Raw genomic sequence first — 144,179 nt, forward strand, 5'->3', positions numbered from 1 at the left:
TTTTCCCTCTTTTACTATTCCTGTCATCCTCCTTCCGCCCACCTTGACACTCTTACTGATTGAAAGCTGTGCACAGGAAGGGGAAGGTATATGTGTGCATAGGAAGAGCAGCGAGTTCAAACAGGCTCAGAAAACATATCCTATAGTTATAAACTTCTATCGTGTACAAGGGGGTGAGGAGGTGCTCAGTGGTAAGGGTGCTATTGGGTTTTGCTCCAAATAACATGGATGACACATCTTTGAACTCCATTGTGTGGAGAAAACCACCTTCTTGCTCTCGCTAGACTTCCCGTTTGTGTGTGGTTTCTGGCAACTGTACTTCCCAACTGGACTCAACACAACATGGAGCTTTAAATGCAATTGAAATGCGCATGGATAAAACGCATGGCTGCTTGGCAGAGAGAGGGGAGGCACTGGGCTGGAACAGGCAGGGAAATCTGTTTTGATGCCAGGCTTAGATTTCTAATTGCCCATCTTATATTACCCTCAGAAGCCCGTCCTCATTCGGAGCATGCAACATGTGGGGTAGCAAAATTTGGTGATTTCTGATATTTTGTGAGATGGGAGAGGAGAGGGAAATTATGTTCTTACAATTATAGATTTCTTTTCGTTGACTCTGAAGGTTTGCTGCAACCATACATCATCGGTAAAGCTTGTTTTGGCATTTCATTGCAGATAACTGTGTATAAGGAGTAGCTTATTTATACAGCTTAGACTGGTCTGATTTTGTTCTCCTGCTTGGCTTAATCATTAATAATAATGATGCATTTTTTATTACACAACTGTGTTGCAAGTATTTTAAGACTCCAGTTAAAAGGTCTTTTGGCTTAATAAATGGAGTACCTCTTTATATATTCAAGAGAATATGTAGAATTGTTCAGTTTAGAACATTTTTGTGATAACTTTTATGACACAGATAGGGAAAATCAATACTACCTGGAGTTTTTGATGGGTACTGGGTCAATGAGAAAACAGACGTGAATGACAGGAAAACACTTCAAGGGTCAAGGTGCACTGTAAGTCACAGTGTCCAACGAGGAACTAGGCTGCCTGTTTGCTTGCCTTTTTTAAAAGGTATTTTTATTCTTGATAATTTCAATGTATTTTAATCATGTTCAGCCCCAATTCTTCACCCTTAACTCTTTACAGATCCCCTCCCACCTCCTGGCACCCTACTTCATGTCCTGTCTTTAAAAAAATAAAATAAAATCTTATAGCCCATCAATTCTCAGTTGTGGTGTCAACCTACTAGAAGCCAGACCCTTAAAGAAAACGGACTCTTTCTCCCCCAGAACCTGTCAACTTGCCATAATACTTCAGCTAGGAACGGGAGCTCATGGACCTCCCTCCCTCTCCATCTGGAATGACTGGTTTGATCTTCTGCAAGTTTTGAGGAGGCGATCATAACTGTTCTGAGCTCCTGAGTCTAGTGTCCTATCATGTCCAGAAGAGACTGCTTTTTTCTGGTGCTCCTCAACCTCTGGCTCTTGGAATATTTCACCTGCTTCTTCCACTGTGGTTCCTGAGCCTGAGGGTAAGGGTCTGATAGAGATGTCTCATTTGTGGCTGGGCACTTCACAGGCATTTTGGATGATCCTTTTATGTTATTAGCCACCATGCACTCTATGAAGAAACTTCTCTGATGAGGCCAGAGAGCTGTAATAGTCCATTGGTAGAGAGATACAAATTTAGAGGGAAATTTAGTACTATGACCATTTAGCAAAAATGATGGTAGTTGGTTCACTATTTTGGGCTTCACGAGGTGAAGGCTCCGCAGCCCAGATTTGCAGTTAACAGACATGTGTTTCCTCCTATGGAGTGAGCCTTAAGTGCAATCAAAAGGCAATTGTTTACCCCCTTAACTTTCCGTGCACCCCTTGGCTGTATCTGGCTGGTCACTGTTGTAACTCACAGCGTTCACAGATGGAGAACGCTGATGAACCTTCTTCTCCCTCAAACAAGAGTAATGGCAATAACCTAAAGTATTTGGGGGTCTTTGGGACATCTCTGGCCAACATCTCAAGGGGAGGTATCTCACATCTGGCACTAGGCTTTCTATTTGGCAACCTATGTCTTCTGGGATGAACATGATCTGCTGTGTAGGGTAGCTCCCACCAAACCTTGCTATAGGAATACGTATGTGTAAGTATGAATCTTATAAAATAGATTTCTACATGGCTTTATCAAACATCCTCAGTGTAATTGGCCCACCCCAGCTCCCTCCTCTGCCCTCCCCTCCCATCCCTCCCTCCACTTAAACCTCCCTCCCCATTATTCCCCCTTTCCCCCTTAATATGGTCTCTGTTCTATTAGCCCTCCTCCCTGGGGATCTTTCTTTGCCTTTCCCATCAACGGCCCCTTTCTAGTTTCCCGATTCAATAGGTACTCCAAATTAAACACAAAATCTAATGATTTGACACTAGGATCCACACATCAGTGAGAACATGCAGCATTCGTCTTTCTACATTACCTCATCCAGTCTTCTGTTTTCTAGCTCCATGTGTTTACCTGCAAATTTCATAATTACATTTTTCTCCATAGCTAAATAAAATTCCATTCTAATATAGGTATCACATTTTCATTATTCATTCATCAGTTGGTAGACATCTAGGCTGCTTTCACATTACAGATATTGTGACTGAAGCAACTACGGACATGGATGAGCAGTTATCTGTGCAGTAGGAAATAGAGCCCTTTTGATATACGCCCAGAAGTGGTACAGTTGGGTTAAATCGTAGAGGTGCTGTCACACTAGTGCCCACAGGTGTTGCATCGGTTTTCTCTCCCACAATCAGTGTTCTCCTTTCCCACATCCTGGCCAGCATTTGTTGTCTTTTGTTTTCTTAATCCTAGCCATTCTGACTGGGGTAAGATGAAGTCTCAAAGTACTTTTAATGTGCATATCTCTGATGGCTAATGATGATGAACACTTACCAAAATATTTCTTAGCCATTTGTATTTCTTCTTCTGAAAACTCTGTAAGGTTCCAGAGCCCACTGTTAATTGTTGCCTTCATCCTCAATGGGAAAGAGGCAGGTCAAGGTGGGAAATCATCATTGGAAGCCTCACATGTGCGTGCACACCTACACACACACACACACACACACACACACACACACACATCAAGTAGTCAGTAGAGTCTAAGCTTCCCTTCTCTTCTGTCACACATGCTTTAATTCTCACAGAAGGTAGACTGTCATCTGTATTATTGTTTGAATATGGTTGTGTCACCCAAAAAGTTCATGAATAAGGAACTTTTTCTTTAAGGTACAAATAGGTGGAGGTGGTATAGATCTTTAAAAGGTGGGTAGCAGTAGAGAATACGTAGTTTACTGGAGCCTTGTGGGACACCATTATCCCTCTGATCCCTGGCTCCAGGTGTGAGCACCCAGCTTAATATACTCTAGTCACTGTTATCTGTTGTTCCCCGTGAAATCCTCACCAAAACTGCTCCATGCCCATGAGGCTGCAAAACTATGAGCCAAATAAACCTTTTCTCCATAAAGTCAGCTGCCTCACATATTTCATTGCAGAGCTTACTAATACAACTATCTAGATGTAAACTGGCCTCTAAGTTTATCCTTTCTTTGTCTACCAGTAAGAATAGCAGGAATGCAAGGCAAAAGCACAGCTTTTATTATCAGTGGCATGTTCTAAGCACTCTGTAATCAACTCTCATACTGTGTGTCAAGTTCATCTTTTCAGAGACAGTCATGGCATTAAACTCAACAAATTTGTAAACTTTTGTACCATTTACGTAGAAAATTTTTCTATCCTATAGAATCATTATAATGTATGAATTATTATTGTGAAAAAAGCTATGGTCTTAAGAACCATATCTGTGATCCTTTTCCACTGAAATATCATCTGTTGTGGCTGTGAATTAGCGTCCCTTGAGGACATATCTGGAAGCTTTTCTTTGGATGTTCGCTATAACGGAGTCCATGCCAGAGTGCATCAGGAATGAAAAGTTCATATTTTGAATAAACCTAGACAGTGATCTAAAGATTTGAGGAAAATGCATGTTGCTTCCTTCTTTTTGTCTTTACTTACTGTATTTTTGTTCATCAGTTGTTGTGAAATGGGCAGCTGTCATCTGACCCTGCCCTCACATTTGGACATGAACCTCTCTGTCCACTTCCAGGTGGAGGCCACGCTGTCCAAAGAGAGCCTGTGGATTACACACTATTTACATAACACAAAGACAGCCAACAAGTATATGTCATTTAAAAGCCAAAAGAGTCCTTAGGTTTAAACATTCATTAGCTATTGTTGGTTGACGGGGGAAGAACTTCAAGCAGAAAGGAATATACATTTTGGACTTCTCAGAAATGCTTTTCTGTCATGTCAAAATTAAGAGACTTGTCGATTTTATTTCAGTCTGACTAGCACATATTTAGATTGTCCCTTGAAATCCATATGCCAAAGCCCAGTGACTTTTAAGCACTCATCTGGTCTTCAAGGAGCTTTTTAAAAATGCTCTTTAAATCACCAGAGAAGTACAGATAAAATCCCAGGCAGTTTCATTAATGGCACTGAAAGGTGGCAGCCCTTGAATCTATGTCATAAGTTGATTAATTATTTTCCAACTGCTATTAAACATTCTAAGTGAATAACTAGACTGGAATTCAGGATGAAGACTCCCTCACAGTTCCTAAAACGGTTTTGCTTTTCAAAATTAGATGATCATTATATCTGATTCATTTCTTCAACATCTTTAGGTCGTTGGCTTTATTGAAGAGAGAGAAGTATCTGTTTTGATGTGTTTGCTTTCTCCAGAAGTTATTTCTTCCAGATTTCAATAAATCTCATTCAGAGATAATAATAATCAGAGCCTGGCATTTCCTCTTAATAAAGGGCCATGGATCTGATGAATTATGTAAACATTATAAGGAATTTGCTACAGAGGTCATAATCGTGTAGCCATCTGCTTCTCAACTCAGCCTGCTCACTCTGTACAAGATCAGTGGGAACAGGCTTTAAGTGCTAACAGGCTTAAAGCTAAGTGCTTTAAAATGGGAGCATCCTGAAACAGAGTTTTGTTCTTGGTCCCCCCATCTTTGGCCAGTCTACAACGAGTTCTTCCTCTACAGGTCTCTATCCAATCCTTCCACTGCAATGACTGCAAACTCTGATCGTTCTCTCAAGTTCTCAGTTGTCTGTGGCTTTCTTTATTCTCAGTGCAAGATCTCTTTTCTTATTTGGAGAGTAACAGAAGCCCATTTGGTCTCCCCGTCACTCATTGTTCCTTCCTTGAGTATGTCTCAGAGAGTGAAGTAGTCTTTTCAACCTATGATCCTGATCCCAGTCTCCCCCGCACCTCTGATCACCTTGATCTGCCTGCCCTCCTTTCGGTCCCTCCCCTCCTATCCTTAAGGTCTCCGTAACCATTTTTCATTCAGTCCTTTTGTAACTAGCTGCCGTTTCAAGAAAGAAAGAAAACACAGATGTAAGGCGTGCTGATAGGATCTTGAATACACAGTTGCCTAAGTAGTTGCTCCGATTTTCTTATCTTTTAAGAAAGAGTTCTTGAAAATATATGCGTACCCTGTTTTCTCTGCTTTCTTTATTCCTATTCACCGCCTGACTCATTTGATTCAAGTAGTCTCCTCCATATGCCAAGAAAGTCTGCTTGCTGCCAAAGCTAATGGACATTTGTACACTACACTCCATGATGTATGTCTAATTTCTTCCCTCCTTCTTGAAAGTTCTGCTCTAGCTATGAAAAAAATCATCCAAACTAAACCTCTTATGTCTCCATGTTTCCTTTGTTTACAATATTTCTTTATATCTTTGGAATAAAGACAATGCTCTTTGTTACCTGAAATGCTTGGGGTCAGAAATATTTCAGATTTTAGGGTTTTAGAATATCTTCATAGACTTTGTTAGGTGAGTGGCCCTAGTAAATATCCAATATTAAAAAATGCTCCAAAATTCAAAACTTTTCAAGTGTGCAGGTACTCAAAAAATGGCCAATTTTAGAGGGTTTTACATTCTTGATTTTTGGATTATGGATATTTATGCTGCATAAAGTTTAAGTACATTGCTCTCACAGTGAAGACTACAGGGTTTAAAGTTTAGATGAACCAATGGACCACAGATTTCTGTCTTTGACTCTTTCTTTTCCTTAGACTACCATCGACAGGCTGTAAGACACTTCCACCTGAATGACCAGCTAGCTGGTCCCTTAGAACTATTAATTAAACTATCTTGACGTCTCAGACTCTCTTATGATCAACAGCTATGCTGAACGATTAACACATAAATGTTCTCTCTTTCTAACATCTCACTGGTTCTGTCATCCCTCTCTGTCTAAATTTACAAATTGTTTGTTCAGGACCATGCTTTCAGATATTAATTTAATTCTTTCTTATTTTTTGCCATATGTACTTACTAAGTGCTATGTAATGACGACAGTTAAGGAGTTGATGATAAAGCTCACAGGCTAGTAGGAAACACACATTACCATGCAGTGTGATGAGGGTGAGATGAGGGGAAGGCACCTGAGAAAGCTCCTGTTTTCCTGTAGAAGGCAAGAGCGTCATCAAGAAGACTTACCTGCTGAGTCTCCTAAGGCTAGACCTTAAAACAGAAGAGGATTATCCAGGTGAAGCAACAGAAGAGTGCTCTGTAAAGAAATCCACACATGCAAACACCCAAAGTTGGAGAGCACATTGCTTGCTTTAAAAACTGGAGAATGGAATGGTTAGTTTAGCAATTGCAAGGGTAAGTCTGGAAAGATCATGTGTGGCTTTCAAGATTTCCGAAGGTGGTGTCTTTTTGTTCAGTAGAAAAACAACTTAATCAGATTTTTCGTTCAGAAAAAAAAAGTCTCTTGTACATTGTCGAACAGATCATCAAGACAAGAGTGGAGAGGGAAAAACAGCTAGGAAACCAGCAATGTAGGTAAGAGGTGACACTGAGCAATAAGACAGGCATGTCTGCCATACCTGCAATTGGGAGTCCAGTATGCTGACTGAAAATGCGGGAGATGTGAGACACAGATATGATGGCAAGTGAAAGAGCAGGTGTGGTGAGGATAAGTATAGGTTCCACAAGGATCTGCAACTGCTCTTTCGGCTTGACTTACCCATCCTGTTCTTCCAGCTCGTTAGCATTGTTGACCCCAGCCTTCGCTTCTACACTTCTTATCATCTATGCTCTTTTCCTTGTAGAGTGTATTAATTCCTCACTTGTTGCTGTAACAAAATGCATAACAAGAAGCAAGTTAGGGGAGAAGGAGGCTCTTTTGGTTGGTGGTCGGTGGTTTGCAACAATACAGCCCATCGGGGCGGAGAAAGCACGGTGGTAGAACAAGAGGCTGATGGTCACATCATGTCCACAATCAAGACGCAAAAAGCGAGGAATGCTAGTGCAGAGCTTGCTTTCTCTTTTTTTCCTTTCTGTTTAATCTGTAACACATTTGGGTAGGTCTTTCCTCCCCTGTTATACCTTTCTGGAAACGTGCTCACAGGCATATCCAGAGGTGCATCTACTACATGGTTCCAAACCCAGTGAAATCGACCCTGAAGATTAACCATCATGGTGGTCTCCCCCAACTTCCTGTCTTTTCACACCATCTTCATGCTGATTGCTTCTTAAGTCTTTAGCCTAGACCTGTATTCTTCATTTTGACACACAAATATTCCACCACATGCCCAACAACTCTTGGCTGTTTAAATAGTACTTCAACCGTGAACACAACCAAACCGGCTTCTTCACATCCCCATAAAACTCCTGGTCTTAAACCCCACTGGTTGTCCTAACTCCTTGCATCTCCATGTCTGCAACTGGGAAAACTACTCTCCTTATTATAAAATCTGTATTTTTATTTCCCTTTTTAATCACACACCTGATATTTTAATTCCATTCTCTCTGTCATCAAAATGTATAACCACAATGCAGCCATTTCAGCCAGAAAGAAACTCATTATTTCCTTCTATGCCAGGCCAATCCATCACAGTGGGACTGCTTCCACAGTCTACCACTGGCTTCATGCCTCACCCTGTGTCATACCGTCCCCTGCTAGCAGCCGTCTTCCTTCACGCGCTCAAGGTGATTCCATTCAGACCTAAGCACTCCCTCAATCCATGCCTTGCACTGCTCCTCACTTCATTCCAACAAAAGCCAGAATCTCACAGCTGCTTACAAGGGCTCTACAGTCCTGATTCTTTGTCTTTCTTGACTTCATCTTTTGGTTGCCAAGGCTCAGGCACAAACCCACCAAATTTGTCCCTTGTTCCTGCTTCTTGCCTCTGCTCAGAAATTTCACCTCTTTTCACATGTCATTTGACTGAGTTCTCCCTCCCTCAACCTTTTCCTCAAAAGGCACCTACACAGATTTTCAAAGCCACAGACTTCTCCCTGTGCCCTCCCTGGAGACAGTCCAGTCCTCCAGACACTGTCAACTTCTAATATACTCTACATCCAGCTTGCTTATGTGTATTGTCACCCAAATGCCTCTGTTAGTAAGTGCTTCTCACAAGAATTGGAGTGTTTGCCTGTTTACTGATGTATGCCAAGCACACAGTAGAGCCTCGACGCACATGTGCTGAATTCAATCTAAGTAGCTGTTGAACAGACAAAACTAACACGGAGAGATGGATTTTTATACCCCCGGCTGATGAGGGTAAGAAGACACTGATCTAGGGAGTCTGTAATTTATTCTCCTCGGTCTTCACCCTTGTGCTGTAGCAAGCTTTCTCATCAGGACCGCCAGCCTTCAAATAACAACACAGAGACTGGTTAATTATGCAAGCGTGGCCTTAGCTTAGGCTTGTTTTTAACTGGCTCTTACAACTTAAGTTATAAACCCATTTTTAATATTCTACGTTCTGTCACATGCAGCCCACCCTGCTTCCTCCTTGTCTCCTCGTGTCTCTCTCACACCTAGATTCATCTCCTACTTCTCTCTCTCTCTCTCTCTCTCTCTCTCTCTCTCTCTCTCTCTCTCTCTCTCTCTCTCTCTCTCTCCAGAAATCCCACCTATAACTCCTGCCTAACGATTGGCCATTCAGCTTTTTATTACACCAATCACAGCAAATACATCTTACACAGCATCCAAATATCCAACAACATTGAGCCTGGATGGTTGAATGACCCTCTGCACTGTGTTACAGCCTTTGGCTCCTTCCCCCTTCAGTCTCCTCACTATATGGTCACCAAAATGGGATATACGTACTAATTTCCCTATCCATTGGCTCCCACATACCATCAGAATGCAGAGCCCTCACCAGAATGCATGAGGTTTTCTGTGATTTGGCAGTTTCAACCACGCCAGCCCCTCCCACACAGCCTCTTTACTACTGTATTCAGGAAAGCCATGTACCTTGTCCTCAAGGTGCCTGTGTATGAGTTCTTACAGGCCAAAATGTTTGTGCCTAGCTTAACTGTTGAGCAAGTCATTTACCTTCATGTCATTACCTAGCTTAAACCATCTCTGCTGTCTGGGATGCCTTTAGTTTTCCTTCTCTTTGTGCTCCTCCTACGGTAGCACTGCTAAGGGTGGGGTGGGGGCTAGGACGCCTAGTCATTATGGCAGTGACTCCTTAAGTGAAAAGGGTCTTTTAAGAAGTCTATTCCCTCTTCTTGCTCTTCTCTTCCTCAAACATACACCTTACACAAGAGCAAGAGCATGCGTATATGCGTGCGTGAGCACACACACACACACACACACACACACAGCCCTGAGTTATTTTCTCTTCAATTGATCAGTTATATAAGTGCAATGCTGAGCACAGTTGTTTTTAAGTTGTCCTAACCTTTAGGTTTATTGATTTTTTTTTTCAAGCATCCAGGGTGTTTACTGAATATTAGAAATGGGGTCCCGTACTTACTTTTCTGCCCTGTCCTATTTTCATAGGGATTGGCTTGCTTGGCATTCTCTGTTCATTTGAAGATATTTAATTTTTATTTCGTAGAAAATGTGCTTAGTTCTTTATTTTCTGATGGTCTATTGATCGCAACAGGTTTGTATGCTTTCGATTTTTCTCCCAACATAATTGCACTATTTTCACTCATGAAAATTTTCACCTGTGGAAAGTAACAGCCCAGTCTGGTAATTCCATTCATTGACAGTAGTATCACAATTTCTGCTTTGCTTAGAGGAAAAAAAAAACTACTCTGTAATTCGGCTTCAAAACTGAGACCTAATTCACTCCGTTCCAGAGTCTGCTAGCTAGTGTCAACGTCCTAGGAAATGTTCCCAGATGTGAGCAAAATAGAGTTGAGAACTAAGTGAGGAGTGTCCTAGAAAGAAAGGCCCACCTGATCTAACACCTCGTGTCTCCTCCACCCTTGTCCCCTTCCTTCCTGGATATGGTTTCTTTCCTATGGTGCAGCCACCACCACGACGAAAGTGGATCCACTGACTGCCTGTTTCCCCGCACAGCTGTTCCATTTTTGCCTTGTGCAAACCCAGAGGAAACAGATCCGCAGATAGTGTTCCATGCCTTTAATCCTAGCACTAGGAGGCAGAGACAAAAAGAAGGACAGTTTGGGACCGGCCTGAACAACGTACAAGATCTTGTCTCACTCAAAAGATAGTGAAGGGAGGAAGGGAAGGGGGAGGGAGAAGGAAGGAAAGAAATGGGTTAACCCACTCTTGAGCACAGCTCCCCCATTTAGAACTAGAACACTCCTTCTGCCCAGGACACTTTCCACTCCCACCCCAGACAGGAGGGGATGTCTGATTCACTAGTGAGCAATGTATTGGCTTCCTTTCCTCTGGATGTGCCTCCCTCTTGGTTCCCATTCTGACTGCCCAGTCAGGTTCACCCTCTCCAAACTCTGCATGTGAATGTAGCAGGAAAGGGTTGCTAAGCTTAGTTTATATTAACTTACATATGTAGAAAGATGTAATCTGTGAGTTTATTTTATTCACTGTTCCTGGCTTAAGTGAACAAAATCTGATAGAGCGTTTACACAATCTGAATTATAAACTTCCATTCATCTATTAGACCAAAAAAATGCTTTTGATTTCAAATCTTTTAGCATGTTCTTAACAATGGGGGAGTTCAACCTCCGCATTTCTGAGGATAATGAAATGTTCTTGTATGAGCTACCATTTATTAATGGGGTAAATGCCTGTCCATCAATCAGGATTCTGACAATTCAATGAATGCTCTGAATGGTATTTTTTTTATAACATGCACAATAGTAAAACAAATGTCCATTTATTCTTTTTTTCCCAGAAGTTGGATGTTTTCAGCCATTCTTAAAAGAACAAAGATGTTTGCTAACAGATTATGAATTTATGAGACAAAAATCTTGAGGATAGAATGCATTCTATTCTTTTAATCTTTACTCTTCCATATCAGGCTTGGACAAAGATCTTAATCATATATTGAAAGTAGAAAATGCACAATTGGCTTTTTCTTAGGCTAAAAGTCTGTCATTTTCAACTTCTAAAATGATGATCAGGAGAAGGGCTGAGATAACCACACAAGAATGAGAATAAAAGTATTATCTATTTAAAGAAACATTTGTGTAATGCCCAAGAAAGTGCTTAGAGCCACCCCTGGTCCCACTCATTATAACTATTATTCTAGCATCAATTTTAAAGTTTTCTTCTATAGCCATCTATATCTGAATCTTTAATAAATATACAGATCTAGATCTTTTTTATGAAATTTCATGTAAAGTACAAGTTGTGTAACCTTTCTCTAAAAAATGAAAAAGAATGTTTATGCCCTTTGACAGTTATACTTTCATATGATATTTAAAATCACTTGATGAACTCAGTCACCCTATTGATCACATTTAAAACAACATGTTTTAGATATATAACAGCAGCAAAATAAATAAAAATAAGAAATTGTGCACAGTTTGCAAATATGTATGTGTTAGGGAAACAAACTCTTAAAAATTGAGTCAAGCCTGGTGGTCCATGCCTTACTCCTAGCTACTGAGGAAGCTGGGATAGAAAGATCTCAATTTTAAGGTATTCTTGGACCACAGAGAACGTTCAAAGGCAGCATGGACAATGCAGCAGGACTGTCTGGAAACAAAGGGCCGGGGTGTAGCTACATAGAAGAGCACTTGCCTCACATGTAAGCATTTGGTTCAAATCCCAGTACAATTAAATAAATAAATAGGAAGGAAGGAAAGAAGGAAAACAAGAAAGCAGGCAAGCAAAAGACAGAAAACTGTCCGACTCCCAAGATAAATAGATTCTATCCAAGTCTCTTCATTCCAAGGTATGTTTGTTTCAAGAGGTGGTCACTCCCTCATTTTTTCTCTACATGTGTACAACTAGGGTTGTCATTTAAATATATTCATGGGACATGCTTACACTAAAAAAGAATCCAGTATTTGAGATTTAAATGGGTCTCCTCCACTTTCACTTCCTAAATCTCTGTGGGGATATGGGCTTACTCCTTAAACTTGTGGTTCCTGTTTGGCCCTTACTGTGGCCTCTGTCTTGGAAGAACTTTAAGGGCTTCAAGAACTTGAAACTTGAGTTAAAGGAAAACCACAAGATGGCCAAGGGTGAGGAAATAACAAATAACCCTATTTAAACTGCAGAGAGAAGTAAAGGAATGAAACACTGGGCAGGTATTCGGAGTGGTCTTTCCCAGAGCACTGGCCAACTTCCTCATTGCTGTCCAGAGCAAGCCAAACTGGCTAAGGCACGGCTCAGTATGATAAGCAGAGATGTTGCATTCATTAGATGTCAGTGTGCGCTGCATAAATGAATAGCAGTATATCCCATAATTTATTTAAGACCTTCGTGGCCAATGAAACGAAAGAATCTGACCCTCGGGCTGGGCTGTCTGAAGGGGTAAGGCACTTCCATATTGGTCTTGGGCCTAAGAATCCTCCCACTCTCCCCACCACATTCCACCTCTTATCCAGAAAGTTCTACATGGCATTAGAGTACAAGAGAGGTATTCTGGGACCAACTAATCTGTAAATATTAAAAATAACATGGTCTTATGGGAATTTTGGATTAGTTAAATGTGATCACACAAACGAGCAGTCAGATGGGCTGAAAAATCCAGACGCTTCCTTCTGTTCCTTTAATTCACCATTGGAAACCACTTGGGCTTGAGATGTAGGTCTCTGGTAGATCACTTACCTACCATACTCAAGACCATGGGTTTGACCTCTTCGGGGTGAGGGTGAGGAGGAATGAAAAAAGTAAAAGAAAGAGGGAGAAGAAGGGAGGAAAGGAAAGGGTAGGCAGGGAAGGGAAGGAAGGAAGGAAGGGAGGGAGGGAGGGAGGGAGGGAGGGAGGGAGGGAGGGAGGGAGGAAGGATCTGACTGCACTGGAAAGGGTTATGATATGGTGTATTGTCTTTATCATTATAGAGACTGTGGTTAATATCGAAGCATAGTGAAAAAATCCAGAAAAAGAATTGTAAACTTTGCTTTCTTAACAGTTCTCTGGTTTCATTTATGTTTCAATTTAGGCTACAGGCTTATGGTATAGAGCTTATCTTGCTGTCTTCAAATCAACAGAAGTTCTCAGTACCTAGATAACTGTTTGTCATGTAATAGATGCTCACAAATATCTGTTCACTATTGTGTAACACCATGTACTGTGACTGTTTACAAATCCAGCCCTTGAAACATCATCAGAAACTCCTTATTGGAATCTTGTTGCTATAACTTTATTATTATGATCCTACCTTTTCTAATCTGGCAGAGTGGGCACATGCATGGTGCTCATTCAGAGGTTGGAAGTCAACCTTGGAGTCGGTCCTAATCTTCCAAGTTCTTTGAAATAGAATCTCCTGTTGTTCATCATTGTGTATCCCAGGCTAGCTGGTCACCCACTTCTGAATATTCTCCTGTTTCCATCTCCTATCTTGCAGCAGAGGCTCTGGTAATTACAGATGATGTTACCTCATCATTTTATGTGAGTTCTGGGGATCCCCTAAGGTCCTCACACATGTGTGTCAAGCACTTTACCTACTGAGTCACCTCAGCTCTAATAGTCCTACTTTTAAAGGAAATGGAAAGAATGTAAATTTAGAGAAGGCTAAGAATTTTCCTTAGAATGTCGTTCTTGCAAGCTCCCTTGTATGTGACAGTGACTGTTTTTATGAGTTAGCTTCCTTAATGTGGCATCTCAGCCATTTTCCAGAATTATAAACTCCCTTTATACACTTAAATGTATTATTGAAATCCTTTACAGTTTTATATGTTAACTCATCATTTAGATACATTATTTTGATCTTGAGTTCATGCTACACACTCTAATAGACTTCAGAAATACATAGTAGGGAAAAAAGAACAGTATGCCACCCCAGAAGTCTCAGGTAATGAATATGTCCCCAGGTGTCAAATGAGATATTTACAAGTAATTGTTCAAAAACACAAAGAAACCATTCTTTCCCACTTATTTGAATATTTTATGTAGTCTATGGTAGGGCCATACCATCCTGAACATGCCTAATCTTCTCTATTTCATGTAAAGTTGTTTTTATGCATTTGACCTTGTGTATGAACTCACACGTCCGTATATTTTTTTTCCTGGATATTATTTGTTTGTGATTTGCAAGGAGTAAAGGAATTATTATGAAACTGCTCACCATAAGGAAGAAGGAAAGACACAATTTCATTGGCTCCTTTAAGCCTAAAATATGGTGGTTGGAGATAGCCCGACGATAGTGAGAACCTTCCCCTCTCCATGTCTGAGCTCTTCTGCCCATAGCACCAGCTTCAACTCGGGCTGGCTCTGCCCACACAGTAGATGTGATATCAAGGTGGTATCATCTGTGTGTTTGGAACCTCTGAACATGAGTGGTTCGCTGCCAGCATCCATATGGTTGTCCTTGCTCTGGTCGTGTGTTCACCCTGACTGAGCACTGGCTCAGAAGACAGGAGCTCGGTGAAGAGCCTGTCTGCTGAGCAGACTCGCCCTGCAGTGAGAAGTGGGCAGCATGATTGATAGGCAATCTCAGGAGGTGAGGTAGAGAGAGTTTTCGAAAGAGCTGCCCGAGGAAGAAATAAGAGGTGCTGAGCAGGTACAAATAAGGGTTCATTTAGGTACTGTGCCTTCTGAATAAAGCCCTTTCCCTAGAAACGCAACTAATTAGAAACAGTTCAAATAAGCAGCATATATTTTAAAAATGAGAAATACTGAGGAAACCTTGTTTTCCTTTTTTCTTTAAAAGTTTTTTTTTTATTTTACATAAAACTACAGTTCCCTCTCCCTCTGAGACCTTGATTTTTTGTGTACATTTAGCTAGCATTTCATTCTCTTCAAACACATATGTCATCTGAAAAAAAATGAGAATAACATTTACCTTATGATTATAGTTAGAAAAATATAACTGTTTATCTTGTAAGCTAGAAAGTGCTTTCAACATAGTTATATATCATTGTGACTTCTGAGAAGAATCAGGTCCTAAAGTGAAGTTAATTGTGTCAAAGTTTACAAAGTCTTCCTCTTTAAGAAGTGTCCTACTACACCTGCTGTGATTTTTTCCTGAGGAGTCAATCTTTGAATGCAACACTATGTTTTTGTTGCTGGTTGAATTTTGAGTGGCACAGATGCCACTCAACAGATGCCTGAAAACCCACCATATTGCTAGATTTGAGAGGAATGATATGACCAACACAAGATATTTTCATGAGAAAGCTCAAAGCGGATAGGTGGAGAGGAGAGTTGAAAGGCAGATGGGACGGTTATGAGCCCGAATTCATAGTTAACAGGCCGTCTCTAATGAAAAGACTCCTAAATGCCACAGGTTTAATGACCGAGATGGCATGGAGGTGCTCACAGGAAATGTTTGCTCAGTGAGCATATACTTATTACCAACTGCAGAGAAATCAAGAAATGCTTTATAAGTGATTCAGTTTTATCTGCTATGTGCACAGTTCAAGAGAATGAATTAGTCAGTCTGTTTGAATCATCTTTATATGTTCCATTTAGTTAAAAAAAATCTGTTAAATGGCTAGCACTATTTCAAAGAGAAAAAAAGGAGCAGAAATGGTGGGAAAGACATTCTATGTTGAAAGTATGATTCACACACATCACAGGAAAAAATGGAGCAAGGCAAAAATATATGGGAAAGAAGTGTTTCTGAAGTCACTGCCGTTATAAACATTAAAATTTCTGGCGTAGCCAGATCTGGCGTAGAGCTGGGGAAGCAAGAGTAACATACGAAAGTTGATGGCACTGGTGTGACAGGTGACTGTAGAAAAGTCATCGCTGAGATCAGAATTGTCACAGTCAGAACATACTTTGGAGTTCACTGGTTCAGTTCAGGAATGCCAGTAAATATTTAATAACCGTTCTTGTGTGGGAGGCGAAGCTCTAATTTGCAGTATTTGCCAATTCCTATGATGTAGCACTCCCATCATGCTGATTTTGGGCTGTCAAGATAAGGTGACTGAAATATAAGCTAGGAAGAGACGCACAAAATAGGTATCCTAAGCCAGTACCAGAGGACCCTAGCATGCCACTGTTCAAAACTCACTTTACAAACTAGAAAGTTGATGAAGCCAAAGAAATTGAGTGACTTGTTTGGGGTCACATAACTTAGCTTCAGTGCCACAACTGAAGCTAGGTTCTGCTTCTCACAATTATGAATGCGTAATGAGGAAAGGACCATAATTGATTGTCAAGGCCATGTAACTCCATCACCAGGCTATATTTCCCTTCTTTGAACTTCTTGCCTTGAGTTTAAACTGTTGTGTGGTTGTCTGTCTTTCCTACTAGTTTCTGTTCTCACTGACAGTTGGAAAGTAATTTAGTCATCTTTGAATCTTCAGCCTTCTTCTTGGTATCTGGCACATTATAGATGCCCATCTGTGTTTTCTGAGATTTTGAATAAACAGCGGTAATAGAGAACATTCGTTGACCTACCACAGGCCAGGCACTGCACTAACATGCATTTATCATTGAAATTACAGAGCCGTCTTCACAAAGGAGGTGAGTCCCATAATGCACCTGACCAGAGTATGTAGTTGTGCACCTGGCACCAGAGTCTGCACTTGGTACTCTGGTCTCACCAACACACACCTTTGTAAACAGAGCCTAGTCTTAATGAGCTGGAATGGTTAAGAAAATGGTGTGTATTAAATGATTAATTACATCCTTCTTCTCTTCTGGTTTTCTTTTGCTTTGCTGTCCCATCAAGTGAGACAACAAAAAGCTTGTTTGCACATTTGCTGAATTCTAGCTAGTTCAGCCTTAGTATAGTGAGTGTCATATATATCAACCTTAGAACATTATTCTTATTCTAAAACATTATGTAATCCCTCAGATTGTAAAAATAAAATAAAAATCATTTTGAAGTTTCTTTCACAAGAGAAAAACTATAAGCCATGCACACTCAGTACTGTTTTTTAATGGGCATCAACTTGGAGGCAAATGAATTATAATGTTGTTTGGTCTTCCTTTTGGAAAAATGTATTCACTTATTTCACTCATATCGTATTTTTTGGAGAATATACAAAAATAGTGCTCTCAATCTTGGAGGATATACTGATATATGTCATGTTGAGAAAATATTTAATTTTTCATATAATATACTCTGGACTGATAAGACAATTTATCCCTAATCCTTCCTTCTCATTTCTTCTTGTTTCTCTACTTGGCACCAAATATGGTCTAGTATATTTCAAAACAATGAGAATTATACATTAAAAAAGCAAGTTCAATTCCCGGTCTTTATATGTACTCTAGAAAGGTCATATGTCTTCAAAACAGCCCCTCTTTTTGATACTTAGGAACAATCACATGAGAGTATCACACTGTGGGCACAGAGGTAGATGGATGGCCTTAAGTCACATGACTAGACAGGGAAGAGCTGGGGTCGGAAATGTGATGGTGAAACATCTGCTCTGCTATGACTCTCTGTGTAAGAAGCTGCTTCAGTAATGAAGCATCTCAGGGTGGGCTGCTGTCTGTTAGGCGGGGAACTAAAGTCACACTGGCTGACTCCTGACAAGCATGCTTGTCCAGAAGAGGATGCTAACCATACTTCCTTCTTCACAGGATGTTTGTGGAGAGAAATCAGACGGTTTAGCAGAATGCCCAGCATGTGGTAAGCACACAATGCATGTTATTGTTGTTCTTATTATTATATGGCTTGTACCTCTTTCAGCAATTTCTTATTGAAACTTCCCTTTGCTCTCCGGCACAACAGTGATTTTCTAGCTTTGCTGTACATCACCCCAAAGTCTATATCCTCAGCCAGATCCCTTCATGTGGACCCTGAAGACTACTGTGTCCTCAACTGTCTGTGTCAGGTTTTTCTCATGAGTGTAAAGCAGAGGCCACAGAATGTTGATCGTATCTTACCTTAAAGAAGCCCCGGGGCTCAAAGGGACCCTTCCATTAATTTCTTACTGATCTCAGTTTGCAGGCTCTACTTTAGTTATTTTGAACCTCTTCATCCAGCTGAAGTCCCTAGTTCCTCCTCTCTATCCAGGACTTGAAACACATGTCTGTGCACTCTGATTTACTTTTAGAATGTAGAGGTATCATGTTCTGAACCTCTCGCTGTTCCTGTACTGTCATGTGACTTCTCCACTCTGGCTGTGTCAAAGAACATGACCTCTCTTCTGTTCCAGGAATCTTAGAAATACCTGTTTGGAATATTGCATCATCAGCTTTGTCTCTCACTTGTGCCCATCACCCACTTCTCAGACTCTAGTACTTGCCACTGTCCTGCCCACGCCATGTGCTCTCCACTGCTTCTCTGCTTCATACAAAACTAGTGTGTCTGTGAGGAATCTTCGTTCACTGTCCTCCTTGAGGACTGAATTCTAGCCCCATTTGCGGTCTGGTTTCCTTTCTACTCACACAGCTCTCTGTTAACTTGTTGCCTCGACTAATGAACTATGAGCTTTCCAGAGGAGAGCACTGTGTCTTTGTAGGTACAAATCAGTGTTAGTAAAAGAGAAAGTCTTGCAAATGAGCATACACCCTTTTAATTTGACAACGAACTCCAAGCAACCGCTGGTACCTTTGGCTTGTTCTCACTTGGATGAACATTCTACTTCCTCAAAACACACATTCCCTTTCACCTTAACAGTATTGAAGACTACTGTTAAATCTATTGAAATCACTCTTTTGAAGGTCAACAAATCGTTCTCTCCCATGTGGACTAAGTTCTTCTGGAGACCCTTGCGTGGCTTCTCTAGCACTGAAGCAGTGCTGGCTCTTGATGTCTCGATGGCTTCTTGACTCGTTGCTTAGTTCTTTTAATGCAGGTATTCTCTCAGATTTAATTCATTGGCCACCTCTTTTTCTTCCAGTCCCACCACAAGCATACCGGCCTAGGTTTTAACTCTCACTTCTATGCATATATGTGCAGTTTATTTCTGCTATTCTAAATGAAGTACCAAGTACCCTGAGTTTTGAATTTGCATTCCTTCCTGATTCCACTCCCTACTGTGTCACTTAAAGCAGATGTGTCTCACCTGGACCAGTCATGCCTCTCATCCATAAGGGCAGCTTTCCTCAGAAGCCTTTCATTATTTACTCTGTTCCTTGGCATAGATGTTCATCTGCTCAGAATTTCATTTGTCACATAATCCAAGCACCTGCTTCCCTATAAGTGATGTGAACCCTTCCAGCCGTTCCTATTGTAGAACCTTCCTCGGTTCCCATCACTTAATTAAACTCAGCATGCTGAAAAACCGCATCTTCTAGCCAACTTCCTGTTGCTCCCGCCATGCTGTTGGATCTTCTTCTCCATCTGCCCAGACGACTCCAGTCGTCTTTACCTCCCCTTTATTCTGTCCAGCCAGATGTCAAATCTTACTGAACTGTGCCTCTCACTCCCTCTTTCTGTTCTTGGGGCTACCATCTTGCTTCTGGCCTTCCTTCACTTCATTGAAGGCCATCATAGTTGCTGGTCAACCATTTCTTTAAAGCTCCCAATTTTAGAAATTTAATAGACCCAAAATCAAAAAGTATGGACTCAAGTTCTTGTTTTTGAACGTACTGCTTATGTTTTCCTTCACACACAGCTTCTGTATTTATTTGCTTAATTCCAGCTGTGTTCCAGGCTCCTCAGCACCCAATTCTTGGATTACAGTAATGAGTCAGACAGATGCTGTCCTCCTTCTGGACCTAACAACATAATAATGAACGTGTGCCTATTTCACATACCGTGATCCCATACAGAAGCTGTCTCTCCCTTTCCTGATACTGGTAGTTTTGGAGCTGTACCATATGGGGTGTTGTAATGACGGAAGGTATAGCCATCAGTGTCCGTGTGTTACTTACTAACCGTTTTTAGGTTCACTGAAAGGCAGGAACTACGGCCCAGTTTCCATTTTCTGTAGTGTAAGCACAGAGCCATGCACATATTAGTTGCTTGGTGACTTTGGGTGTGGTTTCATGGATCCAAAGTTAGACTTTACCACCACTGTAAAGCCAAATGTGGTTTTAAGCATCCTTCAACCCTGACAGAAAACACAGTGATAGGTATTTAGTTTGCTTCATTCTAAGTCTCTCTTTTGCAAAACAATACCCTACCACTGCACATAGCTATTATCTGTAGAATTCGCATGACTTTAACCTGTGCCCCTTATACTTTAAAAAACTGAATAACAAGCCATTCACGCTTCCTGGGAGAAACATTGGTCCGTGTGTATACCACAGAATGCTAAAATAATGTTCTTTGTACTAAAGAGCTTTTTGACTTGATAATGAACAATATGTTGTTTTTTTTTCCTGAGTAAAAGCTCTAAAACTTTAGTTCTGAAGATTAAATTTTACTTTACACATTTCAGCCTGCTGTTTTTCCGAAGTCCTAGTGATCTTGCATTAAGCATTTGTCTGTGTGAAACAATAGGTTAACTATAGCCAAATTATAGCCATACCTTTTCCTTGCACACAAAATCCTATAAACAGCATGTGATCGCGCGCGCATCTAGGATTTATGATTGTTTTCTTCCAAAAGGAAGCTAAATTTAGCCTCGTAATTCTACATGCTCCCAAGGAAACAATGCCTGCTGTGATTTCTAGAATAAATGAATCTGAACCACAGTTCCTTTACTTGACTAACCAAGAAAGTTTAAGTATCAACCTAGTCATTAGCCACAGATATGAAACCACATTAAGCCACCAGCAAGGGGCTAAGAAAGAATGTGCTATGTTTCTTATCTAGCTGCTGAATGTCTCTCAGTTACTGCATTGGGCCTCAACACAGAACATTGTTTGCATCACATAATGGTCCTTGAAAATTACTCGTTCGTGGCTTGACTTCTAAAATTAAACTATGTGGAGTCATGTCCAGCCCTACAATGCATCTTTATGTGAAGCTAGCTAGCAGTTTTTGTTTCCATTCTATGTAAAAATTCCAATTAGGAAATGTTATTTCTGCCAGCGAAGCTGGAGGAGGCCTTCCATTTTTCTTCTTGGTTTCTAATGACGACTAAAGAGCTCTTGCCTGAATGTATCTTGGCAGATCAACTTCTCACAATGAAGGCTCCCACCGTGCTGTCACCTGGCATTCTGGTGCTGCTGTTGACCTTGGTGCAGAGAAGCCATGGGGAGTGCAAGGAGGCCCTCGTGAAGTCCGAGATGAACATGAACATGAAGTATCAGCTACCCAACTTCACCTCAGAAACCCCCATCCAGAACGTCGTTCTTCATGGGCATCATATTTACCTTGGAGCCACAAACTACATTTATGTTTTAAATGACAAAGACCTTCAGAAGGTGTCTGAGTACAAGACTGGACCGGTGTTGGAACACCCAGATTGTTCTCCATGTCAGAACTGCAGCAGCAAAGCCAATTCATCAGGAGGCGTTTGGAAAGACAACATCAACATGGCTCTGCTTGTTGATACGTACTACGATGATCAACTCATTAGCTGTGGCAGCGTCAACAGAGGGACCTGCCAGCGGCATGTCCTTCCACCTGATAATACTGCTGACATACAGTACGAGGTTCACTGCATGTTCTCCCCACATGTGGATGAAGAGTCCGGCCAGTGTCCTGACTGTGTAGTGAGTGCCCTGGGATCCAAAGTCCTCCTGTCTGAAAAGGACCGGTTCATCAATTTCTTTGTGGGAAATACGATAAATTCTACCTACTTTCCTGATCATTCATTGCATTCGATATCAGTGAGACGGCTGAAGGAAACCCTAGATGGTTTTAAGTTTTTGACGGACCAGTCCTATATTGACGTCTTACCTGAATTCCAAGATTCCTACCCCATAAAGTACATACATGCCTTCGAAAGCAACCATTTTATTTACTTTCTGACTGTCCAAAAGGAAACCCTAGATGCTCAAACTTTTCACACAAGAATAATCAGGTTCTGTTCTGTAGATTCTGGGTTGCACTCCTACATGGAAATGCCTCTGGAGTGTATTCTCACAGAAAAAAGGAGAAAGAGATCCACAAGGGAGGAAGTGTTTAATATCCTCCAAGCTGCATATGTCAGTAAGCCTGGGGCCAATCTTGCTAAGCAAATAGGAGCCAGCCCAAATGATGACATTCTCTATGGCGTCTTTGCACAAAGCAAGCCAGATTCCGCTGAACCCACGAATCGATCGGCAGTTTGTGCGTTCCCCATCAAATATGTCAATGAGTTCTTCAACAAGATTGTCAACAAAAACAATGTGAGATGTCTCCAGCATTTTTATGGACCCAACCATGAGCACTGTTTCAATAGGGTAAGTCATATAGGCTTCCTACTTAAGATTAGATAGTAAGCAGAATAGACACCAGTCTAAAGAAAGGATATCCAGGCTTTTCTGTGCTTAGTAAATGATTTGTATTCAAAATATTTACAAATTCTTTGTAAGAAAATTAGGAAATTGATCTTCATTAATGATTAAAATAGTATCTTATGAAATTTATGTGGGGCTGGGGAGGTAGCTGTTTATTGTGTAAGCATGGGGTGTTGAATTCCATTCCAAGAACCATGTGAAGAAAACAGGTGTCGTGGTACATGCTTGTAACCCCAGCACTGATAACAGAAATGCCTTGGGCACACCGATCAGCCAGTTTCGCCTAATTGGCATTCTCCAGGCCAATGAGAAAGACCTTGTCTCCAATAAATAAATAAAAACACACAGGTACCAAGGAGTGACACTCAAGGCTTACTTCTGGCCTCCATGTGCCCACACAAAAAATTTTTGCACCCATGAGCATGTGCACACACACACACACACACACACACACACACACACACACACTATAACTAAAAGAGAAAATAATTTTAACACAGATTTGCTTTCCTGCACAACACTTTTTGTTTTGGATTGATGATCACTAAAAATGATGTTTTCACAGGAAAGCATAGGAAAATTGTTGGTGTTTTTATTTAAATAAAGCAGAACTTGCCATCTGTAAGTAGAGAATTTTTTTCTGCTAGTCATTTGATCCTTTAGTGACAGAGGAAGAACACCAACCTAAGGAGTCCATTGAGCCTAGATTTGCACATATAACATAGTACCACCTAACACCTTGACCCTCAGTGACCGTAACTGAAGAGATAGTGTCACTTTGAATCCTGTCTAACGACATTTGGACTTTGGAAATGTGTGTCTTGTCTGAGCAGTTTTCACTCTAAGAAATACAGGTTATGACTACAACTAGGAAGAACATTCAATATGTACTTGATAAGAGAAAGTATATAGTTCTACTGCAGTGTACCCAGGGTATATGCATTCAAGAACACCTGGGTGGCTCTTGATGGGATGCCTGGGATACTCCCCTATTTGGAAAATTACTTACCTGTTTTATAGAACTCAGAAAATACATCCTTTGCTAAAACAAAGACAAAATGTCCCTCCTTTTCCCTCCAAAGTCTGATAAAACACATAACATGCACATGCCAGTCTCAGCTAAGACATATTACCCCCTTGCATGTTTAATATACATACGCATAACACGCACGTGCCAGTCCCAACTAAGATGTCTTGCCCCCTCACGTGTTTAATATACATTGTGAACTCTGTAAGACACAACGGAATCCTTCATCAGGCCGCCCTTTTCTTCAATAAAAAATACTATCAATACTATAAAATGATGGAAGACAACTGGAGGGCTTTCTGAAACCTGGGATTCAAAAATGCAAGTGTGATACTCAGAGCATCTTAGAGAAAACATGTTCCCTGCATCCAGCAAGCTTGCTGAGCAACATAGGTTTAAAGAGCCTTTGGGGAGTTCCTTCAGGCTTCCAGGGCACAGGACCCTGATGCTTGCACTTCGTCCTGTTGGAAAGTTAAAAAGACAGTTGACTTTGCAGGAGCATGCTGGCATCTTATCTCGATGTTTTATTTTGTACATTTCAGCCTCCCAGTTATAAATGTTCTTACCCATTTTAGAAAGACTCAAAACCTTCTGAACTGTGTCTTACCCGCTTTGACGTTTTTAGTGTTCCAGGGGGAAGAAAGAGGCAAGATTATCCAATCAAATGCAGCCTAGTTTTATCACGCAGGAAAAATGCCCCCAAAGCCACACCTGAAACCATTATCACTCCCATCTCAAAAATTCTTGTGGGAAACAAGATGTAACTTGCCAACAGTCTCCTTGCAAGGGAAGCCAAGTTTCGCACTGGCCAAATTCCATAAAGACAAATACCTGAGAAGCTTCATTCTTTATTTGCCGGTTTATCTTCTCTGCTTACTAATGGCTTAAATTCTTCTGAAACCGAGACTACACATGCTCTGTTTTCACATACCTGGCCCACAGAAAGTGTTCCGGTCATCAGCATAGAGTCATTTCCCAGCCTTGCCCTACAATGATGGCAGCATGAAGAAAATGGTTTACAGGGCTTGAGCAGTTAGGAAGGCTCTAAGAAATAAGATGACTGTGTTGTCTTGGCTGATTAACTTGGCCAGATATTAGGTGACTCTTTTAATGATGTCTTGGAATCAAGTCTTTGTTTTTAGCATGAAGTTTCAAGACTAGGCACACATTGGGTAGTTTTGCTATTAATAGCTCTAATACATGTATGGACAGACTTGGGTGTTCTTTGGACGAGCTGAAGGATGCTGTGGTGGTACCTATCTACCTAGGCTCCTGTGCAGTCCTCAGTGTGTGTGATAAGGTCCGTCAGAGAGGCTTTTTGCCCTCCCAACTCCCCTCCATATATAAAATGTATTTCTACTGGAGGATCAAGCACTAGGTATCAGGAAGGACCACCTTCTGTTCAGGGATACAGCGGATGTTTCAGGCCTTATTGATGATCAAGCTCTGTTGCTTTCTTTCTCCTCACATTTCATGATTGTATCTAGTCGCACGGTCTTTACCGGCATCTTCTCACATCTGCAACAGGAAAGCCCCTCTGAGTCATCTGAAAATTCTGAGGGCACATCATTTTCACCCATGCCTTATTTGTGCTTCAGAGCTTGTCTCTACATATAATTCAGTTTCTGGGAGCTTATAGTAAGGTGCAGGTGCCCATCCGTGGAATACTAGTGTTGTTTGTTATAATAGATCTTCTATAAGAATATAATCTTAGGCCAGACTGTGGTGGTGCACGCCTTTAATCCCAGCACTCCAGAGGCAGAGGCAGACAAATATCTGAGTTCCAGGCTGGCCTGGTCTACAGCATGAGTTCCAAGACAGCCAGGGCTAAGAATATAGTCTTGATTTTCACAATGCACACATTTTTTTTTCTGTTGAGTTTGATTGTGGCTCTTAAAGGGTTTATTTACAGTGACATCTAACTATGAATTCTATTAGTTTGCATATCCACAATAATTTCAAATTCATTTAAAATATCTCTCCTGCTGTTTTTTTACCCATTCATTAGTGAACCTTTATAAACATCTCAATTCAGTATGGACTCAAGTTGTTTTATGCTAATGCATATTACGTTAGGTATTATTGAGCAAAATAAAATCATAGAGAAAATGCCCTTATAATATGGAAACTTTGTAATGACCTAACTTTAGGAGGAAAAAAAAAAAACCCTCTTCCTTCTATTTGGAGATAAACAGCATTATAAATCCTTAATCCGCTTCAAATTACTAGACTCTCCACCAATCATACATAAGGAACTTATTAACTTGAAAGTCCAGGAAAAAAATAGTTTATGGACACACTGAGACAATTACTGCAAATGCAAATCAGTGTTGAATAGGAGAACTATCTAAAATCCCCAAATCATCAGCAATCTTATTCTGTAGATAGACTATGTATTTTACTTGGAGACTTGAAATACTACATTTTAGAAAAGGTTTCTGATGCCTGTTGAGATAGGCAAGGTTCTTTATATAAGGTAGTGTTAATGCATTGCACTCTTTTCTTTGGTCCCATTACCAAAGCTGCACTCTACTATGTAAACATTTGAAAAAGTAAACTTGTAGTAAATATTTCCCCAACATCTTGGTCATCATTTTTTTAGTTTTTTTATTAAAATTGTTTTCATACAATATATTTTGATCATATTATTTTCCCTCCCCCAACTCCTTCCAGATCCTTCCCACTTCCTACTCACCTAACCTCACGTTCTCTGCCCCAGCTTTCTCTTCCTCAAGAAAAACAAAATTGGGAAACAAAAAATAAAATTGAAAAACAATAGATAAAATATACTAGAACAAGACAAAAGTCACACACACACACACACACACACACAAATAAATAATAGATAAACAAATAAATATAATATAGAGTCTGTTTTGTATTGGCCAACTACTCCTGGGCATGGGGTCCTGTCCTAAATGTGGTTGATATATTCAGTGACATCTTGGTCATCTTAATAATGAGTATGAATCAACTGCAGGCAAAAAGTGATGCTTGGTACCAGGCACTCTGGAGCAAAAGGCCTGGTCTACAGAACACTTGTGTGACTTCCACCCTGCTGCTTAACTTCTTGCGAGCTGGGTTTCACCTGCAACATGCAAGTAGCATAACTTACTTTGCAGGTGTTCACAGAACGTGCAATGATTCTTTGATCCACCTGGCACAATAAGGTGACTATAAAAATAGCTCCTTGGGAAACAGTATAGCCTAATGAAGGAAGGGAGCCTTAGGTCTGTAATAAAATAATCACTCAGAAGCTTATATTAATTAAAACTGATCGGCCATTAGCTCAGGCTAACTACTGACTAGCTCTTACATTTAAACTCAGCCCATTTCTGTTCATCTATATGCAGCCATGTGTTCCGTGGTTCTACCTGTGTGCCATTACATGCTGCTCCCTGGACGGTGGGCTGGCATCTCCTGACTCAGCCTTCTTCTTCCCAGAGTTCTTCTTGTCCATTTATCCCGCCTATACTTCCTGCCTGGCTACTGGCCAATCAGGTTTTTATTTATCAACCAATCAGAGCAACACATTCACAGCATACAGAACATCCCACAGCATAGGTCCAAGATCTAGGTTAAGGCCTTGACCCCACTGTTTCTACCTGGTGAACTTGAGAACATTATTTACATTCTCTAGGCAGTCTGGCCTCATGTAGAACCTATCATATGGACAAATACAGTAATACTCAACAGTCCTGACTTATTAAAAGACAGATATTACCATAAAATACTTAGATAAAGAGAGCCAAATTCAAATGATCAGTTTGTTTCCTTTTAAAAAGGCTTATTGTGGTTCTGTTTCTCATGAGAGTCTTCACTTTCCTCGCTATATGTTATGAGAGACCAAAGTCCATACAGCTTAATTAGTTAATATCTAAGCAAATGACACTGGGGGAGACTGCAACTGGATCCAGTTGCATTACACTCAAGAAAATCTTCTTCGTGCTCTGACTTAAACTTTAAACTGGCCTTGGCACAGCAGAATATCCTGCATATGCACTTGAAGTCAAGCTTTGCATTAAGAATGAGACAAGCCGGGCGGTGGTGGCGCACGCCTTTAATCCCAGCACTCGGGAGGCAGAGCCAGGCGGATCTCTGTGAGTTCGAGGCCAGCCTGGACTACCAAGTGAGTCCCAGGAAAGGCGCAAAGCTACACAGAGAAACCCTGTCTCGAAAAACAAAAAAAAACAAAAAAAAAAAAAAAAAAAAAAAAAGAAAAAAAAAGAAAGAATGAGACAATACAGCTCCAGAAGAAGTCAACCCCGTAGGTTGTTTTTATTGAGCTTCCTTGTTTCTCAAATATCACTTGTACTCCAAAGAGTAGCCAACTGCTTCCCAAAATAAAGGAAACTAAAGGTAGTAATTTTCCATCTCCGTTCTTGAGTGCCAGAGTTAAAGGGCCACCACAGCAAGCGGTCAGAGGGGGAAAGGAAAGTAATTACAACAGCTTTCAATAAGAACAAAAATCCAAAGATGCAAACAAGGAATTAGGCATGGGCAGAAAAACAAACATTCAGTGATGTTTCTTATCACTATCATAAAGATGATAGATGGGTAAAATTGAGTTACATTTAAGTTGTAATGGAAGAAAATAATTGCAGCATTCCATCAGGAAACCACAAGATCCATTATTGATCCATCCTCCTCAGGGCATGTCTTGTAATATTTAATAAAATAAACAGAGATTTATAACTCTCTATAGGCCGTGTATCTATAATCTCCCACACTATTCAAATTGTAAATGTGGAGTCAGCATTAGAAATAACATCCATGTCATCTGATTGGCTTGCCATGGCTCATTTAGACTGTGTGGTGCTCTCAAGAGAATGCATTTTGTATTAGGGTTGAAAAATGTAAAGTCAGATTATGAAGTTGTTGTTTTTTTTTTACTTCCTGTGCTCAGGAATGAGGGAATGTTACCCTATATGTACTGTTACTGAGGATTCTTCATTCTTGATATTAGACAGTGCTCCAAACTTAAACATTAAATATCTTGGCTGTACATCGAATGTAATTGCTACCAAAACAAATCTTTTAAGAAAGAAAATCCTTGAGGGGCAAGGATTCAATGTACTTTACCTTAAAAAAAAAAAAAAGTTGAACTAAAACTGTACTAATTTTTCACTTGATTCTTTTCCGTAGCTCTTGGCTCTATTCTCTTCCAGACTCAGCAAGCTGCTGCTTCCTGACTTATTTGAATTCTCCCTCCTATCCATTGCATACAAAATGACACAGTGCATTTTTTTAAGAGAAACTTAAAATTAATTTCTTTCCAGAATTTCATAATATTCTCTGAGTTCATCGCGCACACCCTGGGGGTGTTTTTTAAAAGAAGCAAATGAGCCATTAGTGCCTCTTACCTTTTCCGAATCTCCCTGCTAACCCCCTTAAACATCACATATCTGTTCCCAAGCCCATCCCAGAAAAGACTTAAAAATGTCACAGCATAAGCTTTCATAAACCAAAAGCAAAAGGACACAGTTCAAGTTGGAACTCTGGCCAGCAAGACAGGTAGCCTTTACCTGTGGATGGTACTGACTCAGGATGTGAGTAACAGTGTCTGCCACATGTGGGGTAGCTGAGGTTAACCATGCTCCCCTGCATTTTAAGAGTGCTTCCTGTCCCTGGTGTCTTTTAAAACAGGGCATGACTGTGTTAAGTTGCTGATCCCTACATGGTGATTCATTTGGGGAAATTGCTGTATTGCTGTATTGGAAAATAAATCTAACAGGAAAAGAAATGGATTTTAAAGGCGACTTGTGAAAAAGGTAAAATTCTGAAGCCAAGGCACCATCAAGATGTGATGTTTCCATTCCCACATTCCACAGTTAGAGATTACTGGAAGCATGCAGAACCCCGCATGTTGATGAGGATGATAACCTATTGAGTAATAACAGATTTTTTTAACTTACTATAATATTTCAAATTTTGGGTTTTGCACCCTTCCTCCAGACTTCTGTCTTATCAGTGGCCAGCCCTCCCTGTATTCTTATCTCCTCTTTCAAACAAGAAAAACAAGGATCTGCCAGAATTTAGAGAGGACTCACCAGGAATTTCTGCTGGTACTTATCTGTACATTGGCACAAATACTGATTAGTGGACACAGAATGACCAAGTGCCCAGGTATGTGCTGTAAGTCACATCCCCAGAGCCCATGGAGGGCTCCAAAGTATCAGGGCAATGAAACCAAAAGCTTGGCTACTCTTGATGTCATAAAACTCCCTTAGCTTTTTTTTTTTTTTTTTTTTTTTTTTTTTTAAGCATGCATATGGTAAGTGATTCTAGGATCCTAGATGCATTCCAGTCTGCTAATTATTTATTTTTTCAAACTAAAATGTTCCAGGAGGGTTCATTTGGTTCATTTGCATATGAATCACCAGCTGAGCAATATTGACTTCCTATTCTAAAAGCCAGGCTCTACCTTGGGGAAACAATTTACTACACTTAACCTGGGACCTAGGCTAATGCCGGAGCAAACGAAGTGTGTGTACACAGACACTTGGGGACTTTGCCCGTCTTTCAGAAGGAACAGGAAAGGGAAATGTCTAACTAGTACATGCTAACATAGAATAAAGGTTTGTTTTAGCCATTCTCCACGTTCACATGGGGGAAAAGATGGTTTATAAATCATATAATTATAAAACAAAAAGATGTATTGCTGTACTTCATCTATCTTATTTGGGTATATTGTCAAAATGTTCATCAGTCAGAGAACATGAAATGGTAGATGACACTTCAGATTGCACTCTAGGTAGAAGGGGTGAGTTGAGGTCAGTTTGGGTTTGGAAGGCATTAGGTTGTAGAGCTGCTTTATGGAAATTCAGTTTGTTGTATTGTCCTCACAGAATACGTAGATGATTCATGAAGGCCTAGAATGTAGGTCTGCAGACCAGGAAAGTGTACATTTGAATGCTAAATTGCCCACAGATAGTTTGCATTTAAAATATCTGATTAACAATCAGCATCTCACAGGCAGCCTGCTAGCAGCGAAAGTGAAGGGGCACTCAGGATTTGGGGACAAAGCGGGACTGAACTGGCCCACCGGCTCTGAGGGAATCAATAGTGTTTAGTGCTAATGCACTAAACAGGTTAGAAGCACTAATGCGGTGGCAGTCAATAGCAAAAATGAATGTCTCTAAAAATCATCTTGACAATACAATGTGCAATATTTTCCATTTATTTTCAGCTAATTACGTTGCGAGCTTGTTCTTTCGTCTTATTAGTTTAAGCTAAGTGCCAGGGAGCCTAGCTGTTTTATTTAGGGCACAAAGTGAGCAGATACTTGTGAACACTGTTTTCAGCAAGAGTCAGAGGGAAAGGATTTATTGTGCAACCAGGCTTCAATAGGATGCCCAGTAGTTACTTATTGATGCCAGCTCTGATGTGCGGCAGTGAGGAACCAGCTGTATATGACACTCACCTCTATGCAGCAATGGATTCGTGGAGATGACAGAAAATGACCAAGTCACGCAAGTAGACAGGATGTCCTCGAATTGATGAAATATGACATAATCTGTGAATAGAAATGACAGGCAACATCTAAGTTTGATGGTTTAATCTTAAAAGGCTTGTCTGGAGTGATAACAGTTAACTTTTACATGAAACTTGAAACTGTAGAAAAAGCATTATATCTTTAATATATTTAGTTTGGGGCAAACATATGCCAAGTATCTAATATGTTAATAAACATGATCTATTTCATAGCCTTCTGGGTGAAGCATAAACTGCTCCATTTAACTTTAACTTTTTAAAGTGGTCGTGAAAGCACATTATTTTGCACTTAACAAAAATATCAGAAGGTGTAGTGCCCTGTTGCTGAGAGTTTAACTTTATAAAATATATTCTGTTATACAAAATTGTTGATGTGTTTTAGTAAAGCTTAGTATGGAGGAGGTAATGTGTGCATGGCTGGAAGCTGGAGATGTGGTTTCAGCTGTGCTCACTCCCTGCCTCTCATAGCCTAGCGCCCATCAGCTTCTTTGGGAATCGATACGTTTTCTACTGGGCTGCATTATTTCCTCCTTGGCTCCCTGCCTCTCTTGTGTCAACACTCAGTATTCGTGGAGACATTTCTTCTGCACATGAAAAGAGTTCTCCCATTACTCATGAGTCCCGTGACGAAGAATCATGCAACTCGGAGAACACAGAAATGAGTCCTTTGGAAGTCTTCGGCCTTCTAAACATTAATAGAATCTGAGGGAATGTGATGCTGAGGTGGCCCAAGTCACATTGTCCTTCTGGATCTGCCTAGTGTACCCTCCACAATTACATCCCTTTTTAGTGTGTTTCCTGCTCATGAGGATCATGTGGCTGAGAGGCCAAGTGTGAGCCAAGTGCTCCCAGAACTCATGCCCATCTCATGCGCACCTCCTGAATGTCCTCCCAGGACTCATGCCCATCTCATGAGCTCCTCCTGAATGTCCTCCCAGGACTCATGCCCATCTCATGAGCCCCTCCTGAATGTCCTCCCAGGACTCATGCCCATCCCATGAGCACCTGCTGAATGCCCCAGTGTGTGCTCTTCAACCAGGGCCATCTTTGTGTTGCCAATTCCTTCATCTTCGCTGCACGCACAATAAGCCTTTCTGTCACATCAGCCACCTTCATCTGCTGATACGTATCTAATCGTGCAGGTATCTAAGTGAGGTAAGGTCTCAGAAGGGAGGCTTTCGCCATGCTTTACCACCAAGCGTCTCCATCGTACATTATAGACAACAGGCAGTGTTGATTTGATCTTAGAAGTCTCCAAAATAGATCTATGTATTTAAACTGTAAAGAAAGACCATGTGAATCACGGGAGTATACGCTCTTGAGCAAGTTGGGTTTTTTTTAATGAATACATTGTAAACAGTGCTGTTTTCATTGTCTGCACAAGCCGCGAAGGTTTGAAGCGCAGGTGTGAAAATGTGTCTGCGGGATCCAAAGGAACGCTCACCTTTTTCTATGCTTGTTTGTTCACTTTTGTTTGACCAACAAAGAAGCGGCCTTTGCCAAGAGAATAGGAGGCGTTTAATCTTCGGAGCTTGGTCCTGTGCCTACAAGTCAGGGAGGTCACTGGCTTGCCCCTTCCTGCAGCCTGTAATTACAGGCAGAGGACTATCTGTTTTCCAGTAAAGTGACCAGAGTCTTGAGTGGAATAGACTGTTTATAAGAGCAATGGATGGAAGAAATGTACACAGTTTGGAAAATGATAATAGGAAAGTGAAACTATTTTCTTCATATTTTCAACAATATGAGACACTCTGAGTCCCTGGAAATGTCCTAAAGTGGAATAATAGAGGTGAACCTTGGGTCACATTAGGTAATCCTGGTAATTAGCAACTTGAATTATTATGGAGAGTTTACAGAGGGATGGAATACATCTGATAATTTATTAAGTAGAACCTAATTTGTGGCTCCACCATCATGGTAAACAAGAAGCAGTAACTATATTAGTAAGAGGAATTTAGAAATATTTTTACCTTGAAAAAAAAATTACATTGGATTTATCCGGAGACACTGTGGGAAAAAATTAGCACTGTTTCTTACTCTCAACTAAGCTCAGGCTGTTTTAAGTATAAGTATTGTAAAAGTGGTGACTCCAGGTAGATAGAGTTGGGCACATAACATGCAATTTCAATTCTATTACGGTCCCAATGCAAGGAATATCCATCAGGATTTGAAAAACGTGACATGTAAGAGGTAGTTTAATGAGAGCAGATGAAACTTGTAATAGATGTTTAAAAGTCAAAAGTTTAAGTTTTAAGTTGGTGACAGATACGAAGAGAACTTAAACATATTCCAGCCTTACAGGTGGTATCATATTATGGCAAATTGTGACAATTTTCCCCACCTACTAAAAAGAAAGTTCCTCATTGAAAAATGAAAAACAAACCTCTCAATTTTCATAGGATCTGGGCTAACCAAGGTGAAGGCCATTGCTGTCAGGTGACTTGAGATGCTGTGAAAAAAGCACATCAGCTCACAAAGAGAAGGATTGGGAACTATTTGGAAAGTGAACACCTCCATTTTCATAAATAAATACTGCTTTCGTATTAAAGTCTTCCCTGCATTTTTGGCCCTAGGAAGCATCTGATGCCCTAGAACTTTATTTAAGGCTCTGTATGTTGGAGGTTCAAGAAATAGTTAAGAAAGAGTTAAACTTTCTATTTTGTCTGTGATTATATAATAAAATCTCCATTCCAGTGAATGGGTGAACAATTACTTTAATAACGATGACAGGATAGCTTCATTTCACCTTTCTTGCTTTGGTGAGGCATTTATTTTTATACTCTGAGCTACAGGCAAATCACAAAATAAATTGAACTATTGTTTGCTTAATGCACTGTTTCCTTCTAACCTTATTCTTGTCTATCAACCTCAACCCCGTTCCCCAGTGACTCAGAAAGCCCTCGCTGGGATTAAGTAATCATTTACACAACCTCTCTCATTCATTAACCCATGTTGACATTCTCCTGCTGCAGCCCAGCCTTGCTTAAGGATTCCTTAAGCACCCTACCCAGCTGCTAGTGTGGATGCAAACAACACCTATTTAATCAAGAAATTTAATATTTCCGAGGAGCCATTTGGCCTGCCTCAGCCTTCTTCATGAACAGTTTCCTATTCCGTCTTCAAAATAAAATCTGGATTCATTCCTAGTAAATGCATAGTTTAAAAATCTTTAATTTCTCCCTTTCTATGTATTCATAAAGCAGAAATAGAAAATGTTATTGCTTCTATCAGGTTTTTTTTTGTTAGTGTGTTAAAAATGATGCCAATAAGATAAAATTAGATCACCCTGGATCTGTCCTCATCTCTAGTGAATCTGTCTCCACAGTGCCAATGATGTGGTAATCTTTCTAGAAATCAGCATGTTTTTATAGCTGCAACCCTAGGAACGTGCCGAGGGCCCTCAGTAGCACAGAGTAAAGTCTGGATTCATTAGGATAATATTCACAGAGTTCCTTGCTTGGGTCCTGGTTTCCCTCACGTGTAGTTAGGATGCCAATTAAGAACTAACTCTTGGTAGAAGACAGTAGAAGCCTGACTTGCACTCCTAGCCACTCTCTGGCATTTCAGTATCCCAAAGCGCCTGGGCCAAGTTTCCACGGAACAGGTTTGGTCATTGACTAAAACTGGGAGGGAAACTGCACAATTGGTTCTGTGAGCTGGTGCAAAGTGGCACGTTGCTGAACTCTGCCCTCTACGCAGCCTACCATTGCTGTTGTGGCTGAGAGGGTCTGTCAGTCTCCCTCCTAGCCCCGCCTTCTAAGACCTGTTCCGTGGTCAGCCTCAGATTTCCTTCAACAACGTTTTGTCAAACTCACCTTTCTTCTCCATTCCTTTTTAACTCTCACCTTAGACATTTTCTATCCCAGAAACTAGTCTTATCTTCCCTCCCAATCCCTCTCCCTTCTATTGTCTGAAATTTTCTGAGTACTATGGTGACGTTTGTTACCCATTTCAACCACATCTCTTACCACATGCACAGTGATTTATTTGCCACTCATACTGTTATTTTCTTGATATGGACTATGGATTCTAGCTCCTTATATCTGGTACTTAATACAACAGCTTGAACAAAATACGTACTTATCAAACAAATAATTATAACACATATCCGTGTTTCAAATTCGGCTATTAAATGTTTCTTAGTAAAAAGACCATTTCCTGTAAACTACCTTTCACCCTTCCCCTCAAATCTCTAATAACTAATTTAGAGAGTAGTGGTTTTTGAAGATTTAAATTAACACTGAGAAGAAACTAGAAATTTGGATTTCTTCTAGCCGATACTTCCTCCTTATACTCATAGACACTGCCCATGCACATGTGTGTCCCAGCCACTTTGGGAACACAATGACTTAAAGAGGGAAAAAATGAAAGGAAATGAACAGATAAAGATAAAGAAGGTGGGTATACAGAAATGACTGCACTTGGTAGCTAACTGAAATCAGGAAAGGAGAGTTAAATCCATTAAGAGGTATCAGAGGGTGGATATCACTGCTCCTTTGGACCTTCTGACACATTCCCAGAATGAGTGATATTGCTGGGGGGAGGAACTTGGGACATCTAGCAGATATTGTTCAAGTAGTGATAGTCACAGTGGTACCCTCTCTTGATATTTGCCTTTGAAACTCACAGGTTTTCACTGCTAGACACCAGTCACAGTTTCACATTTAAAACAATGCACAGATAAATGAAAAGAGGAATAAATGTCTTTATAAGTACCCTTTATGGGCCCAGGATTCCCCTCACTCAGCACCACTTCACAGGCATGAAGCACACGTTAGGCAGGGGAACCCCTGTCCTGAACTGCATTAGCCCAGTTGAAAGCAGAGAATTGGGTTGGGGCTCAGGACTCTGAGTACTTGGCCCACTTACGATTTCTGATAAGTAGTTCAAGTCTGAAACCAGATGAGAAAATGTGACATGAGTCTCACTCCTTAGTGGAAAGATGGAAGAGAGGGATAGGAACTATCGACACTTAGATGAATCGCAGACTAGAATAGAGTCATGGGCTTCCACACTATTCCAGGGCATGACTGAACACGTTCGTTTCATCCATCTCTCACCTCTTCTGGTCGTCCGCTAAGACAGTCATTAGTTACTCCTTATTGAAAGTGAGCCAACTAGGCCCACAAGGACGCCGTGGCTCTTGCTGCGTTCAGGAAAAGCGGCTTCCCTTTGATTGGTTAATGTAGTGTAATCACTGGCTTTGTTTCTTCTGGTTTCTACTATCTCTATGAAATCAGTGCTTGACAATTTGGTTTCTCTTAGGGAAGGACAGAAAAACCTCCTCACAGCATCCAAATCTGCCACACTTGGAACGATTGTGTGAATCACTGTCACTCCTTGCTGAGACTGATGCTCAATATGAAGGCTGCTAACCAAAACCACATGGCCTCAGCCTGTGTTATATCTGGTTCACCTTAGGAAATGATACAGATGCAAAAGTTTGAACATTTCCAATTCCAAAGCCCATACCATTATAGAATTTTGAGTGTTCTAATCCCGGGAATAGATCTATATTTATGTATGAATGCAAGCATTTGTACACATGCAAATAGACAGCCATACACACATGTACATAAAACATAATCTGTTCCAAGAATTTTTCCTGCTATAGTCCAACTTCTGTCAAGACCTCATCCGTCTCTGCTACAAGGTTTTGCAGCTGCTGAAGCCCACACTGGTCTCCTCTCTAGTCTACAGCATTGGCTGCCAGGGCAGTGTTTTTAGTTACATGGCTGCTGAGTTCTTTGTGGTGCGTAATTAGTCATGTGCTTCTATGTGTTAGTCTCTTGTCTCCCTGTGTGCATTGCGCCTTCAGAAGATGGGTTGAAAAAACATTTGGCACGTGTGTCAAGTTAAGAATGGATTTTTACATTTTTAAAGAGTTACACATGTATGCGAAAAGTAAAATATGGGATCCCATGACCTTCAAAGTCTAACATATTTATTATGATATTTAAAATTCTTTGAAAACTTCATAAGTACATATAATGCATCCTATCATACCCAACCCCTATTTCCACCCTCTAACTCCCTCTCCCCATATATCTTCCTTCCCACTTCATATAGATATAGAGAGACAGACAGACAGACAGACAGATACCGTTGAGTCCATTTAGTCCTGCTTTATATGCACATGGGTGTGGGTCATCCATGAAGGCATGAACACAATCTCCTTCTAGTCCATCTTCAAAATAAAAGGACTCAGCTAAGAGCAGCCTTTGTAAGCCCCTCCCCCTCCATGCTGGAATCTTTGACTGGCTTGGTCTTGAGCAGGTAACCGTATTAAAAGCACAAAACTTTCTTGATAAAATAATGAAAAATATGACGGGGGGTGTAGCTTGGTGGGGGAATATGTGCTTAGCATTTGCAGACCTTTGGGTTCGATATTCAGCAGCGGAGGTTGGGGGAGGTGTGAAATGATTTATAGAATTCCTACACTCAAGCAGAGAAAATCTTCCCTCCCAAATGGGGAGGTAAAATGATGGGTTTGAGTTAGGCTTATCCAAATATAGCTAGCAGGCAGATGTGGAGACGTGCTGGCCCTAAGGGGTACAAACCCGGTGCCTGTGGAGAATTAGGTCATCAGAGCTCAGCAAGTGAGGCTCTGGCTGCGGCATGGTCACCTGGTGAGTCACAGTGCTGAGGCAGCAGCAGGCGACCAGAGGCCTGTTTGTGCTCTGCTGGTGGCTGGCCAGACTGAAAAGATATCCTTTCGCCAGCTTCTTCTGCTAGACTCTCCTCTGGCCTGCTAGACTAGGCTTCGGGCTGTCATGGTTCCAGGGCCGGTGAAGCCATCTCTCAGAACGGCTTCGTCTAGGGAAGTCAGTGGAAGTCGTAGTGAGGTCGTGTCTTCTTTTCACGCTGTGCCCTGAGAACATCAGACTTGAGTTCTCTTCTTAGCACAGCACAAGGTCTAGACAACACCAACTTTTGACATTCAAGACTAGCCTGCTCTGCCCAGGAGCTGATTCTTCTGCACTGCACAGGAAGTCCTGGCTTTGGTGTTGATCACTGAGAAGTTCAAGTGAGTGGGGAGTTAGACTTCCTCTGCACGAAGCAGAGCCGGACACTGAAGTCCAGAGCCCTGTGCCTCTGCCTGCAGCGGCTCCATGGCACCCCCCACAGGAATGGCGTTTAGAGAAGAAAGCTGAGCAGACACTAACACAGTTGAGTGTTTAGCCAAGCGGTGGAAAAGTCTAAGAAAGGACACTGCATTTTGAAAGTTGAGTCTCCCACAAAGCCAGTACTAGAACTTAGGCAAAATACGACTATGAATAAAGTTTATATTAAAATCTTCTGTTAATTTGCCATGGTCAAGGATGTAAGAATGGGTATGAGTAAGCTGGAATGATTTTACAAGACTACATTTCAAAAAAAAAATTATCTACATGACTGATTTAAATTAGCTATAGATGAGCTAAATTTGTCCTATAGATCAATTAAAAGAATCACTATTTTAAATATATCACATCCTTAATTACACTGAATTAGAGGTAATTGCATACTCGCTGCATATATCATAGTGTTAATTGGGGGGAAACATTTTGAGTCAAACCTATTGAGGTTTCTAGCACTTCAATTTTCTTTTCATAAAAAAGAAAAAAAAAGTTTGTCTGAGTCAGGTAAAAAAATCTGGCAAGTACTCATGATAATGAAAACACACACAAAAAGAAAAAACCACTGAATTAATTAAGGTATTACTTCAAAGTCTATAGTGTAGATTAATTCCTGTTATCTCTAGGATGAGATGTAAGATAGAGGCTAGGGAAGGGAGTTTGCAACAAGTTGAGTGTGTGTGTGTGTGTGTGTGTGTGTGTGTGTGTGTGTGTGTGTGTGTCTTTATGCCTGCATGTATATGTGTATGTGGTGCACAATCCTGTGAGTATATATTAAGGTCAGACTGAGAGTTAGCCCTCTTTGCATGGTGCTTTGCAACATGGAGAGCTTAAACCAAGGCTCACTATGAAAATCCCATTGCTCAGACAGCGTGCAGCTCTGTGGGCCTGCCCCAGGCTCTGGGTTGCCCAAGAATCTCAGCAGGAAGAGAGATGAGGAGAGTCCCCTCTCCTGCAGTGAATGTTGGGACATCACTTCTTTCTGGAAGTGTTCTTCTCCTCCCTTTTAGTTTTCTGCTATGAGGAAAGAGGAAAAAGAAGTAGATATGGACCCATGCATTGTGAAACTAGAATGTCCTTGACCCTGTTTGTTTCCTAGCTCCAAATTGCACAATCTTTCAAGATCAAGGAGTCCTGGAGAGCCTGTCCTAGCATTGTGCAATGTCTTCACATAGGAATTTGACTGGAGAGAGATAGAGACAGAACTCCATATTACTAATCCTTGAAAGCAGGAATTTTAGAGACTGATTTCCCAAAGGAAGGGCCTTAAAGTTCACAATGTAAATACTACATCAATGCTGATGCAGATTTATATTTAACCTTTACATCTGTGGAAACAGGTGTATAGGGGCGGAAGCCCTGGGTGCAGCAACCTCTTTCCACTGAAGAAAAAGTCAGCAAGCTCTTGTAGGCTTGCAGGCATTCCAAGGAACTCCCAGAGATCACCTGACCCAATCCCCTGTTCATTGGACTCAGCAAGGTGCACCTTAAAGCTGGTTGCTCCGGAGAAGGGCTTTATCTCTGTGGAGAAGGGCCTTATCTCAGGTGACTTTACAGATACACAAATTCTCCAACAAGGCTTATTACTTAGGCGTGTTGGAGGGCACTGGGAACAAAAAATAATGAGAGTTCCTGTGTCTTCATGACAGAAAGCTGACAATGGTTTATGATCCACAATGGCTCCACAAACTATGAATTGTATTTATATCCCAGAAAATCCATTAAGTAACTCTGTGCCTTAGGTCAAGTTTTAAAGTTCCCCGATGTAGAGGGGAGGAAGCAGAGCCTAATAAAAGAAGGAGCAAGACAGCCACAGAGTCCTGGCTGTGAAACATCTCTTCTAATGGAGCACTCCAGATAGTCTAAGATTTGAAATGGTTCATTTCCCCTTTAAGCAGCTTCCCTTGGCTCTGGCTATCTCTACAAAATGGATCAGTGATCACCAGTAGAAACTCAATTATCAATTCATTGATCTCTGTTGAGTTTCTGGTACATCCCAGTTACCTGCTACGCCTCAGAATAATCTATAGTGCTTTAGCCAAGAAGAGCTTCTAATTAAATCGTGAGCTAGTGCTCATTAATACATCAAAATAAGTGTCCAGAACTGAAACATTTGCTTAATTACGAGCTACAATAGGCTTAGTATCTCTAAGACTCTCTCAGTTTGCTAATTGATTGCCATTTAAAATGAAGAAGTTGTCAGTGCACGAAATAGAGTATTTTAGGTGGCTTTTAGTCATAGCGGCAAAAGATGTAAGAACTTTACAATTCCATGTGATGGGTGGTCAGCCTTAAGGAATGAAGTCATGATACAGAAATAAAACTGAAATTTTTGTTGTTCTTAAACAGTGAGTTGTAGGGCAGGGGATGAGGCTGGGTGACAGAGTGCTTGCCTAGCATGTAAAAAGCCCTGGTTCAGTCACAAACACCACAAAATATTAAAAGTTTCTGATGATTATAATACATGATAATAATAGAGGATTTCTAACTTTCAAATCATTTTCCTAGACTTGTAGCTGTTTATAAAGATGTCCGAGAATGAACATTCACTTCTTTTCATCTAAGATAGACTTCACTTTCCTTAGTATATCCCACTGCCTTCATCTTGCACAGATTTATCAGTTCCCAGCTGCCATCAGGACTGCCCTATTCCTGAAAAAGACAGTTTAAAAAACAATAGTTCACTGTTCCACACTCATGCCCCCTCCGCCTTGTTTATTCAGTCATTCTATCATTGTTGATTAGCTCTCTATTTTCCGGATGTTCTACCACTCGCAATGTAGTATTGAAGGATCGGAGACCCATGACTGGAGCTGACATTAATTACACAAGGAAATGTTGAGTTGTAACAGAAACTGTACGGTGTGCTTGTTCTCTGTGACGAATGGGCAAAAGCTGTCATGGGAATCTACAACAGGAGCATTGGCTTGATGTGAGTGAGCATCAGAACAAGTCTTGTAAGAGGCTGGTACTAAGCTCATAAACAAAGGACGCTTAGGTGCTAACTTAGCTACGTGAACATGGGAGGAGCACCCCGGAAGAGGAAACCGCATAAGTCAAGGTCGTTAATGGGAAGATGCCTGGAACACTTGGACAGCTAAAGGAGGACCTGCACACTGAGATACAGAGAACACAGACCTGCAGAAGTTGGGTAGAAGTCACATGATATGAAATCTAGCAGGCCATGTTAAAAATTATTTTCCTAAGAGCAAGGAAATACATTAAATGTTCTAAAAAGAAAAGAAGAGGGAAGAGGTATTGAATCATTAAAAAGAAAAGAGAAAAAAAGATCTACTGTAATACGAACAGCTAACCTGACAGTGGCTAGGACAAAGATCGTGGTGCTGGAGACAGAAAGACCAGGGGTAGGTCTTGGAAATAGTCTGTTGACAAACTAGAGTCACTCAGAACTGGGAAACCGGAAGTGAGGAAATGCCTCCACCAGAATGCCTTGTAGGCAGTTCTGGGTGGCATGTTCTTGATTGTAAATTGATGTGGGACGGCCCAGCCACACTGGGTAGTATTATCCCTGTGCAGCTAGTCCTGGGAGAAATAAGCAAGATAGCTGACTGTGACCCTAGAAGCAAGCCAGTAAGCAGCTTTGCTCTGCGGTTCCTGCCTCTGCTTGAGTTCCTGCGGACTTCCCTCAGTGGTGGACCGTGATTCGGACATGTAAACCAAACAACCCATTCTGCCCCAAGTCACCTTTGGTCGGTGTTTTATCACAGCAACAAAAAGTTACTAGGACAGTTTGAAAATGAAACTGATGGAAACTGAAGGTAGATTACATGAGAGGGATGAAAGAGGAGGAATCTTGAAAACACTTAGATGTCTGAATTGAACATCTGGAGGGATGGAAGAGTCATTCTGTGAAGTGTATAATATCATAAGGTCAGGAAGCAGGGAGTTATGTTAAGCCTGGGGATCTCTCAGACATGTGGATGGAGATGCAGATGTTGAATCAATGAAATAAATATCACAGGAGACACACACTGCCAGGGAGAGTATGACGAGTGTGCGGTCCACGAGTGAACCTAGACTGCAGGCGTGGGTAGTCTGATGTGGATGTCCAGGTGTGAATGGTCCTGCACAGGAAGAACAAATGCTTAGACTTGAGAGGTAAAAGAAAAACCAGGATTCTGAATATGTACATAGAGCCAGGGATCCTCAGTGCTTGTCATCGTCCTGTAGTATTGAACAGTATTTTTTTAACCCTTCCAGTTGAATTTGAACATCACCATATTGGTACATGTCTTTCAGGAAGCTGCTTACCGCGATACTTGATGTGCACATTTTTTAAACCTTTCTCCCAGTGGTGGCCAAGTGTAAAGAGGAGTTCTGCATGCTGATTCTGTTCTCAGAGACTCATATGAGCTACTGAATTTAATCTTCACAACTCTGTGTGGCGGGGACATTTTTCTGTAGCAATCTCTATTTTACAGATGGGGAGAGTAAAACAGAGATTACCTCAATTTCTGAGCACAGAAAGATTGTAGGAATTGTATAAAATGCATGCATTCAGGACCTTGATGAAGGCAGTTAGCATATGCCCAGCAGCCTCCCCATAAACTCTCTATAACTACTACTTCCTTCCACTTCTCTGGTCAAAAACATGCACATATACATGAGTTTTAAGGTATGTCGTAGTATGAATTTTAACAGCTAATATATTATTATTATTACTATTATTAATACATCTGAAATTCATTTCATAGGACTTGCTGCTAGGAACTGTACACTTATGTCAAGGAATGAGATATTTAAGATTTTCTTTTTCTTTCAGCAGCATCTAGGTTCTGTCTTCATGAGTTCCCATTTGAACCACAGTGTAAAACTGAGATAACATTCTTTGCCTCCCATTTTTGAGCGCCCGTACACACAACAGTGCCTAGTAAAACTGGAGCCGTTTCAGTCACTACAGCATTGGGGCATGGGTAGGGCTGTTGGTCTGCTTGACATTCTGAGCAAGCTCTTTAGTGACACACAGCGAAGTTTCTTACTGGTGTGATTGCCTCCGGATTCACCTTAACTTTATGGCCATATGTTATTCCAGACCCTGCTGAGAAATTCATCAGGCTGTGAAGCGCGCAGTGATGAATATCGGACGGAGTTTACCACGGCTTTGCAACGTGTTGATTTATTCATGGGCCAGTTCACCCACGTGCTCTTGACATCTATATCCACCTTCATTAAAGGGGACCTCACCATTGCTAATCTAGGGACATCAGAAGGTCGCTTCATGCAGGTAAGTGTTTTCTTAGAGTCTCTGGTTCTGTGTAATTGATTTGTTTTTGTTTTCACCGTAAGATATATACAAACAGGCTAAAAAGTGAAAATCACAGTGGAAGCTAGAGACAGAACCTAAAAGGTCAACAGTGAAGCATGGCCTGCTTTTTATGAAGTAGGTAGATTGTTTTTGTAAAGTTTTTGAACCTTTCAACTCAAACGTGGTTGCTTTAATTTTCTCATCTGGAATGGCCTTTTTTTTTAATTTTCCATTCATAACTTCTGTCACATGATTGGAAAGTAAAAATGAAACAATTAAGCACTTCCAGGCAATGTTTTCCTCTTTCAGGGGAAACTGTGGATCAAAGGAGAGCTATTGTGTGAACTGTGTGTGTCCATGAGAAGAGACATTCATATCCCTGAGAGACATTGGCAGGATTCAGGAAGGGATGTTTATCAACAAAATCCCTCTAGAACTCAGGCTCTCCGCATTCTGCAAAATGGTGGAGGCCCACACAAAGAAGTTCAGATACTTAATATTTTTAAAAGCAGTCTTTATTAAGAAAGGCTTCTAATGGCCATTGACACTATTTCCATGCAATAAAGGTTCACATTTCAGACTTGATGGAATTAGTGTTTCCTAGATACAAGACTCATACCACTTTGCAGAAATTAACAACCCCTCATGCTGGATGTATTTTATCGCTTTAATAGTTATTGGTGCTTTCACCATGAGTTCGTGAGCAGATTCTCAATTAATACAGGAGGACAATGACATCTGTGAGACTTCTGTGAATATTAGGAATGTCTTATAGGGGAAGATGCTTGTTTTTTAGTTGTCTGATGTAGTTAATATCCTGATCGGATAATGGCATCTAGTAAACCTTAACTGAGGCTGATGAGATTTCCCTCTGACTTATCCATCTAGGCATTGTGTATCTGTATTATTTTACAAAGCAAAGTTTTGAAAATTCTCATTGTCTTTAGAATAGTCTGGATGTTGGTCACTGCCATAATTTAAGAGCTACAAATCATTTCTTTTATGCTCTTGAGCTTAGTGGGACTTTTTCAAAGTCACAGTGTCACAGAATGTTGACAAAGATCCTGTGATAGGAGCGTTTGCACACTGTGTCCCCAACTACTGCTCCCTCACTGCTGACCACTCCTCTTCTCCTGCTCTCCCTGTCTTGTATACTGTCTGCCTGCCTCACCAGTCTTGCTCATTTAATTCTGTTCTTAACTGTAAAACTGGGACATGCATTCCTTCCACAAACTTACGCACTTTGACATTTCAATATGGCCATCACCTGTTGTCTTTGAAATGGGATTACATTGCTTCTTCATTCATACTGATAATTGCTATCTATTCCATAGACTCTGAAGGACAAGTGGACATCTAGTGAGTTCTGGATGTGCTCCTGGCAACGGCTTGCTTCCCTTCGTCTTCATTTCTGCTTTTCTTTTTTTCCTAAGTTGCCCATTATTGTACCAACCCAGGTCTTCATTAACACACTTTTTCAGTCACTTTAGGTTTGAGAGGTACTTTTTTTATTTTTATGATTATAATATAATTACAACATTTCTCCCTTCCTTTCTTCCCTCCAAACTCTCCTTCCTCTCTCCTTCAAATTCATGACCTCTTTTTTTGCACTGTTATTGCCTGCATATATGTGTGTGTGTGCTTGCATGTATATATATACATATTCCTAAGTATAACCTGTTTTGTCCATAAAGGAATATTTTATTAAACATCAAAAGAGTCATAGTCTATTCTCACATGTTAAAATTATCATGAAATCCCGTTTTTAAGTAAGTTACTTTAATAAAAGAACTCATACAATCCAAGGGATATATCATGTTTATATAAAATCATATACTCATTATGATTAAAGTTCTGTAGTTGATTCTTGTCTCTTGGTGTGTATGGGAGGAAAAAGCTGTCTTCTGTAATTAATGTCACAAAGAAAAAAAGATAATTTTGAAGTCATCAAGCATATATTAAGAGCCTACTGACTTTTCTCTACTGGGCAAGTGAGTGAAGCAAAGGAAACCCAGAACCTGCCTTTGAGGAAATAAAATTTTGATAGAGGAGATTAAAATGCTTGCCTGGCAGCAATAGTGCATACAGATAAGGAGCTTGGGACCACTGGGGATTTATTTCTATTGATACTTGTGTTCCATCGAGTTTTATATAAATAAACCTAAAGCATTTGACAGTCATGGAATCAGGCAGCCAACAACACTGAAATCCAGTTTGTTTACATCAGGCACAGTGGAGGAAAGAAGGAAGGAGGCCGAGAAGACAGGAGGCCTTCAGCTGGCTTTGCCAGAGTCACTTCCTACCAGGTTCTGTCAGTGTTTTGACTGGACGAAAACTCTAAAGCCGAGGCCCGGCTAAGTCTCTGCAACTCATGTTTTAGTAAATACTATAGCATTTCTGTTACAAAATAGAATCAACATATTTTTTTTCCCTCCCAAGGCAGCTGCCACACATGAAAAACACAGAGAAATGATTTTACTTCCTTCCTACCCTCAAGCCTAATGGCAGAGTTGCTTAGCAAATTTTTTTATCCCCAGAGTTTGCAGCTGTTTCTGCCCTTCCTATTGTGTTGGTGTTCGGCTCGGGCTGGGAACACAAGCTACAGCCCCAGCTGTTGGGTGCAGAGTGAATCAGGTATTTCACAGTGGTTATTTGATTAGAAAGAATTATATTGTTTAGCTAACAATAGTCTGTGCATGGCAGAGAGTACATTTCTGACATGTTGCTAACTTTAAAAAAAAAGTGTAACTTATCTCACGCAGGTGCAGCTAAATCTAAATACACTGACGTGTACATGTATCTGAGTCTAGATCAGTGGAAGTAGGTCAATAATAGAATTCAAAAACGGTTTTGATTTGCATGATCACTCTCTTGGGAGGCTTTGAAGTAAAATACTAAGTAGTGTTTGAGATAGCAGAAGTAAACAATGAGAGTATGTGCCCTTACGGAGAAACCTAGCCCAGTGTGCTGGGCCATGTGGGAGAAGGATGGATTCTCATGAAGATCACAGGACTAATCACGGGGATTGCCCACGTCTCCCCTTCTGAGCTCCTCATCTAATCTACATCTAAACAATGCTTGCTTGATTTTTTTGTTTTTACAGCCCTTGTCTAAGACCTTTAATCTCTAAATGCAAAGCATTGCTATTAAAATATTTGTGCATGGCTTTCAGGCCGGGGAGAGTGAGGGGATCCGGGGTGGGGGAGGGGGCCAGAGGCCTTTCCAAGACTTGCTTCAAATCCAGCTCCACAAACATTTACTGGACAGCCACACTGTGTCTGCTAACAGGGCCCGCTGCCTGGGCACAAGCACATCTACCGTGAAGTTCTCTGCTACCACCCTGGTCTTTCTTCACCGCTCTCCCCTTTCCTGTTCTGTTACTCTCAGTGTTGGCAACACCCATCACTTTCTTTCTCTTCTAGTCTTATCTGAACTAGTTGGGTCTAGCAAGAAACTTAAAGAGGAAAGATGTCTTTTGGTCGTGATCATTCTTTATGACCACTACTTAAAGGATTATGTTGGTAATCAGTGAAGTTGAGAATAATTACTTCCTTTCTGTAAAATCAGTTCTTCTGCTGACCTCCTGTCGTCAGATTCTTGGGGCTTTTACACCACCACCCTGGTGTACCACATCAGTGCTTCCCATTGGAAGGCAATGGCATGCCTCAAGTTTAGAATTATTGTTATTTTCTAATATGTAGACACATATAGGTTCGGCAATGTGAGCATTGGAGATGTGTCTGAATGAAGATTAAACTCACACATCGTTTCTCTTTAGGAATTGTTAATTTACTCATCTCTTATAAAATGTTCACACAGAGGCATCGTTAAAAATATCATTTAAAATGAAATATACAACACTGACCTAGATATAGTCCAAAAGAATATTATTAGCATTAGTCTTTTTATTTTGAAGAAAATATGTATAGTGAGTTCAGATGCTTCTTTGTGCTAAATAAGAACTTACTGTAAGTAAGAATTTCAAGATCATGACCATAACTAAAAATTAAGCTGGGTTCATGTATAGTCTTGTAAAAGTAATGTCTGCAATGCTTTTGAAGGACATATATTTTGTTCACTATCACATGCATAGAAATTTAGAGCATCATAAATATTTGAAACCCTGGGAAAATGTGAAACTTTTGTTTGTTTGGGTTGTAGATAACATAGAGAAGCTAAAATTTATTTCGTGGATGCTTCCTGTGGGGAGGAGGGAAGGCGGGAAACCAGAGCGACATGTGAAATATGAAACACACACAGCATTAGTTTATGAACCTTTATTCCTCTTAAGTAGCAGTAGCAGAAAAACTCTGTGCGTTGACTGGCTGCCCTGCAGCTGACGTGTTTGCAGTACTAATTTGGAAGTTGCCTTAGTTACTTTTCTCATCACTGTGACAAAATCCTGACAGAAGCAGCGTGAGCGGGAAAGGGTCTGTGCGGTCTTGAGCACAAAGTCCATCAGTGGCACAGGCATGACAGCAGCTGTGACCCATGGTCCTTCATGGAACCCACCCTCACCCATGCTGTTCTGGCACACCACGCTGCCACTCCGCCTCTGCTGTCCCACACCCTTCCCCAGGTGATCCGCCCCACCGGTGTCTGGGGAGTGTGCTTCATCTCCTGCTCTGTTTCTCCGGTGTGAATCCACCCTGCCACTTAGCAGCCTCTCTAGGACCCTGCACCATCGAGGCTCACGCTGACTGTGAGGAAACATTTTTCAAAGCCTTGACTATGGGTGATGAGCAGGGATGGCCAAGCAAGGATCTCCACTGACTCTCTTGAAGTAAACTTTCCTCTTACAAAAAATAAATAAATAAATAAAACCTACTTGGTAAAAAATAAAAACCCAAACCACAGTAAAGCGTCACTTCACACTGCTAAAAAGGCCATAGTTAAGAAAATGGAAAACAGGGCTAGATATGGTGGAACACACCTTTAATCCCAGAACTCTAGCACTTGAGAGGCAGAGACCGGTAGATCTCTGTGAATTCAAGGCGGCCTGATCTACATAGTGAGTTCTAGGACAGCCATGGTTTTTTTAGAGAGACCCTGCCTCAAGAAAATGGAAATGAAAAAAGAAAACGAAAGTGGTACCCCTAACTTGTAAGGATGTGGAGTAGTACAGAAACTGTGGGAAATAGCTTAGCAGTACTTTTCAAAAGTTAAAGATGGGGTTACATGATAAAAACCTTATGAAGGTTTTTAAAAAATCCGTATCCTAGGTTCAACACACAGGAAATATCAAAGTATATGTTCACACAGGAAGTTCCACATCTATCCATAGTAGCATTATATTCAAAGGCAAAATGTAGGGGCTACCCAAATGCCCGTTGAGTGGTACATAAATGCATAGAATGTGGTCTGTATATAGAGCAAAATGTTGTTTGGCAATAAGAGGGAGCATTGATGAATCTTAAAAACTTATACTAAGTAGCAAATGCCAACATAAAGGCCAGATAATGTCAATTTCCACTTACATGTAATGTCTAGAACAGGAATAAACAGAGAGAAAGTAGATTAGTAGTTGTCAGCGGCTGGGGAGATTGGACAATAATTGTTAAGGGATGTTCGTGTTCCTTGAGCTGCTGAAAGTATCTCAGAGTTGACTTCAGTAATGATTGCACAAATTTGCATAGACTCTAACACCTAGGCCTCTGTAACGCAGGCTGGAAGCTTCAGGGATGGAAGGGACAGCAGTGAATTCTCACTGGAGAAACCATCACAGTGGGAGATGCAGCACCCTCCCCCAAACATCTGTGTGGCGGGTCACATGGGGAAGGGTGTGGTTAGATCAGAGCAGCATGGGTGAGGGTGGGTTCCATGAAGGACAGGGAAGGCCCCTGGAAGCCATCAGTGGACAGCCAAACAAGGCGTTTAATCAGGGTTGCTGGACATTAAGGACATTTCCTACCCCTTAATATTCATGAAGAGGTTTGAGTGACCACTGAAATTCCTATTGACCCTACAACCACCACTACACCCTCCTCCACCTCACCCCCCACCCTTCCCCTTCTCACATGAAATTATGGAATTGTCTACTTTGAAAAAGAGAGACACAAACATTTGAGAAAGGAGACAGCCACATAGGTTTATTTTATGTTCAATTGTGCTCATCTGTTTTTAAACAAAATTAAATTGCAAAGCTGTTTAATTGAAAATGAAACTATGTATATGGTAGGGAAATTTGGTTTTTATGAATTATAGAACCTCACATAAAATTATTTTGTTCATATTTACCAATTTTCCGGTTATCTGTTCGTGTATTTTTTTTCTCACATCCTCTCTCAGATACCTTATTGGGAAGTTTATGTGGCCTAATAACCACAATGAGTAAGTAAATTCGAATTCTCGAATTCTTCCATCTCCCCACCTCTCAAACAATGCGTTAGATCTATATTTTCAGGATCATTAAAGAAAAAGGTTTTGTGGTCTAAATACTAAGGATTAGTCATGGACACAGTAGAAACTCGAAAGATAATTGCCAGTCTTCTATTTCATACTAATTGTTCTCAGATTGCCAAGTGATTTATCATAAGAATTAAACTTACATGCCAAATTCTGTTCTGTCCCTGGAAGTATCTCCATGACAACAAAAAGCAACTCCTAATTCTTGCAAGCATTGCTTCAGGGGTATTTTGAGGATTTTAGTGGTTACTCAATTATTTAGGATTCTGGCAATGAGAGAAAGGGAGGGATTAATGATAGAAAAAGCATTCTTGGCATTTCCATACAGTGGATGTTCCTGCAGAGAAAAGGCTAATGATGAAGTGAAGAGGTATTTGCATCTGTGATAAGGTCTCTCTGCTCATCAGTGCAAAGGCAAAGATTCACCCCCTCTTCTCACGGCCTTCTTTCCTGCCTTCTCCTGATGCCCAGTCTCCACAGCAGACAGCACCCATTCTAGTCCACAAGCTTTGCTAGCTAGGCTAGTACGATGTCATCTGAACCATCTACGCTCATTAAAACAGAGAGGTCTTCTTAGGCATGCTCAACTCATGCAGCCAAGGTTACTAAAACAAGAAGTAACTAACTGGCAAGCAAATGCATTGTGAAAGCTGTTTTAGCTTCAACTCCCCAGTGCTCTGTGAGAGTTCTGACTTGAAGCTTCATATTGGTACTTACTCCAGGGCTCCTAGAGCCAAGCAGCTGGGTGTTTAAGGAGGGCTCAAGCCCCGGGAGTCTGGCATTAGGTAAAGCCTCTGGGAAACCCGACTCTTGCACTTTCTAGCTAAATTCTCCCTTGGATTTTATTGAAAGCAAAAACAGTATCTACCCGAATAGTTGTGGACAGTCACTCTGATCTCTTAAGAAGCACTTAGCATGTGTCTGATGCAGTTACCTATGATAAAAATGTCGTGTGTATAGTGTCTCCAGCTGAAAAATCAGAGAAGGCAAAAACAAATCAATCAACCCAAGGCCAAGGATACAAAGAGCAGAGCTTCTTTATGAAAAGAAAGGGAAAGGTTAATCATTCCTGGGAAGTGCATCTAATCAGATATGTGATAAAGTTGAGATAACAATCTAGTAATTAAGAAGGGATTGCTTATTATAGACACAAGAAATTCTAAACAAAGCAAGAAGGTTATATATAGAATTACCATAAGGCTCCACAACTCCAGTCCTGACATCTCACGTGACAGCAGTATAAGGAAAATGCAACACATCCTTTCAAAGGGTTCTGGGAGACGATCAATGTCATGCAGTAGGTCGAGGAGCACAGAGGAAACCAGGAAGATTCGTGAAGAATGCAAATATCCAAGAGTTGATCCATAGTCATCAAAGAAGTGGAAATCACGGGAGGCTGAGTATTAAGACAAGCTGATGTTTGTGCTGATTTTGACTTGTGCATGAGAAAAGAATATTTTTTAAGTCTTTTATTCAAAGAGAAATAATTGGTTGGAGAACTATAGAGAATGGGAGAACTAAGAACCAAAAAAGATTTAAGATTGCAAAACTGAAGAGCTGAAATCCAGGTGATATGGTATAGGGGTTTGGGGTCTTCAGCGTCAGATCAGTGAGCAGCCCAGGGGTGGGGGCAAGGGAATGGAAATTAAACTCTTCTTCACATCGCCCACAGAGGTCACGAATGCCTATTGAGCCCTACATGTGGGAAATAACAGTAATTTCCATCCTGACCACGTGACCTCTGAGGTCATGACCACATGACCTTTGAGCCACCATTAAACTTCTGTGCAAATATAACCACCCCGTTAATGGAGGTGTTTTCAATGTGTTGAGTGTTCAGAGTAGAACAGAAATGTCGCGATGTTAAACTTTTATGGCTCAATGTGCATTTGGTTAGTTTTTCTATTAACACTTCACCCCATGAGAACAAATTAAGCACTTGGAAATCTTCCTAAATTGTTTCAGGCTACTTGGATTCTTCATTGTGTTAAAGAAGAAGAAAAAATTGACTATTTTTCTCCAGAATAAGTATATTTTGTGTGTATCTGAATACAAAGCACTTAATCACGTCTCTAACCTGCACTTCTGTTTTGTGAATGAGAAAACTATGATCGAGGGAGTGTTTTTGTTGTTTGGTTGGTTGGTTCGTTTTTTATTCTAATTTCAGAGTAACCATGGCTGCCCCAGGATTTCATATGGCAAATCAATGCATTTTGAAAATATAACTTGTAAACGTTTCTTGGAAGTGTAGGGCAGTTTCACAGTAGCTATGAAGCCCAGTTCTGAATCAGCCGCTTACCCAACACCCGCTGTGTGCAAACTGATGACCTACTTAAGAGTCTCTCTGAGCATGCCCAAACCCTCCTGAAATCTCCAGTCAGCTAAGATAGCCGTCCTGATCTTATCCCCCCAGCTGATCTGTCTCTGAACTTCCCTTGTCACTGGGGTCTAGAAACAGGAAGGAGGGAAATTGTATTGCCGGGGAATGTCCCTCATGACAAATACCTGAAAGCCACAATAACACCATTTCTCCAGACACATCATTCAAACATTGTTAAAGCCACCAGGCCTTATTTTTAAAGCCAGGACAAAATGTAGAACTTCATTTGTAATATAAGTAATAGAATATCATGAGACAGTGAGATATGTATATAGATATCAGCATTCAATTCAAATAGCCGGGGTCTATCCTGACCTCAGAAGATCTATAATTACAGCTTAAGAGTAGCAAAACTGGAATCAGGCCTGGGTTTCCAGACTCCCCGTCTTCTGCTCTTAGCCTGACTTCAAGGGAAACTGCCCCATGGGGAGGGTTGAAAGGACAGATTAGCTAATAATCCAGAAGCTGTGTGCCCTATGTGGTGGCTTCATTCTGGGGGAGAGCTTTGGCTCCCCCAGTTGTCCATGCACTTGTAAGGATTGGTCTGAATGTGCTGGCTGATTGATTGCAAGATCTTTCGCTAGAAACTGCTGAGGCCATGGGCAAAACATTCGAGTTCAGATGAATTGGCTTTGAGGAGATGAGAAGACGTTGTATTGATTTCTCACAGGATGAACTGTGGGTCTTCCGGTAGACCGCTGATGCACTTTGCTGTGCTGCTGTGTTTAAGGCGAGTCTGTGGAAATGGGGGTGTTTTCTTTTGTTTCTCAGGTCGTGCTTTCTCGGACTCTACCTTCCACCCCTCATGTGAACTTCCTTCTGGATTCCCATCCTGTATCTCCAGAAGTTATTGTTGAACATCCATCTAACCAAAATGGCTACACATTGGTTGTCACGGGGAAGAAGGTAAGGCCTCTTTCCACTGGAATTTCCATGGATATGGCTCTTTTTGAATGTTGTTGCTGTTTTAATAACCTCTCTCTGAGTCTTGATTCATATCTCCTCCATTTAGCTCTTTCTTGAGTCTTCCAGAGATTGCTTGAAGTAGAGTTATCTATTATCCAGGGGAGATTAGGCCTGAGGGGATCTTCTTTAGAATGTGCACTTATCCTTCAGTCCTGTTTTGCAGTGAAAAAAACAAACACCAGAATGCAAATTACAGTCCTAAGGCAGAACCCCAGAGCAGGCAGATAAATCCTGGAGACACACACAGGAATTTGACTCCAGCCAGTAATCCCTGTCCTCTAAGAGAGAGATGTAGGTCGTGATACCAGAATGGTATGTGACCTTCCATAGAACTTTCCAGGGTTTCAAGTGCTTCCCCTGCAGCTTACATTCGTCTCTCTTGTTATTTTAAAATCATCTCAGACAGAGCCACGTCTCTAAGCTGTAGAACTTCTAGCATTATAGGGTAGTGCTTATGGACCAGACAGTAATGATGTTTTCTTGAAGTGGTGGTTGAGGGGTTAGTGAGTTAGTTCTGGCTGTGCTGTCCAAGATTTTCTGAAACTCACAGCCCTGTCTCAGCCTCCCAGGTGGCAAGCATCTCAGTTGCACACTATTCAGCAAACAATGTGACCATTTTATCATGTATGTATCAAGAGTAAGAGGAGGCGTTTGACATTTTTAGATCCCTTAAAACCAATACTATGGGATTTTCGCATAGATGCTATCTTTATTAGATGCTACCAGGTGAGAATTCTGTGTAACTTTTACGCATGCAGTTCTTACTTAAGCAAACCCAAACCCCTCTAGAACTCTTTCTGTCCCTTTTCTCTGCAGATCTCCAAGATCCCGTTGAATGGCCTGGGCTGTGGACATTTTCAGTCTTGCAGTCAGTGTCTTTCCGCCCCTTCCTTTGTGCAGTGTGGCTGGTGCCACAATCAATGTGTACGTTCTGATGAATGCCCCAGCGGCGCCTGGACTCAAGAGATCTGTCTGCCTGCAATTGATAAGGTAGGACTACCTGTCCGCCATTGTGCATAATTTTTTAGTAAATGAAAATTCCGATAATGAAAAAAGAATGCAAAAGTCAACTTATTCATTTTGGTGGGGGGGGGACCAGTCAAAGTCCCCTCTCTGTCTTGGCTTTGTCCCTAAGGTGGCATTGGGACACCCCCTCACTCTGCATGTGAAGTGCTCCCTAGTTCCCCTCTAGGGTGGCTGTTCTCCCTTAGGTCCATGTGTGTTACCCAGTGAGGTGGGAGTGAGCAGTACTGCTCCCCAGTCAGGTTTGTTCCCTCCTGAATCACCCACATGGCCTGCTCTAGACCAGGTGCCCACACAGAAGTCCCCAACTCCACAGATAGGTCTTACATCCATGGCATACATGGGGCCCCTGAGTTGAACCATCCAGACTGATGATCCTTACACACAGGGGTTGGTTCCCTGTTCACCTGTGGGTGGCTTTAATCTTGTCTCAATGTACTTGAACAAGAAATGATGAGTCTAGAATAGCTATGCTGTCATCTACACGTCTATAAGCCATATATCCTTTAATTCACTTTGAAAATACTTACTGATTGTATGCCAGGACATATAGGTCAAAGAAAGAAAGTGCACTCGGCTGTTGAAGAATCCAGTTCCTGGCAAGGATGGCGGCCTGGACATTGCAGCCATTGCAGTCTTGCATTTGGAGCAAGATTTGCCTTGCACCATTGACATTGCAACTCTGAGTGTTGTTGGATTTTCATAAAGACTGGTTTGAAGATCTGCGGCAGTTTTTTTAGAAAACCTCTTGGCCCGTGTATATTTTGCTTGAAAAATATTTCCCCAGCAAGGACCCAGTATTAGCTTTTCTGTCTGTATGTAGAACAGTTGGACTTTAGTAAATGCCTCTTGTGAAAGTCGAGTGAAAGGGCTCTGGTCACCTGGAGCGCTCCGAGTAAACAAAGCAGCCGAGGGGAAATGGGGCTGGAGTGCATGGCTGTTTCCATTTAGTTACGGTTTGGAGCAAGATTTGCAGTGGGTAACTGGGTTTTCAGTCAAACCGTTTTCTGCTAGGTGTGATACGATTATCAAGCCTTGGCCGGGCCAGCCAGAGAACACACTAAAAGCAGAAAAAGCAACTGTAACTCTTCACTGTGTTGGTCCGTCTTCTTTTAAAGCCACATGCAACTGTATACTTTTATAAACTGCCTTGGCGACTTCAGGTGCCAGAAACTAGAACTCTTTACAGTCTGTGACAACTGTCCAGAGTGTGTGAGTGTGTGTGTGTGTGTGGTGTGGTGTGTGTACATGTGTGTGGTATGTGTGTGTGTGTGCGTGTGTGTGTGTGCGTGTGTGTGTGTGTGTGTGTGTGCGTGTGTGTGTACATGTGTATGGTATATGTGTGTGTGTGGTATGTGTGTGTGTGGTGTGTGTGTGTGTGTGTGTACATGTGTGTGTGTGTACATGTGTGTGTGCGTGTGTGTGTACATGTGTGTGTGTACATGTGTGTGTGGTGTGTGTGTGTACATGTGTGTGTGTGGTGTGTGTGTGTGTACATGTGTGTGGTATGTGTGTGTGGTATGTGTGTGTGCGTGTGTGTATGTGTGCATGTGTGTGTGCACATATACACAGGCACACACAATCAAATCCCAACAGTTTCTTTTCAGAACTAGCCACATTAGTGTTTAAGAAGGCAGACTGATAAGCTGACGGGCTGAAACATTTCATCTTGACCACTGTGCATCCCTTTACTAATCATGAAAGCCTTGTTAAAAATAGTTGAAAGCAGAGTCAATAGCTTAGATTTTTCCAGAACCACATAGTCTCTCATACAAGTCTTCCTCCTCCCTCATCTTTCTGAGGTCCAGCACTCTACAGTTGATTTTTCTAACTTTTTATTGATTCTTTGTGGATTTCACATCATTCATCCTGATCCCAATCATCTCTCCACCCCCTCTTTTCCGCTCTCTGCCCTTGCAACCCACTCCCCCACCAAAAAAATTTAAAAGTAAAACCAAAATAAATGTAAAAGGTTGCAGCGTATCATGCACAAGTTGATGAGGCTTGGGTTATATAGTAGAAAGAAAGTAGCACAGCTGAGTCTATAAATCCCCCCACCCCAGCCCTCCACCCCCACCCACCTCCATCCATAGCTGTTAGGGAGATTTCATGCCGTACTAGACCGTGACATTTGGCGTTCTCACTGTAAAAAAAAATAAGATAGATTGTCCCCTTTCCTTTTCTGCCCTAAATTCTACATGCACAAATCCAGCTGATGTATAGAATTTCACTTTGTGATACATATACATTAACCTTGCTTCTCAAGGTACATGGTGTTCAGTGGCTGGGATTCCTTGCTGTTTTAGAGATGAGTGATTTCAGGATTATAAACTCAATCCATTGTTTCAAATGTGCCACCTAATCTTCAAGAGCAACGAGAAATGTTCAGAAAATGAGGGGCTTTGCCCCAGTATATTCTGAATGTATCGGGTGGCGGGAGGGGGGACCTTCATACCTTATGGGACTGAAGATGACCTCAGAGACACAATAGAACTATATCATTGATCGAGTCCCAGATACTAGCCACAGCAGACTGGGCAGCCGTGCATTGCCACCAACACATTTGTGACCTTGTTTTTTCCTGCTAAACCAGAAAGTGGCTTCAATAGTAAAACTTAATTTTCAATTTTTTTTAACGCTTTCTCGTATTTTATCTTAATGGGGTGCGCTAACATAATCCGAAAGTCTTGTTGGAAGGGGCCCAGCAGTGATGTGATCTTTCACCTGTGAAACCCAGACAGGTGGGAGACCCGGCTTCTGTGGCTCTATGCAGGACACTCATTTCCTGCCCCGAGAGTTTCTCTGTACTTCAGGATAACTCAGAGTTTGCCAGCCCATTGTTGGGGCTGCGCAAGGGTGTGTGGTCTACGACAACTTCCTTCCTTTTCCCCTGGAAGAGGGACAGTTCCTCCTTAAGCTACTGGGACAGTGTTCAGCTCAGCGAATGCTAAGCAGAGGCATCCTTTCGAAGCCCCGGGGGTAGCAGAGGATTTGTTATTGCTATGTCTCTTGCCAGTGCAGCTGCCGAAGAAGTCTGTGTCTCTTCTCCATGATCGCCAAGTCTCTTTGCCTTTTCATAGGAAGCGATGATGTGTGCTGAGTGACAGGCTTCAGTTTTGACATGGAGCAGGGGAAGGGCTGGAGGCAGAGGGATCAGGTCCACATCAGCTTGGGCAGCTGTTTGGATGGAGAAAACCTTCTCATTAGAAGGGGCAGCAGCTGCCTGGCAGCCTTGGCCTGAAGAGGGTCCTGGGAGCGAACGCTTCTTCTCTCCTGCTAGATTTCTAATATCATAATAAACAGGGGGCTTTTTTTTCCTCTAGCAGTTCTCATTTGGCTAGACATAGAAGAGGTGAATGTTCATGAAAGGCACAACTGTGTAATGGATTTTTATGGCTAAAATGACGATCACAAAAGCATTAAGCTAAGATTTGGAAGGGTTTTATAACAAGGGTGAGTTAAGACGTTGGTTTGTAATTATTTACTTAGGAAGGATGGGAATGCTTGCCAATTTGGATTCTTCTGAAAGTGGTCCTTAGCGGTAAGACTGGTGCAGAGCAGGCTTCAGTACATGCTGGGACTTGGCTGGTTCTGAGTCTCCTCGATTTCATTTTTCCCACCATTGTGCTTTACAGTACAATTTACAATATGTCCCCCCAAAAGAGCATTTCCTTTCTCAATTGTCACACAGCTCCCCGGGAGAAGCTTATTTTTAACTTGGAAGTGTGTTTTGCCTAAATAGTTTTAGTCTATGAACTGTTGTCTTACAGACGTCATAAATGGCTCATGCTCTGGTTTATCATGGCGGCTCCCATCTTATTAATCTCTCCAGCGTTCACTTTTAACACACCAAAAATGAGCTTATTAGTCACTGAACATCGAACATGAGGAAAAACATCTTTAAAATGAGATAAAATAATGTCAAAGAGAATTAGAAAAATGACTTTAATACCAATTTGGGGATCTGTCAGTTTTGATTTTTTTCCAGCAGAAATAAGGTGTTGTTTGTATTAAATATTACGTAATTTCATTTATATTATGTATCAAGTAGTTGGCATATTTAAAAAGCTACTGCAAATCTTATGTAAGAAATACACATTGATACACTTACAGTAGATCCAGGGAGTTGGAGAGATGCCAGCAGAGGACCTGAATTTAGTTCCCAGCACCTAATTAGGTAACTCCCAACCAGCTGAAATTCCAGGACTAGGGGATCAAACGCCCTCTTCTGGCCTCCATAGCCAATGTGCTCACATGCACAAACCCCCACACAGAAACGTATACACAAGTTTTCAAAATAAAAATAAATATTAAAAAATAATACATCGTTTGCTTGGTTTCCACAATATGAAAAAAAACACATTGTGCAGTATTTTCCTTTCAAGTCTGTCTTATCCTTGTAGGTCTTCCCCACTAGTGCTCCCCTTGAAGGAGGAACAATGCTGACCATATGCGGCTGGGACTTTGGATTCAAGAAGAATAATAAATTTGATTTAAGGAAAACCAAAGTTCTGCTTGGCAATGAGAGCTGTACCTTGACCCTCAGTGAGAGCACCACTAATACGTAAGGAAGATGGGTGACTTTGCTGGGCTGGGCTTGGAAGACAGGCTTGTTTGGGAAGGGGTTGTTTTTGTTTTTGTTTTTTAATTAGAGTTTCTAAAAAAGGATAAATTGTTCAACATGTTCATCCATGAATTAATAAGGGTCTTGACCTGTCACAGCATTTGAGAGACTCGGAGAAAGAAAAAGGTGACATGGCCTCAGAAAAAGAAAAAAAAGATGAATTCAGCATCCAATAGTTGTTTTGTGGCTTGTTTGCTTGATCTGATTTTTATACAGAGTTGGAGTTTAATGTTTGTTCATGCTTGTTACTGTGGTTTTGTGTGCTTGACAAATTCCTGTGTGTACAGTTGCACACATAGCATTGCATGTGGACGTCAGAAGATGACTTCAGGAATTTGGTCACCTCCTTCCACTGTGGTCTCCAGGGCTGGGATTAGATGGGAAGGTCAGGTTACCAGGCTTGTGACCTTACCTACTGAACAGTCCTACCAGCCCGGCATCCAGGAACTTTGAAACTACTAAAGTAAAAACTCTGCAGAAATTGTCTCTGTAATTTGAAAGAGTGGCCTTTCCTCTTCAGACTCCAAACATTGTCTCTAAAGTCCTCTTGTGGACATCAGTAAACAGCTTGGCATGTGTCCCCTTATCACGATCCACCTGCTAGTCCTTGAAACAATGGCAACACCATCAATCACATTTTTGAGACACTTTTTGGATGATCTTAAATTTATATTGAGGTAATATTCATTGGCACTCTGCTATCTGGGCATTCCCCCAAATCCTGGGAGGTGTCAGTCTCATTCTTACCTAAAGTTCAGAGAGCTGGGGTGCAGCCTAGCCAAACTAAGCCAGAGATCAGAGCCAACAGACTACCAAGTTTAGGTCTCTGATCAAGGGCAGTGCCTGACCTACTGTATTCTACATATCCCTTCTGCAGTCTCTAAATTCCACAGTGAACAGGTAATTCAGAAACTGTTATATTGTAGTAGCAACAACTGAAGCTCTAACAGTTGAATCTTTATGGTTGAATCTGTTCTAGAGAGTAAATAGATTTCATTCCAGGGTCATAGAAGAGCATAACATATACATTTTAATGAATCCAAAACCAATTACTGTCAAGCTTGCTAGCCCAAAGACAAAAGCAAGTTCACCCTAGAAACATCCTTTGTTCTCCAAAACTCTTAATTATTGCAAAGTAAATTAAGATCTATAAAGAAAAAACACAATTCATTCTCTCTTTTTAGAAGTTACTTAGTAAAACAAATTATATTTCAACTTTATATACTATATATTAAACTATATAAAATTACTGATTAAAATTTGGCTCTGTTGGTGGCTAAGGAGATGTCTCGTTTGCCAAAGTGCTTGCCAAGCAAGTAGGAAGACCTGAGTTCAGTACACAGCACCCAATAAAAAACTGGGCATGGTGGTGCCCACTGGTAACCCAACACTGGGGAAGCAGAGACAGGAAGATCCCTGGAGCTTGCTAGCCAGGTAGTCTAGCCTAATCAGGGATCTCTAGGTCCCAGTGAGAGAGCCTATCTCAAAGCCAGGTAGATGGTGCCTGAGAAATAACACCCAAGGTTGACCTCTGGCTTCCATGTGCATACTTGCGCCCCCAACATGGCACAATAATAACAATAATTCTCTGGGAAAACTGCTACAGTTTCATAATGCTTTAAGTGATTTAAATAAACTTGTGACAACTATAGTCATAGAAACATAGCTGTTGGCATAAGCTGATGAAGAGAGTTGGCTTATTCGGAGATGGCACATTGCTTCATATGCTGCTGAGATAGCAATCATTATCTTACATGTGCCAAACAACCACATAATTTTACAGGCTTAGGTTATCATGCACTTCTTAGCTGGTGAAGTCTGCCAAGGTGAGGACTGAAGTTTCCTACTACGATCGATAAAAAGTTTGGCATGATCACTCAAAAAAAATAGAATTATGTGATTTTCAGCCTAATGCTTCCATGAAACTGAGCTTACTGTTTGCAGTTATGAGCCCACAAGCTGGGGTTAATGTCCCATCACCACAAGCAGCCAAACCAGAAAATCAGAAAATGCACGTGCATTTGAAACATATTAAGCCCTGCTTTTTTTTTCCAGGTTGAAATGTACAGTTGGTCCTGCGATGAGTGAGCACTTCAATGTGTCTGTAATCATCTCGAACAGTCGAGGGACAACACAATACAGTACATTTTCCTACGTAGTAAGTCTAAGCATTGCTTTTTCCATGACCTAGGATGTTTGATTTTTATTTAGATGATGGAATTAACCAGTTACATTTTCGTTTTGCTGCCCATTCAGGATCCTGTAATAACAAGTATTTCTCCAAGTTATGGTCCTCAGGCTGGAGGCACGTTACTCACTTTAACTGGAAAATATCTGAACAGTGGGAATTCTAGACACATTTCAATTGGTGGAAAGACATGTACTTTAAAAAGGTATTGTGACTTTTTTGTTGTTATATTAATATCTGTACCTAACACATCAAGTCTAGTTCTTTTGTGTTTGTGCAAAGCATAGTAAAGATGTTTATTAATGACTTCCTCTCCTGCTGACAATTCTCTCCTTCTCAAATCCATCCTCACCCCTCCTCCCCCGCCTCTTGCTGGTTTCTCTACCCTTTATCATGCCATGCACTCCTTTACTGTGGTGAGTCTTATTCCAGCTATAGAGTGAGCTTGAGGCCCTGGTTATTGGCAATACATCAAAATAGGCATTTCTATCAAGATTCAAAGCTAAAGAAGACATGTGGAGGGTTAGAAGGAAGGGGTGAGGTTAAATTTGGAAGGTGGATATGTTTCTCCTTCGTAGAGTTGAAGGAGCTAAGTTTATTCCAGTACCAAACATACTTTGAAGATTGCTTGAACCACCAAATGTTTTGAAGTTGTGGATGACCTTTCAGCGAGGCTAAGTATGGGATCTAGTTGGATGTCAACAACATAGACTAGGAAGAGCTTGTCTTCTAGACCACCTCAGGAAACTCCACAGAGTTACGTTTTTTGACTTACAGATATAATTTTGGATATATCATCAATAACTAATGTCTGCCTTTTACTTTTTCCCTTCCATTCTTTCTGTTCTTTTGTTTGTTTGCTTCTTGTTCAGGGTATCAGATAGCATTCTTGAATGCTATACTCCAGCCCACGCTACCTCTGCTGAGTTTCCCGTGAAATTGAAAATTGACTTAGCTAACCGGGAGTCAAGCAGCTTCAGTTACCGGGAAGACCCTATTGTTTATGAAATCCACCCGACCAAATCTTTTATTAGGTAAGTAAAAGCTGCCGATGGGTAGAAGAAAAGCAAGAGCCGAAGGGGGATTTGGCTGAAGACACAACCAAGAAGCATCGAATTTTCATCCCTCACTTAAATGGTGTTTCTTTTGAAGCGACTTTCCAATTCAATGGGAAACTACGTTTAGTTTTCAGGGACAGTTTGACTTTATTGATGGTACTTCGTGCCAAGAACCATTCGTCTTATCCTGTTATGCTCTAAACAACTTAGAGAAAAACAGTTCAACCTGGTGCCATGGTGTATACACACCTATGTCACAATAGTGTGTACACATCTGTATCAGTTCTCTGCTGAGCCGCAGTTCATGACAGCAGACTCACCCTTCCTCTTGCCTTTCATTGCGCTCTGGGATTCCTTCACACACACACTTTCCCCCTGTACCAGACTCTGTTTTAGCCAGTGTGGTGTTGGACTGACTTCAGCCTCTCCTGTTTCCATTCATTCTATCATCCAACAACAAGAGTCACAGACATTTTTCTTTGTATTTTTCAGAGTGTAAAAGCCATTTCTTCTCCACATTTAGTCAGTAAAACATGCAGGCATTTCTACAGCTTATGAAATAACATTTTCTTTCAAATGTTCTCACATTTCTGGAGAAGTGTTATCCCTTCTGGCTAGTCATCTATCACTATCATTGAGTATAAATCTGAGCCTCTACATGCTTGGTGGAAAGGCTCTGAACATGCCTGTTTTCTATTTTATTTTGCCAGCGGTGGAAGCACAATAACAGGAGTTGGAAGAAGCCTGAATTCAGTTAGCATCCCAAAGCTGGTGATAAATGTGCATGAAGTGGGCATGAACTACACAGTGGTGAGTCCTCCAGGTACCCATTCTACTCAGCGCTCTGCCTCTGCCACCAGGCTTGCAGAACACAGGGACATTTAGGCTTTGCCGTTAATATTCACTGGTGATCTTTGCAGCAGAGGTCAAATGGTACTTTTTATTCCACAATAGAATCTGGAGCTGACATTGTAAACACATACATACACATGCATGCATGAAACACACACACACACACATACTCACACACATACTCACACACATACACACACACACACACACACACACACACACACGCACACAGGCACACACCAATAACTTTAATCAAGACCTCAGAAAGGACTGTTTTTTTGCCCTTTTCTGAGATGCCACACTCCAGTTGGACATATGCACTCAACTTGGACTAAAGGCTCTAGGTGCCCTCTCTCTCAGACAGTCTCAACTGGGCAAGTGACAGATTAAATTATAGCACTTTCTTGAATTTTCTCCTTCCAATATTTCTTAAGGACTAGAGCCACTCTGTTCCTTAATTACAAAAAGCAATTTGGGACTGAAAATGTCAAGCCAAGTCACCAAACAATAAGGTCATCCCAAATGAGATTTCTCTTGACCCTCTCAATCATCCACATTGCATCACTTCTAACGAGTGTTATTAGATTCTTATCATATTTCCAAGAGATGGTACTCCAGGGAGTCACAGCATGAAGTTAAGGACCTTGAAGCCAATCCCCATACATGGCCACAAACAAAGTTAAAATACCACTACTATTAATTTAGGAGATGTCAATTCTCCACAACCAAGATACAATTTTACTTTAACCGAATAAAAATAACAGTTACCCTCTTTGCTGTTGGCATGTGACTTTTTAAAGTTGAGGCTGAGAAATGATTCATTTACTGAACACCAAGCCTCCATTATTAAGATAATGGGGGGGGGGTGCTTGCTTTCATCTCCCATACCCAAAGATGACATATAGAATGACTCTTAGCTTCAGCCATTTATTTATGATTAGATTTTTGCTTGAAGCCCTCCAGGTGTCAGATATAAGAGAGGCATACCCCAAGGAAGACAGGGCAGAAGATACAAGTCTTACCTGTTGACGTACGTGGAAATGCAAACTTCTATTGTTTGAGTCAGAAACACAGCATACAATAACTCAGCATGTTAGTATTGGATAGAAGTGAAAATTTTAAGGAATGTTCTATTTACTCTTTCATTATTCCTTACTTTATTGTCATTTCTAAACCCTGCCTTATGGAGAGGCGTATGCTCCTTCTCTGTTCCCTGTGGCTTAAAGAGTTTAAAGTTGACTATGATGAATTGTACCATTTATTATTTAACAAATAAAAACTTATGATCAGGTCTGATGTAGATATATATCTAGCCAGAATAATTTTTTAACTCCAGTAAACTCAAAGCATTAAAATATAGAAATAGTTAACTTAACGAAGATGTAGATTAATTTGTTAATGCATACTGTGTCCCAGAATCCTGCAGATTAATTTGTGGTTTCTAGGTTCTTTATTATACAGAGAATTAATATGGTAGCACTGCACTCTTTCATTCCTGTTTTACAAGATGATAGGAATAAATAGCTCTTAGCACTATGACAGTATATTTTATATAAAACTAAATAGTGCAATATATTTTATTCATGTTTTATCTCTTTGTTTTATCTGATTCCAACATAGAGTTTTAAATACAGAATAAGTGTTAAAATTATTAAGAAGAAAATATCACCCAGCAAATTGTGTGCTTTTTATGTATATCCTGAGGCCTTTTGCTATTGTGGGCATAAGTAATTGTTTTATCTCCAACTATACTTGTCAACGAAAAGGAAATCTAAGGGATGTTGTTGCCTGTTTGTCTTTTCCTTGGGGGAGAAACGCAAGCCTTTGACTTTAAATATACCACTTTGTCTGGCTGCTCTTAGTCAAAGTACAATCAAGAGGAAACTGCATTTTCCAAAATTCCATAAATCAGAATTTCAAAGAGGAGGATTTGAAATGAGAGATGAAAGGATATAAAATAATAACAGCAGAGCCTTTGTAACATGGACAGCGTTATTCAGAGAGGCTAGAGAGTGAAAAAGAAGCAAGGTTCAGTGGCAACGATAGTGAACATGGATGTTCACGGCCTTGGTTGTTAGCACCCTACTCCACCCCTCAGATGGGTGACCAGACTGAAGGAAGTATGTTTTCCTGAGCTCAGTGTCTTTATCTAAATATGGGACAGCATGACACCTCCCTGTGGGAATATCAGGAGCCTTGCACGAGACTGACTTTGGAAAGTGTTTTGGAACTCAACACTTACCAGTTAACACACCAATAAGGTTCCATGAGCATTGCCGGCTATGCTGTTAACCATGTGGAACTTGGCAATTTAATACAAAGCAGTTAACCAGGAAGCATCCCACATTGCATCCCACATTGTGAAGAACACTTCAGTCTTAATTACCAAGTGAGGAGACTGAGTTTCCAAGTAATGCCTTCCCCTCAGTTCTCATAACTTCCAAGTGAATTCTGAACCAAGGACTTCTAAGTTCTCAAAGCCCAGCCCGTGCTCGCCCATAGCTGCCTTACAGAATGTGGAGACAGCTCCCCCAGGAAACTGCCTTGTTGTCCCAGGGAAAATTGCATGACGGAGGGAAGGCCAGCTGCAGCTACATCATTGTAGCTTATTCCCAGCACGTGAAGCTACGGGTTCCTATAAAAACAGTTGTTTGGAAATTTTTACACCTATCATGTGTCCCAAAATGTGTTCTTCAGTGTTAGGAAGGTTAAATGGAGAGCCTTTTTGACCATCGATGTGGGTTTTGGTTGACTCTGAAGTTATGAAATAGCCGGATCACGTAGATGCTGCCTGTATCCTGCTGACAGTGGGAAACTGTCTTCCCATAGGCCTGTGAGCACCGCTCGAACTCAGAGATCATCTGCTGCACGACTCCTTCACTGCAACAGCTGGATCTGCAACTCCCCCTGAAGACCAAAGCCTTTTTCCTGCTAGACGGGGTCCTTTCCAAACACTTTGATCTCACTTATGTGCATAATCCTGTGTTTAAGCCTTTTGAGAAGCCAGTGGTAATCTCAATGGGCAATGAAAATGTACTAGAAATTAAGGTAAGAATTCCTTGAAATACTCTCTTAAATGAACTCGAACTGCTTTGCTGATTTCATAGCTATGTGAATAGAGTCATTGTACTTGGTCATTATATCTTGTTCTACATCAGCAAATATCAAAGCACTGAAAACAAATCGTTTTGGCATAGGCTAAAAGATAAGTGTAATTATGCATTGCTTTTTAATGAAACATTTAAGACCCCTTCCTTGTGTATATATTGAAAAGTAAAAAATGCTGAGCATAAATCTATCAAACAGGCTCCACATAGTGCTATCCTGATGATGTCATACATTCCCTTATGTGCTTCACCTAAAGGTGCTTATTGGAAGATAAACAATAAGGCCATGATGGTAAATGTGTTAGTTGGAGTTTGCTATTTTCTGATAGTTTTATATCTGGATGTAGCCAATTCTCTCTCTCTCTCTCTCTCTCTCTCTCTCTCTCTCTCTCTCTCTCTCTCTCTCTCTGTCTCTCTCTCTGTCTCTCTGTCTCTCTCTCTCTCTCTCTCTCTCTCTCTCTCTCTCTCTCTCTCTCTCTGTGTGTGTGTGTGTGTGTGTGTGTGTGTATGTGTGTGTGTGTGTGTATGCGTGCATGTCACGGCAAATATTTGAAGATCAGAGGTCAACTTTTCAGAGTTGGATTTTCTTCTTTTCTCCTTGCACCTTGGTTCTGTGCTCTCTCTCTCTCTCTCTCTCTCTCTCTCTCTCTCTCTCTCTCTCTCTCTCGCTCTCTCTCTCTCTCTCTCTCGCTCTCTCTCTCTCCCTCTCTCTCCCCAATATGTTGTATGTGTATATATATCTTATTAATTCTTTGATAACTTTATAAACATATGGTGTATATTTATCATATTTACTCTACCCAACTCTTCCCTCTAACTCCTACCAGATACCTGCCCTCTCCTTCTCAATTTCATGTCCTCTTTTTTTTTTAATAACCCAGCCAATCCAATTTGTGTCTCCCATATATTCATAGACATGGGGCCATCCACTGAAATGTACTTGTGGTTGACCTACCAGGGACCACACTCTTTAAACATTGACTGTCCCTCTCCAAAGTGCCCACAGCTGTCAATGGCTGCTAGTTAGGGTACAGGCTCGTGTGCAGGTTTTGTGCAAGCAGCTGTGAGTTGATGAAGGACCAGTCCTAACATGTCAGAAGTCATTGCTTTGTTCAAATCCTCCCTAACCTCTGACTCATACCATCTCTCTCCCCCTTCTTCCATGATGTGCTCCTTGAAGCGTAGCGAGAAGAGGGTGAATAAATGTTCCATTGGTGGCTTAGCACTCTAATGACACTCATTTTCTGCATGTTGACCAGTTCTGAGTTTCTGTATTAACCACTATCCAATGCACAAAGAAAGTCCCTGATGGAATCTGGGGGCTACACTAATCTATGAGTATAGAGATAGGAATTTAGAGGATAGTTTGATATTGTGCCTATTTAGCAAAATAATAGTAGTGGGTTCTCTCCCCACCTCCCCCATGGAACCTGGGAGCTCCTCCACCACAGGTTCTTGGCCACATTTTTTTTGTTTGTCAAGACAAAGTCTCTCTGTGTAACAGCTCTGGCTGTCCTGGAACTTGCTTTGTAGACAAGCATGGCCTAGAAATCACAGAGATCCACCTGCCTCTGCCTCCCAAATGCTGGGATTACAGGCATGCGCTGCCACTACTACTCAGCTTCTTGGCCACCCTTACAGTATCGTCTATAGTGGACAAGACAGTTTCTGCCACTCCGGGGCAGGGTAACTGGCCTGTAGTTTCTGAGCAATTCTCTTGTCTCTGCCTCGCGCCTCATAGGACATCTGAGATTACAGATGCATGGCACAGCATCCAGCTTTCTTCATGGGCCTCCGGGATTTAACTCACCTTTACCCCTTGGGCCATTTCATAGGTGTGGTCAAATCTAAGCTGACTAATTAATGGATCTGGATTCCCACCATCTTGGGAATACATTAGCCTCTGAGAACACAGTGACAGAGCACCTTGTCTAAGGCAGCCTGATGCAGACAAAAATCACCAAAGCCTGGGTGGGCTGGAGTTTGAGAAGTAATGGAATAAGCAGAACACAAAGCTGGGAGAATGAGGACTCGAATCTGCTCTCCGGTGCCATTTCAGCCATTTTTACTTCAGATAATAAGAAAGCTAGCAAAATGATCAAGATTTTAATTCTGCCATAGTCCTCAATTCGCAAAATCTTCATCCTGCACTACCTGTTGTCTGAGATGCTGACAATGTTTTCTCCTGAAAGAACGTATGAGGGCAAATGCAAGCACCTGCAAACAGCAGAGTAGCCCTCACTCAGGTGTGATGTGGGTAGCATGGGTCACCTCCGTCCAAGTGACATTTCCACTGAAATAGCTCTGCTCTGTCGGGGAGATTTTTACCTCTGAACAAACGTGTGCACACTTTCACACTCACACAATCACCGGCCTCTCCGTTGCATTTTGTACAATAATTAAGTAAACCCAGCATGAAATGAAATGGAAGCCTGCTTCACTGAACAGTGTTTTGCCACACCGAAGTTCTTTTATCTGCTGCTTTAATTAGTTTTAGAAAAAGAGAAAGAGCTTTTATCACTTCCCCCTTTTTTTCCCAATAAAACTAATCTAGTGTGACCTTTTGCTTTCAACAATTACTGTGTTTGCTGTTTGAAAGACTCCATTTGTCTTTTCTCGGTGAAAACAAAGGTTTGTGGGCAGATAGTCTTAAACCCCCTCCCCCCAAAAAAGCCTATTTGCCTGTTCCAGTGTCTATGATGGACAGATTAGAGACAAGTGGTTCTTTATCTATCCTTTCAAATCCAGTGTTTGATGGAAGAGAAAAAAATCCTTTTTCTATAAATCAAACAACCATTATTCAATGCCTTACAAAGTTGTTGGACCAAGAAAAAATGTTTTGACATCATCATAAGTCTATTAGTGGTATTTCCAACATGGCCGAAGGTCCCTGGAGATGGGCACAAAGCACTCCCTTTTCTTGACTCTATAAAGCACTTGCCATGTCACGAAGCTGTATTCCAGTGGTGACAGGGCAGTTTAGGGTGTAGGGTGATTGTTTTAATTTTCGACAGTCCACTGTTCAGTGTCATGATGCACTCTTTGCCCATACTCCATTTTCTGTAAGTATAGCGGAAATCTAAGGTTATGACCCTGTTTGCTGTGGCAGCAGTTTAATCCTTTATCAATTGCTAAAATCAACCACTTTGAAACCTCTGCCTCTCTTGAACACCCAGTAGAGCGTTTTTGTTAAGAGACTTTCTTGTACTCATTTTACTGCCATTGAAAACATGAGTGCAAAGTGTGTTTGTCTCCTGTTAGTGAAAGTGCTGCGGTGCTAGAATGTGACTTGGTTGTAGGGTGCTTAGCTAGCATGCTCTAGACCCTAGGCTCAGACATTAGCACTACAAAAAGAAAAAGGTGAAAAAGAAAGGAAGGAAAAGGAAGAAAAGAAAGAAAAAAGAGAGAAGGTGAGGAACGAAGGAAGGAAGGAAGGAAGGAAGGAAGGAAGGAAGGAAGGAAGGAAGGAAGGAAGAAAAGAAATGTGGAGCTGGAGAGATGCTCTTCCAAAGGTCCTAAGTTCAATTCCCAGCAACCACATGGTGGCTCACAACCATCTGTAATGAGATCTGGTACCCTCTTTTGACCTGCAGGGATATGTGCAGATAGAACACTGTATACATAATAAATAAATAAATCTTTTTTAAAAAAAGAAAAGAAAAGAAGTGTAGGCCGAAAAGGTGGTTCAGTGGTTAAGACTGTATACTGCTCTTGTAGAAGACCTGAGTTGGGAATTGGTTCCCAGCACCCACACCAGAGGTCTCAAAATTACCTGCAACTCTAGTTCCAGAAAATCCTATTTGCTCTCCTGGACAATGCTGGCATCTGCACTCAGAAAGCCCATACCAAGAAACACACACATGCACATAACCAAGAAGAAAGAGCAGGAAGGGAGAAGGGAGGGAGGGAGGGAGGGAAAGAGGGAGAGGGGAGGGAGAGAAGGAGGGAGGGAGGGAGGAGCTAGAATTATAGGCCATCTTGTAAGCCACATGGGTGTCATTTCTGAAAATTCAGTTCAAACAGAGAGGAGGGCAGGAATCTCATAAGAAGTATTTCAAGATGAGCCACAGCAAGATTCAGAGACTCAAATGTGATACTGTGAATATGAAAACAAGTATGGAGGTCACAGGTAACGAGCCAGACATCACTGTCTGGGCACTAAAGATATGTAGAAAGAAGTACCATTCTGGGCCAACCCGATCAACCTGGTGCCCAGAGCCAGCTAAATGTTGGCTCATTTTCTTCTCTCACTGGTTTACTGCAGACCGATCCCAGTTGCACTCCCGTGAGGTCAGGTCTCCCTCCAGGCAGGATGGAAGGGTTCCTTTTGTCAGGTCATTTGTCCCTGCATTCAGATTTATTTGTGTTGACAGTAAATGTGTCCCCAGTTTACTCTCAAGTAGAGTTCCCTGAGCTGCACACACTGGTGGGCATTCTGTGAAGGAAAAAGAAATAGAGCCCAGGGCACGTATGCAGTACTTACGTTAACACAATGCCTCAGTAAGGGTCTCTAAAAAAATAAAAAGACTCCCAAGTAGCTAGTGATGGAATTAGTTGAATTTTGGTCCATCCTGCTTTTCTCAAATTCTCCAGAAGCTATTTCCTTGGTTCTCTGGATGTCCTGTGGAGCTGATTTGGAGTCTTCTGAGACAGATCTTTGGCCTGTATTCTATACTGCAGGGTTCATATTCTCTAAGTGAAGTGCAATGGCACCACAACCACCACCAAGTCTCTGGTTTTCTGCTGCCACGGCCCTCACTGCCCAGCTTCTGTCTGGCTACCAGCCTGCACCTCATGCTGTCATTAGTGAACTGTCCCGTGGCTGCCTGGCTACGAACACTTGCAGAATCTTTACAATTAGGATACTGTTTCCTAAGTCCTACCCACCTTTACTTCTTTCTACTCTGTTCTGTCATAGTCGTGAGTGGCATCCCAAAACCTGAGTCCTGAACATATATTATGAGAGGAGACCTAGGGAGTAAGGGGACAGATGGGCAGTCATTGGCTTTCATTTTTTATATGAATACATATGTTGTATATAGGAAGTTATGCAACTTAAACTTACAATGCTCTTCAGAAAAAACATGGACAAATACAAACCCCAGTAGCCGTCACAAGAAACTGCTTTCAAATAGTTGGTCGGGGGTAGTCAACGTAGTCAAGTGACTACCATAACCATATAGAATATTACTATAGCGTTGGCTCTCATCTTAACATCATGGTGACAGGCAGAAGCTCCTGTCCATCTTCGTATTTGCAGTAACTAGACCTGGTTCTAACACTCATTGGGTGGTAAGTAGATTTTGCATCAGATAGAATTTGCTCAGCTTCGTGACTTTGTCCCTTCTTGAAGCCTAGCTCCCCTCGCATAAATCAGCAATGACAAAATACCAAGAGTCTTTACAGGATGAAATGAGGTCATTGGTCTTTGGAGTTGCTCTTTGTGTGGGAGGATTGGAGCTCCGGCTGATGCCATTTTATTTAGAAACACATATTTTGTCACTTCAATGCCTGCAGAACTGAGCTGATTTTTTACACGTATTCTTCTCCTTAATAAATAGTTAGTATCAATAATGAAAGTTTTAAGATATTTTCCACGGCTCAGTAAAGCTACATTTACTTTAAACACAAAAATTAAACCGCATCTATTTTTATTCTTCCTGCTTTGGTATCAGTTCCTCTTATATTATCGCGGCTGCGGTAATTGCTCTTGCCATATCTATGTTTTCAACTTTAAAAGCGGTTTCCTATACAATGTTTTCATATACAAAACATATTCTATAGGTCAGTGCTCATCATGTGTTCCTTGATGGTTATGAATCAAGAAGGATTCAGTCTTTCAGCTGTTTATTCTTCTGTTTTAAGATCCAAGGAGATCCTAAGCCTGAAAGAATGAGCCCTGGAGAGGGTCATGCATTGTGGTCCTCCCTTCCCCCACCCCTAGCTATTATCTCAGCACGCAAGGCACATGTTAGCGCCTCTCCCATAAATCAAGCCCTCCAGCTCTTTAATCTCTTCCCTCTGTCATTCCCTGAATTCCCTCCAATATGTGAGTAAGGGCCTGCGCCCTTCCTAGACCTAACCAACAAGTTGTCATTTCAAGCCCCAAAGTGACCCAGGAGATTTATGTGCATCTCTGTTGAATTACCCTGTGTGGCTGACCTAGATCAATGGATTGCTCCTGCCGCCTCTGGAAATATGATAAGGGTAGGGTTTGCCTGCATTCATTTCTTCCATGGATTCTCAGAATGTAAAGAAGTACCTCTTTCAGGTATTCCTCTTTCTAGAATGATACCTGACCTACCCGTCTTGAAACCCATGACTGTAAGGGAAAGCAGTTTGTGGACGCACTCAGTAGTATGCAAAACCAAGTTGCAGGGCTGTCTCTATGAGGAGCTGTTCTTTGTCCATAAGAATAATAGGAATAGGTTTTGATAGCTCTCTCCTCCAAGTAACAGCCTGCTTAATAAATAACTACTCATTAACTCTTGATATGAAAAACTGTATTCATGTTTGCACTTCTTTCCCTAGGCCGGTGATTGGTTTCTTGAACAAAATGTTGTTGTTTTAAACATTCCTGATGTTAACTCAAGTTAACTATGTCAAATTGGGTAATGTTTAAAAGTCCTCAAGTAACTATATAATCGTTCAAAATAATGTAATTGTGCTCTCAAATCCTAACGAAGGTCATACAGCATCTTTCGGGAATGTCTTTGAAATGAATTTACTTATGTACAGGGTTCAACCAGGCAAGAGGAATGAAAAGGAATTTCCCAGCTCAGCTCAAGGAATGTATTGACAAGGCAGTTACATTAGCTCTCTGGAGACGAGACCTTGGCATTGGGATTTTTGAAAGCGTTCCGTGTGATTCTAAAAGTGAATCATTACAAAAGGCAGTGTTAAGCAATTCCACAGGCTTAACTGCTAAACTCAAAACTGCTTTCTTTTTGTGAAACACCCACACTCTGCCTGAAGACAGTAATACAATGATTATGCATGACAGTTTTCAAAATAAGGACATAAGATTCCCTTTCCCTTTGTCTAAAATTCAACCTGATGGAAAAGGTCATGTTATCACTCCTGCCTGGTTAGTGTCCCGAAATGTTCATGCGCCCTTTCGGCCAGCTCAACTCCCCTGAAAATAAGCACCATAAAAATCAGATGTCTTGGCAAACATTGTCTACATTTGCTGTACTCCTGTGTTCCTCTAAAACGACCAGCGTTCCTACTGACCTGTGAAGTGTTAATGACCTTTTCATTTTGTTTTCTCTTTCCTTTCCAGGGAAATGATATTGACCCTGAAGCAGTTAAAGGTGAAGTGTTAAAGGTTGGAAATAAGAGCTGTGAGAATATACACTGGCATTCTGAAGCCGTTTTATGTACAGTCCCCAATGACCTGCTGAAACTGAACAGCGAGCTAAATATAGAGGTGGGGTTCCTGCATGCCTTCCGTGATGTAAATAAGGATGCCAGTGTAATTATGTCACCAGTAGGCTTAAAATAAATCATTAAGGCTCATTTGTGTATTGGCTTTGGCTCATCAGCTCAGCCTCAGTTCCTAGCTGTGATCTGAGAGATGTTGAGGGTTCTTTTAAAATCACACTATCTCTTTCCCCTGGGTTAGAAGAGTATGTCTTGAAAGTCGTTTTACCAACACTGCTTCTCCATCATCCACACTCTTGCCAAAATATGCTGTCATTCTCAGAAGGAACAAGGACAAACGCAGGAGTGTCCCTTCTTCCACTTTTCACCAAGCCAAGAGGTCTTCCCACGTCAGTGGACACAATGCATAGACTCCATAAATAAAAGGGGACGCATCCACTTGGCAGAGTAGAGTGGAAACGGAGTTGTTGCATACTACCTTCTTCCACGTACACAGCTAAACCAGACAACCCAGAACAAGAATACATCTGTATTATTTTTAATAGTCTATTGTGATATAACTTACATACCATACAATTTACCACTTGAAACACACAACTCAACAGGCTTGGTATGTTACAATCGTTAATTTCTTTACATAGTGCTAACACACATATATCATAAAATTTGCCTTTGTGATGATTTTAAATCTATACTTCAGGGACATGACTTGTACTCATCATATGTGTAAACATCACTGCTGTGTGTTCGAAAGCCTTCTCAAGCAGATGCTGTGTGACCAATTAGCAAGAACACCTCACGCTCCTCTCCAACAGCCCCTGTAACCTCTACTCTACTTTCTTTCTCTATGAATTTGCTGACCTAGGTATTTCATGGAAGTCGAATCATACAGTATTTGTCTTTTGGTATCTGGCTCATTTTACTTGGCAAGTTTTTTTGTGGTCCATTGCATTTTATGGCTGACTGATGTCTGATTTCATGTATACCATATATTGCTTACCCAAGAAAAAGTAGCTTTAAAGGGTTTCTGAAGTCTTCTGAAAATGTTAGGAAATGGAAATACACAAAAGAATTACAAAATCTGAGACTGAATGTAGCAACTAGAGTAGAAATTACAAAATGACCTTCAATCTTAAAACTCACAAAGCGTTGGAGCTGGAAGAAACCACAAGATTTCTTCTATGTATCAAACTGAAATGAAAATAATATGAGACCTTATTATCCTACTACAATATGATTTGCCTTCTTATGAGAAATCTTTTCTGCTATGTACTCCACCCTCCCAAATGGTACATAATTAATTTTTATTTATTCATACTTCTATGGTATCATTATAATAATTGATCTAGCCACTTCCCTTCACATATACTTTAGTTCCTCAAGATCAAAGACTATTATTGTTTATCTAAGTATCATAGATGTGCTTTAGTTAATCAATATTTCTGAATTACCTGAACACTGAGGCAGAACTGAGAGATTTCTTACTCTGAAGGTCATAATGCAACTTCTAGGATGGTAGCCAACAGGTACTAAAGGGAACCCAGAGAAACTTTGGTTCCACATAGATAGTATATTTTATGTCAATCTTGACCAAATTCTGACTTTTTCCCTTCTGATTTATTTCTAGTGGAAGCAAGCAGTCTCTTCAACTGTCCTTGGAAAAGTGATCGTTCAACCAGATCAGAATTTCACAGGATTGATTGTCGGTGTGGTCTCAATATCAGTAGTACTTTTATTATTATTCGGGCTCTTCCTGTGGCTGAGAAAAAGAAGGCATATTAAAGGTTCATTTTTTGGTTATTGTCTAAGAAGTTACCGTAGGAGTATAGTGATTACATTCAGTATTGTCATGGAGACATATGAGTTGTCTAATAAGCACTCAGCAAACCTGTGAGTTATGGGCACTGGGACCTGTGATAGCCAAGTCTTTAACAAGCTCTCTCTTTCTCTCTGTTTTAAGATCTGGGCAGTGAATTAGTTCGCTATGACGCAAGAGTACACACCCCTCATTTGGATAGGCTTGTAAGTGCCCGAAGTGTAAGTCCAACTACAGAGATGGTCTCAAATGAGTCTGTAGACTACAGAGCTACTTTTCCAGAAGGTATAGTTCAGTTTACTATCCTGAGAAATCTCTTTCCATAGACCTCTGTGGGCTGTACCATTGTTCTTGCTTTTTGCTTTTGTCCTCATATTTTTACACAAGTAGAAAAAGAAAACTGTTGACCTATGCCAAAGGAATGCTTAAGTTGACGCAGAATTGCATGGCCTCACTTTAAAATCAAATGCATGCGGGTATCATATTGGAATGCTAGCATCTGCTTTCTGCTCACACACAGAAAGGTTCACTTTAGAATCATTTGAGCAAAGTCACTTATCTCACGGCAATGCTAAGAAACTGAGAAACTCTCTTTAACCACTCAGGAAGAGCAAAGTTATAAAATACTTTTATTTAAACATAAATTTAAAAAGCTATATTTTGGGGAAAACTTTTGCATTATACCACTAGTAGTCTTTTGATGCATTCTCAATGAGCATAGCTTTTACCTACAACCATCTATGACCTGAATATATTTTGAGTCTTATCCAAGAAAAACCTCCAGTTGTGCTATTCATCAACATCATCTGCTTTGCAAAACACCAGACCTAAGAATGATCAGATTGGCCAGGACATTTCACATTGTTTTATTTAAACATGTCTTGCACAAAGCAAAATGTCCATATTGTATCAGGGCCATTATCTTTAGAAGTTACAGGACATGAGTCAAGTACAAGCATTTCCCTGTTGAACGTTCACCATTGGACAAATAAAGTGAGTCACAGACAGTTGTGGATACTGAGAAGGTAGAAACTGCTCATCCAAGCAAGTAGACCAGCAGTGAGACAGGCAGCATGTTAAGTTTCTCACCACTTGTTGCCCTTCCTGAGACTTGGGTTGGTTCTCTGGAGATTATTGAATGTGCCAAATGACTCCATTCACTGTTAGAAAGAAATCCAATCCTTTAAGAATGTGGACAAATCAAGCTTAGTGCATGCTTTTAAAACTTAGATATAATTAGTCTTTCATATCCATGTTTAATAGCTCTAACCTGGGATTACTGAGGTTTACAAGAAATTGCTTTTTTAAAAGCGTTCCTGGGTGGGGGCATGACTGTCTATGAAAAGCTTACAGCCCAAGAAAGAGGACCCGAGTTCCTGAGTGTGTATCAGCAGAAGCTTATAAAAGTCACATGTCCTGGGTGTGTCGGGCACAGATCCTCAGAGTCCATTGGCTGAGCAGTTTGGGAAATAAGGTGGAAAGTGATTGAGGGAGACACCCAACATTGACCTCTGACCTCCACACACATGCACAGTGTATACACACATACACAAGCACACACATACAGCTTTCTTCATCTTTAAATTGTGTGTCTGTGTGAGTGTGTGTGTAACTGAATGTGTATGGTCAGAGGAAAGTTCTGTGAGGTCGGTTCTCTCCTTCCACCTTTACATGGGTTCCAGGTATCAAATTTAGCTCACTAGGCTTATAAGCAATTATATTTACCTCCTGAGCCACCTTGCTTTCTCACTTTTAAAATTATTATTATTATTAGTAGTAGTAGTAGTAGTAGTAGTAGTAGTAGTAGTAGTATTTGTAGCTGGAGTTTTCCTGCCTGGCCCACAGTCAGGGCAAATCTCTCTCACCTACCAGTCCCACAGCCATCAGACCCAACCAAGAAAACACAGAAACTTATATTGGTTACAAACTGTATGGCCGTGGCAGGCTTCTTGCTAACTATTCTTATAGCTTAAATTAATCCATTTCCATAAATCTATACCTTGCCACATGGCTTGTGGCTTACCGGGATCTTCATATGCGGCTTGTCATGGTGGCGGCTGGCAGTGTCTCTCTGACTCAGCCTTCCACTTCCCAGCTTTATTCTCCTCCTTGCCCCGCCTATACTTCCTGCCTAGCCAATGGCCAATCAGTGTTTTATTGATTAATTAGCAACACATTTGCCATACAGAACTTCCCACAAGTATTTATTGCTATGTGTGTGCACTGTGTAATATATATAAGATTTCTTAATCTTTTACATTCCTCACTTGCCAAACATTTGTCACCATGGCTAAGAAAACAAGCTTCACCCTCCTACTTGCTTTGAACCTGCTTCTTGGGGACAGGAAAAGTTAAAATGGGCAAAAGGGGGCCACACAAAGGGAAGAACGAGGGACTGAGCACCCAAACCTGTCCAACAGCAACTGCAGAATTTTCTTTTTGTAGCTGGTGAGGACAGCTTTTTTCATGGAGACCCAGAAGTCTCTGTGACATTTCAGCAGGATTACATATGGATGCTCTAAATTGGCTTCTCTGTGTATTTGAACTTAACAAAGGCTCAGTGGAGTTTCCCTTCAGGAGGACCTTTGTTCCCTCGGCCCTCTCCACGTGCAAAGGTTTGGAAAGTGAGGATGGAGGAACTGGATTAGAAACCCCCATTTGCATCTGTGATCCGCTGAGCAAAGTTTGGAGATCCTGACTCCTTGCTATTAGAGGAGCAGCCAGGAGATGGAGTCTTCCTTTTTTCTTTACTCACCCAGCTTTTGAGGGCCTTTCATATGTTCTGGAGCCTTCCTTTGTGGTCACATTTGTTTGGTTTGAGCTACTGATTATTATGACTATAAAGGCCCCTCCAAAACTTTTCTGGAGGCATTTTTGAGACTTACTGTCTGGCTAAGTAAGGATTATTAACCAAAAGGTCTACTGTGGGAAACACTAAACATGCATAAGTGGTGTTAGAAATAGTCATGACATCATCAGCTTTCTTAGGTTCTGATTCGCTTGTTTATTTGCAAGCAAACTATACTATGTGATGATAGGATTGGAGGCTGCTCACCTAACTCTCTCTCTCCCTCCCTCCCTCCCTCCCTCCCCCCTCTCTCTGTCTCTTACACACACACACACACACACACACACACACACACACACACACACACACAGACACGCTCACATGAGCACAGGCCCATGCACCCTGCCAGTCAATTGCTGTGATCCCGGTTTCCCACCCTTGATGTTGGTGATGTTTTCCAGTGGGAAGGGCAAAGCCACGAGCAGCTTCTTTGCCTAATTTGGGATTAAAAACACTCAGTGCCACAGTCCCTTAACCTTGGCATGAAAGAGCCACTTTTTCACAAAAGAAATCTCACCTAAAGTTCTTACAATGCTTTGGTTGTAAAAATGGGCTAATGGGAAACAGCCATGCTCAAATGCCTTCAAGGGTAGAATGATAGGGCACACTAGCACAGATCCAAACTGCCTGCTCTAAGTAGCCATAACACTCTATGGATACTACCACAAGATGGAGAACTTACCACTACTGTGCAAGGCTCTCGGTTCTGAGAATGTAGCCTTCCGTATTTCCAATGATAATTATAGGTACATGCTGAACAACCATAAGCCAAAATTTTGAAATCAAAAATAATAAAGTAATTTAAAACTCTATGATTGTGTGTGTGTGTGTGTGTGTGTTGGTGACGCATGAGTTTGGGGATACATGTCCATGTGCCTACCTGTGGAGGCTAGAGCATGATATCATGTGCCTTCTCTGTCACTCTTGGCCTTATTACCTTAGGACTGGGTCTGTCACTGAGCCTGAAGTTCACCTTTTTTGATAGGCTGGCTGGAAGATCTTGGGATCCATCTGCCTTGGTTCCCCAATGTGTTTTTTTATTTATGTGGGAACGGGGCATGTTTGAACTCAGGTCCTCCTGCTTGTAAAGCAAGAGCTCCTACCTACTGAGCCATCTCCCCAGCCCTTCAGGTTTATGATACTCTAAAGTATCAGGTTTAAAAGTTTTATAGTTTCCATTTCAGATTTCAGATTGATCAGGGATGGTTAACCAGTAAAGTCTATGCCTGTATTTCAAAATCTGAGGAAATTCAACAGCTGAACAATTTCTGGTCCCAAGTATTTTTGAAAGGGATATTCAACTTGTATTGATTGTATTATTTTCCTACACATAGTTCCTTGTCCAGGAATTCATGTAGATTTCCATAATACTAGTCACTCCGTATATGCGGTCATCTCAAAGGGCATCTTTTTCATTTTCTTTCTGCAGGACTGGGCAATTGCTCAACCGATTTTGCTACCTCTGGTTCTTTTTCTTTTTAATATCATATTTTCTTTAGTTCTTGGAAAATTTCATACAATATATGTTGATCATTTTCACCCTCACTTCTCCCCCTGACTCCCTACTGCCCCACTCTTCATGTTCTCTTTTCTCTTTTTAATAACTAATATAGTTCAATATGTGCTGCCTACATACTCCTGGGTGTGGGGCCATATACTCAAGCAAGGTTTATGGGTGGGGGGCTTCACCCTTAAGGAAAATTGACTCTTTCCCCTAGAACCTATCACCTATCCGCACTGCTTCTGATTCTTAAGGGTGGAATATATTTTAAAATTATCTTCAAGCATGGCTTTTTGTTACTAGTCAAAAGAAAAATACTCAAGGAAACCAATAGGACAAACAAGCTTTCCTAGTTAACACTGCCTACATAGAAGAACAATTCTAAGCACTTTGTAAAATGTTTTTCTATATAAATATCTATGTATTTGTACCTTTTTTCCCAATTCGTTACCATGTTTCTCAAACCACTCCTTTGTAAAGGGTGTTCCCAGTCTCACTGCATGCAGCCATTGCTTTAATGTCAAAATCCACATTTCACCATGCTGTGAATCCCTTTGCCACCGCTGATGCTGCAGTAAGGTTTCATTGCTGTGTCTATGTGCTTTGTCTTGTAGACCAGTTTCCCAACTCCTCTCAGAATGGAGCCTGCAGACAAGCGCACTACCCTCTGACAGACCTGTCCCCCATCCTAACTAGTGGGGACTCTGACATATCCAGTCCATTACTACAAAACACTGTTCACATTGACCTCAGCGCTCTAAATCCAGAGCTGGTCCAAGCAGTTCAGCATGTAGTGATTGGGCCCAGTAGCCTCATTGTGCATTTCAATGAAGTCATAGGAAGAGGTAAGTGTTTCCACTCAGCTCTCTGTTAAATATAATTTTCCAGTAAGCCTTTTATCTCCTGTTTTGCAGATTACAAACTTAGACAATGCCAAGAGCCCCTGACAGAACACTGATAATGAGGTGTTTCAGTTTTGTCCTGCAGAAATGCAGACCTGAAAAGCATATCTTTGGAGACTTCCCTGTGCGTGGAAGCCATGGGATAACATCCCCAACATGAGGAAATATCACATTTCTCCCTCATATTTCTCACACTAACTACAGTTGCTTGGAAAGTGCCACTTACTCCTTCATAAAAATCATGCCAATTTTTCACTCCTTGATCCCTTCAATCTTTTCTATGAGAGCAGTAACAAAGCCCTGGTGTCTAGTGGCTCGTGCATTGCTGGTCAGCATCAGAAGACAGGGAATTTATAGATCTCCCCTGATCTGAGGCAATATATATCATCTACACTCCAATTTCTCCACACAAAGAATGACTGTTTGCAATAAGCTAGCATCAGTAACTGCCAGCATAAACATTATTGGAGGAAGTATTTGTCAGGAAAAAGAAACCAACCAGAAGCAACGATATAAAGTCTGCTCTAAAATCCTTTTACACTTAGTATGAATGACTTCTGGTCACTTTTATTCTAAATGCTCTGCAAGAGGCTGTACAGGCATCTGTCAGTACGATGCAGAAGAAACTGACAGGGCCACTGGTCCTTTTCAGCATCCTCTGTCACACTCCAGAGCTGAGCTGTGAGTGAGTTACTTCTTCCTGAAAAGTGGCCTCTGTGCACAAGTGTGTGTCTGTATTTACTGGCCTATAAATCCAGTAAGTGTGCCAGTGTTGGAGTGTGTAACCTCACTAATTATATTCTCACTCTATGCAGAACATTTTTTATCATGAAAGGTGATTTCTTTCTCATTATTTCTCTGACATCATAGTCATTAAGAAGCTATCAATATTAACTACTGCTTATCTATAGGTTTTTCATGGGAAATTGTGAGCACTCATGAGCACAGGTTTTATTGTATTCATCTTTGTGTCACAAGAGGGTAGCCCCATGCCTGACGCACCCAGGACAGCTTGCATGACTCCATGAATTAATTGAATGACTTACACAGCTATCAGACACTTGACACCTCTGGGAAAAATTACTGCTGCTGTTGACAGGCTACCATTGGGGAAGTGAGTGAGTAAAGTCAGAGGAAAATTCATGAAATGAGTCAGAGTGAATCGGCTTCATTTAGGCAACTGTCTTTTGATTCCTGCCAACCTGGCTTACATATTAACCAGTGACTAACAGGGGAACTCCTTACCCTATGATACTTTATTTATAATCATTTACTAGGATATAGTGGGCTTATTTTATATTTATTCAAGTGGATAAAATTATTTACATGTTTTCTTAAATAGTATTTGATCCCATTAAAATTAAATTAAATTTAAAAATAGTAAATCTCTTTTATGCAGAAGCTGTTATTGTGTTCAGTGATGGTACAATGATTTGATGTTTTAGTATATTAGTATTTAGTATATTAGCCTTTAAAAGAAACAATGTTACCTACAATTGTCACCATATATTAAATAATCATATTGCTTATACCGTGGAGAGGAATGTATTCCATCTATGTTTATATCCAAACACATTTACCATACAGAGTGATATTGTTAATAAAAGTATCATAAGCTATGTACCTTTTTCGTCTTACAGAGGAAGGAGATGAAGGTCTTGATAAATAATTATTGCATAAGTCAATATCATATGACTCTAATCAAGTGCTCTTTTTCAATAGGGCATTTTGGCTGTGTTTATCATGGGACTTTGTTGGACAATGATGGCAGGAAAATTCACTGTGCTGTGAAATCCTTGAATAGTAAGTTGCATTTCATAGTGAAGGGTACATTTGTGGTTTGCAAATTGACAACATATAATGAAGTGTTGATTTACACTTTCCCTTGTGAAAAAAGTCATCTGCTGCTGAAATTGTGGAATTAATCCTGGAAATTTGTTTAATCTAAACACTTATTGAGATAGTCTCTCTGAAATTACCCCATGGAGAACTAATAAATAAGGGAGGAGGAACAGTGAGTGAGTCTCTTAGATGAAATGAGTATCATTTAGCCACGTTAGACTTATAATATTTGTTTTGCAAATGACATTTATGGAAACTATTGGAAGCACGTTGGCACATACCATAGTAATGACTCATTTTGCCCAGAGACACTACCATAATTATTTTTTAACCACAACTTCCACTTTAAAAAAAAAAAAAGATTAAAGACTGAAATAATACAAACTGAAAAGAAATGCACTGGCAAAAATTGAAAAATCATAAGTATGGTAATTCCTCATTTATCCACATGTTCAGGGAATGAGGTGTTCCACAGAAATAAATTTCCTAAGGAAATGCAACTTGCCCCCTTTTGATGTTGCAGTATTTCTTAAAATTTTAGCTGTTACTGAGAAAACTCTTAAGATGAAGTACACACTCTCTTTAAAAACCAAGGCATGCTTCTGAACATAAACTTAGTCTTTATGATGCATAGACATAATAACAGCCAAAAATTGCTATTGTACAACCAGTGTACTCTCCATGTGAGGAGATTCCTGGGTCCACTCTTGTCAGCAGATCTCACATACTTGCTTTCCTACTTTGTGATTTTCTACTTTAGAATTTGAAGCAACCTGAAAACTGTTAGCCAACTATATTACAAATTTGCACTAGAACTAATAAGCTTTAAATGTATAAATGGTGGGTTTTCTTGCAAGCCACTCTAGTACCAGAATTACTTCAGCCTTTTTAAATATAAATCTAATCTTCATGGTGAGCATCATTCTGTATGGTTAATTTTGTTGGATATCTGATCACAAAATAACTAAAAGGGAAAGTCTATATGGAATCTAGTATCCAACTGTGGTAGGTTAAGTATCCTGATCAGTAGATTGGCCTCAAAGGAAAGCAGTACTGCCATTTTTACTCAGAACAGTCCTAACCCCATGAAATCTTTCTGTTGTTGTTATGTGGTGACTGTTGTCAGTCCACATCGACTTCCATCATCTTCTCCACGTCTTGGCATGCATTATGTTTCTAAAAGGCTGCCAACATTGTTATGAACACCAAAGAGATACTAATGAGATTTATGTTAATGCTGTTAACTCCTCATCTGTGTGCTATCATTCCCTCCGTGGGTCTTTCTAGAACTGGTTAGAAAGTACTGTGCTAAAAACTTAACTATTTAGGGGTTGGGGGGATGGCTCAGTGAGTAACAGAAACTGCTGCAGAAGCATAAAGACCACTGTTCAGATGCCAGCACTCACATAAAAAGCCGAGATTGGCCACTAGGTCCAGATTCAGCGAGGGACCCTGTCTCAATGGTGCAGAGAACAGTACAACAGGAAAATGGATGTCATTCTTGCGCTACACATACACACACACACACACAAGACACACACGTGAATATGCTGCATGCACACAAACACAGCCCGTTTAGTTTGGAAGTATATAGCTCAGTGGCAGAATACTCACATATACAGGGCTCAATTCAATCCTCAGTACAGAAAGGGAGCGGGGAGCTACTTATGTATGTTTGATCCTCAAATTCTCTTAGATCAGTAATCATTGAACTACGGCCCACTGGATGCTTTCATGGGTATAGTTTTTTGAGACCCAGGCGTTTACTTTCTACAACTACTTTCATGGTTCAACAGCAGAGTTAAGTGTTTGCAGCAGACACCACATGGCCCATGAAGCCCAAGACTGTGGAACCAAAGACGAAAGCGCTCGACAGCCTTTGCCCCGGACACTCTGCAGATGGAGTAGCGGCTTCTTTGTTTTTTATCTGTATATGACTTTCGATGCTCCTACATGAGACCAGTTGTTTCCTGGACCCTGTTGTACAAAAGAGGCTGTCAGCGGTGACTTGGTGGCACTGTGCAGTGTGATACTGAGGCTCAAGAAATAATTTCCTACAATATGGGACTTTGGTTTGCCGAGTTCTTGAACTAAGGGGCATTGGACGGCCACTCCCTGACCTTCTCCTGCCTCTTGACTCCAGGTCTCCTTTTTAACTCAAAGTGGGCCTTAAAATTAGAACTCCTCTCCACCAAGGCAGCCTAGAAACTAAAATCCCTCTCCCCAAAAGCCAGGCATAATAGCTTGAAATCTTATTCCGAGCCTCCCCTTCCTTCTTGTTTTTGAGCTGGGTGGTCAAAAAATTTCCCTGGCCTATATTGTCTGATGGCCACTCATAAGACCCTCATTCTAGAAGGGGTCCGAGAAAGAAAGGAGAGGGAACGACCTAACACAGAGAGAGGGACTAACCTCACACACACAGAGGGATAACCTCACAGACATGCTTGGCTGCCTTCCCTTACCATCCATTAGGTCCTAGACTTTCAGTCCAGCCATGTTTTTTACAGCTGTCAATTCTTCATCAAACCCAAACATAAAAGAAATATTTCCCCTCGATGCTTAGATCTCCATCTCTGAAGGCTCTCATGTCTATAAAGTCCATTTTAAAAGTTGTTATGCAGGGCTAGAGAGACAACTTAGCAGTTAAGAGAACTACCTGTTCTTCCAGAGGACTCAGGTTTTGTCCCCAGCACCCACCATGGGTCTGTAATTCCAACTCCCAGGAGATACAACACCATCTTCTGACTTTGGAAGGTGCTATTCTCTCTCTCTCTCTCTCTCTCTCTCTCTCTCTCTCTCTCTCTCTCTCTCTCTCTCTCTCTCTTTGTGCGTGTGTGTATGTCTTTCTCTCTCTCACACACACAAGTAATAATAAATAAAATAAAATGTTTAAAAGAAGACATTATGCTGTTTTGTTGTTAATCAGCTCTTAGCTGTAGGATTCTCAGATGCAACCCTCGTGATAGGTAAGGAAAGTGAAAAAAAAAAAACCTTTCTGCCCAGGACAGCATTCACTCAGACATGCTGTAGAAAGAACGTGCTCTTGTTGAAGCATCCAGACAAGGTGTCGCCTGCTGGTTTTCACATTTCCTTGTTATATACATTTGAAAAAGGATTCGTTGTTCTCTAACAGAGTTAATGTCTCATGAATTTCTCAGGAATCACAGATATAGGAGAAGTCTCCCAGTTTCTGACTGAGGGAATCATCATGAAAGATTTCAGTCATCCCAATGTTCTCTCGCTCTTGGGGATCTGCCTTCGGAGTGAAGGGTCGCCACTGGTGGTCCTACCGTATATGAAACATGGAGATCTTCGAAATTTCATTCGGAATGAGACTCACGTAAGTACTCTACTAAGCTTATGGACTCACAAATTAGCTGTAAGCCAGACATTCCTTAAACATGTTGGTTTCTATTGCTGGCAGGTGAGACAGGGTCTTGCTGCACTTCAGGCTGACCTGGAACTTACTCTGTAGCCCAGGCTAGTCTCAAATTCTCTATAAGTCCACCTCCCTCAGCCTCTTGAGTACTAACATTATAGGCCAAGTTCCACCACTCTTGGCTTGCCTTCCTTTTTTTAAAGATTTTATTTTATTTTTATTTCATGTGTGTGAGTGTTTACCCACATGCATGTATGTACACACCATGTATGCCTGATACCTGGTGCCCTAAGAGGACATCATATCTACTGGAACTCTAGTCACGGTTATGAGCCCCAATGTGGATGCTGAGAAACAAACCCAGATCCCCTGCAAGAGCAGCAAGTGCTGTTAACCACTGAGCCCTCCGTCCAGCCCACTTGTTTGTTTGTCTGGTGTGTTGGGGGGGGCTGGGCGTGCAACTATGGGGGCACTTGTGCGGGCCAAAGACTGACATTGGATGTCTCCCTCAATTCTTTCTCTACCATAGTTTTTGGGACAAGGTTTCTCACCGAACCTGGAGTCCACCACTTTGTCTAAATTAGCCGGCCAGTGAGCCCCTGGACCTGCCTGTCTCTGCCCCCTGCTCTGGAGTTCCAGGGGCACCATATGCCTGGCTTTTACATGGGTGCTAGGGAACTGAACTCAGGTTCTCACACTTGCAAAGCAAGCGCTTTACCCACTGAGCCGTCTTCCCAGCCCCAGCACGAGCATTCGAGTCTTATCAAAAGCTGTTTGTCAATCCAGCCGAGGCTACACAGCTAGATGCTTTCTTAGAAGGAGGACTGTCTCATTAATAATCCTTATATTGACCACATATTGAAATAATGTTTTAGAAAATTTAGTTAAAATGTTGTGATACGTTCCATCTAATGTTATTTAAAGTATATGTGTGTCATACTTTATATGACGACAAATAGTGTTGTCTAGACAACAAACAAATAATCACCATATATATGCATGTTAACATATACACTAGCTCACGGGGTAATTGTGTATTTTGGTCACTCCTGTGGCTCCAGTGCTCAACACTTTGGCTTTTAATAAATGTTAGTTGAGCACATGAGCTCAAGATTACAAAAGAGGACCATGGCTCTTGTGGGTGTGAGTTTTCTTTGTGACCCTTTAACCAGGACATAACGTTGAGCAAGCTTTGGCCAGGCCAGGGGTGAGGAGGGTGGATTGAGGCGCTCCTAGAACTAAACTGACTTCATAGCCTCAGGCTTGGCGACTGCTGCCCAGGTCCCTGTGGGAGTCAACCCAGTAGCTTTGCTCTTCATCAAAACATGAGTTTATAAACATTAAGTTAAATAGCCTCTAGGACTGTAAAGAAGCACTTTCTGTCCAGCCAAAGGAATAGAACACCCTCAGAATGCGAGTGCTTTGCAGGGAGTGTGAATTGACATTGCAAAGTCCTCACTTTAACTCTTGTCTCTCTGATGAGTCAGTCAGCTCAGATGTGCTCTGATCTCAGCAGCACTGTTCTCCCAGATTAAAGTGCAGGAGAGATGCCCTACTGTCCGTTACAGAACAGGAGCTGCCCTCTTAAAACCCAGAGAGCGGTTCCTGGTGCCTCATACGTGTCTTAGGGGGATGTCTAAGCTACGAGATGTGGCCTGTCCACAGGCTATGTGTATTAGCAGGGACTGCAGCCCTTCAGCCTGGGCTCTCACTGGAATCTTGTGCTCCCGAGCTCCACAATGGCTGCTGAAGGAGAGACCGCCTTTTCTGGATAACAAGGCCTTTCTCAGGGCTATCAGCCACAGTGAGACCTATAACTTCGGATTTCAATCATACCGTTACTCAAGCCTTTCATCTGTTCATTCAGTTTTGGGGTGACACTTGTAAAAAACGGGATACCCTTTTCTCTGTGTTGGTCCAGAACCGTTAGTGATGTGCTAGCTGGTGCATTAGTTCCGGTGAGCGATGAGCTTCCAACATTCTTCAATGAATATCCTAACACATCGCTTACCCTCAGGAGAGGTTTGATTTATCTCTCTGAGCCTCCTGCATTTCCCTAATTTCTGATGCTTTGACATCTAGATCCTTGTTGACTGAGTGGGATTGCTCCCTTCAGGGCTAATTCCTTGAAGTAGTCTACAGTCTGCCTATAGAGTGGACCCTTCATATGCAAACCAACCTATCCCTCAGCTGCTTCTTCATCAGACTCTCACACTCTGAGCTACTATCCACCTACCCTCATCACCCTAGGGCCAGGCATGAGACTAGTAGAACAGCCCTATACCAGAGCCTGCAGGAACTGTCTAAAAGAGCCAGGGCTGCCCAAGTCCTACACCTTCCCAGGGAAACTATGGTAAAGAGACTGTCCATGATGCTCCCCTATACAGTCCTTCAAGTGTGATGTGCCATGTCCTTTTGGAAACTATGAGAAGCAAACTGTCTTTTCGACAAGAACTGTCTCCTGATCAATTTGTCTCATCATACGCATCTTATAATAAAACCTACATTTTAAAACATCTGCATTTCCCCATCTGGAAAACAGAACCTGTAACAGCTCCCAAATGGAAGTGTGTATGAAATAACTAAAATCTATTTTTAAAAAAAACTAGCCTGGTGCTTTGTATACAGTATACTTAACAAATAGTTGTGGCTCTTCACGGGGCATGAGTTATTATTTGAGACAAGATAAGTCACATAAACACTGCAGTATTCTAAGATCACTGTTAGAACATCGAGTGCTTGGTTTATGCTTTTCCAATGCTCTTTGATTGCAGAACCCAACTGTAAAAGATCTTATAGGATTTGGTCTTCAAGTAGCCAAAGGCATGAAATATCTTGCCAGCAAGAAGTTTGTCCACAGAGACCTAGCTGCAAGAAACTGCATGTAAGTATGAAAATATCATGAAATGTTTGTTTCTTACTACTCATTGCTAGTAAGGATGTTTTCTCTTCGCAGCAAAAAGCCTGTGTATCCTTGAGTATTTTGAGTAGATGCGTAAGCCCCTGGGTGAGGCTTTTAGTTTTATCAAACAAAGCATTTAAAAGGTTGCTCCACAGGGGAGCTGGAGCAGCTGCTGTGAGCTTCAGCTCTCCTTGGCCCTTCCCACCAGCAGCCTCCAATGTTGTGGTTTCACACTGTATTAGTGATTGGGGAGAGAGAATTTGATCTTTCAGCCTTAGACTGGGGGAAAACGAAAAGCCGGTAGCAGGAATACCAATGCAGCGCAACTCCCAACAGCAGATTGAAAGTCAGCCTGCAGAAACGTTACCAAAAATGGTATTTGGGAATGAATACACAAAGAACTTTTATTTGTGTCTGGCTGCCAGGCTGTGTAACAACAACAGTCAACAGTTTATAACTGAATCTCTGCGTTGCTTTGCCGAGCGCTGATTCATGGCCCGTGGTATGTGTGAATGAAAGAGCTATGCTATTAATTTTCTACCTTGAGTTTGGTCAGGGGAACATCATAAAACTACATTAAACAAAGAATGCACAGCCTTGGTTAGCAGAAAACGATTTTTTTTAACATGACAGCCTCCTTGGGTGTTTCACCTTCTAACTCATTACCTCACTGATGGCACATAGGAGTGTCATGTGCTGACTAGCATTATTTGAGAACCAAAAAAGCAAAGCAGCGGTACCATGGCCTGTTCATTCCAAGAACATCTTGCTGGTAAGACACCCAGCATAGAATGGTGATGTCGGTGACTGCGCTGGGTAGCCTGATGCCCTATTTATTTTGCAACCACGGAAAGCTAGGTGGAAGCCAACTTTCCCTTCTCTCCAGACCTACATTATAGCGAAATGCCATGTCATTCATAATGTCTCTCTTCAGCCGGTGGAATTTGTATTGTAAATGTCAAGCATTTTTATTCAGGAATTCCACTGTAATTTACCATTAGTCAATAGGCCAGAGGAAATTATGGATCTCTAATACTGAAGCCACCTTTTTAAATCTATAGGCATTCAGCACTGTTGTAAATTATTCGACTTCAGTCAGTAATGATTTTTCTCCTGTAGGTTGGATGAAAAATTCACTGTCAAGGTTGCCGATTTTGGTCTTGCCAGAGACGTGTATGATAAAGAGTACTACAGTGTCCACAACAAAACGGGAGCAAAACTGCCAGTGAAGTGGATGGCTTTGGAGAGTCTGCAAACACAGAAGTTCACCACCAAATCAGATGTGGTAATGGACTCATCATCCTAGATTTCTCTCCCTTTACTTTGATTCCAATCATTGTATGGTAATATATTTTTTAAAAATTCACACACCTCTAATCCCAGCACTCGAGAAGCAGAGGAAGGTAGATCTCTGTGAAGTCAAGGTTAGGCTGGTCTACAAAGTGAGTTCCCGGACAGCCCGAATTGTTACACAAAGAAACCCTGTTTCAAAACAAACAAACAAACAGAATTTCCACACCACTAATTTTGGATGTTACACATCTTCATGTGTAAAACTGGAGTTGATTGTCCAGTAGGTACCAAACTGTATTCATAAATTCTCTCATTTATTCAAAAATAGTTGTAGATCAATGCGCCACACTGAGCTATATGCCTAGGCCCCTGTAACCTCTCAGAGGTACCATCTCCAAACACCATCACACACAGAAATCTAGGCTAGTAATATCTTTATGAGAGTCCAAAAGAAATGATTTGAAAGAGTCTACACACTAAAGTGAGGCGGGAGGCAGAGAAGCTGAAGACCCAAAAGGAGATGCTACCGTGGAAGCCAGAGGAAAAGAAAAGAACAAAGGGATGTAGGGTTGGGGGAGCAAGTCCACTGCTCCTCACTGGATCAAAAGAGCCTCGGCTTTGACCTCTTAGGACCTGAGTGATTTGAAAGTCTAGAGCATGCTCAGAGCATGAGTGCTGCATGAAATCCAGAGTGTACTGTTTTACTCACATGTAACAAGTCGGGACAAGTGTGATGCTTAGGTAGAAAAACATTTGATGTTTTACCCTTAAGGGTACAACTATAAATCTGTGCTGTCAATACACAAGACATCCAGGAAATGTTCCTGCAGGGTGTGACCTTCAAAAGAGAAGGTTGGTAGCTGCTGAAAGATGACAGGGGATAGAGTTTGAGGATGCTAGTGGGAAGTCAGCTCACTCCCTTGTCAACTAGAAGAGAGGGATGGACCCTATGAATAAGTCAAAGAAGTAGTAGTCATTTAGTTTCTGGTCCTGTAAGGAGGTGGAGGAAGCATCGATAGTAATGTGAGGTGACCAGCAGTTTGTTATCAATAAGTATGTCACAAGTCATGGCAGCGTAAAGAGACTTCTGGGTACACGAGATCCATGAAAGAGGAGAATGTGATAGCATATGGTAAAGCTTAATGCCTGAGATTTTGACCCTGAAAGATTGTATAGAAATGAGTGCTAGGGGGGAGGCTGGAACAAAGGTAGCGGGTGAATGCATAAGGTGAGAACTTACCTATCCTCAGATAACATGCCGTTCATTCAGACTTGACCGCCAATATGCCTACCTGAGAGAAAGCCAGTGCCAACAAGTCAACAGCAAGGAGACAAGATGAAACAGCCCAGTTTTCAAAACTAGACACAATATCTGAATGGGCATTATACCAAATACATGTGTTACTCACTAGCTAATTTCACGTGAAGAAAAAACATGCCCACACAGAGATGTGTATGTGAATGATTACAGTAGTATTATTCATCATAGCTCCAAATCAGGAACATTCCTAATATTCATCACCTGGAGAATGGATAAGTGAAATGTGATGTGCCTTGGGCTGGGGAGATGCCTCAGACAGTAAACAGCTTGCTATGCAGGCTTGAGAGCCTGTGGAGCCTAACACCCACGGAAGAGCTGGGCAAGGCAGTGCACACCTGCAGTTCCAGCCTTGGGGCGCCAGAGACAGGGGAGATACCTGGGGCTTCCTGTCAATCTAGTCTACTCAAAGGCGTGCTCCAGCTCAGTGAAAATCCCTGTCTCAAAAAAAAAAAAAAAAAAAATGAAGGTGACGGGGCTTAGAGAGATAGCTTAGCCAGTTAAGAGAACTTGCCGCCCTTCCAGTAGCCATGTAGCAGCTAACAACCTTCTGTAAATCCATTTTCAGGAGATCCAACACCTTCTTCTGGCCTCTATGGGCATGCAGATGCCCACATGATATGCATACATGCAGGCAAAATACTCATACATATGGAATTAAAATAAGGTGTATGGTAGTTAAGGAAGAAACCCAACATAGACCTTGTCCTCTGTCCTCTACACATATGCATATGTACCCACATACATACACACACACCCACATACATACCCCCTTATACACATAGAGTGACATGCCTGTATAATACAACACCAGTTGGCAGTATCCAAGGATGATTGATATATGCTACAGTGCAGATAAAACTTCCAAAATTATGTCCAGTGAAAGAATGCAGACTCAAAAGATAAAGCGTTCAGTGATTCCATTTGTGAGAAATTTCTAGAACGCAGTAGAAATATAAACAGAGCAGATCAGTGCTTGCCTGTGGCTAAGAATAGGGAAGGGGACTGATTACAAATGGGCATGAGGGAACTTTCTGGGGTGTTCCAAGTGAGCTGAAACTGGATGGCAATGGTATCTGCAACCTAGCTGAATTTTTCCAGCATCGTTGACTATATACTGAAAATCAGGGAATTCTGTAATCTGTAAAGCAGACATCATGAAGAAAAGGCCTATCCCAAGGACCACAAAAACTAAAACTTTTAAAAGAAACTGCAGAGTGTCAGCACAGTCTCTCTCTCCCTCTCCCTGAAAGGCACTGTGATACAGTGACATGTAAGCCACACACAATGCTGCTTTGACAAACAATTGCTAATTGCATGGAACAATTCGGGTAGAGTTTCACTTCAAAGGCAGCATACCCCTTCGAATGTTGACGCAGAACATTCCCAAAAGCATGCAGTAAGTTGAGCGTATATTGAGTCCTCCAAGCAAAAACTTGTTTGTGTATCGGTAGGTTCTGTTTCTAGCTGATGGCCCGGGTAGAATCTGGCCTCACCAAATGCTCTTATGTGCGTTCAAATCAGAGTGGAGTCACTTGCTATGAAATTCCTCATGCCCAGCCAGCACCCACCTTTCGTGGCTCTCAGTTAGCACAAACGCCTCACTAACGTCTGCGTTCTCACTCGTTCAGTCGAGCTGGCTTTTCTCAGCCTCATTCTGCCTCATCTCTCAGAAGATATCAACCAGGGTCACCCAGCCCTTCCTCAGAATGCCCAGTTCTTTTGGTTTCTAGACACCACACTGCCCGGTTTGCTTCTGGCTTCTTGGTTGTAGTGTTTTGATTTCTCCGTTGTCTTTATTCTTCGCTGTCTATCTTCCTTCCCTCTCCTCCTGTAGGTAGCTTTCCCTCAGGATCTTTTCAGGGACCAAATGCCCTCGTAGTTGAGATCATTCTGTCACCTTTTACATGGAATGGCCTTAATAATTTCACCAGTATTTGACCTTGCCTAGAGGTCAGCATCAGCATCAGGATTTTCTTGTGCTCAAAATTAAATTTTTCCTCATCCTCATCTAGCAAATCCTCAACTCCATTTCTACCAATGATATCACCATTTTGCAAGTACCTGCTGCACATCCTTTCCAGTGGCCCTTTTTAAGTCAAGTTTTGACAAATGGAGACAGTTGTATCACGACTGCCTCCACATCTGGGTAGAGAACAGTTCTATTACCCCGAAAATGTCCTTATGCCACTTTATAGTCAGCTTCTCCCAGGACTGGGGAATCCCTGACTTGTCTCTATAATATTTTCCTGGACTGTTATATAAACAGAATCATAATCAGTAACCTTTTGAAACTACCAACTTCACTCAGAACAATGCATTGAGAACATGCATTTGTTCTGTTGGTAGTTTTGATGGGTCAGTTCAATCTTCAGGTTTTTTTTTTTTATTTTAAACTGGGTTGAAAACACATGAAATTTACAATTTTATCCATATATAAGCATACACTACAGTAGTGTTAACGGTGACACCTTTGGTATGACAGATCTCTAGAACTTCTTTCTTCTAGCAAAACTGAAATGAAGTCAATTGAACAAAAACTTTCCTTTTCATTTTCCTCCAGCTACTGGCAACCCTTCCACTTTGGTCTTTAAGAGTTCAACTGTGTTAAATGCCTCATAGAAGTTATAAAACGTTTGTCCTTTTATGACTGTCTTGTTTCACTTAACGTGATGTTCTCGAGGTTTAGCCATGCTGTAGCATTTGATAAAGACTTCCTTCTTTTCTCAAACTGAGTGAGCTTCTATTATGTATGTAATAGAGTCATCTGTTAGTAGACATTTAGATTTCTTATCCCTCTTGACTGCTGTGAGTCACACTGCAATGAACTTGCAAAAAGCAAATTGTTTAATCTTTGTAATTGTGTTAGATATATACCTAGAAGTGGGGATTTATGGATCATCTAGTAGTTCTACTTTCCTTCTCTTTTTTTAGTATCATATTCTATAGGAAATGGTTTGTCCTTCTGATTAGTGGGTCATTGTATAAATATACCAGGTCTAATTTGTTGACTCACCATCCGAAGAATTCTATTTTTAGGCAGTTACTGACACATAATTATAATTGCCAATACATTTGCTTAAAAGTTTTGTGTAAATATATATTTTGTTTGGTTTTTTAGATATTTAGGAGTAACACTCCTACATATTCAAATTTGTAAGAAAGTGCCAAATGTTTTACAGAGTGGCTGCATTATATCTCCCCACTGGTTATCCCTGTGCGTTCCAGCTGTTCAGCATCCTCATGTGCACTTGGCATTGTCAGATTTTGGGAGGTTAAGTCAATCTAACAAAGCTGTGTTTTCTTTTTCATCTGAATTTCTCTAAGGACTGCTAATATTGAACATACTTGTGTGCTTGGCATCACCCTTGTATCTTTTTGACATGTCTAATCAGTTCTCGCCCCCTTTGGTTTTGGGTTGTTGGAGTCGTTGGTGTATTCTGGATATGGGTGTGTCATCAGACAGTGGTTTTGCTGTAGTCTAGAACAATGCCTCTCTGGAAGCTGTATCCCCCTAACTCTGTCCCAGGAGTCCTCCAACTCCCTTCTGTTGCCATTGCCTAAGGTCTGTATTGCTGAAGAGTCTCTCTTCTCCATTCTGTTCCCTCTCCATTACAGATCCTGGATCTGATGGCCTCTTACAACTCTGGCTTCCTTGTCCTGGCAACAGCTACAAAGCCGTTCACACTTCAAGCTTATGTCCATTGTCAACCCATTCTAAGGATTAAATGAAATCATAATTTGAGGAGGAAGTGATACCTGCATGTGCTACACTATACGACAGACATTCTTCTCCCATTGACTTGGAGTAAAGCTCCACAGGGTTCCATCCCTCTTATACGGAAGCACCCTTCTCTGTTCTTATTCGGAATCTTCCATATGAGGATTTGTGAGCCAGCTTCCCCTCTCCCTTGGACAGGGTCTCATTCGTGTAGCCCAGGCTGGTCCCAAACTCACAGTAGAGCTGAAGGTGACCTTGAACTGCAGGTCCTCTTGCTTCCACCTCCCGATGCATGCTCCACCATGACTGGTTTTATATATGCTGGGAATGGAGCCTGGGACTTCATGCACGCTAGGAAAGCACTCTACCAGCTGCGCTGCATCCCGGCCCCTAGATTGTCCTTTGGCCTTAAGCATTTGTGTGGACACAGTCTCCAGACACACAGATCAGTCATGTCCCCTCAGTTTCAGCTTAACCCATTTTCAACATTTGAAAACCTTCCCACACTGTCCTGTTTTAACCATATCCCCTGTCACCTACCCCAGAGGTCTGACTTCCGGTATAGAAATGTAATAAAAACAAATACGTGTTCTTTTTGGAGGGAGATGGGAGCTTGAAACAGGGTCTCTAGCAGTTCAGACTGGCCTTGAACTCATTATTATTCTGCCCCAGCTTCCCACGTCCAGGATTGCAGATGTTTGCCACCACACCCGGCTTCACATGTACACTTTTGCTGCTGCACCACACTACCCAGAAGTCTGATGTCACGGACCCCTGAGACAAATTCGGCCTGTTCCTCGGGACCCATTTTCTCTCACTCTTCCCATAATGTTTCCGGGTGCCCTTTGACTTTTCACAACATCTGTACCTCTTTTCTATCCTTAGTCTACATTACAGTCATGTTCTTATTGCACAATACTGTTAACACTGTTTAATCAGCTTGGGACCTATCTAGTAACTTAGACAGTAACCTACTTGTACGAGATCAAAGGCCAACAGATACTTGTTCAGTGGACTTGAGTTGTAACTCAAATTCTAGAGCTTAAACATTGACACCCTAACTTGCAAGAATAAGATTTACATGAAATCTTTGATTTTTAAGAGACTGAGTTGACAGTGAAATTATTGTGCTCCCTCCTGGGGGTAGGGGTGGAGATCTGCGTTCTCTACTTTGATCAAAGTGTTCCGGAATCCTAATGACTCTTGAATCGGACAAGATGGTTCATATTTATAACCCAGTGCTCAGAAAGCAGAGGTGGGAAGATTTCTGTCAATTCAAAGCCAAAATGGACTACAGTGTGAGACAGTATCCTCATTCCTATGAAAGAGGGATGGGAGAGCTCTTAAGGGCTGACACTGGTTTAGTGGGTGGAGATGCTTGCACACAGGCCTGATGATCTCACTCTGCTCCTCATCCTGACCCCACAGGGTGGTAGGAGAGAACTGACTCCTGCGAGTTATTCTCTGACCTCCACAAACTTGCCATGGCATGTGTGCACTTGCACACACACACACACACGTACACACATACTTTTTTTTTTAAGAAAATAGGAGTAGTGACTAGAGGGATGGCTCAGTTCGTTATTGTGAACACCTCTACCACTCTTCCAGAGGACTCAAGTTCAATTGCCATTCTCCACACTGGGCAGCTCACAACTGCCTGTAATCCAGCTCCAAAAAATCCAACACTCTCTTCTGGTCTCCAAAGGAACTTACACACAGAAAGCATATACACAAGTCATTGCACACGCATAAATAAAAATAAATAAATTACTTGAAAATGGGAGGGATGACTCTTGTAACTGGGCAAAGGGAAAGAGCCATTAATGGGATTGTGTCAGCAACTCCAACAGCTAGAGAGCTGCCCTTGGAGCTCAACAGTTTCCTTCTGTCTCGGGATTCAAAGCCATGCATTACTTACTCTCCTTGCTAAGTATTCAGAGCTATATTTGATTCTAAATTCCTTCTTTCTGGTATAGATTCTCTTTCTGTAACACACACACACACACACACACACACACACACACACACACACACACACAGAGGCACACATACCCCAGGCTCGTGTCCTGCCCATTGGCTCTTTTGGATGGGAATGACCTACAAGTGTTGCCTAGCAAGAACTGATATTCTGAGTCCTCTTCACAGGGTGACTTGCACATGCTGACTTACCTCCTTGTCGCCTTTGGTACATGTCTTGAGGGAGAGGGGGTTGTGATATGCATGACCTGTGCTTTTCTAAGCAGGGAGTTTTAAATCAAGAAAATGCATAAGTTCAATAGACACAGCCAGATCTGAGGGCCAAGAACTCTTTAAAATTTGTGATGCTGTGAGTTCCGATATATTGGGGGACTTTTAGCAATCTCAGTGGGGTCCTTCATGTCTCTTTGGTCCCCTGATAAAATATTGATAGAACTATTTCACATTAATCTGGCCACTTTAGCATTTTCAGGTTTATTGAATTCAGTTTTCAGTAGAGAACTGTGTTGCCTAGCAATTTGATTACTTCTGCTTCTAATACAGATTTTTACTTACATTGATTTAGCTCTTCCCTTTTAACATTAACATCTAGATATGGTTACATTTTCCCTTTGTTGTGTATGTGTGTGTGTGTGTTTGATGTGTGTGCCTATCTATACGTGTATTTTCGTGTGTGTGTGTGTGTGTGTGTGTGTGTGTGTGTGTGCATACACACAAGAGAGTTGCTAATGGAAGCCAGATGTTGACACGTGGTGTTTTCTTCAGTCTCTCTCCGTTGTATTTACTGAAGCAGAGTCTCTTGTTGAGCCTGGAGCACTCTGTTCAGCTAGTCTAACTAGCCAGTTTGCCCCAGGGATCCCCTGTCTCCACCTCCCAGACTCTGGGGTTGCACAAAGACTGCCATGCCTGCCCATCTGATCCTCAGAATTTCATAGCAAGCACTTGCTCCTTAGATTACATGTCTTGTCTCTTTGATTCTGTGTATTTTGGTGTTTTGCCGGCGTGTATGCCTGTGTACCACATGTACGCCTGGTGTCCACAGAGGCCGGAAGAGCTTGGAACCCTAAAACTGGAGATGGCTCAGCAGCAGTTAAGAGCACTGCCTCCTCTTGCAGAGGGCCCAGGCTCTGTTCCGAACACCACATCAGGCAGCTCACAGGCACCTGTAACCGTTCCAGGGGATCTGATGCCCTCTAGCCTCTGTGGGCACCTGCACTCACGTGATACACATAAACTCACACAGGCACACAAGCATATATAAACAGAATTTTTTTAGTCCACTTTTTTTTTTTTATTTCTGGGAGGCTACCTTTATCTATAAAAATCTAAAGTTGAGACAAAACTATTAAAGATAAGTTAGGAACATGTTGGTACTTTGACCCTACCAGAAAGAACTCAAAAAATGTACTCCACTACCTGCAGATTAAATCTTAATCATCATGTAGATTTCATGTATTCTTTCTGAAAACTGTAATTACTTGTAACATATATCTCATTTCATTGTGGTTTAAACAGGCCATGAAATGTGTAGCGCTTACTGGTTGTCTTTAGGGAAATCTTTGCCCTAAACAGCAATGGTGTCAGATGTGTCAGGCCAGGATTAAGTACAGAGACCCACTGACTTTCCCTTCAGAGCTGTGTGGTTACACTTCTCTCACCTGCTTCCTCCTCGGTCTTGTTTCGTTAGTGGTCCTTTGGCGTGCTTCTCTGGGAGCTCATGACCAGAGGAGCTCCTCCTTATCCTGATGTGAACACATTTGATATCACCATCTACTTGTTACAAGGCAGAAGACTCTTGCAACCAGAATACTGCCCAGACCCCTTGTAAGTAAGAATCTCGGTGGGGTCCTCCATGACGGCTAAAACACATGACTTTGACAGGTACACTGCCATGATGTCTCTCACGGCATTTCTTTCTGAAACAGGTATGAAGTGATGCTGAAGTGCTGGCACCCCAAAGCTGAAATGCGCCCATCCTTTTCTGAACTGGTCTCCAGGATATCCTCCATCTTCTCCACTTTCATTGGGGAGCACTACGTCCATGTGAACACTACTTATGTGAATGTCAAATGTGTTGCTCCATATCCTTCTCTGTTGTCATCCCAAGACAACACTGATGGCGAGGTGAACACATGATGGACAGGAGGCCCACCAACCCCCTTCCAAGAAGCAGTGCTTCCAACAAACAGCAGTCTGTACCTTCTCCAACAGTTCTCACTGCCTGGCCTTTGAAAGGCCACCCAATGTTTTTGTTGTTACTGTTTTGTTTTCGTTTTGCTTTTGCCAAAACTGCGCCACTATGAGACATGGATGTACTGTTTAAATTCCTTGATTCTGAGGAGTTTCTCATCTGACAGTGCATCGGAAACAGAAGCGTGGTCCCCACAAGCTGAGGGCCAAGGGCAACCTGCAGCTACAACAACACTCCTATCTCTTTGGAGTTCCAAACCTCAGTTCTGGGCTGAAGTTTTTAAAAATCAGATTTTGGGTGAGGAAGTAATACAGTGAACTTTGAAGACTTCGCATAGAAAACTCAGAAGAGGGAGCCTCGTGCAGGACAGAAGTGGTGGCCCCAGCAGGTTGCCTGTTGGAATTCCAGTGTTTTAAACATATTTTCTTGTGTTGTGGTCTTGAACATTTTCCATTTTTGATGTTGTCTACCCATCAGGCGAACATTCCCTTTTAAGCCTTTATATACACATTCCTTTAGTTCAAGGAATATCCACAGACTTATTTTCAAGATAGCATGACAGGAGGTGTGTTTATAAATTATCAGGGATTTTGTGTATTGTACATAGATGACAATAGGAAGATTTTTCAAAAACAAAAACTTTGTTACAGGAAAATATTTGTCATTTAAATCTCAGCTGTTTAGCCAGGGGTGATGGCTCACACCTATAATCCCAGCATTTGGGAAGCTGAGGCAGACAGACCGCCACAAATTTGAAACCAACCTTGGCCACGAAATGATTTACAGGCCAGCATAGGCTAGAGTGTGAGACCCTGTATCAGCAAACAAAAAGTCAACTGTTTGAGAAAGATTTTGTTCTAATCCAATGAATGTAGATACATAATTTTTTATCTGTTTTTTTAATGGCAACTCTGAAAATAAGTAACTTGTGGTGATAAATCTTTTTAAATGCAACTCAGTCTGTTTTTAAAGGACGATAGAACTAAAAGGTTCAGTATTTCCAGTCATGGCTTGGGTGTAGAACCAAGAAAGGGTCAATAGACTGGAAATACTTACTCTTTCTCAGGTGGAGGCTTCTCACCTAAAACAATTGGAGGCAACACATTTGAGGAGTCTCATTTTGCAGTAGGACACACTTTAGGTTAAACAAAAGCATATTTTCAAAGCAGACAAAAAGCCACTTGAAAATCTTGAATGAATAGTTTCCCTGGACAGGCCTTTTGACATGTTTTGCTCTGTGGAATTTTTGTGCTTACTACTGTATAGTGCATGTGGCGTAGGTTATTCTAGCTGGGTTTGTCCATGTAAACATTGAAAGTATTATATTTTTATAGAAATGTTTATTTTTAATGATGTAAGAAAATTTTTGTTAGGCCACAGAATACTGCACTGTGAACGTTTAAGAAGAGGTATGTGAGAGTTGGGTCGACAGCAGCATGATTTTTTCCTCCACGGCTGTAAATTGTGATAAGGAAATGTACTGATTGCCAGTCCACCCCACCCTCATTACATCATCAGGACTTGAAGCCAAGGGTTAATAGAGCAAGCTATGACATGGGTGTGCTCTGCTGAAACCCAATAGTTGAATTTGGCTGTTGTTGCAGGAAAATGATGGCAATCAAAAGGTCTTTGATGGTGGTGGAACATATCAGAATACATAAGGAACTGTAGTCCAGATCTGTTTCAATTCAAATATTACTGCTTCGTGATTATGAAAACTAGAACTAATTCACAGAGCACTGTCAGTGGTGGACAGCAGAAAACGACGATCTGCTCTGTGGGAAGAAATAACTGTCTCTATAAGGTCAAGAAAATGAGTACACCAAGAACAGAAAGAGCTGTGGAAGACACCCAAACCTGTATATACATGCTCGAGAAAGCTGCAATGTGAAAATCATGTTTTCTATTTATGAACCTCCCTAGGGTAATATGTCTGGACAGACTGTGCGAGTAAATCATTCTTCTAAAAGTTAGAATCTTGTCACTGCCTATACCTGCAGTTGAGCTGAATGGTACTTTGTATGTTAATAATTGTTCTGATAAATCATACCGTTAAAATAAAGTGACGTAACATTTTGTCTACTGTGAGTTGGTTATAGCTAGTCATGCTTGATTACCTACCTCATTTACATAATGACAGAGGAAGCCTGAGATTGATTTCACCTGGCTACATGGCACTCCTCCATAGACCAGATGCTGATTCTTTAATGCATGGACAATAACTACATAGATTTGCAAGCCTGACTCTCTGGAAGTCTCTGTCTTGCAAAGGGTGGTTTGTCCTGAGTTTTTAATTCCCTGAATTTTTCTGGCAACCTTTCCCCTGCTGGAGTACTTGGCTCTGTTTGAACTTGGGGCTCTTCTCCAGCAAGATGAGTATCCATGGGCCAGAGCTGCAATGCACAGTTGACAAAAAGATGGATACCCAAGTGGCAGTTGAAAGAGATGCCTTTCTGCCCCCTCAAAATCCTTCTTTTGATACACACATGTGCCCACCCTTTGGGACCTTTAGTTACCAGAGTAACTACAATCAGGTTACCTCTACATCCTTGTCATGACAGAGAAATTCAAAGATGCGATTTCAGCCATCTAAGAATTTTGTAGCACTTTGGGGATATTTGATTCTTAAAAAATTCAAGTTTGTACAGATGTTGACAAAATATAGAGGGAACTCATACTTTCTTGCCCATTCACAGCCAGGCTTCCAGCCAGGAGATGCAGTCTCACACAAAGTTCATTCATAATCCTGTCATCTTTATATCCCTAGTATTTGACATTTATAATTCCTGGACTGAACCACCAGTTTCATTTCCTGTCAGCCACTTTAAACCACCCAGGAAAAGTTCTTACCTATGTATCTCCTGTAAGATTTGGTGGACGCTGACACAAGGCAGGTAGATAGGGACCCTCTGGTTGTCTTAGTTAAGGTTTCTATTGCTGTGATAAAACATCATGACCAAAAGCAACTTGTGGAGGAAGGGATTTATTTTAGTTTACAGTTCCACATTACAGTCCATCATCAAAGAAGTCAGGGCAGGAACTCAAGCAAGTCAGGAACCTGGAGACAGGAACTGAAGCAGAGGCTGTGAGGAGTCCTGCCTCTTGGCTCTCTCATGGCTTTCTTGGCTTGCATTCATACAATTGCTAGACCACCCGCCCAGAGTGGTACTGCCCCTCTGTGAGCTGGGTCCTCCCACATCAATCATCAGTCGGGAAAATGCACCTCAGCCTCAGGCTAGCCCACAGGCAAGTCTGGAGGGGACAATTTCTCCATTGAGGCCCCTCCTTCCAAACTGAATCTAGCTTGTGTCAAGTTGACGTAGAACTAGCCAACACAGAAAATAATATGCACTGTGGGGTGGCTTAGCAGTTGAAGTGCTTATTACCAAGCATGAGGACTGGAGTTCAGGCCCCTAGACACACAGAAATGTCAGGTGAGCATGGCAGGTGGCCTCTAATTCCAGCTTCTGAGGGCAGAGAAGGGATTCCCGGAACAAGCATTTTTAGTGAGGTCTGGGTAATAGAAACTGCTTCGAAGAGTAATATAGGAGAGTGTGCTGCCTAGTTTTATGTCAACTTGACACAAGCTAGAGTCATCTGGGAAGAGGGAGCCTCCACTGAGAAAATGTCCCTACCAGATTGGCTTGTGGTACATTTTCCTAATTAGTAATTGATGTGGGAGGTCCCAAACTACCAGGTATAGTACCACCCCAGGCCCAGGTCCTGGATGGTATAAGAAAATAAACTGATCAAGCCATGAACAAGCCAATCAGCAGCACTCCTCCATGGCTTCGGCTTCAGCTCCTGCCTTCAGGTTCCTGCCCTGCTTGCGATCCTGCCCTGACTCCCTTTGATAGTGGACTGTAATGTGGAACTGTGAGTTCCTCCCCAAGGTACTTCTGGTCATGGTGTTTTATCACAGCAATAGAAATGCTGACTAAAAGAGTAATGAAGGAGGATTGACAAAATACATGCACACAAGCCCATACCAAAGTACACACACATGCAAAATATCCACTGACATGCACACATATGAAAATAGAAAAAAGAAAATTAAAATTTATTTTGCATAGCTTTGTTTGAGGTTCTGAATATTTAATTGGGAAAATTTATTTTCATCTCATGATACAAACATCAATTATATTTTTACTCTTTGACCTACAGGGTAAATTTCATGTCTGGAAAAAAAGGAAGAGATATATAATCTGTGAAAATACATCAAATGTTCAGGTAGTGACATCTTCCCAATTTATTTTTAAAAAGTAAGAGTCGTATGATAACAAAGACATTGTCACTGTTTTCAGCAAATACTTATCAAGCAGCGTGTCTGTCAGGTATTGTTTAAGTAATGGGGCTGCTTCATTTAATGCCCTTCCTGCTCCAAGGAATTCAATGAGTAAGACGGACAGAAGTACACAGTTGGTGAATATGATACCTTGGCTTTTCATAGATCTGCAAAATGTCTTCAAGAAGCATCGTGGTTAAACACACAAAACTGGTAGGTTCTTGTGCAAAGGGACCAAACTCTGACTCAAACTCCCTAAACCTGATCCTTCAGTCCAATGGTCTGATCCTGTTTAACTCACAACATTGTTTCAGGACTCAGAATGAGTGTGCAAAATATGGGGTGTCGCTACCGCTGAGTAACTGCAGTACTCTTCTGAGATCTAGTGTTGGACAATAAAAGCCCACGTAAGGGTACCCTGTGCTTGGTCTGAATGGACCTTAGAGGTGTTTCAATGCAAACCTTCACCTCACCCTGTGGTTCTACCCCATCCTTGAGCATAGGTAGATGAGAGAGTGAGGTGCAAATGGAAAGCATGACAAAACAGTGACCAGGTGGTAGCACTTTTCCTTCTAGTGCGGGACCCCTGAAGGACATCGACATCCCCTAACACTCTGACAGGAGCTGGTTCCCCTTTTTCTTGGTGAGACCTACAATCCACAAGAAACATGGAAAATAACAACCCATATAAAATTCTAGGAACGTTGCATGAGGGGCAGTGACAGAGTCACAGCTCCATTATCGGTGCCTAGAGATTATTCGTGTTTTCATTTTGCTCACGTAGGTTGTTACTGACTATTCTGGTTCTGGTTCAGGCAAAGAAGCCTATATTCTGGTGGTTTTAGTGAGTGTTGGGAAGCAAAGGAATACTTCATGGACACTCTTTTCCATCCAGATGACTGGACACAGGGAGCTACCCAGACACAACTCAGTCTGGTGCTTTAGAAAATGTCACGACGCAGAAAGGCATACAGACTCTGTACCTCAAAGGACACAACACCTACTGCTGACTTCCCTTTACACATCTGCCCTTTTTCTTCAGGACTATCTTAATTCGCTATCTATCACAAAAATGGAAAAAACCTTCAGTCATAAGCCAGTGAAATATTTCAGTTGGTGAATTGAAGGTAATAAAACAGAGGCTGCCCAAACTGTCCTTTGTTGTAAATCACAGCAGAGGTCTCGATTACATCAGCCAAAGGGTATTGATCACAATGCTGAGAGGTTTATAACTGCTATTGACTTACCATGTGACCCTGGAGCAGAAATCCAGGAAAACTGCAAAGGCATACCTATGTAATGAAAAGCCCATCATTAACAGGGCTTACCGTCCTGTCATCCAGCTAGAGCTGGGTTGGCTTCGAGGCAAATACTGAACAAATACTTGAAATGGAAGGAATTTCTGTCCCCTCCCATTCCTTCACTGGATGCTTCTAAATTATTCTGATGCATGTGTTTTTCTTATTATTCAAAAAAAAAACGCAGATTCAAAAGGCTCACATGAATCACTTTTTTCATTTTACTTATTTATAATAATGTTATTTTATTTTCTCTTTTGATTGCCATACAGAATAACAGGTTTCCTTATAACGTTTTCCTACATAACTTGGGTTGAATTCTCCCCTATTCCCACTCCTTTCCCCCTCACCCTCTCCCACTTCTCACTTACACCCTTCCCCCCGCAAGAGTCCCCGTTCCACTTTCTCATGTGAATTACTTATTAGTCCATACAATCAATATCTAAATAACTCTAAATCCTTTGTTATTGCCGTGGTTTCAAAAAAAAAAGAATTGAGGGGTCTGGAGAGAGATCTGGGATAAAGTGCTTGCCACATAGCATGAGAACCTGAGTTCAAATCCCTAGCACCCAGGTTACCAAAGGGGGCGGGGCTTGGATTCCCTAATAGTTTATCTGATCCCAAATGGTCATTCCTAAACACTTGTACATACATGCAACAGTAAATGGACTCGGTTGGTGTGTGTGTGTGTGTGTGTGTGTGTGTGTGTGTGTGTGTGTGTAAAACTATAATTGTAGAAGAGGTCATAAATTTAAAAGGGAGTGAAGAGGGAGTGGCATAATTTTGTAAATATGGTATTCCTGTATGAAATTCTCAAAATAATTTGTTTGAAGTCTTAGCAATGCACACTTGCAATCCCAGCTTTGGGAGATGGAGACAGGAGGATCCTGGGGTTCTCGGGCCAACCAGTCTAGTGGATAGGTGAGCTCTGGGCTCAGTAATAGACTGTCTCAAAGAAACATGGCAGGGAGAGGTAAAGGGAGACACCTGAGGCCAACCTCTAAGCTCCACACCAGCACATATGGGTGCACACGAAGACATGTGCCTGTGTGTGTGTGTGTGTGTGTGTGTGTCTGTCTGTCTGTCTGTGGAGTGGGGAGAGAGAGAGAATATCACTGAAAGGACCAACTTAGAAGATGCTCCAAGTACTAGTCATGTAGCATTGAGGAAGAAATTCTGAGATGAAAATGGCTGTGTTTCTTACGAATAAACAGAAATTTCCATTTTGAATAAATAATAACCGCACGTTACTTTGGAGCACTGGCCCGAGACTGTGGTGACAATTAACTCCCATTCCTTCTGTGGGGAGAAGTCTGTGTCTCTAGGCAGCCACTTTTTCACCTTCACACAAGTGCATTCTTCCTACCACAGAGTTCCAGACTGGCAGAAACATCCCCTAATCCTTAGACCACTTGGCTGGAACTACAAAAATGCATAAAATCTTACCAGGCCAAAAGAGATCAACTCTAAAAATCTTTGGCATCCAAATATGTCAGAACTGTTTTTATCCCCAAACCATTTGTGTTCCTCACTTTTGGTCCAGGGAGCCATAATATCAGTTCCTAACTTCACTGGGCAGCCTGGAATTTTTAAGGGCCATATTTCATCTACCTTTTGTGATTCCTCTTAATGTTCTCAGTGGTTTTCTGCCTTTCTGCTGCCTGCCTCCTGTTTTATCTCCTTTTATTTTATTTTTTGCTTTGCTTATTCTATCCTATTTTATTGTTTTTGCAGTGTTCAGATCAAATCCAAGGGTTGGCACATGGTAGGTAAGAGTCCCACTACTGTGTTCCACCCCTGGCTCGGTCTCTGATGCTGAGTGCTGGTCATGTGCTCCCTGCCAGCTCGAGTCCTAACTTTGACATCTGCTCATTCCATTAGAGTCAAGCAGGCAGGGTCTTTCCTTTTTCACAGCCGTGACTAAACAATCGCCATGTTCCTCGGTGGTAAAGAAGAAACGCCCAATGCAGGGCCTTTGTAAAGCCAGCCTCAAGAAACGCAACTTCAGTCACATGATCCTCAGAGATAATTTCAGAAGTCCCAATAAAGGAAAACTACCCAAACATCATAGTGCCAGCCTTCTGCAGAGCTGTTTCTAATTTGTTATGCTGTAAGAATTAGAACATTTGTCTTAGCGTCTGGGGCAGCCACAGGGACTCTGGGAGCACCTGGTGAAGAAGCTTCAAATCACTGCCCCAAACATTTCAGAAAGAAAACAGCCACTGTGAAAACTAACTCCACAGATGGTTTTATCACAAAATTAACTGAATATATAAATAAAATAAAAATAACAAAATAAATAGTAATAACAATAATGATCTCATCCCAGGACATGTCACAGGGATTAATGACTGTCTGGAAGCTAATGGGCTAAGGTAATGCTCTCAGGGATTAGTCTCACTTAATGAAACGTTGTTGGTTTAGTAAATGAACGCTTAAAATGACGGAAAGTGAAAAATCAGGGCTGGCTAATTCTCGGGAGAGATAAGTGAAAGCAGGATGTGTCACATCCTGTGCTTACTGGATTCATTATTTTATTATTATTTTTATTATTATTATTAATTATTATTCTGTGATTTGGAAACTATATATGCTTTACAAGTTGTTGTCTTTCACACATCTGTCCCATAATTTTACTCTAGGGATATGTATATTTATGAAATATTTAATTGACAGAGAATTAAACTGTTAATAAAAATGTAACTCCCTCTAGTGTAAGCATATTGAATTTCTACAACCGAACGATTTTGTCCTAAACACTCTGACCTGAAGACAGTGTGGATCCTCTATGTGAGCTTTACAGTAGTGTCCCCTAGTTGTGCTGGGTTTAGAAGGCTAAGGTTATGCTAACAGTTGACCTCTCCATTCCGCCCACTGTGTATGGCCTTCTCCTTTTAACTTAAAAAGCAGCTGTCAAAATCAAACACCTGATTACATCACCTGCCCGCTTCAAAACCTATTCCTAAATTTTCCTGCCTCATTCCCTGGTGCTGTTTGGGTTTGTTCATTTTTACTATAAAATAGATCCTCATTGGAAAAAAATTTAACTGGGCCAAATGCTATGAAGCTGACAAAAACTATCCTCCGGCCACAGTCTCCCTCCTTCTGGCCTGGCTCCCCGGTGTGACTACTGCTGGAACTCTTTGTACATTAGTCCAGAAATGTCCCACCTTGGGAAGGGGTCCAGACTAAGCCAGAGGTGTCAGTCTGTCTTTCAACAATTTCCACTGTTTTTGTTAAACTGTGTATGACTCCACAGGAGCCCCACAGTACAGAGGTTGTCTCTAAACCCGGCGACTAGGAACCCTGACCCAAAGTACCCACCCGGGATATGAACTGCACACACAGAGCTAGGCTAAGGTATTAACTATCCTTCTCATCAAGGACAGTGGTTCTCAACCTTCCTCAGGCTACGACCCTTTGATACAGCTCTTCATGCTGTAGTGATCCCTAACCATAAAGTTATTTCATTGCTACTTCAAAACTGTCATTTTCCTACTGTTGTGAATTATAATGTAAATACCTAATATGCAGAATTTCTGATCTGCAAACCCATGGGGGCCGAGACCCCCAGGCTGAGAACCACTGCTCTAGTGACTTATAGTTCAGTGCCCCTTCAGACTAGTACTCTTTAGATTACTGAAGTATTTAAATAGAGAAGAGATTGAAATTATTTTCTCCTCTGAAACAGATTTGCTTACTTCTGTTTGCCAAAACAGAATAAGTTCACTTCTGAAAATTAACGAAGTGTTACCCTTCCTAAACTCCTGTTCTCTTTTGCGATGGAAGTTTCAAACTGCTGAGAAGTTTTAAAAGATTTTAAACTGAGATAGTAAGAATAATTCCCGACTTCCTCACAAAACGTGTTCTGTGAGGCATTGTTGCAGACATGCAGCTCACAGGTGGCTTTTCACTGACTGGAACTGGACTAAGCGTGTGCGACAGACACCACAGGCATGGGCTGTTGACTCCAACAGTCCCTGTGCACAAGCACACCTGATCTAATTCTATCTGTTACGTAAGGCACCACATGCAGAAACTTGAAACTCCGCCATCATGTTACTGCCTTAATCCTGTCATAAGTCAGAGCCAGCGACCTGGTTACGAGGGCCACCCTTCACTCTCTTTCTGGACAGAAGGACTGGAGCGCACATTTGACTGGGCACATTTTGGAATCATATCTGTAAGGTTTGAACCAATTCACCAGTGAGGAGTGGAGTGATTTTTCAGATCAATCACTGAATCTTCCTAAATCTTATTTTCCATTCTAAAGACCTTGATTTTCAATTTTTTCTTTTCATTATCCATAATCTGTTCTGTACTTCAAGAAGATTCAATACAGAAGGCCCTACCATAATTACCTCCAAATAAACAGGACAAGAGAGGGTAACACAGAGTGAATACAATTATAATTCATTATGTACATTATGTTCATGTCATGTAATCATTTTAAGTTGTGCTTCCTTGTCTATAATTCTATCCCATAGATTTGATTGCAAATATTAAATATTCAGTGGGACATTATTATTGCTTGTTGATTGATTGATTGATTGATTGATTGATGATTTGGTCTTTCTCTGATGTCCAGTCCAGCTTCAAAGTCTCAGGCTTGAAGAACATTCAGCCTCAGATAATCCTTCTGATTGTCTGGGGCTGTGGGTAGGCTTCCCCCTGCCCAGGTATTATGATTACTATATCCATCTCAATAAAGTCTTTCTTCAGAAGTCTCCTTACAACACAACTGAGTCACAAAATTCCTTCAATGAGCCCTAAGCTCTCACTTGCTTCTGTGTGGTTTCTGGGCTCATTTGCAAGATGCTGTACTCGAAATCAAAGAGCTAAGGACTGGAGATGGCACGGAATTCCAAACAACTCTCATAGGAGGGTTCTGGCCCTTGGTTGCTAGCTAACCCTTAAGCTGCTCCATGTCCCTTTCAGAGTCCAAAGTTTGGAGTCAAATCATAGCTCTTTCTCAAAGATAAACATGAACACTGGTCTGGGGTGGTTTCATGGGATCACGAAAGGCACACTGAACTTCATCTCACTGGGACAGTATTTTTCCAGCATAATACATTGCTATTTGTTTAAATCAAAACTTCATTTTATTTTCCAAAAGCAACCCTGCCAGGTTTCCTTGATTTAATTGTACCTTTTTTGTCTGATGACAATGGAAAGCAGAAGAAAATATTCTTGCTGAGGAAATGAAATATTACCAAGAACAACAAGTATTCTCCCACTGTACGGGGTGATTTTAAAAGTGACAAAAGGAAACAAAAGTCTTTATCCTTTAAATGAACAGTGTCATTGCTGTGACTGTTAGGTCACATCTGCACGGCCCCAAGAAAATGTCGGAAAGAAAATTACCTAGTTCATAAGGGTACAGATAACATTATTTTTCAAAGGAAATGGTTCTTCACACATAGAAACAATATGACATGATAGCAAAACAAAGTGAGAATTTGGAGAACTATTAAAACAATTCAAGTATGAAAATGTGAAGTTCGGGTAAATATTGTTTAGAGGGAACACAAATGAAATCATTTCTGATTTTTTTTTGATCTGTCTAGCTAAAATTGCTCTCGCCTTCATGGTAGAGAACTGGTTGGCCAGTAAGGACTAACAGTGAAGCAGAAGGAGTTGAAGCAAGACAAGCCCAGGCTCCTGGCCCAGCCGTGGCACCCACTCACCGTTAGCCTGTGGACCAATCTGGCTTTTAGTTTTCAATTTATTTTTTATAATCATTTTATTATTCAATTTAAAAATTATTGTTGAGAGCATTCTACATAACAAGCCCAGCTCAGAGGAAGGGAGGTTCAGCAGGGGGACACTAGCCAAGCCTGTTGTACCCAGGAGGCACATGTCCCATAGCACTTATACCCATCTGCCAACAGAGAGAGAGAGAGAGAGATAGCAGCTTTTGGTGAGACCAAGCATAGAGACAGAAGGTTCAGGGAGCCAAGGACACAGCCTTAGGGCACTGTTCAGAGCTTCCAGGGCTGCGATAGAGAGTTACTTATTTCAGCATAAAAACGCAGAGTTGTTATCTGATAAGATTAAGTAAAACTATGCATGCTTAAATTTATTTTGTCCCTATTTTAAGCCTCTTAACCCACTCTCGCTGTGTTAATAGAGTAACTTCCTGGTTCTGAAAGCGGAATGTAGCCACTACTCACGCTAAAGATTTTTTAAAAAAATCACACTTCTTCCAGCTTTATTTTTCCAGCCGAGCTGAATGCAATGGGTAAGCGAACACTGTCCACTGTCAAGACACTATGCATCCCAACAGCAGCCTCAAATGACAGGGTTCCTCTGCCATATTATTCTAAAGCTTTAGAAAATTATTCTAAAGTTTGCACCACTAAATTGATGCAAATTGTATCTGAGATGGTCTTCGATTTTAAAGTAGAAAATTATTCCTCTTGCATTTACCTCTTCCCATTAAACATCTTCCCTCCTGCCTATGCTCAGATGATAAGCTTATATTATAATCGTCATCATAAGTTGAGAAAGTTTCTAAAAAAAGAACTGTTCCAAAGATACACTCAGAAAACCCGAAACAGCATGATTTCATAAGACCGGAGTCTTTCGAATAAAGCAGGTGGTGATATGCAGCTAGGGGTCTGGAGGGTGTAAGACGCTGTCAGTTCCACAGACTCCGTCTTTCTGCCCTACCATCCCCATGTGTGGCATCTTCATCCATTTCGTGCTGCTATAACAGATAGTAGAGACTGGGTGATTTATAACAAACCAGAAATTTATTAGTTAATGGTTCTGGAGAAGTCTGAGATAAGAGGACCAGAATCTGGCAAGGTCCTTCTTGATGCGGCATCCCACGGTGGAAGGGCAAAGGACAGGCAAGACAAAGAAAAGGGGACGAAACACGATCATCTATAATGAACTCACTCCCTCTATAATGCACAGCAATCCATTTGTGAGGGCACAGCCCTCCTTTCTGGCTGTCTTTCATTAAGCTCCACTTGCCAGTCTTGCTGCATTGGGGTTTTTGTTTCCATCACAGGCAAACTCCCACATGAGTTTTCTATCCTCAAGGTCATCTCGCAGTCCAGATGGCTTCCGGAGCTGCTGGAAGAAAGAGGAAAGACTGGGTCAGCGTGCTTTAAGAACCTTCTTAAAGAGCCGCAAAACCCTCCCACTAACATATCTGACCAGAATATAGTCTTGGATCTACATCTACTGCTAGGGAAAAGTCAGAAATGCAGTCCTTTCTTCTTCCCAAGTCAGAAATGCAGTCCTTTCTTCTTCCCAAGTCTGCCTGGGTACAAACCAGGGCTGTGTTGAGGAAGGAAAGAATATGGATAGGCAACCGATGTCTTTCACAACGCATAAGCCAGACTAGTATCAACAGTGTGTTTGGTGGAATAACGCATTAAAGAATCTTCCTGCCTTAGTGATGATTGTTCCAAAAGAAAACTGTTACTGTTCCTTGACATAATCATCCATCCTTGATAAAGATTTGCACTATACAATTTTGGTAAATTTAACACTTGCAAAACCATTTGTGTTGCACTAGATTTTTGGTTATGCAATACAGGGAATACAAAGATTGACACATCCTCATATCACTTATACATTATTTAAAAAAAAATCATGGCTAGATATGTAGTTGGTAGACTGCTTGCCAAGCATGCATTAAAACCAAGATTTGATCTTCTGCACCACTTAAAACTGAATTGATCACACACACACACACACACACACACACACACACACACACACACGTTTCCTAAGACTTAGCAAGTGGAAGAAGAAGTAACCAGAGTTCAAAGTCATCCTTGGCTACTTAGCCAGATAGAGGACAACATGGGCTGCAACAGACTTTGCCCTGAGAGAGAGAGAGAGAGAGAGAGAGAGAGAGAGAGAGAGAGAGAGAAAAGAAGAAGAAGAAGAAGAAGAAGAAGAAGAAGAAGAAGAAGAAGAAGAAAGGAGAAGGAGAAGGAGGACAGGAGGAAGAGAGAAAGGAAGGGGAAAGAGGAAGAGAGGAAGAGAGGGAGGGAGGGAGGAAGGGAGGGAGGGAGGGAGGGAGAAGGGAGGGAGGGAGGGAGGGGGGGGGGGAGGGAGAAAGAAATAAGTACAGAAATCTTGATTGCAGAAAATTATTACAATAGGCATATTATAATAGGTAAGTTGAGAAATTTAAGAGTTCCATATGTAGGCGTCTTCTTAATAATACAAAGCAGTTTAAGGAAGACTTTACAAATTAAATGCCTCTGGGTTAAGCCGAGTTAGTCAGAAAAAAGATATTCCCCATGAAGGGAATCACACCAGTAAAGAAGTCAAAAAAAGCATGAGAATGATTATGAAACAAACAAGATTAATTTGAACATGATAATAGGGTGGCAATAAATAAAAGTTGGAGATGATAATGTATCTCAGTGAGTAATCCTTTGTAAGCCTCCTCTACCTACAGCATAATCACCTTTCATAGTTTCTCATGACGTTGGGAAGTTTGGGAAGTCAAGGATAGAGCAGGGCTGTGGGGGATAGAATCAGGACAGGAGAGTTGCGTTCTATGTGCCTTTTGGCTTCATCCTCCCAACTCTGGCATTATCAGCCCATCCTTACCATGGTGAGTCCACTCAAAATCATCGGCGCCCACAGCTATGGTGCTCTGAGTTATTAACTCTCTTGAAGGAACACAAGCCTCCAACAGAAGATCCCATGAAATGTTGTGGGTGAAGGATCACACGGCACCCCCGAATTGTACCAGGCACCCGGATTGTACAGTGCTCTAGAAATGTAGAAAAGACCCAAATCTTAGAGAGCTTTGATAGCACCCTGTGGTGTGAGAAAATGGTCAGTAATCAAAGGCTCTCGCACAGAAGGGCAGTGAAACCGGAACCACTGTGTGAAATAATAACTGCGTTGAGTGGAAAAGGACAGTCTGGAAAGGTCAGTTAGGAGGCTGTTTCATAAGGTCGGGTTGACTTAAGCAGAAACCACAGCTGCACCGAAGGAGACGTGAGGTCAGCGGACCTGCTCATGTTGCAGAGTTGCTTTATGATTGTGTTTGATGGCACAAGTGTTTACAACCCTTGACTTTCTCCCCTGCCTTATCATTAGTGTTACTTTAGAATAATGAAGCCTGCTCCATCCATTAACTCCGCTAACATTTGCTCTCCCCGTGGATGGAGGTTAAAAATTAATTACTCTTCCAACATATTGATTACACGACTATAAATATAAAAACAGCAACTACGGGGACCCTTTGTTTAAACAGCTTGTTTGCTCTTTTTAAAGGAGAGAATTAACATAGATGGAACTTGACCGCCCGGGCTGAAAAAGCGGCCCTAGAGTGCCACCTAGTGTTCATATCCTACCGATACGTGGATTCTTAGTCCGCTTTTATTGCTCGCCATCCAACGATAAATGAATTTTAGGCAAACAAAATATTTATTTTGAAACTGTAGCAAAAACGATACTCCCATTCAAGTCCTAGGTGGTGATGAATGAATGGAATGGGAGGGAGGATTCAGCATCTTTTTATCAAGCTAGCAAAAAGTTGGCCCTAAGGTAGAAATAGCTATCTTCAAACTCTTTCTTTTCATCTGATTAACTAACCTAGTAAAATGAATTTCGGGTTTTTTTTTTTTTTAAGTAGAGGATGGCTAGAATGGACTCAGCTGGGCTCTGGTGTTGAACTCTCCTGCTGTGGACATATATCATTCCTACAGTAGCTCGTTTATCAGAGCTCTGCCTTCTACAGACATTAAAATGCACTTTGTTTCATGTCCCTAATACAGCCCAGCCCTTAGGAAGCACGATTCTAACATTATATTAGGCGGCTCACACTGACCTTGTAACTACTAGCACTTCTCACTGGTAACATGAAGGGAAATGGAACCCAAGGTCGGGGTTGTAAATCTCACACAGGAAGGCCAAAGATTATCACCTTGATACCGAGGGCTGCGTGTTCCTTTCTGCCAAGGAGGGTCATATTTCAAAGGGCACACATAGGTGATAGTGACTAGCAGGTATGATTCAAATGACACCCCAGAGACCTTAAGGAACACTGGATAATTGGTGGCGAAAGGGCATTTACATATATTACACCTGAAGTTCATTCACAGTTTTAATTTCACATTCTGATGAAGCCTGAGTATGACAGGTAGTTTTATCAGTTAACCGGCTAACCTGAAATAGTGTGAGAGTCTGCAGCACATCTTTAAATACTCGGCAAGTGGCCTCTGAGCTCTCCGTTTGTGTACGAGAACTGCTTGTTGCAGGGAAAGATGGTGCTCTTGTTGCAGGGAAAGATTGAGACTCTTAACCAGGACAAAAAGTGACCCGGCTGGGTGCCTCAAAAGCATCTAAGTAATGTGTTTCCTGGCGTCACGGGGCTTTCTGAGAGGAAACATGGAAGCTAACAACTGCAAAGGAAAAATATTTTTATCCGGCTCCAGCTGTGACTAAAACATAGGGTTTTATATAAGAAAAACAAAGTGAATTAAGCCTATCTACGAGGGGGGGGGAAGGAAGGAAGGAAGGAAGGAAAGAAAGAAAGAAAGAAAGAAAGAAAGAAAGAAAGAAAGAGAAAAAAGAAAGGTGAAAAGCATTTTAAAAGTATTCTTTTTTTTTTCTTTTTTTTTTTAAGATTTATTTATTTATTATGTATACAGAAGAGGGTGCCAGATCTCATTACAGATGGCTGTGAGCCAACATGTGGTTGCTGGGAATTGAACTCAGGACCTCTGGAAGAGCAGTCGGTGCTCTTAACCTCTGAGCCATCTCTCCAGCCCCTAAAAGTATTTTCTTATTTGGCTTTTTATTACAGAACTAACATATACATGAAATGTAAAACAACGTTAAGATGTCATTTGTTAGAAAGCTAGCGTTCCGGCAGATTCCAACCATCCCACCCACGCCTGTGCAGTTCCACCTCTGTTGGATGTAGTTTCTCACTTCCATGCTTGCATGCCCCTCATGGGAAAACAAACATATATGTTGGGTTTAGAATAAAAATAAAAATGCTTTCTGTGTGTGTGTGGGGGGGGGGGGTGTACACAATCTACAGCCATTTATTTTCATAATCTTTCGTCTAGTAGATAACCTGTAACATGAAATCTAATTTGGTCTTTTAAGTAAAAAAAAAAAAAAACAGAGCCAGATATTGGGGTAAATGCTGAAAGATCAGAGAGACAGAGGAACAAGCCACTGCCACATCTCATCGGAGAAGCCACATGCCCAACTAAACCAGGGAGATGATATAGCCCGTAGGTGAGGGGTTATAGCTGGAGTTTTCTCCAGTCCTGCCTGGCCCACGGTCAGGACAAATCTCTCTCACCGGCCAGTCCCGTGGCCACTCAAACCCAACCAAGTAAACACACAGAAACTTATATTGCTTACAAACTGTATGGCTGCAGCAGGCTTCTTGCTAACTGTTCGTATATCTTAAATTAACCCATTTCTATTAGTCTATAAGTTGCCACGTTGCTCGTGGCTTACCAGTCAGTACCTTACATGTCGCTTGTCATGGCTGCGGCTGGCAGCATCTCTCTGCCTCAGCCTTCCACCTCCCAGCATTCTCCTCTCTCCTTGTCCTGCCTATACTATACTTCCTGCCTGGCTACTGGCCAATCAGTGTTTTATTTATTAACCAATCAGAGCAACACATTTAACATACAGAACATCCCACAGCAAGGTGTGATGGTGTGTCTTCCACAAGTTGGGTGTGTGCCCAAGTACAGTCAAAGACAACAGGGGAGGAAATTGCAATAATCACCAGGAATGCAGAAGTGGGCTTTTGGTGCCTTTTCTTTGTTGGAGATTCTCTGAGAGGGCAGGGTTTGGAGGGAGAGAGACAGGAATGGGGCTTTCCAGATCATGCAGGGGCGAGCTGGAGGTTCCAACCAAACATCCCAACCTTTTGGGGTATATGAGTGCCAGTTCAAATCTAGCTACTCCCTGTTGGTTTGGGAGGATGAGGGGTGAGGGAGTCGGGAGTCAGTGGGCTCATGATCAGTGGGAGATATGGGAGAGGAATTATTTGGTTAACTGCCACCCTGAAGACCCCCGCCCCCCAATCCATTCCTGGAGAAAGTAGAGAAAGCAAGTTGCTAGGAGAAAAAAAAAAAAAAAGATTATTACCGTTGTCCCTATAAATGAAGCTGGCCATGGGAAGAGTAAAGATTGTCAGAAAGAATGGAATGGAGATGTGCCCTGGTTGTATTGTCAAAGTTCTTCAGACAATCTTTGGAATGACTTGATATTAGTTTCCACCAGGCCAGATTCCACTGATAAAGTAGCAGCACTCTTTCCCCAGGAACATGCAGGTGTCTGTAAAACAGCTGGAACAGACTTATACCTTGGTGTCATAGCAAAAGCTATGACTTTGAGTTAAAAGGCATGAACATTTTGAGGGGGAAAAATACAGCCTGAAAGACAAAAGAGACAAAGATGAATGAACAAGACACAGAGCAGATAGGCTCAACCATCATGGCCCCTCCTCGGGACATCCTGGAAAACTGGAGGGTAGAGGGTCCCAGTTGCTGGACAGACCATTCATCCTGGGTAGGTGACTGCTTGAGCCTGGAGAGGTAGTACCAGCACTAATGTCCCAGGAGCTTGGCAGCTGAAGGGGTGGTAAGGATCACGATGTAGAGTCCTGTCCATCGGGGCTCTAGAAACTTGAGAGATAGTTGCTTGAGGAGTACTCTGTCCTCTGTGGAGAGCGGGCAGTCTCAGGAGCAGTTGGGTTTGTTGACGTGGGGCCAGGGAGATGGCTGTCAGTGTGTGAATGGAGACTGTAGAAGGGACAGGTAGGGTAGGTACCCAGCCAGTGGAGGGGTCTGGGCCAGGAGGTGGTGGGTGAGGAGGAATGGCCTTCCCTAAAGGAAATCAAAAGGGGTTAAGCCTGTAGGAGAGCATGAAGTGGCCCGGAGGTGGGTAAGGGCAATGGGGAAGAGGGAGAGCCAAGACAACCTGAGTCCGATAGAGACTTTGGTGAGTTGTTTGATGAGTCCATTGGCTCTCTCAACCTTTCCTGAGGATTGTGAGCAGTAGAAAATGTGGAGTTTCCAGGAGATGTCGAGGGCTTCAGAGATGAGCTCAATGACCCTGGAAGTGAAAGCTGGGCCATTGTCAATTTGAATGGTTCGTGGCACGCCAAATGGAGGGATGTTGTGGTCAAGGCGTAACTGGGCCACCACATCTGCTATAGAGGTGGGGAATGCCTCTATCCATTGCCTCTATCCATCCTATAAAGGTATGAACAAGAGTTAGAAGATAGCAGAGCTTTTTATCAGTGGAAATGCAAGTGAAATCAACCTGCCAGTCCTCACTCTATTTGTGTCCTTGGAGCTAGTGCAAGAGCTGGCGTATCTGGAGAGCCCCCTGTGGGCTGACCTTGGCACACATCTGGCAGGAAGAATGAACCTGTAAAATAAGGGCTTGAAGATGGGTGGGATTAAAAGGGGGCTCTTAGAAGTAGAACAAAGCCTTGGGACCTAGATGTAAGGTTTGGTGGATATCTGAAATGATGGAGAGTGCCTATCCTGGGGAAGGATGAGGTGATTATTTAAATAGAACTACCTGCCTTTTGTCTGTGTGGCCCTTTTATTCAGGAGTTCGTCCCTCTCCTCTGGTTGGTAATAGGATTGATAGGAGACGGTCAAAAACAAAATATGTCCTGTAGATCCAGTGGAGCTGGAGACCAGTTCCCAGGCTACTGAGTCAACTCTGGCATTGCCTAAGGCCACTGGGTCCGTGGAGGGCTGATGTCCCCAGCAGTGGATTATGGCTACCTCTGCAGGGAGCTGAAGGGCCTCCAAGAGCTTGGTTATAAGGGCTTCATTAACAATGGGAGTGCCCCTGGTAGTGAAGAAGCCCCTTTCCTTCCAAAGGACAGAATGGGTGTGGGCTATTAAAAAGGCATATTCAGAGTCAGTATAGATGTTATCCCATTGATCCACGGCTATCTAGAGTGCTCTAGTCAAGGCGATCAATTCAGCCTTTTGTGAAGAGGTCCCCACTGGCAGATGGGTTGCTTCAACTGTTTTAGTGGAATTGACCACCGCATAAGCCATCTGGTCATTTCCTGATCTGTCTATAACAGAGCTTCCATCAGCAAAGAGGGTGGGTTGGGGTCTGTAAGAGCTTGGTCTAGGAGACCGGGCTGAGGTGAGCATAAGACCGCCACAGACTCGGGCAGGAATGGGCGGAGGTATCAGAGGAGGGAGGGACAGGTTGCAGAGTTTAGGGCAGGGCTGGAGGCCAAGGTGACATGGGGTTTTTCTAGAAACAGTACGTGAGAGACCTGGACCCGTGAGGGCCCAAGGAGGGAAAGAGAATGACTCAGAAGATCCGAGAGGCGGTGGGTGGAGTATACAGGGATTGGCTGACACAGGGTGTTCTCCAGGGCTTCCTGGGTGAGTTCTCCGACGTGGCTGCCCTGCACACACAGTGGGGTCTGGTTGTTTGGACAGGAAACCAACAGTATAACTGGTTGGGCTGGAACCCTGGGGGCCACTCCCCCCTTTTCATCTGTAAAGAGGTGGTAGGGGGGATGGAGTCTGGGAGAGCTAGGGTGGAGGCTATTGGGAGGGTGTCCTGCAGTAAAGAGAAGTGGCAGCCGGATGGTGGTTGGATAGGTAGGCGCCCCGTGGGGGCCTCTCTAGCTGTTTGGTACAGGGGCTTGGCCACGATGGCAAAGTTAGGGATCCAGTGATGTGAGAATCCCATCAGGCCCCAAAATGAGAGAATTTGGTCCGCTGTGGTCGGAGACTCAGACTTTATCAGAGGTGAGGGTCTTAGACCCCGGGCCGAGTTGACCACCCAAATACACCACAGTGGGGAAACATGATATCCTAGGGAGCCAGGATAGTTCAGGAATGAAGAGGTGCTTGTTGGGACAGAGGCAGGGTGGGGTTGCAGAGAAGGAGATCGTCTCCACATTGGAGACGTGTGCTAGGACTGGAGTCAAAGGTGTAAAGATCCCTGGCCAAGGCTTGGCCAAAGAAATGGGGACTATCCTGACAACCTTAAGGGAGAATGGTCCATGTGAGCTGTCTGGCAGACCGTGTATCAGGGTCCTCCCAGGCAAAGAGAAAGTATGAGTCAGGGTGTAGAGGGATAGAAAAAAAATCTCTTAGGTTCAGGATAGTAAAGTGGGAGGTTGTAGGAGGAATGTTAGAGAAAAGGGTGAAAGGGTTGGTGACCACTGGGCTGGTCAGGATAACTGCCCCCTTAATGAGGCGGAGGTCCTGAACTAAGTGGTAAGCACCGGAGGGCCTGCTGATGGGAGAATGGGAGTGTGGCAGGGCGAGTCAACAGGGATTCAGAGCCCCTGAGACCGGAGGCAGGTAATAATGGGTTTGAGGCCTCGGTGATGGGTTTCAGCAATAGGAAACTGGGTCTGGAAGGGAAGGAGGAGGGGTCCTTAAGGTGAACTAGGACTGGCTGGTGACGAGTAGCAACTGCCAGGGTGGAGCTGTCCCATACATGGGAGTCGACTGGACCTAGGAGGGTGGGGACAGGGCAGCCTGGTGTAGGGACCTGTGGCGCAATTAAGGGAAGAAGGAGATGGGAGTCAGAAAAGAGTGGGGGGGCCAAGGAGAGGGTGGCCCCAAAGCAGCTGACGATATCACAGCCAAGTAAAGGTACCAGGCAAATGGCTGTGACTAGAAAAGAGTGTGAGAAGAATCATCCTGCAAGAATGTAGGGAAGAGGCAGGGTCTTAGGCAGAAAGGAGGGGGTCCCACCCACCCCCATGATGGAAATTGGTGAGGGAACTGTGGGACCCAAGTGAGAGGTCAAGACAGAAAAAGTAGCCCCCATGTCCACCAGGAAGGTGATGGACTTCCTCGCTACCTGGAGCATTATCCTGGGCTCAGCAAGGGTGATGGGGATCTCTGAGTCTGGGTACCACCAGTCCTCCTCCAGGTTAAGGAACGTGAAGGCTGGAAGAGTCTGAGACCTGTGCCAGTGTGGCTGGATCTCTGTGGCACGGCAATGAGGACAAGCCAGCATGGGGGCATTCTGACTTCCAGTGGCCAGGCTGCTAGCAGACAGGGCATGGCCTTGTTGGCAGCCAAGGGTTGGTTGAAGCAGCTTCGGGACCAGTGGCCTTCCTGGATGCATTTTAAACAGGCCCCTGGCAGAGTTGACTTTGGCTGAGCCCCGACCAGATGGAGTCTTGTGGACTTCTCTTCCCCTGCGGGAGTGCCGATGGCCTCAGGGCAGCTGCCAAGGCATGAGCTTGGAGCATAGTCTTCTACTGCAGCAGAGGCTGCTGGGAAGACACAGCTGCCTCCTTTCTCAGGCATTAAAAACCCTAAAAGCCATTTTCACCGATTCCTGTATGAGGATTTGGGGATCATCCTCGGCCTTTTTTAGTTTCTTTCTAATAGCTGGTGATGACTGAGAAATGAGACAGGTAGCCAGGACTGTGGCTCCATGGACTCAAACAGTTCCCTCAGTTCTAGGCACCTCTCAGAAGGTATGAGAAGCCACCGGGGAGGATTCCCAGGGAATAGGCCGATGTGTAGATGGGGACCAGGGTGCATGTTGTGGCCTTGTAGAAAGAGGAAGAGACAGAGAAGAAGGAGAAGCAGTAGCAGGAAGGAGAGAGGAAGGTGGGGAAGGGGAAGGAGGTTGGGCCTCTTGTCCTGGAGGGAAGACTCTGAGGGGGGTGGGGGAGGGGTGAATAAAGGGAAGAATTTGTCCTGGAGGAGGAAGAAGGTTGGCCACTAAGTGGAGCATGTGACAGTGGAGGAGGGGGAGGCAGGGTTCGGGGAGGTCTGGAGGCACTCCAACCCTGGCCAACAAAACCTGGGCCATTGAGCACTGACTGTAGAGAGAGGAGCAGGAACGCAGAACTCCAAAACCCTGATGTAGGGAAGTTCAGACCTTTGTTCATATGCCAGCAGAAAGTCTCAAGATCACGGAAGATGTTAAAGTCAAGGGTTCCCTCTGGTGGCCATCTTGACTGGTTATCAAGAGTGTACTGAGGCTAGGCCACAGAGCAAAAGAAAACCAGGTGTTTGGGAATATGGTGTGAGACAGACCCAATTTGGATAAATTTTGCAGCAGATAGCGCAGGGGTGAATGAGCATTTGGTTTAGACCCGGTACTGCCCATTTCCAAGCCTGTACCTGAGACCGAAGACTAGAGCGAGGCATCCCGTGAGATAGCCTGGGGTTGAGCAGTGGAGATAGGGGTAGCCTTTGGGAAGGACATCTCCTAACACAGAGGTTCCCTGGAACAGAGAATGTCTCTGCTCTGGAACTGACAGGCTTGCCCTGGTGTAGCATGGCTTGGCAGGGGATCCTGAGGGTCCTGGACCCAGAAAGAAGTATGCAGGACCTCCGTAGGTGGTGACTGGGAAAAGGTGACTTACCTCAAGTCGAAAGTCGATCATGTCTGGCAGAGAGAAAGATTAAGGGAGAGGAGTGGCCCCCCGCATGTGTGGAGGACCTGGTCCACCAGCAGGAAGGCTCAACTCCTCCCAGGTTTTCGGCAACAAGATAATTAGGTTTTCTGTACCCCATTAATAGGTTTCTCTGCCCATGCAGTAAGCCGGATCAAGCCAAATTGAAAAAGTATAGCAACAGGTTTATTTGAGCAAAGCAACTCCCAGGCGGGTTCTCTAGTCCCGCAGATGGAAGCCTGAGAAGCCACACACCCAAACTAAAGCAGAGAGATTATACAGCTTGTAGGGTAAGGGTGATGATGTGTCCACCGTAACAAGGTGGGTTTGTGCCCAAGTATGGTCAAAAGCTGGAACGCTTAGGCAGGGACTTGGGCTGCTGCCAGCAACAGGGGAGGAAGTCGCAATAGTCACCAAGAGTGGGAACTGGGCTCTTTGGTGCTTTTCTTTGTTGGAGATTCTCTAGGAGGAAGGAGTTTGGTGAGAGAGAGAGAGAGAGAGAGAGAGAGAGAGAGAGAGAGAGAGAGAGAGAGAGAGATGGAGCTCTCCAATAATGCAGAGGCAAGCTAGAGGTTCTAAGGAAACAGTTCTCTGAGTAGAATCCCACTTTTCGTTTTTACGAGGAACTGAAAAACTGTGGCCAAAAATAGAATTTTGCTGAACACGGAGATCTGAACGATAAGATATCTACTTGGACTGAGGCCTTTCATTTCACTGAAGTAACCACCAATATGGATAAACAACACAGGACTGTGTTGTTTGTGTGTGCCTATAACCAAAGCTGTAACAACTTAGAAGTTCCCAGCATCAGGGCAGTGGCTTCTGGTCTTGTTACTCCCATTGTTTTATTTTTTATATATATCAATTAAATTATACTAGGTCTTGGAATAATACATTCTATTCAGAAGTCAAAAGAGGTTTTTTTAAGTAATAATAATGAATGCAGACTCTGATGGCAGAGAAAATTTTAAAAGTTAGAAGGCAAGCTCCGCCTTTGACAAACAGTCTGAGCAAAGGTCACAACAAAAAGGCTGCATGTGCTCATGGTCTGAAACTCTAGAGGGAAAATTGCAATCTGAAAAGCCTAACTTACCGTGCTGATACCATGGTCTTCGTTGCACTCTGCCGAAACAACCTTGGATTTCAGATGCGGCAACATCAAATTCTTATCTTCACTCGGGAATTCCGTTAGGAGTTACATAAATGCAAAACATCCTTAGCCTCGGGAGCTCCTGAGAAGAGCATCTTACATGAAAGTCATTACAACTTGCTTTCCTAAGTATAAAGCAAAAACTTAAATGAGATAAAGGCCTCTGCAGTTGGAGCCAACAAGTTGGTCCAAGGCATGGCTCAGCCACATCTCAGCAGCTAGTGTTGAGCTCTTACTGTGTGTCCAGCATTACACAAAATACCTTATATGGATCCACAGAGAGAAACACCGCAATGATCTGTAGTATATACTACTAACATTACCTCCAATTTGCAGAGGAGGAAATTGAGAATCAGAGAGTTAGGGTTATCCAGTACACAGATGGACTAGGACTCAAGCAGAAGTATTTCTCCAAGCACCCAGGCTTTCAATCACTGTACAAGTGGGAAACCCTGAACTCTTCCCTTCCTTCATCAGATAACTCATCTCAAACATACAACATATGCCACCCATGTCCCTGTTTTGAGTGATAAGTGAAATGTTAGATGTTACCACACTGCTATACTGTGTTCTCATACAAAATGTAAGTGCAATGGGAAAGGCAGATCTATAGACAGGGATGAGCATCCAGCATGGGATTCAGCCACTCATTCTTTGAGCTCACCATCAGCAAAACTAAAACCTCGTTCTCTCAGGTAACCAAAATAATATAGCTGTAGATACTATATAAATGACCACAAGTTGTCATTTGCATTACTGTGACGGCACAGAAAACTAATGTACGACCCAAGTGGTGAGGAAGAGGGAAGACATCCCTGGCAGGGAGCCAAGGCCAGGATGTGGTGCCTCAAGGACTTTGGAAGGCTGACGATGTTGATCTCTGTTGATCTCGGGTTTATTGCTCTGGGTGTGGCATCTGGTCTTTTGGTGGGTATTTTTCCCACAGTTGACTGCCACTATTTGCTTTACTTGTATCCCTGCCTTCCACTAGAAATTACTTATCCATCAATCTTTTCTTCAGTTAAGTTATCAAAATATTTGTGGAGCACTTACTATATGCTCGATACTGTGGTAACCATGTTAAACACTGGAGATACGATAGTAATTAAAGCGGGATCCCTGCCCTTATGGAACTTGCCTTTGAAAGGGTGAAGCACATAACAAAGAAGTGATGATAGCTGTAAGAGGTAAGTGCTGGAAGGAGCTCAACTGTGATAGGTGAGATGGTGGAGCAGGAGAGGCCCATTGGGGTGGGGTAGTCCTAAGAGTGCGATGCTGAAGACAGAGAAAGACAGTCAGAGTTAGGGTCTCTCTTAAAGGAAGAATTGGAATGACTTCTTTTTTGGAGTGGGGGTTCGAGACAGGGTTTGTCCTGGCTGTCCTGAAACTCACTTTGTAGACCAGCATAGCCTCAAACTCACAGAAATCCTCCTGCCTCTGTCTCCCAAGTACTGGGATTAAAGGCGTGTGCTGCCACCACCCGGCTAGAAAGACTTCTTGATGGGTCCAGTTGGCCGATTAGGAACGAGGATTCAAAGATGACCACTAGCCTCCTGCAGTAAGCACAGTAAGCAACAAAAACAGACTATGCTCCACATTTACTCATACATGGAAAATTGAAAGAGATGGTTGGCTAGGTTAGGAAGCCAAGAGACCCTTGGGATATGCTAATTGTAGAATGCCTGTGACAAATTCAAAGGGCAAATTGAGGGTAAAAGCTCAGAATCCAAAGGAAAGTTTGACGTTGAAGAGAATGTCAAGGGATGTCACGAGCGTACAGACAATACTTCAAACCATTTGTTGTTAACTTTTCCTTTGGTTGTTGGCATTTCAATTAATACTTGAAATCTGAAAAACAGAAACTTTTTAAAATCTCATTAATGAAATCTTCAGAACATTACACGTTTCAGAAAAAAAAATTTCTGCTGGAAGCTAAGAAGAAATTGTCAAGTTTCTACAAGTCATATTCACAGCGTAGTTCTTCCTGCCTGGTGAGAGTCTGGTATAAAAGGAGATAGGACTTAGACCAAAACAAAGCTGAGCCTGAATTCTAGCTCCACCTTTACTAGCTGTGTAGACTTTGAATATTTTAATATCTTTAATCCTATGTTAAATAACTTATATAATGGGAATACACTGTCTTGAGAGTTGTTGGGAGAACTGTAAATATCTGGAAAAATTCCTAGCATAAAACATTGTTCAGTAAGGAGTAGCAACATTTAATTTCCCTTCTTCCATACATATTAAATATCTTGAACATTAAAACTTCTTTTTCTATGCTTTATTTTCTCAATTCCTTCAATGGCATTTCCTATCCCTCCATTCAACAGAATCTGCTCTTGTCAAGGTCACCCCCATGGGGGCTACAGAGATGGTTGTAGATGAATTTCTAAACAGTCTTATTAAATAAGAAACACAGAGCCAAATACAGGGGTGAAAGCCATAGAGATCATAGAAATAGGAATAGCCACCAGCTAACCTTAGCTCACCACGCCTCTGTAGCTTCCTAAGAGAACCAGCTTCTTCCTGTCTAACATGCGCCTTTATTGCCTTGCTGTTCTGCCTTCTTATTGGCTCTTAACCCAGCCACCTTATTTCCTCATCACTGCCTGTCTGTACAGACCTCCCCATCTCTATGGTTGGTACTGGGATTAAAGGTATGTGTCACCACATTTGGCTGTGTCCTTGAACGCACAGAGACTCTGCCTGCCATGTGATCCGATTAAGGGTGTATGCTACCACTGCCTGACTTTTGTTCATGGCTGGCTATCTATGTCCTCTGATCTCCAGGCAAACTTTATTTATTAAAATACAAATAAAATGTCACCACATTGCAGCACAAATAAAAGATCACCACAGATGGTTTAGTCAGTAAAGCGCTTGCCTTGCAAGCGTGAGAGAGGGCTTGAGTTTTATCCTCAGAACCCATGTTAAAATGTTGAGTATAGCTGGGTAGTGGTGGCGCACGCCTTTAATCCCAGCACTCGGGAGGCAGAGGCAGGTGGATCTCTGTGAGTTCGAGGCCAGCCTGGTCTACAGAGAGAGATCCAGGAAAGGCGCAAAGCTACACAGAGAAACCCTGTCTCGAAAAAACCAAAAAAAAAAAAAAAAAAAAAAAAAAAATGTGGAGTATAATGGAGCATGTGTAACCCTAGTTCTGAGAGGCTGAGATGGGAAGATCCTGGGGCTGGCTGGCCAAACAGTCAAGCCTAATTCGTGAGTTTCAGGCCAATGAGAGACCCTGTCTAAAAGGGATAGACATTATTCCTGAGGATGACACTCAAGGTTGTCTCCTGTCCTGCACACACACACTCACATGCACACGCACGTGTGCACACACAGGCATGCACACACATACGCATATGCACACATGCTTCAGTCACTGAGATGCTTAATCTGTTGACTTTGCACCACTGTTCACCAGCGTCCAATACAGCTGCTCACTCCCTCCCCCTCGATCGGCTTTGTTTCAGTGGCACCAGGCCATCCTCAATTTCCACACTTGTCCAGGAACATCTTTTTCAGAATCCGTATGCTGAATCCTTTGCTCCAGCTCAGACTCCGGGCAGTGAAGTGATGGAGGTTCTGTCCTGAAGCACTCCACCAACTCACCATGTGGTTGTTTCTTTCCTACTTCCTTTTTTCCTCCTGCCTTAGTCAGTGTCCTGTTGCTATGAAGAGACACCAAGGCCATGCAACTCTTATTAGGAAAAGAATTTAACTGGGGCCTTGCTTACAGTTCCAGAGGTTTAGTGCATTATCATCATGGTCATGGTGGCAGACATGGCAGGTGTGGTGCTGGAGAAGGAGCTGAGAGCTACATCCCGAACTACAGGCCGAGAGATTCTTTTGAAACTTCAAAGCCCAATCCCAGTGACACACTTTCTCCAACAATGTCACACCTCCTAATCCTTCTAATCCTTCTCAAATAGTACCACTCCCTAATGACTAAAGCATTTGAATATATCTTCCTTTGAACTCCAAATCTGTATATTCAACTACCTATTTGATATCTTCTTATGTTAAGCATCTCAAATTGAACACAGAAAAAAGAAATTCTTGATAGTACCTTTCCCACAAGTCTATTATCTTTTTTGGTTGTTTGTTCTGAGACAGGGCTTCTCTGTATATATAGCCCGGGCTGTCCTGGAACTCACTCCATAGACTAGGTTGACCTCAAATTCAGAGATCCACCTGCATCTGCCTCCCTGCCTCGAGAGTGTTGGAATTAAAGATTTGTACCACCACTCCCTGTCTACAAGTCTTTTATCTTAGAATTGTTATGTTTGTCTAACCATGGCACTCTGCCAATGTCCTACCAATCTGCACACGTGACTAACTCAATTTCTATAACATAAGCTTGATCTGCTTTACCACTTCTGCAAAGCCCAAGACCTAGGTACCATCATTTCTCATCTGAATAATGCTGAAACCATTTTCAAACTTCCAGCCTGATCCAGTTTGCTCACACCCACTCTAGTGAGCATTCGAAAACATAAATTGGGTTGTGTCACTGTCATGCTCTATTAGCTACTTTTCTATTGGTGTGATAAAATACCACATGACCAAAGAAACTTGTGGAAAGTTTGTTTGGGGCTTACAATTCCAGAGGGTCAGGGTCCATAATGGCAGGGACAGCAGGCAGGTAGCAGACATGGTTGCTGGAGCTGAAAGCTGAAAGCTGAGGACTTGCATCTACAACCACAGAAGGAAGCGGAGTTAGCAAACTAGAAAATAGGGAGACTCTTTAACTCTCAAAGCCTCTCCTAATGATGCTTCCTATAGAAAGGCCACACCTCAAACAGTGCCACTACCCAAGGGCTAAGTATTCAAATGTCAGAGCCTAAGGGGAATATTCCCATCCAAACCATCACATGTGCCTAAAATCTTTTGATGGCTTCCTACTGCACTCAGAATGTCCACTAGTCCTTTAAAGCTCATGAACGGCCCTCAGCTTCCTTCCCACACTTCTCATTCTGCTTACTCCCTCCAGCACACTGACCTTCCCACCTCACCAGTCTGCTTCCTAGAATCACACCTTCATTGTTGTGCTGTGTTTTGTTTTCTTTTGCTTTATCTTGTTTTCACCAAGCGGAATTCTCTGCCCTAAGCAGGCTCTTCTTTTCTCATTAATCTCAGAGAGGCTTTTCTGACCAACCAGCCTATAGTGGCATGCTCAGTCATGCTCTGTCACGTGACCTTGCTTTACTTTGTTCACTACTCCCAGTTATTTGGAATTATCCTCTCTGTGTGTTTATTTTTGTGGACATCTCCCCTCTACTAGAAGATATGCTCCAAGAGAGCAAGAACTGATTCTTCATGTCCGTCTCTGTATCCTCAGCATCTAGACAGAGGCTGACACCCAACAGACACCCTAAAATGTATGCCAAGGAGAGAATAGTAGTTGCTGCTCCTCTGCCTAAAGCTGAGAGAGATGTGCTCCATTTGGTTCGGTGTTTGCTATCTGGTCGGCTCCTACTGCTCCATCCAACTGCCTTTTCTTGTCTTGAGCTGCTTCCACCCACATTTTAAACCTTAGTGTTTCATAAGATTCAAATAGTTATAAAAACTATGGTTTCTAAGCATCTCCTCTCATAATTTCCTCTCCATGTATACTGTCTCATCTCAAGCCTTCATCCTCTTTTATCCAAGAATATCCCTGCTTGGTCTCCTCTTTCCAGCTCTGGTATTGCTCAGCACAATATCCAATCTTTCTATTACACACATTTTCAAGTAACAGCTTCCGGAACATCTGCCTTGTATACATAGCCCTAAGCCAAATGGGAAAGGTTAGTCTGTGAACAGACTCTGCCTCCCTCAGTGAGAGTCATAGCTCACAGCTCCCCTTCATCCTCCCATGCTCTAGCCATTTCAGAATCACTTTCAGATGGCCTCCTGTTCTGACCTCTTTGCTGTGGTACAGGATGCTCCTTTTGCTGGAATGTCCTTCTATCAGTCCCCAGCCAATCCAACTGTATGTTAAAAATCATGCTCCTCCTTTAATCAATTCAAAGGTCTCTTCTGATGAAAATCTACCCCAGTCTATGTTCATCACCAGACCTTCTCTTCTGTGCTATCAGTAACATATCGTTTGTTATTTCACTTTTCACTATATGAGCATCCCTCATGACAGGAAATACATTTTATTCTCACATCCCCATCACTCTGCCTCAATATTACATTACTAATATTTATTGACAGAGAGATAAATAAAGACCTCAGTGACAAATGTATTTAACCATTCAACAAAAATATACTATTAAACATAAGAGTTGAGTGGGCAGAGTGGTTCCTGTCTATACTTTCAGCTCTAGGAAAGCTGAGGCAAGATTGCCACAAGTTTGAGGCCATCCTGGGTCACATAGTGAGTTCTTCATTAGGATTAACTATAATGTGAGACCTTGTCTCAAAACACACACATGCACCCGCACATGCACACAGAGGGAGAGAGAAGGGGAAGGTATTCCAGAAGAGGGTATGGGATAGCGCGGAGCTATAGAGCCATCTGATGCGGGTTCAGGGAATTCAAATCCAACTGAATCCTCTGGAAGAGCAACAAGGTCTCTTAACACCGAATCATCTCTCCAGCCCCAGAATTGCTTTGTTTTTATTTTAAGCCAACAACCTACAAATGATGAGAGCTCCAGATTAATTTGGAATTCCTGATCCAAATGCACAAATCAGTTTGTTTAATAGTCCTTGAAAATACAGAAAAACTGAGCAAATATCGAAGGAAGACAAACACTAGCAGTTCTTCCAGTGAGTTCTGACAATACCACAGAACTGTTTTTTGTAAGAGCGGCAATGTCAAGTGAGAAATACACTTTCTATAATATATATATTCTAAATGCACTTTTTATAAGACCCCCCCTTCTGAGAGGAGCTTTTATTCCCTCAAATGTCTGGAAGACTACTATATCTCAATATACCATAAGCCTACTTCTGTTGAAAACAAACAAAAGGATCTTCCTTTCTTCTAAGACCTGTTCTTTCTATCATTAATGTCATATTGCTTTTATAAAGTTCTTGTTAGTGCCAGACGAGCTGCCTGGAAGATGTTTAGACCAACTGAGGCACCTGGAAAGGACACTCTGCAGTCTGTTGAGCGGCCTGCAGGCTGTGCAGTGTGCTCCAGCTTCCCAACTTTGTGAGCCTTGGTGACGCAGCTCTGTGAGTCATTTCTGCTCCTGTAAGTGACCCCTCACACATATTCCTGCAGGTAACCTCAATACAACTCATGGCTCACGGAAAAAAAAATGGATGTGCATAGAACTTAGTGCATAATACTGCTTATCGTTGATGGTTACAATTTACTGCAAGTAATGTATTCTGTTGAAATTTGTCCTTGAAATTGTATAATAAAAACAAGGTTTAGGAAAGGGGAAAAAATCAAGTTCTCGTGAAAGAGTTAAAGGGCACTGGGGAAGAGTTCCCCTGCAAAACACAGTTCTCATTACCCTGTTGCCTGCATTGGCTTGTCAGATTATCAAAGCGAGGCCAGCTCTGAAAAGGTTAGAGCAATAACAAGTAGGAAGTTGGGGCTTTGAAAAGAAGCCTGAAAAAGGGAAGCACAAAACAGGAGGAAATCTTCAGTGAACTTTTGACTGAGAAGAATTTTACACAGAGATTTGGGGATGAAAATTCCATATGAAGAAACCAGGGCCATCGCTGCCTAGATTAGAGCCAGGATTCAAAATCAAGAGACTCTCAAGACGAGCGTCCCTCCCCATAAAACTGCAAGGTGCTGTCCTCCACTTACAGAGGCAAGGCGATGGGCAGCCAGCCACTGAAGAGTGATTGCAACTATAGAGCTCTTATCTTGGTGTGAGCTTCAGTCACAGTCATAAAGGAGACTGTGGCCCTGGAGTAAGCTTGTAACCTAGACTAGCTCATTAAAGGAAAGTTCTAGGTTAATTGAGAAACTCCACCTCAATGAATAAGGTGAACAGTGATTGAAAAAGGCTCCTGATGTTAACCTTGGGCGTGCGCACACATCCATGTGCACCCTCACACACATGTGTGAACACGTATGCAACACATGAAATCGAAAGTGAATAAGGAAGAAAAATTTAAATTCCTAGAATAAAATGAAAATAAGGACAAAACTTATCAGAAGTTTGAGATCCATGTAAGGCAACTCTAAAAAGAAAGTTTATAGCTATGAAAGCTACTATTAAAAAATAAATAAAATCTTTCGGAGCTATCTCAAATATAGAACCTAATGATGCTCCTTGAGATTTTAGAAAAATGAGAACAATCCAAACCCAAAAGGTAGCAAGGGCTAGTAAAGATCAGGGCAGAAACTCATGTGTTGGAGGCTAAAAAGCTAATACACAGAATCAGTCAGTGAAGGGCCTGATTCTTTGAAAATATCAATAAAATCAATGAAGCCATACTCAAACTAACAAAAGAATGAGAAGACCCAAATTAATAAAATTAGAGATTCAAAAAAAAGGATTATAACAAATTCTAGTGGAATCTAGAAGCTCACTACAGAGTTTGAAACTTACATTCCCCCAAAAGCTGGAAAATCTAGAAGAAATTAATAAATTCCTGGACACATATGACCTACCATAATTAAACCAAGAGGACAACTTCAACAGATCCATAGCACTCGGGAGACTGAGTACTTAATAAAAAATATCTTCAGGGCTGGAGAGATGGCTCAGAGGTTAAGAACACTGGCTGTTCTTCCAGAGATCCTGAGTTCAATTCCCAGCACCAACATGGTGGCTCACAACCATCTGTAAGGAGATCTGGCTCCCTCTTCTGGCCTGCAGGCATACATGCAAACAGAACACTGTATACATAATAAATAAATAAATCTTTAAAAAAAATATCTTCAAATAATATCTCCTTGGTAGTCGTTGGTCAGGAAAACCCCAAAAGCAACACCATCTCCCTCCCCAAATTATAGGTTCTTGCCATTCCTCTTAGATGCCTACTAGAACTAGTTGATAAGCTCCTGTTGTTGAAGACACCACACATCTTTGTTGCAAGATACAGAGAAATCAAGTTGGAACTGAACTTCATCTCTGCTGGTCAGCTTTTTCAGTCCCAGGAGGTGCTATGCTGACTTCTAGAGAAGAAAGGAATCAATATCTTAAATAGCTAGGAGTTATGTGAGCTACAATACCAATCTATGAGGTGAGATGTGCCAAAAGATGGAATGGTAGCATAGCTGTTAGAGGATTAACCAACTGCTCTCTGACTTGATTTGAGAACCTCTCAACAGTGAAGGATTCATGACTCATACTATAAATCCAGTATTAAAAAGCCCATGGCTTGGGAGGCCTCGAGTCCTAGGGAGAAACTTACTACTGTTGACTGGTCTCCACATTGGCATGAACAGGCATATTTTGCTGATTGTTTTTGTGGATTTGACGTAAACCTAGATATACCTGGTAAGAGTGAATATTAATTGAGAAAATGCCCCCATAAAATGCCTAGTCTGTGGGGTGTTGCCTTGATTAATGATTGATATGGGAGGGCCCAGCTCATGTGAACAGTGCCATCTCTGGGCAGGGAGTCCTGGCTTGTAAAAGAAAGCAGGCTAAGCAAGATTTATGGAGCAAGCCAGTAAGGGATGTTTCTCCCTGGCTTCTGTTTCAGTTCCTGCCTCCAGGTTCCTGCCTTGAGTTCGTGCCCTGTCTTTCCTCCATGATGGGCTGCTATCTGGAAGTGTAAGATAAAATAAACCCTTTTCCCAAGTTGATTTTAGTCATAGTATTTTATCACTGCAATAGAAACACTAACTAAAACACACATATACGCCTATACCACACACACACACACACACACACACACACACACGTGCGCACATGCACATGCTCAACCTTTACTACATCTAGGAGATAATCAGCAAAGTGAAAGGTAGTCTAACAAAAGGGAGAGCTTTGCCAACTATATTTCTGATGGCAGATTAATGTCTAGAACATATAACGAATCTCAAAAATTAAACACCAGTAAAATCAAATCATTCTATTAATAAATGAGCTAATGAATTAAATAGATAGTTCTCAAAAGAAGGAATACAAATGGACAATAAGCATTTGAAAATGGATTCAACCACTTTAGTTATCAGGAAAATACAAAATAAAATGGCACCAGCATTCGACTGCACTCCAGTTGGAATGGCTGTTCTCAAGAAATGAACCATCAGTGCTGGCAAGGATGTAGGGCAAGATGAACTTTTATGCTTTGCAAGTGGGAACATAAACTATTATACCCACAATGGAAGTGAGTATAGAGGTTCCTCAAAAAAAAAACCTAAAAATAGAACTGTCATATGACCACTTCTGGATATATACCCAAAGGACTCTAAGTCAGCCTATCATAGAGATATTTGCATACCCACATTTATTAAATCACAAGTCACAATAGTCAAGGATAAGGAACTAACCAATATACAGTCCATTAATAGATTAATTGATAAGAAAATGTGATACATAGATGCAATGGGATTTCTAAGCTGTAAAAGAGAGAGAGAGAGAGAGAGAGAGAGAGAGAGAGAGAGAGAGAGAGAGAATGAGCCAGGCAGTGGTGGCACACACCTTTAATCCCAGCACTCGGGAGGCTGAGTCAGGTGGATTTCTGTGAATTCAAAGCCAGCCTGATCTACAGAGCGAGTTCCAGGACAGACTCCAAAGCTACACAGAGAAACCCTGTCTTGAAAAACCAAAAACAAAATATGAAAGTATGACATTTGCAGGAAAATATATGGAACTCAAAATCATTACACTAAAATAATAAAGTAAGCTTCACTCAGAGAAATAACATGTTTTCTCTCATATATTAAATCTAGATCTCTCTCTCTCTCTCTCTCTCTCTCTCTCTCTCTCTGTGTGTGTGTGTGTGTGTGTGTGTGTGTGTGTGTGTGTGTGTGTATGTAGGACATGAAAGCATGAGAGATGAGGAAGAGTTTTAAAGGGAGAGAGGGAACCAAAAGAAGGTGATGGGTGATGAAGCATGTGACAGGAAAGCAAAGGGGGGGACTATTCGGGGTGACTGGGAACCAGAAAGAAGTGGGTGGGGGAGTGAGTGGAAAACACAAGAGGGGTGTGAAAATATACAACATGTAATCATAAAGCTATGAAACCCATTGCTTTATGCTAACTAAAATAGATTCTAGAAAGCACACAGGAAAAGATATTCTGTCTTTGGCGAAATGGAAAGGACAGGTTTACTATTCTTGTAAAAACACACTCTATGTGTGTCACAACTGGGGATCCCCTGGGAGGGAACTGTGAGGTGGAGATTATTGTATGAGAGATTTGTTTAGAAGTGTTCAGAATCAGCAACCCTGAGCTGAAATTTGAGGAAACTGTATTGGAGAGAGGACATTGACTGTCAGTATCATCTCAGTAGAAGTCTCACCAAGCAGTACAGGGAGTTTTGAAGTTGCGTTGTTCCTGTTGAGTTCCTTTTGAGTTTGTTCATTGGGATGAGACTTTTTATACCGACATTTGAAACAAGGCACCTGAGTTGACACTGGGCACAGTGGCTTTCTGCTGCCGAAGCCATCCATATCAGGAACTGAGTTGAGAGCTTTTGTTCACCATACTCCCGGAATCTTGGGACAGCATCCTTCAGCCTGTATTGGTATGTCTGTGTAGGGGTGGGGGCAGTCCATCTGAATGTACACAGCTACAGAGACTAGAGGTCATTCTCAGGTGTAGTTCTTTGGTGTTTTGTTTTGTTTTGTTTTGTTTTGTTTTGTTTCGTTTCGTTTCGTTTTGTTTTGTTTTGTTTTGTTTTGTTTGAGACAGCGTTTCATTGTGTGGCCCTGACTGGTCTGGAACTGGCTTTGTAAACCAGACTAGTCTTGGACTAACAGAGATCTCCTGCCTCTGTCTCCTGAGTGGTAGGATCAAAGGTGTTATGCCACCATGGCCAGCCATTTTTGTTTTCTAAAATGGCCTTGAACTCACTGAATAGGTTGGGGTGGTTGACCAACGATCCCCAGGGAGTCACTCATTACTTCCTACCAGACCTGGGGTTACATGTGTGTGCCACCATGCCCAGTCTTTCTATACGGTTTCTGATCTAATTTAGGTCCTCATGCTTGTCCAGTGAATACATTACTGTTACTGACTGAGCAATTTCTCCAGTCCACAAAGTTCTTCATTCTTAAAGGGATAGGCTAAGTCCATTGGAGCACTAGTTTACATCAGGTATTTTTTCATAAACAATGGTTTAAGTTTTGAGAAAATGTGTAAAATAGATAGTCCAAGCTGCAAAAAAAAAAACAAAAAAAAAAACAAAAAACAAAAAAAAAACACATTTAGAAGCAGAATAGAATATCAGACAAGCAGAAAAAAGGCAGACTCAGGACTGAGGAAAAAATGGAGCACAGGAAAAGGTGTGTCTGTCCAGGGTGCTAGGCAGGTTTTCTGCTGGTGAAGGGGAAAGCCATGAATCATTCCTGATTTGGCAATACGACCCAGACTGGGATTCACCAATAGAATGGACTCAGCATCAAGGGGTGAGTTATCTTGACAACTCCCAGGAAATTAGTGTTGTTATCTGGGTCACTGCTTTGTCTGTCCCCACCCAGCAGTAGGTGCCAGACATGGTCTTTTATCCTCAGTCTAGAAGATCTGTTGTCGTTTTGTTTTGTTTTTGATTATACAAATAGAAAGGAGCCTATTAAGGTGGCAAAAGGCATCTCAAGAATTCTAACCTTACAATGTCCTCAAAACATGATAGACATCAGTTTGTATTCTCTCCTACCACCGGCCATCTCACAGTCATAAAAGCTACTACTCATTAATGCTTCACTATGAACCAGACACTATTCAAGGTGCTTTTTATGTAGTATCATATCCATCCTTTATTATAGCCAAGTGACACAGGTACTATAATCATTTTTTATTTTATTACAAATAAAAAGGAGGCACGGGTGAATTAAATTGCTTCCTCAATTTTTCTAAGTTAGATCAACATTGGATCTAAAGGAGACTATTTTCTGTCTGAGCGCCGGAGTTCCTCCCACAGACATCAAGGTCTGTAGTAGAAGAAGCTTTCTGCACAAAGACACAGCTCCATTTACTGGCCAAGTTTCCAGGGCTCAATGCTGAGATGCACACAGGGTATCCACAAAAGGAGAAGATGTATGACTGACAGACAGCAAGAACTCTGAAGATGAGAGGCAGCCTTTGCTGGTTTCTGGCTCAGACACCAGGAGTCTGAGTCCCCAGGAGCTTTACTCTGAACCTTCAGGTGGGTTCTACTTCATGATTGACTCCCATGAACACAAAAATAGATTTCAACTAGGATCGTGACCTGATGTTTTGTGTGCAGGTAGATTCTGGTGATGTGAGTGGTGTCACTATATAAAGAAGTTGAAGATCTCTTAGAAGCTTGGAGAGGGATCAAGAGCTAAGTGAAGAAGAAAGAGAAGAAGGCATCTCCTCTCTGAAGTAGATGATGTGAATATTAGGATGGGAGTTTTCAGAGTAATGCCATAAAAGAGTGGTTCCAAGTCAAATCACCCAAGACTCAGTGGGTCCATGAGCTAACTCCGTAATGAGTAGTCAGTGACCCTGGACAAGTTATTGAAACACTCTGCTTTAGGTTAGAAAGGATGGTGTCTACCTCTGTACTAAGACCTAACTCGTTGACAAGCATCTTGACCTCAACTGACCCAAGTTGCCTTAGGAACCTATGTGTTTCTTCTTGAGAGTAGGTCATTGTTCTCGGCAGTTCCCTTCTGGTCTTCCCTCCCCACCCCTATTCCCACACCTTTAATCTTCAAGAAATCAAGGTGCTGTGGGGTGTATGGCAAATGTGTTGCTGATTAATCAATAAAACACTGATTGGCCGTTGGCTAGGCAGGAAGTATAGGCGGGGCAAGGAGGAGAATAAAGCTGGGAAGTGGAAGGCTGAGTCAGAGAGACACTGCCAGCCTCCACCATGACAAGCCACATGTGAAGATCCTGGTAAGCCACGAGCCATTTGACAAGGTATAGATTTATGGAAATGAATTAATTTAAGCTGTAAGAACAGTTAGCAAGAAGCCTGCCACGGCCATACAGTTTGTAACCAATATAAGTCTCTGTGCTTACTTGGTTGGGTCTGAGTGGCTGTGGGACTGGCAGGTGAGAGAGATTTGTCCTGACTGTGGGCCAGGCAGGAAAACTCAAGCTACAAATGGCGTCCAACATGGTGGCAAGAGTTTCCACCTAAAACCTGAGAAAAGATTCTAAAACGGAGCTAAAAACAGCTTCCTAATTGTCTCTCTCAAATGAGCGGCAGCTGCTGGTTTGAGCTACTGGCAGGTTCCTATTGTGCGCGCTCAACCTGCAGTATGGCGGAATGAGGCCTCTGCAAGTGGCACATTAAGCTGCATGGTGGATTTAGCCTTTGCTGGTACAAAACAAAAAAAGAGGTTTCTGGACTACACGCTGCTTGGATAAAAGCATAGACCCACCATAGCTCCCAGAGCTGGTGGTAAACGTAGCCATGTTGGGAAGCTGAGGTGGGCGGAGCCAGCAGCCACAGCTGCTGCAGTTTAAGGCAAGAGATTCACAATAAGACAGATTCAGATGTAATAGTTTACAATGTGTATAAAAGATATGTAGGCTTGAAAGAGACAAAAAAAGGTGATATATAGAGTTATAGAAACAAATACATAGTTTTTAAAAATAAAGTCTTTTAAGAGACAGTAAAGGTAGTATAAAAAAAAGCCACATAAAAATGGATATTACACAGAGAATCTGGATTGTGTTGTCTTTGGGATTTTTAACTGCAGAAAAACATTTGATTGTAAAAGCTGTTGAGTTATGCCAAAATGTATATTTTAAAGGTACCTTGACTTCAAAATTTGGATATAAGGATGTGTTGCTTTGGAAAGGAGTCTCTGATTTTGTTTCCACAGAAAGCAAAAGGCTATGGATTTGTTCCAGATTAAGATACATCAGGTTTGACCAGCCAAGACCCCCTGAAAGGTCTCCGATGACACCATGGCCCAGATGATCCAACATCCAGAATGGTTTGAAGGCATCTGGCTCAGACGATACAGCCTCATGGACTATTCCATAATTCTAAAATTTTCTTTGTTTCCCCATAAGATACAGCGCCCTTTTCCAGCAGGAAGTAGTAAGAGAAGCTACGCCCAAATTCCCAAATTATATGTAATTTTACTTTGTTAAGGTTAAAACCTTCCTTTTTGAAAAAAAAAAAGGGGGGAAGTGCTGTGGGATGTATGGCAAATGTGTTGCTGATTAATCAATAAAACACTGATTGGCCGTTGGCTAGGCAGGAAGTATAGGCGGGGCAAGGAGGAGAATAAAGCTGGGAAGTGGAAGGCTGAGTCAGAGAGACACTGCCAGCCTCCACCATGACAAGCCACATGTGAAGATCCTGGTAAGCCACGAGCCATGTGACAAGGTATAGATTTATGGAAATGAATTAATTTAAGCTGTAAGAACAGTTAGCAAGAAGCCTGCCACGGCCATACAGTTTGTAACCAATATAAGTCTCTGTGCTTACTTGGTTGGGTCTGAGTGGCTGTGGGACTGGCAGGTGAGAGAGATTTGTCCTGACTGTGGGCCAGGCAGGAAAACTCAAGCTACATCAAGGCGTGGTTCTAGGATCAAAAATCACTGATAATGATTCTGTTAGTCATCATTCTGTCCAGAAGTTAAGGGAGTTTCTAAGGTACTTGACACTTGTACCTGAAAACATACTATAGTTACTAGCTTATAAAACAGGAAGGTAGAGGTAGGAGGGCCAAGAGTTAAAGGCATTCTTCAGCTATGAGTCTGAGGCCAGCCAAGACTGCATGAGACTTTATATATATCAGAATATATATGTAACAGAAAACAGGATCGCATTATTTGGCCCTCTAATTACTTATCTGTAAAGTGTGGTAGCAGTGCAAATTCAATTGTTGGTACACAAGTTGAGCTCTATAGAATACTAGCACTCCTCAAAGATGTCTCAGGCCTCCTGGGAACCATAGAAAGAAAGCCCTGCAAAAGTATCCCAGGCCCCACTTGACTCAGAGCTGCTCCAGTGGCAACTGCTTCATCTATTATTGCAGCAGTTAAAATATCAGACTGCAGATGGAAAGGATGCACGGGCCCTGGACTCAAAGTGCAATCAAGGTCTTCCTAGCAAAGAATCTCAAAGCTCCTCTTCTTGTAATTAAGGGCACAGCCTTTTGTATAGTATACCTCCTTCTTTTATTCATGACAAATCCAAGTGAGTACAATTTGGAAAGCAGCAGGGAGGAGAATGAGCAAATTGAAATAATTCTTGTGATGGATATCATCGCAGTGCCAGAGAAAGGGAGATGCTTTGTAAGATTCAAGGGAATCGGGAAAATAGCTTATCCTTCTCAGGAATTTAAATAGCACCATTTCAGAGAAGTGCTTTGAAACTGTAGATGTGTGAATTGGGTCTCACAGGCAGGCCCACTGCAGCTGACCATGTTCATTTCTCTATAAGACAAGGTGCTTAGGGTTCACGTTATTTTCAGGAGCCCACGAAAATACTTTAGCTTTATTTCAACAAAAATAAGAACACCAAATATAACATATTATTAGCATATATATTTTCATATTTACATATATAGATATGTGTATATATAGAAATTTCTGAGGTAGGGACTCCTGTAGTCCAGGCTGGCCTTGAACACACTAGGTAGCTGATGATGACCTCACACTTCTGGTCATCCTGCCTCTGCCTCCTGGTACTAGAATGCACTGTCACTTCCAGTCTCTATACTGTTGGCATTGAACCCAAGACTTCAAACACACTAGGCAAGCACCTACCAACTTAGCTATCCCCCGCTCCGCCCATAAAATACATTCTTAAATAATTGTCTAAGAAGGAAGGAGTCCATGACAACATCTTACCGTCATAATGTGGTCCTAACACCTAAACAAGCAGTAAATGAAGGTCACAAAGCAGGATAGATGTGCAGACTCTAGGCCCATCCCAGACTTTCTTTGGTGCCAAGTCATCAGTTAGTGACATCAACTTAATCATGTCAGCAGCCTTCTCTGTTCTTCCTGACGAATTCTTTGATTAGTAATGTTACCAAATCTTTCTCTCCGGACTGTGGTAACAGATCCACAAGACTGCTTGCAATTGCAAGCTGGGTAAAAAGGCACAATTTCAAGTCTCTCTTCACACCAACAGAATCAGAATCTGTACTTTTTTAAAATGCAAACTCTACGTATGTATTTGCTTATTGAAATAAGTGCCGAGTGTAGAATTGAGCAAAATGATTCAGACGTAGAGAACCCAGGGGTGCAGATTAAAGAAGAAAGCTCTCAGAGCAAAAACAATGCCTATGGTCACTGGGATTTCTTTGAGAAGACTACGGGGATAGAGGAGATGTTGAGCTCTGGGGAGCCAGAAAGGAACCGAGGATGGAACACTAGAGAACCTTTCTGGAAAGCCTTCCTCTCCATGGTGTTCTTAGCAGTGGACCTAGAAAAGGTTCCACTTTCCTGCCTGTATTCTAAGTTTCACTGATGAAAGGATGGTCCTGAAGCTGAAGGAATAATGTGTCAGAATCAGTAGCTACTAGGACCACAAGCCTTCTCTCCTCTCAAGGCTCATGATGAGGGGGGACTGCTTTGTGCTGAGGCCTGCCTACAGGAGGCAACCAACAGTAAAGTGAGGGGGTGTGTACCGTGGAGCCCAAATCAGGCAACACCAAGGACAAGAAAGAACGTCTAAGGAACTGTCATCATCATGGTATAATACCCAAGCATCTGCATCTCTCTCCCTAGATAAAAAGGAAGGGGCACTAATTATTGGGTTACATTTTCTTAAAGCAGTGTTTAACTTGTTTTTGAAACGGGTGGTAAAAGGATACTGTCAGCCTTATTACTGGTGACCCCTGTTGAGTAGCTAGTTCCTCCTAATGGAGACATTCCTTAATAGAGGAAGGCTCCTTAAGACTCAGGAAGTAAATAAAACCTTTACAAGACCCAGGAAGTAAATAAAACTCACAGGTTTCAGATAACTCCTGAAACAAGATTCTTAAGGTCCCTTCCAAGGTTATATAAACAGTAACAGCTGCTAGGGAAAAAGGAATCTCTGACCAGTTGAGATATGCCAAGTCATGCAGGGTGTTCCAGGGTGTACCTTTCCTGAGTCATTATCCATGTTTCCACTGGCTTTTCAGTGGTACAGCTGCCTCTGAGTCACCCATGGTACTGTAAGTAAATGGCTCACCACGCTAGATTCTGATGGAATCATTTCTTTCGTCTCTTGTCAATACTCACTCTGGGGTAGATTGATGTTTGTTTACACCAGGAAAAGTTGTATGACACCCCAAATGAAAAAACAGAAACAAATTTCCACACCTCCTAGTACAGGCCAAATTGTCCTAAGCCATGTCTGTAAATGACACTCAGAACCAGCTTGGAATCCAATCATGCCATCCACAGCAGGCTTCAGTGATCATCTTTATGAATAAACCAATCAGCACCAGCCTCGGTTTTTTTGGGGTTTTTTTTTGTTTTGTTTTGTTTTTTTGTTTTTTTTTTTTTTTTTTGGTTTTTCGAGACAGGGTTTCTCTGTGTAGCTTTGCGCCTTTCCTGGGACTCACTTAGTCCAGGCTGGCCTCGAACTCACAGAGATCCGCCTGCCTCTGCCTCCCGAGTGCTGGGATTAAAGGCGTGCGCCACCACCGCCCGGCCAGCCTCGGTTTTTAAAGGTTTGTTTCAATCTTATATCTATGTATACGTATGCCTGAAGGCATTTATGTGAATCACACACGTGCAATGCCCAGGGAGGCCAGAGAAGGATATTGGATCCTCTGGAACTGGAGTTACTGATGGGTGTTGGCTGCATGTGGATGCTGGGAACCAATCCCAGGTCTTCTGCAAGAGCAACAAGTATTAACTTAATTGCTAAACCATCTCTCCAGGCCCAATATCAGATCCCAGAAAGCTAGCTTCCCCTTCACTAGGTAAGGACCTGAGCTATGTAACCTTTGCCAGACACTTGAACCTGCCTGCACCTTGATCTTGACTTTTTCGGCATCCAGATTAATGTTGTTTCTAAGCAATCTAGTCTATGTAATTAGCAACCCAAAGTGACTAAGACACTGCTCTTTCCAGAGATTAGAACTGAATCTCCCCCTGGAAACACGAGCAAGTGAAAAATAAGCGCTCCCAGATTTTTTTTTTTTTTTTTGCTCTGTAGCTTCCAAAATGCTTGAGAAGAGAAGATATAAAAGAACAATTAAGAAACACTTAGAGAAAAATAGTTTGAGAAATTTAATGTCATTACCAATATTAGAATCTGGAGTCAGTAAACACTTTCAAACAGTGGGTGGAGGGAAGGAGAATCATAAGAGGAACGGGCAACTTGGTCTTCATTAAAATCAGTATCCTCTAATGATAAAATGATACTACCTGGAAAGTAAAAGGACAATACACAGACTGAGTGAGGACATTAGCAATGCATACATCTAGCAGTAGAAACAACACAAATGTCTCTCAAGAGTAGAGTGATTACACTCATTGTAATAGAATAATACTACACATCAATAAAAGCTATTTATACTCAAGATAGATGAATTTCACATTTTGCTGTGGAGAAAAGGCAGAAACAATAGAGCACAGTGAATGATTTGAATATGAAATGTTTAAAATTAAGCAAGACTTACTTTATGGCCATAGATATCCCTTTTTAGTGCTTTGAATGGAAAGAGGCATACTTGAACTTCCTTCGGAACTAGAGATGTTTTAGTCTTTCATTACTCAAACTGTGTTCCAGTTACACAGGGAGTGTAAAAAGACAACTCTGGCCTGGAGAGATGGCTTGGTGGTTAACGTGCTTGGCATACAAACATGAGGATCAGAGTCTGGATCCCAGAAGCCACATAAATGCCAGGTGGGCATGGTGGCCTGTTTTTAATACCAGCCATCTGAAGGAAGAGACACAGGGATTCGCATGTAAGCTGGTGAGCTCTGGGCTCAATTGGGAGACCCTGCCTTGATGAATACGGTAGAAAGCCATCAAAGAAGGCATCCATCATCAACTTCAGACATTCAAACATGCATAGAGACATTCACACACACTACACATATATACACATAAGGAGAAAAAGTTTCATATCAGAGAGTAATTCAACTGTGAGCCATCAGTATACACCCAGAAATGGGTATCTTCATCCTAGAAAATGTGACATGGGCAGTGTCGCAGCAGCCACAAGGCTAGGAAATTTGGGGCTGGGAGAGGGCCACCGTGACCAGCAGCAGTATCTGAACTGTTAGAATTTCAATTCTTCACCCATTCTGAATCAAGGATTTTAAGGATGGAGCTAGCTCCTGGGGAGTCTAACATGCACTAAACCTTGAGAATAACTGGTTAAATAGGCTTCCTCAGAGACCCAGAAGGCCTGGGAGGGAAATGAAAGAACACTTAATATCACAAAGCATGTCAACTATAACATAAACAGAGAAGGCAGTGTGGAGAAAGGTAAAGGGGAAATTTGTTTAGTGACTAAGACTTGTTACTGGTAAAGCCTAGAAAATATTTTTCTCTCTCAGAAAACAATAGATTCTTAAATAACCTGACAAAAAAGAAAGATAGGGTTGTAGAATATTATTTTAAGATGTGTTACATTTGTTCATACTGTATTTGTTTAATGATGCAAAGATGTGCTGCGTTCTTTTACGTTTCATTTGCTTTAACTCTGTGAAGCTGTGTTGCTTTGCCTGTCTAAAACACCTGATGGTCTCATAAAGAACTGAATGGCCAATAGCGAGGCAAGAGAAAGGATAGGCGGGACTGGCAGGCAGAGAGAATACATAGAGGGAGAGATCTGGGAGGAAAAGAAGAAAGAGCAAGAC

At 41.9% G+C, this 144,179-nt stretch overlaps 1 protein-coding gene across 1 annotated transcript; it reads left to right on the forward strand.

The window, feature by feature from the left end:
• Positions 1-17,957: 17,957 nt before the first annotated feature.
• Positions 17,958-101,323, forward strand: Met (MET proto-oncogene, receptor tyrosine kinase). Its single transcript, XM_059257397.1, has 21 exons — positions 17,958-18,002; positions 21,381-22,597; positions 43,347-43,538; positions 53,116-53,250; positions 54,127-54,300; positions 58,737-58,897; positions 61,013-61,115; positions 61,214-61,350; positions 62,018-62,179; positions 62,914-63,013; positions 65,885-66,103; positions 73,445-73,591; positions 75,173-75,329; positions 75,506-75,646; positions 80,325-80,555; positions 82,335-82,415; positions 85,613-85,794; positions 88,608-88,717; positions 89,855-90,020; positions 98,735-98,871; positions 98,973-101,323. The coding sequence occupies exons 2-21, from the start codon at positions 21,395-21,397 to the stop codon at positions 99,181-99,183; spliced, it is 4,149 nt and encodes a 1,382-aa protein (XP_059113380.1). The 5' UTR covers positions 17,958-18,002; positions 21,381-21,394; the 3' UTR covers positions 99,184-101,323.
• Positions 101,324-144,179: the final 42,856 nt, after the last annotated feature.

This window comes from Peromyscus eremicus, chromosome 3 (assembly GCF_949786415.1).
Source record: "Peromyscus eremicus chromosome 3, PerEre_H2_v1, whole genome shotgun sequence".
In the NCBI taxonomy this organism is placed as follows: domain Eukaryota; kingdom Metazoa; phylum Chordata; class Mammalia; order Rodentia; family Cricetidae; genus Peromyscus; species Peromyscus eremicus.

Bases quoted from the DNA above. Each gene is read 5' to 3' on its own strand.
- Met (XM_059257397.1), top strand. From the start codon at position 21,395: ATGAAGGCTCCCACCGTGCTGTCACCTGGCATTCTGGTGCTGCTGTTG. The intron at 88,718-89,854 runs GTAAGTATGAAA...TTTCTCCTGTAG, and splicing joins CTAGCTGCAAGAAACTGCAT to GTTGGATGAAAAATTCACTG. The intron at 98,872-98,972 runs GTAAGTAAGAAT...TTTCTGAAACAG, and splicing joins GAATACTGCCCAGACCCCTT to GTATGAAGTGATGCTGAAGT.